The sequence below is a fragment of the Hibiscus syriacus genome, unplaced genomic scaffold (genome assembly GCF_006381635.1).
Source record: "Hibiscus syriacus cultivar Baekdansim isolate YM2019G1 unplaced genomic scaffold, ASM638163v2 tig00111088_pilon, whole genome shotgun sequence".
NCBI classification, from domain to species: domain Eukaryota; kingdom Viridiplantae; phylum Streptophyta; class Magnoliopsida; order Malvales; family Malvaceae; genus Hibiscus; species Hibiscus syriacus.
Genome location: NW_024062978.1, coordinates 1 through 112,353, shown reverse-complemented (window position 1 = coordinate 112,353; position 112,353 = coordinate 1). Strand labels below are relative to the sequence as shown.

The following is a 112,353-nucleotide window of genomic DNA, read 5'->3' as shown; positions in this document are numbered from 1 at the left end:
TCTGGAGTCCAATATCCTTCGCTGTGAAGTTGAAATTGGCACCGAAATTGAGAAGTTGTTTGTTGACAACCAGCGGTCCCTTCGTCGTGAAGTTGAACATGCGTTGTCTGGAGTCCAATATCCTTCGCTGTGAAGTTGAAATTGGCTCTGAAATTAGGAAATGTTTATTGACAACCAGCGGTCCCTTCGTCGTGAAGTTGAACTTGCGTTGTCTGGAGTCCAATATCCTTCGTTGTGAGGTTGAAATTGGCTCTGAAATTGAGAAGTTGTTTGTTGACAACCAGTGGTCCCTTCGTCGTGAAGTTGAACTTGCGTTGTCTGGAGTCCAATATCCCTCGTTGTGAAGCAGAAATTGGCTCTGAAATTGAGAAATGTTCGTTGACAACCAGCGGTCCCTTCGTCGTGAAGTTGAACTTGCGTTGTCTGGAGTCCAATATCCTTCGTTGTGAAGTTGAAATTGGCTCTGAAATTGAGAAATGTTTGTTGACAACCAGCGGTCCCTTCGTCGTGAAGTTGAACTTACGTTGTCTGGAGTCCAATATCCTTCGTTGTGAAGTTGAAATTGGCTCTGGGTAAAACCTGCAAAGATATGCATATATGTGATGTTATGGATGTCATGCTCTTAGGTATGCCTAAAATGCATATGCAACATATGTTATTCTGAGCTCTGGAGAGTAATCTCGATCTCCGGTGGCCTGTCGTTGTTGACTCTTGAGCTTGAAGTTCCGATCTCTGATCTTAAATTCTTCAAATGTTTGATGATTTTTTTTTTTGAAGATGCCCCTCAGGCATGTGCATGAGCCTTGATCGGCTTCTGAGTACCTGTACTTTTCAATGAATCTTTGTACAACAATATGTGATTATCTTTCATAAAAATAAATAAACCATTAAGTTTAAATCTAATTCAAGATGCTCAAAAGGTATTGGAGGGAAGATGGTCTTTATTCATAAGGGAGGAGAAGAACAAATAATACATGGCAAACATTCTAGAAAACGAATACACAATGATGTGTAAATGAATGTCTTAGATCTCGATAACGTGGGCACTTCTGAGTTGAAAAGCCGTTTGGTGACTTTGAGTGCAGCCTTTGCCAAAGGATCTTTGAAAATGCGACAACGTTTGGGAGGGTGCAACATTTCTCCGATTTGTTGGGTTCGTAGAAGATTCATGTGCCGGGATGTTTCCACCGTTGATATCCAAATTGCCCTTTCCGGGTTTTCAACTTGGACCCATCCTTAGTTACAAGATGCCCTTTGCGGGTTTTCATCTTGAACCCACCTTATTTTCTCTTCTTTTTTCCTCTTTTTTCCTTTTTTTCAATTTAGGGTGCCCTTTCGGGTTTTCACCCCAAACGTTCTTTTTTTTTTTTTTTTCAACTTAGGACGCCCTCTCGGGTTTTCATCCTAAGCGAAGTATTTCTTGACTGCGTCCGAGTTAATGGGATGTGGCAGCTCAGGTCCGTCCATTTCAGCCAGGATAAGGGCTCCTCCGGAGAAAGCCTTCTTTACGACATAAGGTCCTTCCCAATTTGGCGTCCATTTTCCTCGGAAATCTTTCTGGACTGGCCAAATTCTTTTTAACACTAGATCCCCTTCACGGAATATTCTCGGGCGCACCTTTTTGTCATGTGCTCGGATCATTCGTTTCTGATAGATTTGACCATGATGAATGGCTTTCAGTCTTTTTTCATCTATCATATTAAGCTGATCATATCTGGATTGTGCCCACTCTGCATCATCCAGTTTGACTTCTGACAAGACCCTGAGAGACGGAATCTCGACTTCAATGGGTAGCACTGCTTCCATTCCATAGGCTAGTGAAAATGGAGTTGCCCCAGTCGAAGTTCGTACCGAGGTTCGATAAGCGAACAAAGCAAAAGGCAACTTCTCATGCCAGTCTTTGTAAGTTTCAGTTGTTTTCTCCACTATCTTCTTAATATTTTTGTTTGCTGCTTCTACTGCTCCGTTCATCTTTGGTCTGTAAGCAGTGGAATTGTGATGTTTTATGTTGAACTGTTCGCAAGCCGCACTCATCATCTTGTTGTTCAAGTTTGTTGCGTTATCGGTGATAATCCTTTCAGGTAGACCATACCGACATATAATTTCTTTCTTCAGAAACTTGCAAATAGTGGATTGAGTGACGCTGGCGTATGACGCAGCCTCTACCCATTTCGTGAAATAATCAATTGCTACAAGGATGAAACGGTGACCATTCGAAGCCTTCGGATGGATTTGCCCGATAATGTCCATGCCCCACACAGAAAAAGGCCATGGTGACGTCATTACATGAAGTGGATGGGGTGGAACATTTATCTTGTCTCCATAAATCTGACATTTACGACATCTCCTAGCATAGTTGATGCAATCACTTTCCAACGTGGACCAAAAATATCCGCATCTCATTATTTGTCTTGACATCATATGCCCATTTGCATGTGCTCCACAAACCCCATCATGTACTTCTTCCACTATCATTTTTGCCTCTTCAGCATCGACGCACCTTAACAGAACTTGGTTATGGCTTTTCTTGTATAAAACCTCTCTGTCAAGGACATATCCAGCTGCCAACCTTCTAAGGGTTCTCTTCTCGATTTCAGTGGTATTTTCTGGATAACTCCGATGCTTGATATATTGCAGAATGTCGTAGTACCAAGGCTTAGTGTCTTTCACTTCTTCAATTTGGTAACAATGAGCTGGGTACTCATACGACTGCATGTTAATTGGCATCATTTCAGACTCCCCACCAGCCTTGAATGTGGCTGCCAAGGTAGCTAAAGCGTCAGCCATTTGATTTTCTTCTCTAGGCACGTAGTGGAAAGTGACTTCGTTGAACTCTTCGAGCAGATCCAACACGAGTTTTCGGTACTCTAATAGCTTTATATCCTTGGTTTCCCACTCTCCTCGGAGCTGATAGATTACTAAGGCTGAGTCTCCATACACTCGCAAAGTCCTTATATTTTGCCCCAGTGCAGCTCGAATTCCCAAGACACAGGCTTCATATTCTGCCATGTTATTGGTACAATCAAAGTTCAGTCTGCTGGTAAATGGGTAGTGACTCCCTTCTGGGGAGACTAGAATTGCCCCGATGCCATGTCCTAGTGCATTTGATGCCCCATCGAAGTGCATTCTCCAGGAACCGTCCGTTGAAATGCTTGCTTCCTCTAAAGATATGGCCATTAAGCCTTCGTCCGGGAAATCAAAGTCCAGCGGCTCATAGCTCTCATCAGTTCTGCTTGCCAAAAAATCGGATATGGCGCTGCCTTTTACCGCTTTTTGGCTCACGTATTCGATGTCAAATTCAGACAAAAGCATCTGCCATCGAGCTAACCTTCCGGATAGAGCAGGTATACCCATCATGTATTTTAGTGGGTCTAACTTGGAAATCAGCCAAGTGGTGTGATACAATATGTATTGTCGAAGTCTTTTTGTAGCCCATACCAGGGCACAACAAACCTTCTCAATAGGAGGATATCGGACCTCGCAATCGGTGAACTTCTTACTTAAGTAGTAGATGGCTCTTTCCTTCTTCCCAGACTCATCGTGTTGACCCAGAACACACCCCATGGAGTTCTCGAATATGGAGAGATACAAAAACAGAGGTTTTCCTGGGATAGGGGACATCAGGACAGGAGTGTGAGACAAGTACTCTTTTACCTTCTCAAATGCAATCTGACAATTTTTATCCCATGCTCCAAGGCTATTTTTCCGGAGGAGACGAAAGATGGGGTCACATTTGTCGGTTAACTGAGAGATGAACCGAGCTATGTAGTTTAGTCTGCCCAGAAAACCTCGGACTTCTTTTTGGGTTCGTGGTGGAGGTAGATTCTGGATAGCCTTAACCTTATCAGGATCGACCTGTATGCCTCTCCTGCTGACTATAAAGCCTAGTAGTTTTCCAGATGTTACCCCGAAGGTACACTTGCTAGGGTTTAGTCTCAGTTGGAACTTTCTCAATCTCTGGAAGAGCTTCCTCAGATTCTTGACATGTTCACTCTCGGTCTGTGCCTTGACAATCATGTCGTCGACATAAACCTCGATTTCTTTGTGCATCATGTCATGGAACAGGGTCACCATAGCTCTCTGATATGTTGCCCCAGCATTCTTTAATCCGAAAGGCATCACTTTGTAACAGAAAGTTCCCCACATTGTGACGAAAGTGGTCTTTTCCATGTCTTCGGGATGCATCTTGATCTGATTGTACCCCGAAAATCCATCCATGAATGAAAAGTAGGCGTTCCCGGCCGTGTTGTCCACCAGAGTGTCTATGTGTGGCAGAGGAAAGTTGTCCTTGGGACTGGCCTTATTAAGGTCCCGGTAATCGACACACATGCGTACTTTCCCGTCCTTCTTCGGCACAGGCACTATGTTGGCCACCCACTCAGGGTATTTGGCCACTTGGAGAAAACCGGCGTCAAATTGCTTCTTGACTTCTTCCTTGATCTTAAGGAGCATTTCTGGTCGCATTCTTCTCAGTTTTTGCTGCACAGGTTTGAATTCTGGTTTGATTGGCAGTTTGTGAACTACCATATCTGTGTCTAGTCCCGGCATGTCTTGATACGACCAAGCAAACACATCTTCGTACTCCTGAAGTAAGGCTATCAGGTTTTTTCTTGCTTCAGTCGAAAGAGTTGTGCCGATTTTAACCTCCTTTCGATCTTCCTCAGTGCCCAAATTTAAGATTTCGATCGCCTCCTCATGTGGCAGTATTTGCTTTTCTTCTTTTTCTATCATTCTCAACAATTCAGTAGGCAAGTTGTACTCTTCTTCATTATCGCATTCTTCAAATTCCCCAAGACAAATGGTTGATTCAAAATCCACCTCCGGATCAGGGTCATTAGTACCCACATTATCGTTATCTGGGAACCTGAAAGGAGGAAGATGTGTATGTGTGAGAGGATAATATCCCACACGGAATGGTCAAGAACTAACTTTGAGAGTAACTGGAAATGAAGTACTGGAATGAAGGAGATAGATAATGAATAAAAGAAAACTTTGTTTGCCATGGAAAAGAAAAATGCATCTTTTATTAAATTTAAACAAAATATTTATTCACCCTTACAAAAGATCACCTATTGCCCCGGGTATAGGCAAATAGGGATAGTTCGAATATTACTCTGAAAGATTCTTGTAAACCACATGTAGTTCTTCCACCGACCAACTGCTAGGCACGAACCCATGTGGCAGAAGGCATATCCCGGATCTATCTCCGTTGTCAACATCTTCTGTGGTCACGGCATTAACGTTCAGATCTTCCAGAGCCGTTTCTAACTCGGATGTGGTGGTCTCAAACACATAACCACCTGACTTGAATGTTCTGAAAAGCGGCGGGAATGTCATGGGCTTCCTTTGAAATTCGTTCCAGTCAATCTGGCCAATCTTCTCTCCCGGTTCTTCTGGATCTCCTTTCTCTTTTCATGATAACTGGGCTGAAAACCGAGCCCAAATTGGTCTAATTTTGAGATAGGAATAACAGGATTGATCATCCCTTGCAAATATTTCCCAAAACCTCTCCCGGTTCTGGCACCTCGGCCTAGGGTTTGCTTTATCTCCATCATTGTGCATTTGGAGAGTCGAGGTCTTGGGATTCTCTTTCCTTCTGCCACAAATGTGGCATTCACAAACTCCAAAGAGCGGAACGAACATTCTACCACTTCCTCGTCTACTTCGATGTATGGAGCCTCCGTGGTCACGCTTGCCACGATATCTTCCTCAGCGTTGATGATTACTAAGGCCCCGTCAATGACAAATTTAACTTTCTGGTGCAACGTGGAGGGTACTGCACCTGCTTGATGAATCCACGGCCTTCCCAAAAGACAACTATAGGACGGCATGATATCCATCACAAGGAACTCAACATCATAGGTGGCTGGTCCGATGGTCAATGGTACCTCAATCTTTCCGATTACCTCTCTTTTGGTCCCATCAAATGCTCGGACCACATTCTGACAAGCTCTCATATGAGAGGTATCTATTGGTAGCCTCTTCAATGTAATCGAAGGCATCACGTTCAGGGCTGAACCGTTGTCAATTAAGACACTTGGTAAAGCGTGCCCCTTACAGTAGGTAGTAATGTGTAACGCCTTCGTTCGGCCTCTTCCTCCTGATGGAATCTCATCATCTGAAAACGAGATGAGATTATCAGCTTGAATATTGTTCACCAGTCGATCCATCTTGCTGACTGGTATGTCTTGTGGCACGAACGTTTGATTAAGGACATTCAACAACGCTTCTCGGTGTGCTTCCGAGCTTAAAAATAGTGCTAGCATTGAAGTACGTGTAGGTAAGTTGTGGAGCTGTTCTACAATGTTGTACTCACTGTGCTTCAAGATCTTGAGGAACTCTTTAGCTTCTTCCTCCTTTATAGGTTCATTGACGACTAGCACATCTTCTTTGAATGGCTCCAGTGGTCTTTGCCCCACTTTACTATTACCTCCTCCAGAAGTGCTCACCTGACACTCGTACTTCCATGGCACTTGCCAATTGTCCTTATATTGAAAAGGCCGCGGTGCGGAGATTACCACCTTGGCTGGTGTTGTCACTGTCATGCTTGCCTTAGGGGTAATTATCAAAGGACTACCCCTACCAAATTTTCTATCTGATGATTCTCCGGTGGCACAAACATCTGCTTCCCAAGAATCTTGAATTTCTTCGTAAAATTCCAACTCCTTTCGATCCATCATGAGTTGGACTAACAATCTGAACTCTGGGCAATCTTGCACTTTATGCCCTTCTTTGTTGTGGTAACAACAATGGTTACCATCTTCATTTTCTATCGTATCTGAATATGGTGCAAGAAATCCTGCCTTTACCATTTGGCTCCATACCCAAGCCAAAGGAGATTTAATTTCTGAAACCCTTGATTTAATTCTCCTTCCCCCTTCAGTAGTAATGGCATTAATTCCTGTCTCCTGATGATTGGGCAAGGGATTCTGGGCGACATTTGGTGCTCCGGAGTTGAAAGTGATCCAATTCTTGTTTCTCATCCGTTGCACAAGTCTCTTGAATGCGAGACAACTTTCAATTGAATGCCCCTGCACACCGCCATGATATTCGCAGTGAGCGCTCTCGTCATACCATTTCGGGTAAGGGGGATTTATTGGATTCATAGGATAAGGCGACACTGCATGAGTGTCGAAGAGCTGTTGGTATAATTCTTTATACGTCATGGGAATGGGGTCAAACTGCTCCCTTTCCCTTTCTCTTCTCGGTTCTCTCTGGTTCTGTCTAGAAGTACCGGATGGTACAGCTGCTGTGGAATTTGAGCTTGAGATCGTAACCCCCTTGTTGACGTTGTAGGTGTTCACATTGTTGATCTCTCGCTCCTTGTTTTTCGTGGGAGGCTTTTTACTGGAGTCTCCTCCCTCAATCTTTCCTTGTTTAATGGCCAACTCGATCATTTCGCCGGCCATGACTAAATCTGAAAAACTCCCCGACGTGATTGCTACCAAATGCCCGAAGTAAGGTGCCCTCAGGGTCTGTACAAACAGCTTTCTAGTTTCCTTTTCATCCAAAGGTGGATGAACTTGCACAGATAAATCCCTCCATCTCTGTGCGTATTGTCGGAAACTCTCATTGTGTTTCTTCTCCAGGCTTTGTAACATGACCCGGTCTGGTCTCATATCGTTGATATGCTTATACTGCTCCAGGAAAGACTTGGCTAAGTCTTTCCACGTCTTGATATGAGTTCGGCTAAGCTGGTTGTACCACCGAATAGCTGAACCGGACAGGCTCTCCTGAAAACAATGGATCAGGAGTTGATCATTCCCTCCATATCCTGTCATCTTTCGACAGAACATAGTGATATGGGCTGAAGGGCAGCTGTTCCCGTCGAACTTCTCAAACTCAGGAATTTTAAACTTTGGTGGAAGCACCAAGTCTGGAACTAGGCTTAGCTCCATTGCGTCCACTCCATAATAATCATGGTCTCCCTGGACCATCTTTATTTGATCTTCTAATATTTTTATCTTTTCTTCCATCTTTTTGGCTTTATCTTCCTCGTCAAAGTCTGGGACCTTATAATCATCCGGATGATCATCAGGGATGATTGTAGAAGTTTGTATCTTCACAGCAGGTGCAACTTTCGCTTTGGTAGCGAATGAGTCCCCAGGTAGTGCGGCTTTTCCTTTAGTAGCAGATGCGTCCCCGGGTAATATTCCGGGTGAGATAACCACTTGCGGGGTTGGTGGTATGGCCACTCCCTCGGAAGAAATGCCCCCTGATGCACTAGCTTGCTGTAAACCCGACAACTTGGCCACGATTTGGTCGACCAAGGACTCTTGATTTTTCTTGATGGACTCAAGAGTACTTTCACTGTTCTGAGCCATCTTATCTTCTAGTTCCTTTTGAAGTCTTGCCATGTGCTCTTCGATCTTCTCCATTCTGGCTTCCATTTGTCTCTTTTTTGTTCGAGTATTGTGCGGGTGATGTGTATCTGATGCTTGTGGTGGTAAGCTCGGTGTCTGAGACATGTTCTGTTAGTTAATACGAATGTAAAAACATGGAAAATATAAAATAAACAAACATGAAATATAAAATGCAAGAAATGCAATGTATGATGTATGCAATTGGAGGCATTGATCCAGAAAAGTGTTCATTATTATAAATAATCCTTATTCAGACAAAAATGTTTTATCTTTTTAGAGACATAAAAACAGATTAAAGGTACATTTGGACTAAATCCTCTAGACCCCGAACTGCTTCCAGTAGGTTGACAAGTCTTCTGCCTTCATCTATCACTGGTTGAATGCCTTGTCGAACCACACCAGCTTCCCTTGCTAGGCCGTGAAGATGACGGGCTGCTTTTTGCACTTGATCTAGGAAATCTCGTATGGTTGCGTCTCTAGCCCTCACCCTTCGTTGTGCTTGTTCCCAACGGAAACGCCATTGTAATCCTCCGTCGAAGGGCACCATCTGAAGCTCGTTTGCTTGCCTGTTGAACCCATCTACAATAGCTTCTAACTCAGCTATCGTCTTGCCATCTTTCTCATGCTGTTTCTCTAAGTCAGCTACCCGAACTCTCAAGCGTTGGTTCTGGTATTGACTATCTGCCAAGCGTCTTTGGGCAGTCTTTGTTTGTTCTTTCCAAGCTCTCTCATCAGGCCCCTCGAACTTCCTTTTCAGGCTATGAGCTTCATCTTTCCAGTATTCAGAGGTTACCTTCAACTTGGAGTTATCCTTGACCTTATCTTGATACCCCTTTCTCAAGTCTTCGAGCTCAAAACAGACTCTTTTTTGTTCTTTTTCCAATTTTTCTGCCCGATCTTTCTGAGAGTCAGCATCAAGCTTCCACTGATAACGTTCAGCTTCAAGTTCCTTTATCCTTTGCTTCAGCTCATTATTCACTGCTTCAAACTCGGTCTTGGCTATCTCGAGTTCAGAAGGGACATGCCTGAGATGTTCTTCCATGGTCCGGGTGTCATCACAGTCTGGCACAGGGATGTTGTCATTCTTTCTTAATCTTCGCCATTCCACATAATCCGGAGTGAGCATGCTTCTGGCAGCTACAACATCCATCCGGAATACTTTCCTCCACGAATCGGCTGCTTCTTTGATCATCTTTTTATAGCTGTCGCCGTGATACTCAAACTCTGACCTAGCCAACTCGCATGTTGCTGGGACAAACTGACGCGCTCCATATTGTCTAAGTGCTAATAGCGGAGCATACCCGACTGCTCCCCAAAGTCCAAGTAAGGTCACAGTGTCAGAGTCACCACATCGGAAAAGAACGTCACTGAGAAATAGCCAGGGGGCTCTCCAGACAATATCCCGGTCCTGAAGATACGTAAAGACCTTCATCCATTTTTCTTTCGAAGCGCCTTCATGCCATTTCAAGGTGATGAATTCACCTAGAGGTGAATAGGTGGTGCTGAAACGGCGGTAGGCAACCCCGTTAGTCTTCTAGAAGTGGCTGTGAATCCAGACCTGAAGAAGTTGAACACACCCGGAAAATCTTCCTCCGCCAGTTCTTCGGCAATGATTGAGAGATCGAAAGGTCTCAGCCAAGATGGCTGGTGCTGGATTGACTCTTCTCGAGAGTTGTTCGAATAGCTCCACTACGGTGGCATCGATGTATCCTAAGGTCTTTGGAAATAAAATTAGACCATACAGACCTAATGCAAACAGGTCTATTGTCTTCCACTCATCGGGATGGTGCTTCATTAGTTGTTTGATATGAAGCCAAGCGATTCCTTCTCCACTACCCTTACATCGAGCTCGGTCAGTTACCCATTTTTCATCAACTCCGGCAACCTTAGCTAGTGTATTTTTGAAAGGTTGACTTTTAATGTGCTTAAGGTAGGCCCGCTCGAGTTTGATGTTTTCACAATGCAGCAGTGTAGTGTACTCTTCTATGGTGGGCACCATGTCTTCCCGGTTAAAGGTGAAGCAACTGTATCCCGGGTTCCAGAATTGAACCAAGGCTCTAATTAAGGGCTCATCAATCTTAACATGAAGCAAAAGTGCAACATCACCGTACCGTTGGCTGAACTTCTGTTTCACCTCATTCTTCCAACTGTCCCAGATATCCCGGAGCTCTTGTACGTCATTTTGCTTTAGGCTGATCGAGGCGTAGCTAACCAGCTCTGACACATAGCTGTCTTGAAGACTGTCTCCCTTTTCCTTCTGAGTCTTCTCGGACCATAGTCGTACCTCAGGGTTTTTAATCTCTTGTATTACAACACCTTTATCCATTAATTCAGATTATTTTGTGCGTAATGAACGTCTTTTTAGGGATCAATGGCCTCTTGTTATGATGCAAATGCTAAAAACAAACACAAAGGCAAATGGTTAGTAAAATAAAAATAATGAAAATAAATAAAAATAACAAGAAATAAATGGCAATAAAAACATAAGAAAAAAACAAATGATTAGGAAACAATTGTCCTAGGTTTTGGAATGTGGTTTTGGGGTAGGCTCTATTTCTTCGAAGTCTCCTGGTTTAGGTTCTAAAAACGGTACCCGAGTTCTCCTTGCTGGTGCCCCCTTGGGCTTACCAGACCCTTAGTCCTAAACCCATCACAGGCTTGTGTGGACTAAGTTAAACTCGAGGGGACACATTCCCTTATGTCTATGCGGAGAATAAATTCACACGAAGACATAAGGTATATGAATCCCGAAGGCTACTCGCTAGGCATATGCGGTGAATAAATTCACACGAATGCGTCGCTTTCACCCCCACTTAAAGGGTTTGGAGCTCGGGTATAGAGCCTTTGGATGAAAAAGTTTGGAAAACTGAAATCATTAGAAAACGGTCAGTCCAACTATTTACTCAAAAAAATATAACCAAAAGTAAGTAATAAGGATCGAAATGTTACCTTAAAGTTCAAACTTACCCTTTTCATTAAAAAGACAACTGGAAATTACCTTAGCCTGACCCACTTACCTGTGTCCCTAGCGGAGTCGCCAAGCTGTCGGAACTGTCTTTCGGTTGGGCCCCGGAATTGGGCTTCGACTTGAAAAATGGATTGGAGTCGCCACCGATTATTTATTTAAAAATAAATAGGTTAATCGGATACCTTACATCTTACCTGATCTGCGTCTTACCAAAGATATGTCGGATTCGGGAGTCGGTTACAGCTAAGGAAGGATTAGCACCCTTAAACTGCCCTTTCGGTACTATGTAATTTCCAGTTGTCTTTAATTAAGAAAGTTGTAGATTTAAATTAAAATGTAAAATGATGATCCAAATTACTTACCTTAGATTGCTTAAATTGTACCCTTAAAAGATCGAGACATATATTAGATAAGGAATGCAAATAAAACACCTAAGGTAAAATGGAAAACAAATAAGATGAGGAAAATATAGAATATAAAAATGATGGTAATAATAATAAAGATATATACAATAAAAGTAAATAAAAAGATATATATAATAGTAATAAATAAAATAAAAAAACTAAAAAAACTAAAATAGATAAAATAGATAAATAACTATAATCAAATATGTACAAATAAAAATAAAAAGGAATAAATAAATAAATAAAACATAATAAAGGTGAAATAAAATAACATACAAATGTAAAATGATAAGAATTAAATAAAATGTCCACATGTATATAAAGAATGTAAAATAATAGCGTATAAGGTAAAATTAATAAAAACATATAATAATATTAATTCCATATATATAATAAGTAAATATGAGAGGGAGAAAAAATCTATATAATAGTAATAGAAAAACTAAATAATGAAGATAAATATAATAAAAAAAATAAAGAAATAATAAGATAAAATACCAAATGTATACACACATATATATACATATATATTTAATATAACATATAAGTATAATAATAATATACTAATAATACGTATATACGAATGTAAAAAACTAATAATAATATAAAATATATATATAAACATTATAATGTAATATAAAAAGATAATAGATAAATAAAATTAAAATCCAGAAAAAGGGTCAAATTGAAAGAACTATAAGCTAGGGGGTCAAAATTCAAAGCAATATTAAGGGTTAATTTCAATTTGGGGGTGAAATAACTCTTCAAAGGATACGAGGGACCAAAAGGGTAGTTTACCCTAATTTAGACAGGAACACGCGGACGTTTTAGGTATAAAACTCAAAATTTTCTTTTTATTACTTATTTCTCTCTTCTCCAAGCCGAGGGATACCCCCCCCTTCTCTTTTCTCTGCCTTGTTCTTCAGCAATGAAGAACACAGGCGACCTTTTCCAGAAGCCGACCGTTGGCCTCCTCGCGCCGCCTCGCCGCCGCCGTTGAACGGCGACGGCCGCCGTTCATCGGCGGCAAAACCCGTTTTTTTTTTTGTTTTCCAAAGCTTTTTAAATCTAGTTTCAGAAAAACGAAATATTTTTTATAAAAAACGAGCCTCGGGGGCTAGATCTACAAAAGAAGATCCCGACCAAGCCCCTCCGTTCATCGGCTAAAAACGCTTTCTTTTGTTTTTGTACAAATCATAGAGGAATACTAACATGCAAAGGCGAAAAAAACCAACAAAAAAAAAGGTAAGAAAAATGCTACCTTTATTTCTTTCTGAACTGGTTACAAAATAAAACTTCGAATCTGTTATATCTCCCCTGATCTCTCGTAGTATATTGTGTGTATTTATGTGGTAATCTCTGGTCTCCTCCCTCTTTTACAAATGGATTACATGTCTTATTTATAGCCTAGAATCTAAGTGTTTGACCCCTATTAGAACTCTTACTCTAATGTTTGTTGGCTTGTTATCTTCATGAAATCCTTGCGCCGGAGGAATCGGAGTTGTGGAGGACGTGAGACGGGTGGCCGTGAAACTCGGAAAGGGAGGCGAGGGATCTTGTGGCACAGAACAGAACACTGCCAGGGTTAGGGTTCCTCACGGCTGTTGAACTGGGCTTGGTTCCTTTGTTGGGTTGCATGTTCAGGCCCGTAAAAAAAATGAAATTAATAATATTAACATTATAAGGACGCAAATCATGTGTTTACAGGATCAAAATATAAGAAAATAGAAAATGAGGGTTGTGAAAAAAATTTGAATAGCAATCCTTATACTTTTATTTTCTTACATTTTATTTCTAATTACGTATAATCAACCGACGATTTTGTTTATTGTTACAACATTTCCCTTATTTTACAGATATTTTTTAACATTATTATTTCAATAATTTAACCTTAAAAAATTTAGCCTAGAAAGGAATAAAAAGCAAAACAATTCCCTCGAGATATGTTTGACGTTCGAGGGTGGCTTGACCACCGATTCATTATTTTTGTCATCTGTTAAAAAAATCTGAATGTATATTATTATTTTTAGATATTTAATTTTTTATAAAATTATATCAAATTAAAATTTTTATTTTATTTTTATCAACAATTAATTATAAAAGAATTTACAATGTAACTGATTAATATAAGATTAAAAAAATTATAATTAATTGTAATAAAAACAATTATAGATATATAACTCTTTAAGATAAATTGAGTAATATTCTATTAAAATAAAAATATTACATTCTTCATAATACATAAATATTACGTTTTATAATATTTTAAATTAAAATTCATTATAAATTAACCTTAAATTTTCTTGACATAGCGGAAGTATAGTTAATTTTCGGATAAAATATATAAATGGTCACTCAACTATAATATTTATTTTTTAGTCCCCCAATTAATAAAAGTTATAAAATGATCCTCTAACTATAAAACATTATTTTGTTGAGTCCGTCGATAATTGAAAGTTACAGAACGGTCACACCTAATATTTATTAAATTTTAAATTCATCATTTTCTGTTAAAAATTGACTGCAACCTAAGTTGGATTTTAATATGATGTTAGATTTATGATAGCCGTTTGAGATTCTGATATCATATTTTATCAGATCTCACACAACAAATTAATATCCAACTCATTTTATCGTTTATTTTTTTGGCAAAAAATAATGAATTTTGGAACATATTGAATCGGTGAGCATTTTATAAATTTTAATAGTCGGGGATTAAAAAGAATCCTATAATTAAAGAATTATTTTATAACTTTTGATAGTATGGAGACTCAACAGCACAATACCATATAATTAAGGTACTATTTGTGCACTCTATCCATAATTTTAACATTCAATGAATTTAGACTAAGAACTGTTCGATAATGAGAAATTAAAATAAATTTTCATAGGTTTTTGTCGCATCAGGAACCAATTTGTATGGAAGAATAGAAAGCGGAACCAACTTGACTTTCCAATTTATTTAATTTTAAAGAAATAGCCGCCAGACCGGGAAATGTTGATAATCTCCTTTGCCGGCTGAAGATATTATAAAGACTTAATTATCCTTTCTAGTAGTAACTAAATAAAAATATAACAACAATTTAAGTATAGTTAGACAATTAAAATTCAATGCTTCATCAGATTAATATCGAAAATATTTATTTTAAGTAGCGAAATTAATATTTTTAATAAAAAATAATATTTTAAATAACATTATATCATAATTTTTTAAAAAAATATTAATATTTTAAATAATATTTTTTCTTAATCTTATATTAAGTTGCATAATAACTACCCTATCTTTGCAGTCAATTATTACTTTTAGGTGGGGAAGAATTATGTGCATCTCTATAAATTCATTGTACCTGACGCCATTAGCAGCATCCCATCAATTCTCCCTCATCTTTGTCTTCCCACAAACTTGAAAAAAGAGCTGCGATTTTCGTTTCCTATTGCAAAATTTTGAAATAATGGCCAGGAATCTGATGCGTGCCGCTCAGTACAGTAAATATGGCGGAGGAGTCGCCGATTTGAAGGTAATCTACTTGCTTCTTTTTATTTTGTTTTATTTTTGTACAGTTGCTAGTGTTTTTTCAATCGCTCAATTTCACCGCCATCGGTGTTGTTCTTCTCATACTCGCCTTCGAGACTCTGGACTGGATCTATCCACTCAAGCATCGTGAATGTTTTTATATCAATTTACTTCTTTTTATAGAAAAATCCATGATTTCTTTAGGATTTTGATTGCATGTAAATACTAAGTTCGTTTTCTTTTAATTTTGAGTCAAAACTCATCAGTAACATGGATAAATTCATAGGGTATTGGTCAAGGCATCGCGTCTTTTTGATCAATTCCTTTGAATTTGTTTCCTTGTTCTTGCAGCCGTTTCAAACTTGACGGCTTCATTTTTCAAACTTTTACTTTTCTTCCATCCGATAAATTTGCGTGCATTTGCAGCATTTTCCTTCTTTGGTAAGACTTGGAAAACATGGATAACCACTGTGAATTTGATGCCCGTTGCAGGTTGTTGAAGTGCCTGTTCCCACCCCAGGAAAAGACGAAGTTTTGATCAAAGTAGAGGCAGCTAGTATTAACCCCATCGACTGGAGATTACAGAGTGGATATGCGCGGCCATTTTTACCTCGCAAATTCCCCCACGTTCCTGGTACTTATACTTTGCTCTTGGGCTTTGGCATTGCTTTTTGTTTTCATTGTTCGAATATTTGCTTAAGAGCCATTTGTTGGAGCAGGTATCGATGCTGCTGGAGAAATCGTGCAGGTTGGATCAGAGGTCAAGAGTTTCAAAGCTGGGGATAAAGTTGTCACCGCACTTGGTGTAAGTCTTCGTTCTAGTTTTTAAATTGTTTTTCCATGAAAATAGGCACCTTCCGTAATATTAAAGGAATGCATTTTGCAAAATGACAGAACGGAGGTGCACTAGCTGAATACGCTGTGGCTAAGGAGGTTTCCACAGCTTCAAGGCCTCCAGAGGTATCTGCTGCTGAAGCTGCAGCTTTGCCGATCGCTGGCCTCGCAGCTCACCAGTCACTCACCCAAAATGCAGGGCTCAAACTCGACGGAACCGACCCGAAAATAAATCTCCTGGTTACCGCTGCTTCAGGTGGTGTAGGTACATATGTAGTCCAATTAGCAAAGCTTGCAAATGCACACGTGACCGCCACCTGCGGGGCTCGTAACATGGGTTTAATCAAGAGTCTGGGAGCCGATGAGGTTATCGACTACAAGACCCCCGATGGGAAAGTAGCAAAGAGCCCTTCCGGTCTCAAATACGACACGGTCATCCACTGTACGACCAGCACTCCTTGGTCTACCTTCCAGGCTAGCTTGACTCCCAATGCGAAAGTAGTGGACACCACTCCTGGTTTGGGTATCATGATGAGTATTGCTCTGAAAAAGCTCACTTTCTCGAAGCAGCAGATCTCAACCGTGTTTACCGCACCTAAGAAAGAGAACCTCGAGTTCCTTGTCAAGTTGGTGAAAGAAGGGAAGCTTAAGCCAGTCATCGATTCCAAGTATCCTCTGAGTAACGTTGGAGAGGCTTGGGCCAAGAGCATGGATGGTCATGCCACTGGCAAGATTATTGTTGAGCCCTAATTTTATGAAGAATACTTGATACGTACACTAGTTTTATACTCTTTACGAGTCATTTGTATAATTAAAAGTACTCCAGTATTTGGAACCATACAAATGTTGGTCCGTGAGTTTTATTATTTTAATCTTCCTCGTTTTTTGCTGGTAATTTAAATAATTTGTGTGAGATCTGTGCACCGTGTTCTGTTATGAAATTAATAAATATTCAAAGCTTTTCAAGATGATGATTGCAAAGGACTTCTCATGAACTCTCCTTGCAAAGTTTGTATTTTATTTAACATAAATGCATCTTTCTATTTAAAACACTTTCACATAAATCATGAATTTATAAGCATTAGATCACCTGAACATTAAAAGCAGAAAAGGATAGAACAAAAAAGTTAAAATCAAGAGTAATTATTCTCCAAGTTGTATAATTATGGTGTTTAAATTTCTGCAACATTGGGGTCTATAAGGAAGAATCGTATGCAAAGAAAAGTACCGATGGAACCATAAATTCTAAATATGGTGCCATAAATGGAACTCCTGCCTTCAATAATAAAACTGGATTTGGAACATAACCAGGCCCCAAGCTGAAATTTTCTTTGCAATCCATGGAGTATACAGTATAAAAATATAAAATTTTACCATTTTCAATCACTGCTGCATACTGGTATGGTAAAACATGAACTGAGGGTCTGAAAAAGAATAGCTATGATATTTGAGAACCGTCTGGAATTCTCAGTAAAAGCATCGCCCTAGCAGCCGGATCGGTTGCAAATTGGCCTAGCACGGCAATCGTAGCCGTGTTACTTCCAAATTTCTCGATTCCTCTAGATATCATACAGGTGTGGTTAGCCTCCACAACTACCATGACATCCCCACCTAAGATAGATGAAACCGTTTCGGCTATTTGCCTCGTAAGTCTTTCCTGCACTTCCCGTAAAAATGTACTATCGACTGTAAAAGCGACTTTCCGATGTGATTAAATCCTTTAGGGCAGAAGTATCCAATATGGACTACACCATAAAAGGGAAGTAGATGGTGTTCACACTGTGACCAGAATGACAGGTTCAACTCTGAATGCATATGTTTGTTGTTGCGCGAGCCGACTTCCCCATTAGGTTTAAGGAGATCGGTTATGCCGCAAGCGAAGCCATTCAGCTTCATCTCCAACTTCGTATCCTGAAAGTTCACCAACCACCTCACAAAATGGCCAGGAGTTTCCACAAGCTCTTTCCTTGATGGATCTTCACCCAAAGATCTGAGTATTGATGCTACTGCAGCAACCATTTCAGGGTTGTCTGCTTCAAGCTCGGTCGGAATTTTAGCCATGGGTGAAGAATGTGAAGGACACCAATTTTGTTTTGCAGAGTCTTTGGTGAGAATTTTCTCCGCAGTTACACCTCTGAACTTCAGAAGACCAAGAAAATCAACCCAAGCATCGGTATTTTCATTTCCGAAAATCCCAGATCCCGAAGACACAAGCACTTTTACCCATCCTTGATGCTTCGAGTCCAGAAAGACTGACTCGACATTAGGGAAATGAAAATGCAAATACTCAAGTATCACAGCAACCCCTGCTGGCTTGATTCCATGGTGCAAAGCCGAACATATTTCATCGGCTAAACGCTGCGGGTCTTGCAGTCGTTTTGCAAACACATCGGCTACCCTCGAGAGTTTGCTTAGGCCAACAACCCGCTGGCCCGATGGCACATAACCTACATGACACTTGAGCTGAAACGGAAGCAAGCATGACTCACAATACGAGAATAGATCGAGATCTCGAACGATCACAATCCCGCCTAGTCCTCCAGCATGACCAACTCCATCATGTAAACCCGCTTCAGGGAATAAAGCTCCCTCGACAACATCTTTCACTTTCTGCTTGTAACCTGAAGAAGAAAATGGAAAGATCGAAACTCGGCACAAAACATGAGATTACGAGAACATGTACACGAGCAAACACAACCTTATTTTGAACATTAAAAAGCTTTGTACAAACAACAAACCAATCTTGGTCTGGTATTACTCTATCGAACCTAAAACATAATCAACAAAGCTTATTGATTGCAAAATATTTCGAGTAAAGATTCAAGTAATAAACAACCTTCTTGAATCATGTCTAAAATCTAAAACTAAGTAAAAAAAACGCAGATCTCGTTAAATTACTGGGAATGAATGAATAAATGAAAAGGCACCTCTTGTTCCTTGACGAAGTGCCTTGGCAACACGAAGGGGAGTTTTAACAATACCCTTTCTGTTGACATCCTCACCCAAACCCTGCAATAGAACTTTGACAGCATCTTCGATAGCTATGGTTTCAGGCTCTTCCTCAAAACCCACCTTCATTCCATTCTCAATCTCAACGCATAAATGGTCCTCATCCAAAGAGCCCATTGACAAAAAATAACAAACAACCAACCTCGATGCCAAAGCAAAGAAGAGATAAAATCCCAAACCCAGAAATCAAACAGATATTACGAATGTTAATTCAAAACCCATATTTCGAACAGAAACCTGTTAAATACAAGTCTCCCGGACGCAGAAGAAAGACGGGAAAATATAAGCTTTGGGAAATAGATGCGGGTAGAGGAGGAGGAGGAGGAGAAGGGGCGGATCCAATGGAATAGGATTGATATGTAGGGTTGCCGTTGATCTTTGAAATGTGTGGATAAAAACCAAAAATATTACGGGAGGGAGAGAAATTTTGAAGTAAAAAACATATTTAAATCAGACCAAAAGCAATTAGCAACCGGAGGTTTTGTCATCCGTAAGAGCCATTTGCGTTGGGGGAAAATGACGGCGGCGGCTCAATGAATAAGGGGCTATTTGATTCGGGGAATATGAGATTCTTATACGAATAGAATTCACATTCTCATATTTGGTAAGTCGAGAATCTCATTTTCGGTAATGTTTTGTTACCAATAGAAGATTTTTGACGGTATATTACCGAAAATGTCATTATCTTCATTTCCTTAGGTATTGTTTGATTAAAGGCGTTTTAGACTAAAATTTCTATATTTTTTTTTTCAAAAATATCATTTTCTGTCAAATAATAAAAATTCTATGAAGATTAAATTATAAATTTATCCTTAAATTATTTTAGATTTACAAAAAAATCTATAATTAAAATTTTATATAAAATTCAGGAGTTAAAATAAAATTTTACCCTTTCATTCAACTTTTTTATATTTTTAATTTTGTAAAAAAAATTAAATATTTTTTATTAATTTAAATTTTTTTAAATAAAATATATAAATATTTTTTTAACTTATTAAAAAACAAATATATAATAAGGATAATTTGGTAAAATATACATTCCAATAATCTTTTATTCCTTTAACTAAACACGGTAATCTTACATTCCTGCTAAACCAACTAAACACAAAATACAATATTTCCAGTAATCCTATTCCCTAGTAATCTTATATTCTCACTGATAATTTAACCAAATGCACCCTTAAATAAAGGAAAAGCGAAAGAGAAGTTTTGGTTGCCACTGTGGAGCACATTGAAATTTATTATTATGTGCTATCCACGTATTTTTTTTAGGATATCTGGTAAATATAGTGAAAAATAAATATTGAAAATATGAGGGGTGTCAATATAAAAATTAAACATTTAACAAATCGAAGATATATATTTCTGAATTTTCAACATTGAAGATATTTAAATAGGAAGTTGTCAGTTTGAGTGTATTGTTCAAGTATCTATAGTTTTATTTATTTACAAATTGTTTTATTTATTTTTAAAATAATCTAAAATAATATCTTTACTTGTTTTATTTTAAATCAAAAAGAATTAAATTATGGGTAAAGTGTACAAATGGTCCCTTAACTATAAGATATTATTTTATTAAGTCATTCGACTATTAAAAGTTACAAAATAATCATTCGACTATTCATTATGTTCCAAACTCGTCATTTTTCGATAAAAAAAATTGACGGTATTCTGAGTTGAACGTTAACATACTAACTGTGATATGATAAAATATGATCCCAATATCTCAAACAATTATCATATCTCAGTCATCGAGTTAATGTCCAGCTTATACAATTGTCAAATTTTTAACGGAAATGATGAGTTTGAAAGTTGGAACATAATGAATAGTCGAGTGATTATTTTATAAATTTTAATAGTTGATGGACTTAATAAAGTAATATTCTATAGTCGGGGGACCATTTTAAGTTTTACCCTTAAATTATTTCATTTATTTCTAAAAAATTAATTTACTTATCATCGAGTTTAATAGATATGATTAATGGTTCTTCTTTACCAGATCCAAACTTCAATATAATTGCGCTGCTTTTTATAAAGAAAATGGGTATGAGAAAGTTCGGGGAACGATCACTTGGTGCGTCTTAATATATTGTTAAAAAATACGTTATTGGTTTTGTTATTATTTAAATAATAAAATAAGTAAAAAATTACTATTATTAAAGCGTTATCGATTTTATTATTAGTGGATATTTTACTGAGTTTCTTAATAAAATCGGTAAAACATTACCGGTTTTATTATTTTTTTATCGATTTTGTTATTGTTAACCATTTTATCAAAAATATTAAAAAAAATATTAATTTTTAGATAGAAATAATAATATTTAAAATAATTTTTTACTCATTTTATTATTTAAATAATAACAAAATTTATATCTTATTTTTTAACTGTATATTATGGACCACACCGTATAAATTCCCGAAAGTTCGACATGGGATCTATGTCTCACCAAACCTGGAAAACAGAGCCTTCAAAGGATATGTCAGGTGAATGATTAATAAATGTTGATTAACTTTAGATTCAAACCCTAATCAAATGCTTAAGAGTTGCCTTCTTTCAACGGTGACGTAAGGTCAAACGCCAGCATTGCAAGACCCTGCTTAGTGGTTGCCTTCGTACTTTTCCTCAATTTCTTATGGCTTAATTATAAAATGGGTGTCCAAACTATACCGTTTTTATAATTTGGTGTCTAAATTATTTTTTGAATCATCCAGGTGCCTAACGTTAACACTATAGGTGCTCGGATCATAATGCCGTTCAAAATTTATTAATAGACATGTGTCATACTCTGATAATTGTTAACAAAATACTATATTTATTTTAAAAACGTTATTTTTTCTAGAATTTCAAAAAGCCTTAGATCCATAAAATCCTCAAATCCCCAACCCTAATTCCTTCTCCCTTTCCAACCACTGACACTGACATTGTCCTTGCAATCTCCGTATTTGGATGGTGCGTCCTTAATGTGATTCGCGATGATTGTCGTTTCGTCGCGTTCAAAGATTAGCGTCGGGGTAGCTTTTGTCGTAAATTTAGGAGTATTTGACTGTTGTTATGGTGGTTGTTCGTCGAGTAACTGATCTTTGGTGGACGGGCTGTCAAGTGGAAGTTCAATCGGTGACAAACGGTGATGGGTATGGGTATAAGGACTAGGTTTAGGGTTTTTAAAGTTTGGAGGAGGTTTTTAAGATTTTTAAAAATTTTGGACTTTTAAAAAAATATATTTTCGGTGGCATGTGAACCGACAAAAAAACCCTATCTCATTGGGCTTGTTGTCTGCTAGTTCCTGCCTGCAAATCACGTGCACCACTTCACCAACTGTTGTGGGTTGGTAACGAATTGACAACACCCCGATTATAATATATGGGGCAAGAATAAAATAGTGTAAAGCTATTTGATTTTAAATAAACTTAAGTTCATTAGAAAAATATAAATGGATGATTATACTTAAAATTAAAAAGTTTTATATATTAGATCTTACTGTTCTTTCTATATATATTAGAGGTGGGTATATGGGTTAAAGCCCGCAGGCTACCCGTTTAACTCGTGGCCCATACGGGGTTTAGACATCAAAAACTGCAGCTCATTTAAATTACGGACTTTTTAGTCTGGACCGTTAAACCCGTGGGTTTAATGGGTATAACAGCGGGTAGCCCGCAATAGCCCGCTTAATTTAAAATTTATAAAATTTAGAGAAAATAAACTTAAAGAATTTTATAGAAAAAGAAAATAAATTACCTATAAATATGATGTTATTTATAACCATTGTAGTTCTTAAATTTATTAGGGCCTTTATCATAATTCTACCGTTGCTTGATATTTTTTTTTTCATTTACAATGTATCAAATTATTATTCATTTTAAAAAATAAAAGTTAAAAGATTTATATAGTATTTTAGTCTTATAAAATTTACATCATTGTCACTTTGGCATTTAAAGCTTTTTTTATTTAATTTTGACCTTTATTTTTTTCATGAAGTATGTTATCTATTTCGTTTTTTAATTATAAAAAGTCACGCGATATTCTAATAATATATCACATGACACGTAATATTTGGATTAAAAATAAGAAAGAAAAATAAAAGAAAATATTGAAAACATACTTTTCAACTTTTAAAGGCTTTTACAAAAGGAAAATTGTTAGATTTGTATAATGTTTAACTTTGTTGAATTTTTATGTTTGAATTTCTGTTTGCAGACACTTCTGTGTCTTCATATTATAGTCTTGAGTAATCGTGTTTTATAAAAGTATAATGTGGTTATTGTTTTATTTGTTTTTCAATTTGGTGATATAAGTGAATATTGTTTTTTTAATTTTGAGTTTAAGTAATTATATCGTTATATATATATTAATGATTAAAAGATTAAAAAAATATTATTTTATAATTATTTCCGGCTATTTAAAATGGAATTTAAATATTATTTATTATTTTAACAGTGTCACCTTCCTTTTCAAGTTACTAGATCATTTTTAAAGGTGTAGCAAGTTAGAATATTATTTTTATTGCATTTAAAGCATTTAAAATTATTTTTATTTACGGGTTAAACGGGCTTACTCGCGGGCCTTAAAATTCAAAACCGTTTATGAATGCGGGCTTTTTAAACCGCTCCGTTTAAGTCCGCACCGTCAAAACATGCGGACTAAACGGGCGGATAGCCCGTATACCCACCTCTAATATATATAATATATATTGCCAGTTGATTAATATAAAAAAGACAGACCTGTTATGTAGATATTTTTAATCCAAATTTTGTCGATATTTTTAAAAACATTTTATAGTTTTATTATAAAAATTCATTTAGTCTTTTCAGTTTATCAATATTTTATTATTTTAATTAAGATAAATTTTATCTAAATTTAGTTTAAACTAAAATCATTAAATAGTTTCAATAGTAAAAAAAAGTACGTTATAAGTAAATTTACAATTATTTTATAGGATGACACACGTATGTTAACAATATAAAATTTTTGAATGAAGTAGACATAAATATAATTTCAGAGTCGACTTTACTAATAAAATAGATAACTAATCGAAAAAATTGGATTATAAGGTGAACACGTGCCCATCTTAAGATATATGTGAATTCACCACTAATTTTTACGGTTATAGGTTTTGGGTTCGAATAATTACTTCAATATGTGTGCATCGTTAATAAGTTAGAAGGCTTTATAAGTATATGTTATCTTATAATTATTTAAAATTAATAAAAAATTGATTTAAATTTTAAATTTTAAATTTAAATATTCAGTTTAGTCCATAAGTACAAACATTAAAAAGGATAAAATTTTAAATGAGTTTAGGTTTGGATTTTAAAGGATAAAAATGACTGTACCAAATCATTGGGCAGATGCATCAAGTCTCCTACGTTTAAGTGGATAAAAGACTATTGTACCAAATTGTAGGGGCAGATGCCTTAAGCCTATTAAGGATTAAACGTATATTCATTATTAAATAAAATTTTAGAGTTATTTTTTAATTTTTAGATCCTTTAGTGTCACATCAGCAGGAAAATGCTCCAATTTCGTTATTTGGTTAATCTTCATATCATGAAAAAGGAAATCCACGTCAAATGCCATTAATGCCACATAATTCACCCTGGCCTCCTGCATGCGCTATTCGTGTCTTCACCAAAAGCGACTTTTCCTTTGTCTCTTTCTCACAGTGTCCAATCTGCCATTTCCACAACTCTCCAAAACGCCACCTTTTTTACTCTCAAAACTATCCATCTTCTCTTCTCTGAATCTCTGCGTAAAGAAAAGGGTGGAAATGGGGAGTAAAAAAGATTCAAAATCGGCGATGAAAGAGGTGTTCGAATATTGGATATGGAAGCAACCAATGTTGCTGAAGGTCTTCCTTGCAGTAATGGCGTTGGTGTTATCTTTCACCGCAATGAAGCTCATACTGAAAGACAACAATCACTTCTTTATTGCCTCCGAGCTCACCCACGCCACTGGGATTGTTGCTTTGATTTACAAGCTTACTACCAAGAGGACATGTTCTGGTACATATATATATATATATATATATATATATATTCAATGATTATAGCATTGTTTATTATCATGCTGATTATCAATAAACGAAGACTCTGTGTTTTCTTCTTAAGGCCTTTCGTTGAAGTCTCAAGAACTCACGGCGATGTTTTTAGCAGTAAGAGTAGTGTGCAGCTTCATGCTGGAAGGTGACATCCATACACTGCTGGATTTAGCCACCTTCGTTTTCACTGCATGGCTTATATTCATGATTCGGTCCAACCTCAAGTCTACCTACATCAAGGACCTTGATAATTTTCCCCTCTACAGTATGGTAATCGCAAAATTATTACAAGACAAAACACATTTCATTGTGTTTCTTTAACACATACTTTACGATGTTATATATACGTAAATGTAATTCACAGGTGGTGCCCTGTGCCATACTTGCTGTGCTAATCCACCCACGCGGTTCTGATATGTACATCAGTCGTCTTCTTTGGGCCTTTTGTGTTTATTTGGAAGCTGTTTCAGTTACGCCACAGCTTCGCATGATGCAGAATGCAAAGGTTTCATATATAAATATATATATGCCTACACACGTGTATAAATAAGAAACCAGAGATGTTGGTTTCATGATAGTTTATTCAATATTACAGATGATCGAACCGGTTACGGCCCATTATGTGTTTGCACTTGGTGTTGCCAGGTTCCTCTCCTGCGCTAATTGGATTATCCAGGTTAATTTTTTGACTCTCTGCACAATCTGTTAATAATCATGACTAACGCATTAATGTTAACCGTTGCTATATATATGGTATACGTAAGGTCTATGAGACAGGAGGGACTTATCTGTTCTTGGTCGGGTATGGTTACTTGTGGTTCCCCATGGCCATCCTCGCAGAAATTGTCCAAACATTCATCTTGGTTGACTTTTGTTACTATTATATCAAGAGGTCTGCCATTTTTCCCTATCTCTCTAAACCCTAAGCCATGATTTCTTTCTATTTCTAGATATATTTAATACACCGTCGCTAGATGGAAATATCAATACCAATATAAGTATAAATAGATCTTCATATTGTTTATTTTTTTTGGGCAGCTTTATGCAGGGCCAACTAATAATCAGGATGCCAGTTTAGAAAATTTGAAATTAATGTTAGGCAATGTAATGGACAAACAAATGACTTAAGTTCATCTGTTTTGAAGCTTAATTCAAACAGCCATGATGTACTTATGTAGTTCAAGTTTTCTGGTATTTCTTGCAAGTGATATGGATTGTCCATATCAGTCGGATTATTGTTTATTCTGGCAGAATAATTGAATGTTTGAACAGAACGGTCGAGATTCGCGGGGACAAGGAGATCTCGCACCACGTATCTGTATACTGGAACAAGTGTTCAGAAAGTGCCTACGCTATCATAGCTGTTTCTGACTCATCACCAGCTCTTCATGCATATATGCCACGCGTCATTCCCCTACTCCTAATTTCTTTTCTTAGCGATTTGCACCAATTTTAAAGGAAAAGGAAAATCACAAATAAGTTTTTTTTTTTTTGAAAGAGATGTATTTTGTATAAATAAGGACCAAAGTACACCACCCAAAGAACCTCATTAAAAAATCTCCCTAGCCTTTTTAGAGGAAAATGAGTGTGCCATAGGGTGGTAATTACAGTCGAATAGAACTTTCAATTGCAGCAATCAAACAAATACCCCAACCTGATAATCAAAATAAAATCTGGTCAAGCTAACGAGATACAACTTAATATACAAATCCCTTAACAAAGCCTACACTAACTAGCATAAGACTACAACGAAGTATGAAACCGGCTGCAATTAACTCCAATGAAAACCAGCATAACAACACCATATATAAGCAGTATAACAAACACAGGTAAAACCAACACTGTCATCAGCTAAAAAGAAAGGAACCTGGACAACGAACAAAATCTTGTACGCATGGAAATTTCACTGGCCACAAGAAGTGCATCCACATTCCTATTTGCAACAGAACTGAATAGAAGATCTGATCTACTCAGAATAATTTGCCCTCGAACCTAGATTTATTTCTACCAAGCCATAAGTTCCAAATCAACAAAAAATCCGATTTGCCATAACAACAGATTTTTCCTTCTAACATTATGAGAAAACCAGATTATAATTAGCTCATTAACATTTCTAGGAAACACAATATCGACTTCCCATACCTTGCACCATCGTTGCCATACATGCCACGAGACATCACAATGAATCAACAAATGACTTTGATCTTCTATACAACAATTACAAAAAATGCAAAGCTGGTTATCGTTGCAATCAATACCTCGCTTAACCAATTCAGAAATTACTAGCAGTCTTTGATGCATGGCTTTCCACACAAAAGCAGAAATTTTTAATGGAATTTACTTACACCAGACCGGATTCCAACTCGGATCTGCCACTTTCCCAACTGAATCCAATCTAGAACAATAATCCTTCGAATTATACTTTCATCAGACGAGCTTGACCACTTTAATTTGTCTGATTCTGAACTAGACCCGACAGCTCTTTCCAATACTGACAAGAACTCACTCCAAACATCCAATTCCCAAACAAATAATTCTCTTCTGAGTTGAATATTCCACTCCCATACATTGCCAATCCAACGCCTAAACTCTGTAATACTATCAGATTTTTTTACCGCTACCCCAAATATTATTGGAAATGAATCTTTTAAAGAACGAACATCAGTCTAATGATCTGACCAGAATTCAACTATGGACCCATTACCCATAACACATCTTACCTCCGATACAAATCCATTGTCATACAGAACAGCCGGGTTAATGATGTCACGCCACACCCAAGAAGAATTTCGCTTATTGACAGCTCTAGGCAAAAGCAGTTGTGGGCCATAATTATACCTCTCCATTATAATCTTTTTCCACAAACATTCATTATCCTCATAAAAACGTCAAATCCATTTATTCAGTAACGCACTAATTTTAGTATTGACGTCGAAAATGTTCAAACCCCATGAGATTTTGGACCACAGACGTTAGTCCACTTTATCCAATGAATCCCTCTAATAGACTTAATATTCCACAAAAATCTCGCTGTAAGCGAATTAATCAACTCAGCTATCCATTTCGGGATAGAAAATATGAACATGAAATAAACTGGCAGATTCACCAATGCAACTTTAATCAGTGTAATTTTTTAATATTAAAATTTAGTGGAAGGTTCATAAAAAATGTCGATTTCAACAAACATCTTCACGTAACCTCTTAGGTTGCAGATTTGTACTTTAATTTAAAAATATTTTAATTAAATTATTATTATATTATCGTTAATTGAAATATTAAATGTAAATTCAGACTTGAATATAACTGTTAAAAATATTTAATAACAAAATTTGGGTTTTTTATTTCTTTTGATTAATCTAAGATAAATATAAGGTAATATATATTATTTATTTTTAATAATATATGTTTAAACATACCCTACGTGAGCTGAAATTAAAGTCCCGAGCTAGATTGATGAAGGATCTGATTAATGTTATGTTAATTTTTTAAAGATTTAATTAGAATGATTAGAGATTTGGCTACCAAAATAAAGATTATGCTATAGTTTGAGAACTTATTTGGAATTAAACCAAAAACATACTAGTAAAATCAAATTGCTGAAACGTGTCATAATGAGATGGATGGACACCAAATGGGCAGATATCCGAGTAGGGTGAGTGTTCGATCAGATTGAATCGAGTAAAGTCAAAATTTTTTAAATTATTCGAGTTATATTTTATTATTTGATTTAGATTTAAAAAAAATTCGATTCAAATTTATGAAATTGAAATGTGAACTCAATTCGAATCAAAATAAATCAAAAAAATTAATTTTTCAAATCAAATTTTAGTCACCCTATATCCGAGGGCAGAGAACTTCCAATCCCGCCACATCTGTCCGAAAACACTCTTACGTGTCAACACCAGTCCTTCATCCCCTTCTCCCATCACGCCACGTGGCCTTCCCTCTGCCCTTTTATCTCCCATGAAAATCTAAATTCAAGCAAAGAAGCCATATAAAAGCAAATATCGGTACAAAGAGAGTACAATCTTCATTGTGTTTTTAATATATTTCGATTCTTCATTTGTAGCATGAGGTTTTAGCAAGAATCGTTGGTTTTGTTTTCGGAGCAATTTGAAAATGGAAAAAAAACTGTGGGATAATGGGAGGATGAAATTGAGCTAGACCTGGGATTATCCATCGGAGGAAGCTTTGGAAAAGCCGAGAAACTAAAGCTCATAAAAAACGAACCAAAACCCAGCAATAACTCCGTCGCAGATCTCGGAGAAAGCGTTGTTTTTGATCCCCAAACGAAACGTGAGGTTCAAGCTTTGAGGCGACAAGAAGCGAGGAAGAAGAGAGAACACAAGCAGCAAAAGAGAGGGATATGTCACCGGAGCAGAGTATCAAAGCAAAGACAACGGCGCCGGTGCAATGGAAGAAAGGGAATGCAATTGAAGAGTTTTCTGGTAACGTAAATCGTAATTCGAGCGGCAAGCTGAATAACCCGTTGGTATGTCCGGTAATCCCGGTGCGGGTCCCGGGCCCGTATTTGCAGATCCAGTTCGGGCCGCTCGCCAATGGGTTTGCGTATTCTTGCGTAAATGCTGTGCCTTGTTGGGGCGATGTAACTGGGAATGAGAAGGGCGTTGTGCAGCCGCTGGCGGTGGCTGTGAATGGCGGGTTTCCGTCGTTTCAGACGGCTTGGGAATCGGGTCAGAATGGTGTAAATGGATATTATTCAGAACAGAATATTAGCAGATATGAAAGGAAGAAGAAAACAGGCTCAAACGGGTCTACAATGTGTATTTCTTCTGCGGGTTCGGATCTTCAAAGCTATTCTAATCAAGGTACGTCCTTTACCATTTTTTAATGCAAATATTATGTTATTATTTATGTTTTAAAAATCAAAAGGGCTATTCAAAACGTTAGATGAAATCATGTGATGATTATCAATCCTCTCCATTTGTTCTTATATTTCATTTCCCATTCATTTTCAGGTGGTTGCAGCAGTGAAACCGGAACCCCCACGCCACAATGAATTGTTCAGCGGCGAGCAATCCAAAGAGCCAATCTGAACAAAGTGCTACTTCTCACCAAATGGACTCCGTCCAAAGCATCGAGAAAACACCATCATTGAATGCCACAGTGTGCACTCCATCGAATCCGAAGAAATAACCCAAACCCCAAACCGAGTCTAATGTTAACAGCAAACCTGTTTCGACAAACGAAACTGCAACAACCACCACTTTCTCAAAAGATACCAAGGGGAAGCCTCCTAAGTCCTAGGCCTCCACTGCCCACTAACGACCACCACGTCCTTTCCCTTCGGAACATGCCCTGCGTCTCGACGACGGGCAATGGCCCCAATGGTAAAACCATCAATGGTTTTCTATACAGATATACCAATTCTGAAGTCTGCATCATCTGTGTCTGCCATGGGACTACATTCACCCCGGCCGAGTTCGTGCAGCACGCTGGTGGTACCGATGTTTCTCATCCTCTCAGACACATCACTATGGTTCCCGCCGCCTTTTAGTGAAAGACAACAAATATATAGCCATATGCCTGATTGTTTTGCCTGTTTTCTAGACCATGTTTGCCCCTCTAACAGCATTAATTCGACAAGAAGATTTTAGGTCATTTTCTTCGTGTGTTGTTTTCTTTTAGTTTGTGCAGCTTCCTTCATGCCAAACTTGTCTCGTTTTCCAGTGCTATTGATGCACTTTTCAGATTAGCGTAATGGAATTCTATTGGTTAATTCTGCTTTGTACCAGCACGTTGATGAGCAGATAGTGACAACAAAACATCGATTCAAACAAAGAGTAGAATAGTGGGCAATAAAGAGAGGGGGGGGGGGGAAATCAAACTTGTTTGCAACGCATTGTGTCGGTACTTGACTCGGTGTTTCTTAAACCCAATAAGGACCACAATAGGCCAATACTTCGGTAAAATTAGGCCTCATACATCTTTTATGTAATGCTATATGCTAAATAACTTATTAAAATTAGGCCTCATACATCATTTTAAAATTTTAATTAATAATAAATTGTCGAAGTTTTTAAAAATAACTAATATTCAAAAAAGTTATAATAGTGATAACGAAGTTAAAATCATATATAATTATGTTAGAATGATCTTGTAAAATAAACAAAAACAAGAGATTTACATGATTCTAATTAAATTAAAATATTTAATGAAAATATAATAATTAAAATTTAATGAAAAATGTCTAACATAATAACTCGAAATTAAATTTGATATCGAGTAAATAAATTGTCCACAATCATGAATCAAATAATTTCAATTAACAATAATTTGTAAAGTGATTAATTTATACAAATCATAAATCAATCATTAACAAAATAAAATAGAGGATATAGGAATATTTAGAAAAATGAAGATAAAGAAAATCTCATAAATCATAGTGTTAAAAAGTCTGACCAAATAAAAGAGATTATTTATATATATATATATGCGCGCGCGCATAAAAGAATATTTGTTATAGCGATTTATTTGTTATAATTATTTTTATTTTTGTATCTATTATATCGACTACAATTATTTGTTATTACACCTATAGTTGTAAATATAATCAGAATATCTTATAACTATGACCGGATTTTATCATTACAAATAAACATCGAAGATAGATAAAAACGTAATATATAGATTTTTTTATTAATTTAAAATAAATATAAAATAACATTTATATAAAAAAATATTTATTAAATATTAATCATACCTTATAATTATAAAACATCAAAGAATAATAATAATAATAATAATTTATTTATCAGTTTTAGTTTGTGACATATAAATTAAAATTGTTTGTTATTGTTCGGGGTATAAATACTTGCAGCGGTATTTCCTTTTGCTGGCGCCTCTTCAAGTCCACAAAAACCCTAGAAACCGCCAAACTTTCTCAACAAAGGGAGGTGAGAGAAAGAGCAACCAACGCAAAAGAAGAAGAGATCAAGAAAAGTACTCTATCCACTCTCACCTCTATTCTCCTTGCGATCTGAATCTAAAAGCTCTGGTAAGTAACCTCATTATCAACTAATTCTATACTTGAATTTCATTTATTTCTTCATTTTGGAATATGCTTTTTTCCTGGATGGCTCTATTTTGTATTCATATCAATTACTAGTGCTCGATCTTTAGATTTAAGAGATGCTTTACTGGAAAACTAAAATTTTGAAATCTAACCGCAACATTTGTGTTCAATTGTTCAATCCACTAGGATTTCGCTGAATAATTTTCTCGGAAGTTCTTTTATGATACATTTTGTAGTTCAAAACACTTTGTTCGTTCGTTCGGTAGTTATGTTAGATGGTTTTGTGGTTCCCCAAGGGGGAATCTGTTTTTCTTTTTCTTGGCTTGCTACTTAAAATTGTGGTTAGAGTTTTGAGTACTGGTTTCAGTTTGCCTTTGTTGATTTGCAGGTTAGAACAATTAGTCAATGGAATCTACACAGCAAGTCCCTGCCGGAATTACAGCTCCTGCTCCCGATGTTGTATGTTTTCCATTTGTATTTGGATGTTTTAATAATGCACTCAAAGTTAAGTTTCGATCTCTATTTTTGGTGATTTCAGGTTGGGAATGCATTTGTCCATCAATACTACCTTATCTTACATCAATCTCCTGAACTGGTTCACCGATTTTACCATGATAGTAGTAAACTTGGTCGACCTGAAGAAAATGGCATCATGAGTATCACGACGACTATGCAAGTGAGGTTTCTTTATCTATATTTTTCATTCATCTGTCTTGAGTTGAACTTTCAAATTAAGGATATGGTTCATTATCTTTTAGTTTTGTTTGCTTCTTTGTTTTCATGCTGTCGTGCAAGGCTACATTTTGAAACCACGTTTTCTGCTCATTTGAAAGCTATTTCTTTATAAGCTTGGATTGATGTAATTGATTTGTGGTGCTTCATTTGTGGACCAGGCCATCAACGAGAAAATACTAGCACTTGAGTATGGAGAATTCAAAGCAGAGATAACAAGTGTGGATGCTCAGGACTCTCACAGTGGAGGAGTACTTGTTCTTGTAACTGGGTATTTAACTTTAAAGGACAAAGTGGGACGAAAATTCACTCAAACTTTCTTTTTGGCTCCTCAAGACAAGGGCTATTTTGTTTTAAATGATATGTTTAGATACGTTGATGATGGCATACAAGAAAGTGGGAGCCAAGATATAGTTAATAATATTGAAACCTCTCTTGCTCCTGAGCAAGGTAATTGGAAACCCATAATGCCATCTGAAACACAGAATTATAGTGATTTCCTCCTATTGATGTAAATGGTTGTCTGCAGATTCTTCACCTGCTTTGGAGAATCAAATTGAGCAAATGGAACCATTTCCAGAAGAAGCTAATGGGCAAGTGTGCAATCCTTCTGAGGATGGTGCTGGTTCTAATGAAGAAGAGGGAGCACCAGTGGTCGAGGTTGTTGATGAGGTTCTTGATGATTCACAGATGGTTGCTGATTCCAATTCCAAAATCAAGGAAGTGCCAAAGAAATCATATGCATCTATTGTATGTATTGAGTAGCATTCTGCTGCATTTTGAAACTTGAGTTGGTATTGGTTTTGGATATATAATTTATGTTTTAAGCTAATAGTTTTAGCTTCATCTATTATTGCTCTAGCTGAAGGTTATGAAGGAGAATGCAATCCCTGTATCAATCCCTACGCATTCCCCTGTGAAGTCTTCAGCAAAATCTCATCAGCAACCGAGATCTGCTGCACCACCATCTGCTCCTGCAACAGCATCCGATTCGCAAGTTTCCAGCAACAATGTTGTAGAAAATGGGAATAATCAAGATGTGGAAGGTATACACTTTTTTTTCATGCCTGCACAATTTTCAACTAGTTAGCATGCAATTTATTTCTTATATGCTTTATTATATTTTTTATTTCTTTATGTGTCTACGTTCCTGTGAATCATCTACTCAAATATATTCTTTTAACCATGCACAGCTGAAGGTCCCTCTATCTACATCAAAGGTTTACCTTTGAATGCTACACCTAACATGCTGGAGAATGAATTTAAAAAGTTTGGGCCTATTAAGAGTGGTGGTATTCAAGTTCGAAGCCAGAAGGTAAATGTTAGCACATTTTCAACTGATAGATTGTGACTGTATATTCAACTAATGTATTCTCTATATTTCCCTACAGGGTTTCTGTTTTGGTTTCGTGGAATTTGAAATGGCAAGTTCTGTGCAAAGTGCGATAGAGGTATTTATCATTTTTCTATGCTGATCTTTTCATTATTTTCATCATAATGCATTTTACCTAGAGATCTATTGGCACTGGGTTGCAATAAGGTCTGCAATTCTTAACTTGCCTTTGCCCAGGCAGACAATAAAGGTTTTGCTTCAGCTTATGGCTAGATTTCTAATTTAATCTCTCAAAAATCAATTGAATAAAGTTATGAATGTGCCTAGATTTTAAGTGAACCTTCTGTTATTTTGTTGGAAATGCTGTTTTCTTTTAGGAGTTAATAGAAATGAGGAAAATGTGTTGGGTCTATAATGTCTATAGATGAATATGATGTGGACTCTAGTTGTGTAGTGCAAGGGTGACCATGCCTTCATATCATATGTATAACACTAGAAGCTTGGATGTGGATAACCTCAGATAAGTTAAAGAAACATAAAGATTTGGTAGTGGAACTCGCTTGTAGAGACCAGATAAGGAATCCTAAAGCTTATTGGTTTCCTCTGGTTTGGTGGTAAAAAAGCAATACATGTATTTTAGCATCTCTCAAGTTGTAAGATTTAAAATAAATTTCATTTATTATTAAAAATAATTTAAAGAATGACAAAAGGTTCATGGAACATTGGTGATACCAATGTTGATCATGGTGCTAAGAGCTTCATATTGCCCGAGGCACAAAGCGCGAAAAAGTACCTGCCTAAGTAAAATGAGGCGTGTGCAGACATACTCATATAATCTATATTAAAAATTAGAGTATATTTAAGTAATAAATATATAAATATCATGTTTAGTAACCTCTTTAAATTTGCCCCACCTGAGTGTAGATGAAGTGCTAAATTTAATTTTGCTGTGCCTATGTGTACCCAAGGGCTCGCCTTGACAACCTTGGGTCCTTGGGTGATACCTGTAGAGTTTAGCCTAAATTATTCTTTGCTGTCAATATGGAGTTGCATTTCAAACATTAGACTCTCACTCTTGCATTAAAAAAACATAATTTTTTGTGGTTGAGTTTGATCATTCTTTTTCTTTAAATCCTGATTATCCTGTTGATGGTTTCAAGTTTAACTAAATCCCTGATTTTACTTTTGATATTCTTCTCCAATTGCAAAGTGAGGGGGTTTATCAAAGGGAGTGGTTTATTGTTACTTTTTTCTTATTTGTTTTTTTGGTGCAATACATTTACGTATTTTTCTTCGAACATCTTTCAGGCTTCTCCTATTAATATTGGTGGGCGTAAAGCAGTCGTTGAAGAAAAACGATCTACTTCTCGAGGTAAGTTTTATTTTTAACTAAGGTCTATACTAAAGTGGTCTGCATGATTCAGTGAAAATGACTGGAGTAGTAGGTTTGTAACATGGTAAACCATTTCATGATTATTAGAGTAATTAGAATTGAGATCTGATAATGTAGATTCTTAGGTTAATGTTGAGACACTGTTTCTATCACACAACTTATGAAATATGCTGTTATTGGCATGAGACCGATGTGTCCTTGTTCGGATGAAAAATGGTAGAGACAAAATTTTGCAACATGGACTTCAAAACTTGTGTAGACATTTTTGCATCTTGCAATATGATTGTTTTTCATATGCAGGTAACAGAGGTCGGTCTTCATCTGTATCTGGGGTTGGATACAGAAATGAGGGAGCAAGAGGTCGCGGAAACTACAGTGGTGGAAGGGGCTATGGCCGGGGCGAGTTTGGTAACAGGAGCAATAATCGAGGAGGGTATTTCAACCGGGGAGGTGATGGATATCAAAGTGGTGAGCACGTGGGAAATAGTAATGGTGGCCGTGTGAGTCGCTCTGGTGGGCTAGCCAAGAATGTAGCACCGACTGTATCTGCCCCTGCTTGAAGAAATTAATTTAGGAGTTGTCCTCAGAATGGCAAAAGATTTTAACTTTGAATTTACAGTGTAGTTAGCAGAAAGAACTCGATTTGCATTGCGATGAGATTTGTCAATGAGGGGTTATAACAGTGAAGGGTTTTGGGCTGTGGTGCAGATTAAATTCTTGTTAACTGAGTTACTTTTATTGTTCAGGCTTTTCGGGGCACATTTTCCTTTGTTGCCTTGTGGACAAGATGCATCTGCAACAAAATTTTGTTGATGGAATTTCATTTAACACCTCATCTTAGACTCTTAGTCGTCCTTATTATTTATGGGAAAATTGTGTAATGTAATTAGTTCTCTTTGTTCTAATGCCCGCGGGCAACAGGGTTCATCTAGTATTCGCCGGTTTTACTTTACAATCGACCAGTCATTCGATCGTAGCGTCTGCATTAAACCAGTGCCTGGTACCACACAGGGCCCCATCATCTCTCAACTTTTTTGGCAACCAGCCAGGAAAAGTCAAATCCATCTAGCGGCTGGGCTACGTGTCGTTCCGCACAGTTAAACAAACAAAACGACATGTGTGAACGGAGTTGCACGTGTTTCGTACGGTAGAGTTGTTGAATAATCTAATTGGTGGATCGAACTTTTGACTTAGAGGTTGTTTGTTTATTTCAGAATGATTAAACGTTGAATGATTCAGAGGCTCTGAATGTGACATGCTGTTTGATAACTGGCTCTGAATGATTTAGAATGTACTTCTGTACTGAATCATTCAGCATTGTTTTGCTGAATCAGTCAGTACTGAATCATTCAGATGTGCGAAATAAATATAAGAGACAAACAAACAGTCCCTTAGGTTTTATTTCCTCCTCTTTTAATAAAAAATATTTGCCACGTTTAATTCTATTTATAGTAATAGCTTCCCTATTTTTCGTTATTGATTTGTTAATTATCAGATTTTATTTTTCATGAATTTTAATTAAATAAGATTTTTTTAATAAGAATTACATTCTGTTTTGTGACAAAGTCGTTAACTTTTCTGGGAGTAAGTGTAAATTATATTTTAAAGGGTTAAAATATAATTTTATTGTTATTTTTAAAAAAATAAGTTCCATTTGATCTTCATCAATTAATCTTCAATAGGAGGGCTCCAAAAATAACAATTTATCATAAGCTTTAATTGGTTATCCTAAGGAGTAAATTAATCCAACTTTTAAATTCCTCGAACTTGAAAGAGATTAATAACAAAGCATTGGAAATTCAACGAAAGTTTTATTTTTGTTATGTTACATTACAAAGTTGGCATCTAAAAATAGATTTTTATTATTAAAAATCTATATTATTGACGTCAAATGACATTAATAAAATTAAAATATTTTTAAAATTTTATGTTTCATATGATCAAGTCTATAGTAACTTTTGATTGGACCACATATTTTCTCAACAAAAAATATCTTTTAAAATAATGAGTAAAACAAAATGATAATATATGAATTAACTGGAAATATTGTATAAAGAACAAAGTGGAAATTTATATATAATACAAAGGTAGTGTTATATTAAATAGTTTTTCTTTAAAACTATTTTATCCTGAAATTAATATAGAAAACCTTTGAAAATTATAAATAACATTATAATTATAAGTGCAAATAGCATACATCTAAATAATTATTCAGAAAACATAATAAGATTAATAAAGAATTCTTATAATATGTAAATATATAGCATGTACAAATCCAGATAATAAAGAGGGGTAAATGTTTATAGGGTTGAGGTTGGCGGGACATTACCCAGAGCAGTAGCTATGCTTATTTGCCATTGGGCATTGGCAGGCCACCCCACCTATCAGCTCATCGTCGGTGTCCTTCGCTCATCACCGACCCTATTTAATTATTCCTCTCTATTCCACTACTACCCTTTTTCCAGTTTCCCCTTCCCCTTTCACTTTGCGTTGCCTAATGTAAGCCCGAACGTGATGATAGAGTTTGAAAATAACTTAAAATTTAAAAAGTTTAAAAATTAAAATTTTCAAAAATTTTAAAAGATTCAATTTTTTCCCGAAACAATTGAGTTATAGTTAAAAAATTTAAAATTTTAATGAGAATTTTTTAAAATTACAAGAGAGATTTAATTAATAACATTCAAAATATTTAAAGTTTAATTTAAAATTCTAAAAATTTTGTTGGAGTCAAATTATTTTTATAAAAAAATTAAAGGTCTAAATTATCAATTTTTTTTTAATTTTTGGGAGGTCATGGTCCCATATGTCCTTATTGTGTTCCGCCCCTGCATACCTTTCCTCTTTAACCCGCCACGTTGGTCACCTTGCGTTCTAGATTAGTGCCATGTCAAATTCATACTTTTTTTAATTAGTTTTTGGTTGCCCTCATGATTATAGGGTTTAGACTTCTAATCCGGATCGATCTACGTCGCACAATCTAATTTTAGTAGGTGAGAATTCTAATGAAAATTTTTTGCATACGGATTCAAACTTATGACCTACTTAAACGATATTAAACTGCTGATCACTTGAATCAATTCTGTTGATAAATCTAGACTTGTTTTAGTGACTACTCGTGGGTGTACTCAATTACCTTTGCTTAATGGTATTTCTATGCTTAACATATAATTATGTAGAGAGTTAGATTCATAAATATTTTTGAAAATAAGTATATACATATATTAATAATATCCGTTTCGTATAAAGTACAAACAAAATTTTAAGGAAAAATAATAATAAGAGCAAGGTAAGCACAAGAGACCTAAGAGAGATGGTATTTAGAAAAAAGGAGAGGGGTAAATCGGGAATCATAAGTTACACAAAACACAAGCATACGTTCCCCTTTCTCCAAGTTCTCTCATTCATATTAATTCAACATTCTCTCTCTTTTTGCACAAAGACTTGGCCTTTGGCTTGGCTGTAGGTTTTGTTTGATTTTTTTCTTTTTGCCCCCTACACCGTTAGCAACTTCACGACCCGTTGATAAAATTGGGTTTTCACTAAAAAAGTAAAAAACCTCGGGGGGAAAATTTAACATAAAAACAAACAAGAAAGGTGGTAGATGCATGCGCCACCACCACAATACCAACTTCTTAAATTCACTCTTTCTCTACATCTTTCACAATCTTCCTTCATTCTTTTGTACAGAACAAACAATCATCAGATTTCTTTTGCCAGATTTTGGTTTTAATCCTTAAAAATAAACTTTTTTTTGTCTCCTCGGTTTATACGCTGCTTCAACCACCACCTTTGTTTTTCCCTATCTCAGGTACCAAACAATTGATGAAAACAATGACTTTTCTTTCGTTTTATTTTGTTTGCTTATCTTCTTCTCTGTAATGGGTTGCTTTTGTTTTTCCTGGTCATGGAGTCATGACCGGTTTTTCGCTTTGATTGGCTTGAAGAAGACTTTGGCTCTGTGGTTTTCTTTTTCTCCTTGTTTTTTTGTGTGTTTTGGGGGTTGGGTTTTTTTGTTCTCTTGTGTTTTTTACTGCCTTCGCTTCCATGAAAGGTGGTAGGTTGGTGGGGTTGACTTGTTTTCCAGGGGGAGATAATTGGGATTTTCATTAGCCAGACTTATTGGACAGCTTTGTTAGCTTCGCATGATGGGAGTTTTGGTTTTACTTTATGCAAATTATGATGAATTTATCTTCCTTTTTTTTAATGAAAACGAAAACTATGGTTAAGCTTCGTGTCATCTTGCCCCCTTATCCGGAGCCTGTTTAACTTTTAGAAGAGTATACCATTTCAATAGGGGTTGAGGGTTGACTGAAAACGTTTCATGGGATTTGCGTTGGTTTGTTTCATATTATTATTTTCTCTAATTTCATTTATGAATGATTTATGTTTTACCAGCATCAAGTCTACTGTTTTCCAATCCGTGCATGGGCTTTAGATTTAACCCCTTTGCTTCTTTATGTAGCATTATTGAAATCGAAATCAATCGTACGTGTTATGAGAAAATAGTTGGTTTTCAGCCTACCAAATAGAAGTATGTATGGTTGATATTAGTATTTGATAACAAGAAAATTGATCAACATCTGCGAGTTTTCACCCGGCAACTCCATTTTTTCCTTGAATTTCTTGTTTAAATTGCTTAGGAGCATCATCAAGTTACTTGCATTGACCCATAGTCTTGATGGCCTTCTCTGTATCTCTTGTCCTTTTTCTCATTTTGCTTTATATCTAAGTAGAATAGGTGATATCTTAGTTCCCGTTTACTATCTTATGAAGCTATTTCCTATATCAGCCCTCTGATTTAACTTGCCATCCTGGTTATTTTCTAATATGTTCTTTGCTGTTCATCATTTTCTAAATTGTTTAATCCACTTATAAATCTCCCATCTTTGGTAGCCTTAGGGGCGTGGGCATACAGAATGATGCGAAGGACTACCTATTTAGCCATTGTTCACTGATTAAAAGGTTGCCAACATGGTGAGCTTACGCAGACGCAGACTCCTGGGACTCTGCTCTGGTAAACTGTAGTTCAAATGTACCTTATCTTGCACATAATTAATTACTCCTATCGATATCGATGAGTAGGAACATTTTCTATATGTGTTATATGAAGTGTGTCCTTCAATTGTTTGCCTCCGTATTGAGTAAACTATGATAGAGTGTAATCAAGTTCTAAGTTATGATTGAATAGTGTCATTCACGAAATTCGATGACCGTTTGTAGGGAAGAGTTTCTTTTTGACTCCACTTCCTAGATTTTTTGATAATGGAAATGCCCCTGAAAGTTCAAGCCAGAATGCAAAATCAGTTAGTTTGCATCCCATGCCCTCTGATTCCATGAACAACATGCACAGGGTAAGATTGCATTAATAATCAATTGACCAGGTGTAGTATTAAATGATTTCACTGTTAATTCGCTTCTTGGTTGTGGCGGTATCAGTTGTTTGTATTACTATTTCTTTTTCCATTGTGTATGAACAGGCAGCTTGCTGATATTCTTTTTACCTTTTTTCTCATGGGCTAGAGATGCTTGCCTAAATCACGCCTCTTTACTTTATGTTAAGATTACTATAGTCTTTAGTTTTTTTTATCAGTATCCAACATTTTCAGTGACCGACATGCATAGAATATATCATTGTGGATCTTAAATCATAATGCATTTCCCCCATCTCTTAAACACCTGCTAATCTTAATTTGGTCTTGCAATTTATCTTTTCTACAATTATATATTCTTCTGGCTTGTTTTCCATGATAAAATAATTATAGGAGCAAGTCATTTCATCAATCTTTATCCAAAATAAGATAAAAAAAAAACAAAAAACATTTGTCTTTGTGGATTTTAGGAAGGCTTGGTAATTTTACCTTCATTGTTTGTTTTGCTATCTGTATCTGCATTGTAGGACTAGGCGATCACAATTGCATCTTTTTATGAGACTGGTCAATATTCATGGTTGGTTTATTAGTTATTGTTAAATGAACATCCAAGCCATTTTTTTTTGGCATGTGTGGTTAGTGAGCTAAAAGGTGGTGGATCTATGAGAAAACGTAGGTGTATGCGCTGCTTTTTTTTTTGCCTCCTCTAACCGAGCTGTTTGGGATCATTGAATAGAAAGAATTATTTCTTCAGTCATAATTGATAGAAAATATGCAATTGGTAATGATAGTATCTTTTCTTGTGTTTTCAACTTGACCATGTATGTGATCCTAAGGGTTCCTTTGCTAGTACCGAGAAATGAAAAGGATATGGTAAATTAACGAATTGTGGATGCTTGGTCAATCCATTGAATCATGGAGCACCCTTATTAGAAAAACCTTGTTTACTAGGTGATGGTTCCCTTTTGAGATTGAATTATAGGATAAATAGTCAGTTGTCAATTACAAATGATATTTAACAACTGTTTGCATTACAGAATCTGTTTTACTGTTTGTGGAAACCCTTTGATGTTTTGGATTTCTAATCAATATTTTTTTGCTTTTATTAGTTTATTTAATTGGCATGCATGCAAACAGCGGTTCATAATGAATATATTAAGTGGTTCTGATTCGGATTCTCAAGTTCATGATAGATAAATACGAAGTGGCATGCAATGTTTAATTCTGGCCTTTACTTTAGAATTAAGCTTAAATGTAACTATTTAGGCTCTCTCAGAAAAGCCTCGCTAAGGTTAGCTGTGGATCACCAAACATTTCTGGTTCTGGTTCATCGAAAGAGCATCATAATCAACCTTTTCCAGGTTTGTATCTTTGGAAACACATACTCCACATGTTTGTTAATATTGTCAAAATTGAAAAGTTTACTTGTCTATGGCTTCTTGTTGGTTTGTATCTTCTTGTTGGCTTCTTGCTGCTTCTGATAAATAACAAGTTTGACGTAAATAGAGAAGCAGTTTCAGGAGGAGTCAGTGTTTTAACTTTTACCCCTTTTTTGTTAGAATAAAGATGAACGTATATATTTTGGAGCTGAGTCAATGCCGCGCTGCTTCCTTATTAAACATGTAGTTAATCATTAGTGCCAATGTCTGATGCTATGAGCCGATTTATTTTTTTACATTTTGACGGATGCCTTTATACAATGTATAATCTGTAGAGCAACCAATCAAACGAAGGAAGCGACACAGAAGGAAGCATGTGTCAAACCAAGAACCTTGCTTAATGAGGGGCGTATACTTCAAAAATATGAAATGGCAGGCCGCAATAAAAGTTGACAAGAAACAGATTCACTTAGGCACTGTTGGTTCACAAGAAGAAGCTGCACGCTTATATGACAGGTATTAAGTTAGCTTTTATCTTGCTTGTAATGATTGCTTCTACAACTTCTACAGAAACTCTAATCAGTATCACTATACGTTTTGCAAAAAATTTTCAGTAGTCTAGTTTGACGTAAATGCAAAAACCTTTAACCTTTATATATTAGTCTATGAACATGCTGTATTCATTTATTTTCATGCTTAACTTGACACGAGGAAAAATTGTTCTTCATGGTTATTAACGAATTTCATTGAAAGTGTTCATGCATATTGATGATAAATATGATGAAGTGCTGCTCATATGCAAATTCCAATAGAATATTGGAATGGCATGTATGAAAAAGCGGTGAAGGTATATGCTATTAGCTTCTCTATATGAAGGATTCTTTAAGAGCTAAGCTTTTATTGCATTTTTGTTTCCGTATTGTTTACCTTCTAAAATTTGAACTGGCTTTGTTTTTGTCATCGACTATAAGTAAACAATGTTGGCCTGTGTCATTTCATGATGTGCTAAGATGTGGTCTTAGCATTGGTTTTTCGGTAATATAACTGTCCTACTGCATGTTATGTTGATAGATAGATATTTTTATATGTAGAGCCGCTTTCATGTGCGGAAGGGAGCCTAACTTTGAGCTTTCGGAAGAGGAAAAACAGGAGCTTCGGAAATTCAAGTGGGAAGAGTTTTTGGCATATACTCGCCATTCAATTACCAATAAAAGTAAAAACCTATTGTGTATTGATGATTATCTATCCTTGTTATCTCAGCTGTTGTTTGTAACAAACATTCAATGGGTTTATTTTGAATGATGATTACAGAGTACAAGCGAAAGGCTCAGAGTCGGACCACAGAAATGCTCTGAAACTACAATAGAGGACGGTCGGTGACCGGGAACAGCAAACCAGGAGTCAATAGCTTCTCAGCTTCAAAAGAGTGGAGCTGAATAATCTGGGTCTATTGATTACACTCTAGTTGCAGAGTGTCCATTTTTGGGTGTATAAAAGTCCCCCTATTTGGGCAACATCCCAGTGATAAATCTACATTTATCATCATAGTGTTTAAATCCCAAATAAGTACTAATTATTGGTTGCATCATCAGCCTGAACCATTGTTATTATACTGATGAAAGGCATGCGAAAAATAATTGCTGGAAAAATAACTTCTATTTCAGAAGAAGAATTATTCCTTTGCGTAGGTGGCCCTGTGTATCTTAACCATAGTCGAATATAAGTATTGCACGAGTACAAGTACTTCTCGACAGAGTAGATTCGACCAAATCTTCCTTCAGTTATTTTCATCAATTCTGCATAAGCATCAGCAAAGGCTAAATAACAGACAGCAGCAACATAGTTTAAATTCAAACAGTAATATATAAGACAACATTGTGTTACACATGATATCACCTGTAATTCTTATTTTACAGTCTTAAAGCCCTTCAACGATCAAACAATCAAAAAAGCAAAACAAAAAGGGAACATTCTTTACTTTCTGCTGACTGCTGTATTTGCTAATATTTATCTTGAGCATGTCTAGCTCTTTGTTACTGATGATATTGTGATGTTTCCACCAACTTGAGCATCTGCTGTTTCTGCATGACTTTCATGCAGAAGGCGTGGTTTTTTTCTAGGTTTCTCCATCGAATCGGATGGTTCCATCACACCTAAACACGGCCAGCTGAATGCTTCATTTTCAACAAAAATTGAATTCAAGAACTCATCTTCCATGTTGGTGATATATTGATCTTGAATCCAATTAGAGTCATTAGTTGCCTCTGGTTCTTTGAATAACTCATCAAACGATAATCCATTATAGTATGATAAGTCCTGAAAACATATACAAAAACAGCTCACTCTTTGTATCTTTATCATCGTCTGCATAATCAAATGACTAATAAAAACAGATATTTACCATCGGAGTTAAATTGTTATCGGCAAGAGGCAGCTCAAAGCTTGAAGGCACTTCGAATAGTTCAGATGCACTTCTTTCCATGGTGATGATTTCATCATCACCATCAATAAGAACTGAATTGCAGGACTTATCATCCTTTTCAAGGGTGTTATACAATTTTTGAACACCATTATTGTCTTCAGGTCCATTGCATTCCTTTAACCTCTCTTTAAGGTGTAAAGTTTCCTAAGCCAGAGAAATGAGCATTCTTTTTAGATAGTCAATCATCTAAGATAAACAAATATGAAACTTAGCATTGTGCATCTTACTTTTGGAATCACATCCTCAGCAACAGGATTTACCAAACTAGATAAGTCAGAGATTGCATCCTCTGTAACCATATTATGTCGATTGCTTCTTTCTCCAGCACAGCTATCAACACTACCGGATCTATCACGAACACCATAGCCTTCATTGTGCTGACCTGGTTGACCAGCATCGGTGCTCAGAACATCAACCCTTTTCTTCAGTTTGCAAAGGTTGAAAGTTTTCTGTAACACATCAAAGCAAATAAATGAAATATCAAACACCCTAAAGCTAAATGCAAAATATTTGCAGCAGTGAAGCTTATGAATAAATTTCACTCAATTAAACCACGACTTACATGATCAGTGTCAATGGAATTAGGGTCAGCCTTGAGTTCATACTCATGCATAACCCAACAAGTCTTGATTTTGTTTCCATCGTTACACTGACCTTTATAGTAAACCAATGTCTTCTTGGTACCAATCAACTCCCCTGTTTTGGGGTCTATAACTTTACGAGCATTGCCCGTAGGTTTCCAATAACCGCGACGGGCTGTCCGGTTAATTCGTTTACTATTACGGTACTTATATTTTGGTGAGTATATAAAATACCATAATCGGTCCCCAGCCTGCAACTTCGAACTCTCTGAAAAAAACAAGCACATACTCATATTTCACCAAATTGGGTATATGAAAAAAGTCGCAACATGATGAACAAAGGTTTAGTTTTTTTTTTTTGGGCATGATCCATTTGGACTAAACTAGAGTTCATAAAAAGTATATTTCTCCTTAGATAGTACCAATGCCCAGATTTCAGCAGCTAAGAAAGAAACTGTTACAGTAAATATGTGTGATATATATATATATATATATAAACATATATATAATTTACCAGCTAGTTGCCAAGGTTCCCACTGGCAGATATCGGGGACTTCATCAATAATTTGGACTAGAGAATCACGGTCGGAGGTTTTGATCTGCAGAAACTCGATGAGTTCTTCATCAGTTGGGTGGAATCTGAAACCCTTAACTATGTTCATCTTATCTAATGAGATTTGCTAAAAGGAAAGCAGTAATAAAAGGCTGAAGAAGATGAAATGAAAAAAAGAGCGCATAGGGAAGTTAGTGCCAAATGTTGACCTCATATACACATACACTCTCTCCTTGCTCGCTAAGTTGTAGTACAAATATTCCAAGTGGATCCCGCTAAACGTGTCAATCTTTTATTGATGACAGTATAATTACCAATAGTCTTCATCTTAATTCCTACTTCCAGGGCAAGTTTGTGGGACGAGTAAAACACGATAAATTTAATGATAAAATTTATAACAATTGAAAATTCAGTGACCAAAACAATGATTTGAATATAGTTCAGTGATCTCTTTTGTACTTCACCGTTAATAATATTAGTCTTGCCAGTGATTATGATACTCTTTCCTGGAAGGAAAGTTTCATTGCCATCATAAAATGTGCAGTGAATTCATCCAAAGAAAGGCTAAATAATAAATGCAAATTGATGCCAAATTGCCAAAACATCTTAAATGCATACAACCCAGTACAGAGCTCAAAGTGAGTGAATCTAAAATGAGATAAAGAGAGAAGAACATTAGTATCATCATATACTACACTCCGCAAATTCCGACTTCGCAAACATGTCATGTAAGATGACCATGTAAGGGAACGCTGTTTGGCGGTTTGTGTTACCGTTGCTCTACGAAAGTAAAGATACAAGAGAGACGAACTCCTGCGTTACCCGACCCTTGGATCTTGTGTTGATGACAAAGTGTTCAGGATATTTTCTCAACAACATAAGCAGACCATACCATGGTTTCCCCTTGGATTCAGGACCAGGCCAGGCCTCGGATGTAAGATATCTTCGAACTCGGCTATGATGCCAGACATTACTAAACTGCTCAACCAACTGTAACAAGAAAGGCAAAGTAAGCAATCTTGAAAAATATAAAGGCCCAAAAATACCAACTCTTTAGCAAATATTAGCCAATGGACCACGTTCTCTAAAGGTCCATTCAACTTTCGGGACATCCAATGCAAATACATCAAGGAGATCATACAAACTCTAAATCATTGAATTTATAGCCACTTTAAGCAAAGGGAAGTTAAGAGAGTAAATAATTTGAGCAATTTAAAATCAATAAATCATGACAGAATAAATCTTGTTTCCCCCTCTAAATTGCAGAGGCAAAAGGAAACGCACATGAGAAGAAAAATAAGTAGCACTATTAGTGGTGATTGTTGCCATTATCATTTCATCACAAAAGCCGTCTTCCTTTTTCTATACACGATGAGTATAGATTGTATTGATGGCCTCTTCATAAACATTACATCAATCATGCAGGAAATGGCCTAACTTTTAAGTGCACTCCTACGCTGAAATTTCAGAGCAAAAAATAGAAGAAAGCCATTTCCATGCCAAAATCTTTAAAGCACAGTAAGGGGACAATCAAAAGAAAAACACAAGGACTACAGTCAACTAGATAGGAGTGTCATCACCAAAAAGCAATAAAAAGTAAAAAGATGAAGGGCCGAAAGAAATGGGATTAAAGTAAGATTTAAATCACCCAAAGCTCAAACCTAACCTCAGTGTGGAGTTTCTCCATGGCCATCCATTCCCCAGGACCACAAAGATCCGAAAGCACAGTAGCTACAGAAGAAACCACATCCTTTTCTTCCAACTGCATAAGTTGTTGATTATCTGATTCACGGTCAACTCTTGATCTTCCCTCCCCCTTCTTCTCTGCAGGAACTGCAGATATTATCATGCCAATGAAAATGGTATTTATTATCCAAAGGAGGAACCTTTAGTTCCGAAGTTCAGGTAAAATATAGAGAGTAAATATTGACGAACTGAATGAGAACAGCATAAATAAATGAAAGCTCATGTACAAGGATGAAAAGCTGATCGTGGGTCAGAGTATATGACCAAAAAGAAAGAGAAAGGGCATCGGAAAACAATAGAACTGGTTGATGAAACCTTATAAATAATTTTTGGTGCGATAAAAGTCAAAAACAACTTTTGAAATGAAAGAGACAGCAATGCATAGCTGATTTATCACGACTCATATACCTAAAATCTCAGAGACTACATGGTAACCGAAAAACATACTTTGGCAGCTAAAATCTTGCTTATTTTCAGGTTGAGAGGCAGGATGTCTTAATAATATGGTTCCTTTTCAAAGATATAATCTGATTGACACCAATAATAAGCTAAATAACAAATAGTAAAGTCAGATTAAAAGAAACAACAGCCAATAATGGTATGAGAAAGGCTAATGAGTAGTGAGCATGCGAGTGGCAACAAAACATAGCATGCGAGTGGCAACAAAACATAACAAGAAGTGCCAGAAAATCAAATTCTATGACTGGCCAATTACGGCAATTTGTAACACCTATAGAATATTAAACCAGTGTCAATCATTCTGCTCTCTTCTATGGAGGCACTGTTACTAGTATCATTAAAAGCTTGAAGACGACTACATTTGATGTTCTGCATACTATGCAATTCCTAAGGGTATCTTTACTGACGACCAAAGAAATAAAGATAACTCAAAGCCAGGACAACCCAATGAACTAGTGTGGTTCTCCAAAACCAGATCAGGATTCACTATTCAGAAGGTTCTGCAGGTAAGCACTGCTGATAATTTAAGGAATAATGCAATGGGATGCTCATAGGAAAAAATAATGTCATAGATTAAACCAGCATATCAACAAAAATGAAGCTTAGAAACAAAAAGTAATTAACAATGCCAGTTTCTGATGGCCAGCAAAACCAAGAAGAATAACATTGGAAATTATGAACCAAGGAGCTAAATAGTTAAGGCAAGTAATAGCAGAACTCTATGTCAGAACATAAGTACCCTAAAACAAGAAGCAAATCTGGTTCTGTATCATCAATAACTAAATATTCAAAAAACAATGGCTGAAGAATGGCAAGTTTTCTTCCTAGAGCTTCACAATGACAACTACCAGGAAATAATGAAAGACAAAATGTGATCAAGCAATCGCATAAATGATAAATTTTAAGGGAAAAACCAATAGTAAATTGTACTAACCTAATACTCCGGCCAACCCCACCTTCCCTCCGGATCCGGCCTCCGTCCTACTATACCAATCCTCCCTCCTAACCTTCTTCCCACCACTCCCAACATCTTCTTCCTCCCCGTAATCCTCTTCATAATACTCTCTTCCTCTGCCCTTCTTTGCTCCCGCCACGGACCCCACCGTCCTTCCCATTTCCGCACCGCCATGATGACCATAAAGCGGCACACCTCCAGCTGCTGGCCCTGCACCCGCCGTCTGGTAAATCGAAACATGGTGCCTAGGAGCAAGGGCTCCGCCGAGAATACTCCTCACGGGGAGAAGAAAGTAAAACTGTTTGTCCCCGATTTGGAGGAGGTCTTGTGAATCGAGCTTGACGGGAGGGTTACCAGGAAGGTGGAGGACACCTTCGACGAGGCAGCCGTTTTTGCCGAGAACTTCAAGCGCGAAACGGCGTCGGGTGAAGTCGTAAAAGATGCGGGCGTGGTGGCGGGAAATGTTCATACCACCTCCGAGGCTCGCTAAGTCGACGTCGACGGTGGATTTCTTGGAGTTACGGCCGAGCTTTATGGAGTAGGTTTGCATGTAGTATTCGAAGTCTTCCCCTTGTAGCTTGGCGAATCCCGCCTCCACGTCGCTCCCACCCGTCGTCCCCATCGTTCGATTGCGGATTCTATTGAATTATTGATCGGCCGAATGGCTTGCTCCAATAATGAGATGGGTATCGGAGTTTGCAGGAAGGTTTGCCCGCTCCGGTTCCAGTCTACCTTCAAAGATTTACCAGATTTCATAATTAACCATCGTGTTTTTTCAATAATTCGGAGTTGACCATTGTGGGGTTAAAGAAAAAGCCCAACTTTTGCTTCTTTAAACTAAAGCCCAAAGCCTAAAATATCCAACTTTGGTGTCTTTCTCTTTGGAAAAAGCCCAGTTCTGTTTTCTTTATCAAAATCAAATTGGAGCCCAAATAACCCAAGTTTCCTGTTCGAAACCAGTTGAAAATACCTCTGTCTTGCTTTCCTGTTCGATTTTCTTCTCTCCGGCTGCCGATCCAATTGACTCTTCCCCTCTCTCGTCAAAGGTATGCTCTTTAATTACTGGATTTATTCGTTACTCCATCTGATTGTTTAATTGCTTGAGGAAACACCAATCGTAAATTGAAACTTCCAAATGAACTTTTTAACGAGAAATTTTCCATAGGCTTTGGGTTCCTTTGTTGCAGAAAGCAAAATCGGACTTTGAAAAAAAATTAAAAAAATATTTTTTTGATTAGCTATCGCATGGCAGTTTATGCAGTTTTGATCTGTTTGGATTGTTTTTCCTTTTCTTGTGTGCGTTTATTTTTCTTCATTTAAATTGGTTTTAGGTGTTTAGCTTAGTAATGCAGATTTGAGAAATGACTGATCCCTTTACGTGAGTTCATCAGCTGATGCTGGGGACGTTTTGAGCTAGGGCTTTGAGTTTCTTCATCATGGAATAATTACTAAATATCATTTCTGCTCCATCTCTTAAACTGGATATGAAATATGGGTTTGCTAATGAGTGCCCTTCAGGAGGTCTTTAAAGTTAGTTAATATACCATTGTATTGAATGTAGTGGTCGATAACTTGTCATTTCCAATGCATTGGAGGAAGATAATACTATTTGTAGCATGTTCATTGTTGTTTCTGTTTATCTGCAGAACTCCTTTCTTGGTGATGTTTACTTCATTTTGCAGTCCAGCGTCTCGTTGCTTATGCATTTCGTTTTTTTCAGCTGCATGGTTTTTCTTCATCTGTTTAAAGGTTTAAGTGGTTCGAAATAAAAATCAGGACTCCTGAGCTAGTTTTCATTGCCAATCCAATGAAGCATGTTCTAAAGCTTCTCTCTCTGCTGGTGGTCATCTCCGCCCTTTGGATCGGCCTCTTACAGGCATCTATAATACCACAAAGCCACACTTGGTTGGTGAGTTTCTTTCTTTTCTTTGGTGTTCTGTTATTTATGTCCACTTATTCTAATGCATTCACTTAATTTTTCCAGCTTCCCATCTATGTTATTGTGTCACTCGGATGCTATGGTTTATTCATGGTCGGAGTTGGTCTAATGCGGTTCCCTACTTGCCCTCAAGAAGCATCGCTGCTGCAGCAGGTATTTTGCTTCTCTGTCTCATTTTATTCGCGTACATCCTTCCCTTTCTGTGTCCTCTCCTTTTGTTTTCCCAGTATGTTCTTAAGCAGTATGATAACATCTACTGTTGTTGAGACATAAATTTTCCTCCTCATACTATGTGGTATGTTCTAGGACATCGCCGAAGGCAAGGGTTTCCTGAAGCAGAAAGGGGTTGATGTTGGTTCCAACTGATAGTTTTTCCGATAACATCTCTTCTTTGACTCAAGTGAGAACAAATTGCTGCAAGCTTTACCGATGGACCTCTGTTTTGGACCAGAGAGAAAAGGTACAAATTGGGAACTAACTACAAAGTTTGCATTACTTCCGTAGAAGAATTATATTGCCTGTGTCTAACATTGAGGAGTATATTTGGTAAAAGAAATGAGTTACCATTTTTTGAGTAATTTTTAGCTATACTTGTTGAGTACTTTTCCCATCAATAGAACACATCGAAATCTGAACAAAGCGTCATTGTTCATCATATTTTGATTTGGTTGACATCTATTTGATATGATCCACTCTAGTTAAATATTATTCTGATGTTTAACACATTGGAAAGGGGTAAAGAGATAGCCAAGCAATCGGTCTCATATGTTGCTCCGATTATTCTTTTTGAAATACCCATATCCGACACTTCTGTTTCTTTTTCTTTTTTTGAAAGACGAGTCGTCGTATTCATCGGTGTCAAAATACATTCCGGTTCATCAAAAACAAACCAAAAAGGATTGGTCCTCGAAGAGGCCCAATGAGCGAGTTCATGTGTAATCCGGTTTGTCCCTCTATTCGCATAATGAACTTTGATGAGAGTCGCTTGTGCCTCGTTGAGCATCAATCCAATCACTGAAATATCTTCTTACGGATTTATCAAGCGGCTAACTATGGTTATAGCACCACCCTCGATAATCACTCGATTCCATCTATTCTTGTTCACCATTCGTAATCCTTCCAGAATGGCACTTCTGTTTAAAAACATGGGTAATGACCTCGAAAGATCTTCTAATATATATATATATATATATATATATATATATATAACCATATATATACTCATGAATCCGACTCTTATGAGGCTGAGTAGTATAGTACTTTGATGGTATGGTTTTCCTTCGTAAATTTTCTAACTTCTATGGTAAAAAAAATGAGTCATTTCCTCACCCATCACGAGTGGAAAATTTGTCGCTTTGAAGTTTCCGTACCATTTGAGAAAGGGCAATTGCATATTTTAATAATTTTAGTGATTATTTATAAAAGCTCAATAAAATCAATATTTTTTATAATATTTCGATTTATTTCATAATTTTGAAAAAAAATGAAATTAAAATAATTATTTAAATGGGTTTTAATATATTTTACCTTTGTGAAAACGGCATTGCCATTAGTCGTATCTTGGAATTGAAGAGCCAACACGGATGTCAGTTTTTAAGATTTTTATGGCCAATTTGCATGTTACTTGCCATTGTATTGGTCGAATTCTCATATTTTATTAATGCATGAATTTATAAAGTGGATATTCGACGTCTTTGTTCTTTGATACTGAAATTCTATAAACCCTAACATTTTCGCATGCAATTATTACGCATCACATGTTTTGTTCCTCTGACAGCTTATTCATGGTGTCTGGTAATGAAATTAAATTTTAAAAAGAAATGGAAAATAGATCCCTTTCGCTCTACATGTTCCTTCATGTGCTTAATAAAGAATTTTCCCTTTTCAGACAACCACTAATCATAGTTGCCACTTTCACTTGGATAATTTATGTACCTTTCATATTTTATTATAAAGTAAATTTCATATTTAATATTTAAACTATCAACTTTAGTCCGTTTTAGTATTTAAATTTCAGTTTTTTACAAATCATACCTTAAGTTTAAATTTTGGTTTATTTTAGTATCATGTTCAAAATTTAACGTTAAGTTTTTTAAAAAATTAAAAGTTTAGGTATTAAAACGGATAAAAAATGGCAGTTTAAGTACTAGACGTGTTAAGTTTTTCAACGAATGATACTAAAATGAAACAAAAACTAAACGTTAAGTATGATTTTAAAAAAATTAAAAGCCTAGATACTAAAATGAACCAAAACTGATAGTTTATGAACTAAATGTGTAGTTTACCCTTTATTATACCCTAGTTAAAGTAAGTAATCACGAATTATATGTTTATCCGGTTGTAATTAAAGATAAATAATATAAATATTGGTATGCCACTTTAAAATTTAAATTATTTTATATAATTTAGATCTATAAAACGTTATTAAATTTCTTGGGATGTTTCAATTCAGCGAAAACACGGTTTAAAGATTAGCAAGCAAATGTCAATTTCCTTACCCAAAGTATAAAAAAACACACAAGGCAGTACTAAAAAGAATTGTCTGAAAAAGACTGAATGGTCCCCTATGGAGCAGCTATTAATTGCACTAGACATCTTAAATTATGACATCATTTTAAATCAACTTTTAAATTTTTAATATTTTTAATATATTTTATTTCATTCATATACTATTATTAGTACATGTCAATCACATTCTTTCATTAATAAAACTCTTAAAATTTATTCAATGTCACGTAAATACTTATACATAATATACAATAATATAAGATAACCCAATTAGGTCTTTTCACTTATTTTTTTCCGTTGTTTGACATTTTACAGTGTTTGATGCAATAATTTATAGGTATATATGTGATGATCTATGATACTAACTTGATAGTCTATTTATTATGTGATACTGTAGAGCGTCACATCAATATCGTAATAATTAAATAACGAAAATATTAGTCAAAGAATCACATTAAAAAATAATAAGAGTATTACATTAAATTTTTTAAAATATAGAACTTTTTATTTATTTTTAATTTGTTTTAAATATTGTTCCTTTTTTAAGTCCAAGAGTTAGAAAACACCCCTCCAAATCTTATTTTCCTTTACTCGTTTCACGACCATCTCGTCTCCTCCTTCATTTCGTCGGGCTCTATTTCTTCCCACTCTCCATTGTTTTTATCAGCGAAGCATACTTTCAAACGCTTTACATTCCCATTACTTTTCTAGTCTGATACCTTCAGTGGTTCAATGTCACTCTCTCCAGATCCAGCCCTTTGAAAAAAAGAAATGAAAAACCCATTTCGCTATACTCGTTGAAGCATTGAAAATCCAAAAGGAAAAAATAAAGACATGGGTGCTTTAAGAGAGTCATGGTGTTTCTGTAAAGGAGTTAGCAAGTCAGAAAGAATGAAGGGCACCATTTTCTCAAGTAAATCTCCGGCAATGGCCAGAATCACCGGCGCCTCCGGTGATGGAGTCTCAGTTACCGGATTCCTCATCCACCGGAATCTTCTCTTAACTACTCACGTTAACCTCCCTTCTGCAGCTGCTGCCGAGAGCTCCGAGATCCGGCTCCAAAACGGTGTTGCTGCCACTCTCGTTCCTCACAGGTAATTCTCCTCTCTCTTTTTTCCCGGTTTGTAATAGGAAAAATGAGGGATTTTGATTTCATTCCATACTATCATGAAAATTCCATTGAATTATGATTAGTTGAGTAAAGGAACGTGGGTCCAAGATTGATAGTTGGATAATTGTTTTTCATACTTTGTAGAATTCTCAGCTTTGAGATTTGATTGAGGTGATTAGTTTGGCCTCACCTTTTCTGCTTAGATATCAGTACATGGCAGAACTTTTAGCTGTAAAGTTTACATTATTAAAAGAATATTCTTTATTGATCTTTGTTATAATTTAAACTTGTTTTTTCTTCCTTTTTTTGTTGAGATTTCACCGTCATGAATTTACTATGAACGCCTACATAACTACAATGTGTACCTCATTTTTCACCTAGAAGTTAAATTACTTTAAATCTTCAAAGGTTCATACTTCATACTTAGTATTTCACCTTAACTCGAGTATCATCTTTCTTCAAAAACAGGATTATATACAAGATAAAACTTTGCCTGTATAGCATGAGAGGGGTTTAATTTGATTTTCGTTGTTAAGTTAGTTTAACACAAGGGCACTTATCAATTACATAAGTGCAGCAAAGGAAAATGCACCAATCGTTGATCATACGGGTTTGAATTTGTAGCAAACCAGCAGGCAGCAGCATTATTAGGCGCTGCTCCCAACTGAATCATTAATCTTTACTCTTCTCCTTTCCCAGATGTGTCGCACATGACATAACAATATCCTTTGATTTGTTCACAAATATGTTGGATGTGTAAAAATGTATTTCGCTAACTAATATGTATTACTAATATTCAGTGATGACATTTTTTTTCAACAGTAGAAATAGAAATGTATTTATACGGTCGTCTGTGCTTCTTGATTCTTCAGTAATATACTGTTCATTAGCATTTTCGTTGTCTTTGTACATCGGTGATATTCATAATTTATCAATCACAGCTAAAGAAAATTGAAGTTTAATGTGATAAATTGGATTTCTTGTAGATAGTTACCTTGTTGAGTTTTTTGAGTTTTGACCCTTTTGTTAGGATTGAAGTGGTAAGTCCTCTTTCTACCTCTCAATCTAACCATTGATGCAACTCTGACATTGTAATATTTTCTTTGCATATGCTGTTCTTGCCTCTCAACCCCTTGTCCCTTTATTGAAGGCAAGTTCTTACCTTTGGAAGTAAAAAAGTAGAGGTGGATATAGGTGGAAAAATAGTCTGATCCCTGCTGTTTAATTGACTTGCTCTAGCCAGTTGATGTTGTTCTGGTTGATCTCTGGGTTGGCCCATTTTTGTGGTTTAATAGCTTCATGATTGATTTCCTCCTGTGATTTACTGGTGTAATAGCCAGTTGATGTTGTTCTTTGTAAATCTTTTTTTACCAACACCCAAATTTTAGTTCATGGTCATCATTCTGATTGCAGGTTTTTCATTACCAGCTCCGTTTTAGATCTAACAATAGTGGGTTTAGATGCACTGGATGGAGAATCAAATACCCAGGGGCACCAGCCTCATTATTTGAAGACGTGTTCTAAACCATGTTTATATCTAGGAAGTGCTGTTTACCTCCTAGGTTACACCGAGAAACAAGAAGCAACATTAGGTGAGGGAAAGGTGGTGATTGCCACAGACAACCTCATAAAACTGTCAACCGATGGAATTATATGGAACCCTGGCTCGGCCGGATTTGATTCACATGGGAACCTTGCATTTATGGTCTGTGATCCTATGAAGCTAGCTACCTCTCCTAATACCAAGTCGTCCATGACTTCTTCCTCATCCTCGTCATCATGTAAGAAAGATACTCCTATGCAATTCGGTATTCCTATTCCCATCATTTGTGACTGGTTAAACCAGCACTGGGAAGGTAGTCTTGATGAAGTTAACAAACCCAAGCTACCGATTATTAGGTTAATGTCTTCAGGCCAGAAGAGTGAGCATTCTTCTGCATCCTTTACAATGCGCCAGGTTTTTAAATCAACTGGAGATGATAGTGACATAACTCCATCTTCATCAAATATAATCACGAAAGTTAAGGATCAACCAGGACCAAGCAGTTCGGCTGTGGTGAACACTATTGAAGAAGAGACGTGTTCTGATCCAAATGCTCAGCATATACAAGGAATCCCAACACCTGAAATATATGAATCGCCAAAGTTGACTGCTGTCCCTCTCAGGAAGAAAGAAACCAGCCAAATCCAGCTTTTGGATATAAATTTTCCTCCCAGGATTGTGAAATCTGCTGTAGTTCTGCAGACTGACAAACAAGAGCTTCCGGATACAGGTGAGAATGCTTTGAAGGAGCTTCCTCCAGAAAGCCCATTGAGAGAAGAAGAGCAAATCGAGAACAGACTACATGCAAATCCCAGAGAGGATGCCGATGTTGGCACGATGGCATCCGTAAACGGGGCCCAGAGCGAGGTCCAGTCTAGTTCATCTCCAGTTGAACGTCCAGGGATGTATAATGGGTACAGCAGTGAAGGGGAGACCATGTACTCCGCCGAGACTGCCGAGAGTCGAAACTACACAAGTCCAAGAGAAGGGAAGTTTCAGCAAGTGGGAAAGAGCCAGAGTTGTGTGGGTTACACAAGATGGGGAGTCGTTCAAAGAAACCCAGCAGCTCGCAGGGCATTTCTGGAGAAGCAGAGGAGCTTTATACATGGAAAGAAGACTTACTCACAAGGGGCAACTTCTCAAAGAAGTAACGACTACTACAGCCCTACGGTTTCTTCAATCATGAAGAACAACTCAGAGCAGCCACCAGTCAAACAACGCCAAAGCATCGGTCATTCATCCCCGAGATGGCTGTTTTAATGGTACCAAAATGATGCCAAAAAGCCAACAACAAATATATATGCGAAAATGTATTTCATTATTTGCATTTAGTGCAAACTAATTTGTTGTGACACTGTGTAAACTGAATCAATATGAAAAAGAAAAAGATTCAGCCACCATACCTGGTTGTAGTTCTTATCATTGATCCAAGCAGCGACAATGGTAATACGATTGCATTTTCAGGCACAATTTTCTACTAAGTAGCTTTGACAGCGTCTTTTTATGCATGGTCCATGGATGAAGGCTGCATTATCACAGCAGTCATTGCCTCGTAAATCAATGAGAACTGGAATGGGTTATGCTGTTACAGGTTTCATTGAATAGGCCCATTAAGAGTGTCAATTAGGGGGATTGATATCCAGTTTAGTGAATTTGCCCTAAATAAATGGATGTTCACATTACCCTTATATCCATCTCTCCAAAACTGCCCTGCTGCTGCAACTTAAAAAAGCTCATCTCATGTTAGAGTAAAATTTACTAAATGTTACACCTCTACCCAGAAGGCTCGATCGAGCAAGATTGGGTCCTTCGTAAATCAAGACATAATAACAACTTACCAGTCGACTATAACCATTTTGAACCACAAACTGTATTAGTTATCATGCAAGTTAAGGAGAGGCATTGGTTACTTATGGTTCAAGGTAACTTTTCATACTTTTGCAAAGATTTTCAAAATTCAAATGTTGGTAGCGATACCTAGGATTGGTATCCTCACTAGACATGCTACTGAGTTGGGAAATTTCAAAGATTTTAAGTCATGCTATCAATACCCAAAATAAAGGTATCGGTTAGTATCAATATCAACCATTTGAGTATCAATATTGTATGAAGATTCGGGTTTACGGGAATTTCAAAATAAACTGCTCCGATAATTACCAAAAAGATTATCCGCTCAAACAGAGTTTAAAGCTACATGTCAAATGTTCCAATATTCAGAGAAGGAATTGCTTAACCAGTGCCTACAGGCATTAGTTAAGGCTTATTTAATTATTAACCCTGGTCTTTTTCTTCCTTTTTCGGCCAAAAGGCACTAGTTAACATTTCCCTTCAAAAATCTGTTCCATTGACATGCCAACTCCGTTCAAGGACAGTCTGAATTATCCCTGAAATAAAACAACAATCATCATCAGAACATAATTTAAAATAACAGATAATAACAATCCCAAAGCTGCTGCCATATATGAAAAGACTACGGGAGATCATCAAGCTCTGGTACGGTGGTACCACTACAGTGAATAAAATGCTCTAGATAATGCCCCCGTTTATGAAAATACAGGGTTGAATCCCAAGCACAGGAGAAAGAATATATGCATGTCTTTGACAAATGGAGTATTCTTTGTACAAACATGATTGATAATTCACTTTACGAACCTATGATTTTATTATCTTTCCACTAATGGAAATTTAACCTTAAAATAAAGATATAGAATAGTAAGCTTACATTACTAGTTGGGCATACAGCTCATCTTTAACTGGATGATGGAAGGAAGACCCTAATTAGTTCCTTCATGGTGACCTTTTTCCTGCAAGTTGGGCATCTTCCCTGCACAGCTAATGCAGCTTTAATGCATGCCTTGCAGAATATGTGCCCACACCTTGTCGACATCTCCTCAGTAAATGAATTCATGCAAATTGGACAACTGAAAGATGGTTCCCTTGGCGGTGGTTGCAGCTTTACAATTTCCTTGACCTGCCAATAGAAAAGTTAACGATACTTAAAAACATTCATAAATTCAATCAAATGCACCAGTCAATAGAACACATGGATGGACAAAAATAACAAGAGATGTCCAATCACAATGTCTTAATCTGATGACCAGCCATAGTCGTACATTCTTTCCTCGAAAATATTAAATTACATCTTTTGAATAATGAACTGATGCAAGAGATCTTACAATAGACTGTGGTGTGCTTTCCAAATTAATGTAATGATCACAATTGATAACTGTTTGGCTTGGAAGAAATCTTCTACGTTTGTTCCGATAATTAGTAGTTGACCAAGCCAGCTGCCCTGTAAGGAGAGAGATGTGAGATACATCAACTTCAGACAAAGAGTAATCTAGGGTTCGAAAGATAAATGAATGAAACAAAGAACCATCATTCTCTAAACTGGTTGACCTGGGCAATCTCATTAGTAACATAAAGATTGGACTTCACCAGAGTGTTGCCAAGCAATAGCTCTATCTTTGTTGAGGTCATATATTTCTTCTATTCTAGCACTTGAGCCATTGGCAAATAATAAACCCCACTTCAAAAGTCGCAAACCAAGAATAAGGGCAAACAGCTATCTGCCAAAACTAGAAATTTGTGTATATACTACTATATCCCCTCGATAAACTAGTACAGACTATAGAGAAATCAAATACATTAGTACATTACATGACTTTACTGCTCATTGGTCACTAATTCTTAATAAAAATCATCCTTTCCAAAGTATCTACAGTTTATTTCAATTTTTAGTGCAATTCACAAAAAAACATAATTTCAATCCATCAGCTTCTTATAATCACTTCAAGGCAGATTATGTCACCTAGATTTTCACTTTGATTACATTGTGTTGGTTAACTGGAGTGTGATTATTCTGTTTCGAGTTTTCCCCCCTTTTAGAAATTCATCTGCAGAAAAGACATACAGGTTCCTTCCCTAATCTTGTTAATCATTTGATATTTATGAAACAAGAAAAAATGAACTGATGATTGAATAATAAAAAGCACCTGAACAATGAAATTAACAAGGAATATTTTGACCTCATGTAGATAAATAGAATGAATTTACAAGGTGGAATGGTGCATCAAAACAAGCTTTTGTCATAACATCGTTCTACTGCAACATGATGGAAATATTGTAAAACGTCCTTCCCACATAAATTAAACTACCTGAATCCACATCAACAACAGTCCTTCTGCTGCTCCTCAAATTATTTTTAGCCTGACATAAAATCCCAAGACAATTAGTAACACCCATGATTGAAATGAATCCATAAAAAACATATTTCACATACAGTTAAAGGGAAGAAAAAAATTATTGAACAAGAGAAGCAAACCTCTGCAAATGCTGTAGCAGAAGATTCAATGACATCATCTTCAATAGCTTCAACATCAATGGCATCAGGTGGTACAGGTTCTATGGGATGGCTGGTTTCTTCCTCGAGGTGGGGCTGTTGTGAAGTACCACCCTGTTCTCTAATATCACAGGGTGGAGAATTTAGATCCAGCACCATCTTCCTTCGACGATACCCTCTGAGAGGAGTGCCTCCCGTTTCAATAGTGTTCATGTCAATTTATAATTTTATATGCACTTCCTAAATACCACAGCCTGAATAAAACCTAGAAGGCAGCTAAAAAAAACAACTTTCTCATATTAGTTCACCATATATATAATATCAAGCTTTCACTAAACACAAATCAGTTCAATATGGTTAGTAACACCTCCAAGGTGAATGAGAGATATTTAAGCATATATATAATTCACAAAGTTTGCTACCCAAAAACGAGTTGAAACTATTGATTTCATCTTTCCAGTTGGATTTTATTTATTAAAAAAGAAATTATGAAAACCTAAAGGATAATGATCAAGCACTTGACACGAAATCATTATTTTAGAAAGGGAATAAATTTAATCAAAATTCAAACTCGAACTACAGGCCCAAAAGAAAAGCTATTAAGTATAATAAACTAATAATCGAATAAAAATTTAAAATTTAAGAAAATTTATCGAACAGGCCATTGTATCCTTTAAAAAAATTCCCGAAACCGAAGGAATATGAATCAACAGTAAAACCGATCCATGAATGAAAGCGAATTGAAATAAGAAAACAAATTGATAAGAGAATTAAAGAGAGTTGGGAGATCAAAATCTTGCCTTGGAATCCTGGGCTAAATCCAATAGCCTTCAAAATTTTCCAGACAAAACAGAAAATCGAAGAAAACAAGCGAAGCCCAGAAACCTACCGAAAGACTTCCCTGTTAAGGGTTTTTAACAAAGTAAATTTGAGAGTGACCGCAACGCACAAATAGTGGTGTCATGCGGTTTGAGTTATATCATGTTTGAACTTAAATTATTGGGTAAATTCAATGTATTGTCACAAAACTGTAGGAATGGTTTCATTTTGATCACCAAATTAAAACAATTATCAATCATATTATTTAACTATTTAAAGAGTATTATCCTAACGCAAATCAAGCGAACTCGGTAGTTAAAGAATTGTTATTATCCCTTAAAGTTTTAAGTATTATAATTGCAAGGGTGATGTTTATTGATAAAAATACCAACATGATAATGAAAAAATTTATATACGCAAGACTAAAATTAATTTTATTATAAATTTTACAAAATATCAGATGTAATATATGTTACTTACACATGAAAATTCAAGATTTATATAAAACAAATATAATGTCACTATAACTTTAATTTTGAATATGATATTAATGCATGATAAATGTAATAATTTAAATTTAAAAAAATTACTTTAGATTTCACAAAAAACTATATGAATTTTATAATACTTTGAGAAGAAATTAACAAGAAAGTAAGAACCAAAAAGAAATCATCCAGATTAACAAGGTGGCAGTAAACATGGACATTGAGCTTGATGCTGTTAAAAATTGCAGAATTTCTTGCATGTTTAAGTTTGTCGTGAGCATACTTAGTAGATATACTCATAATCCAAGTGATGAATATTGGGTTGCTCTTCGACGCTTACTCAGGTATCTTAAGGGTATGATGTATTGGAAACTTGAGTTTGTTTGCTATTCTGCGATTTTAGAAGGATATTGTGACGTCAACTGGGTTTCTAACAATGATGAAGTAAGCTCTACGAATGAGTATGTATTTACTTTAGGTGGAGTAGCGATCTCGTGGAAGTCTGCGAAGCAAACCTATATTGCTCGTTCCACTATGGAGTCAGAGTTTATAGCTCTTGACTTAGTTGGGCAAGAAGCAGAGTGGCGAAAATTTATTAGATGAAACTCTGTTGTGGGGAAGATCGACTCCTCCAGTCTCCTTCTTGTGTGATTCACAAGATGCGATATATGTGGCCAAGAACCAAGCTTACAATGGTAAGAATAAACATATTTGCATAAGACATGAATCTGTTAGACACTTAATAAGGAATGAAGTACTATCTTTAGAGTATGTGAAGTCGGAAAGGAACATAACAGATCTGCTTACCAAAGGGTTAATCAGGAAACTGGTCCTAGATTCGTCAAGGGGGATGGGTTTAAAATCCATTGGTTGAGGAATTCGTGATGGATATCCATCTTAGTTATCTAAGTTTGATGTGGTCAAACGAAACCATAGAAAGACTCACAGTGTACATTTTTACATACCTATCCCTATAACAAACAATGTACATGCACAAGATGAGTTTGATTGCTTTTAATAAATTAATAGCCCAAGCTCTGGGTAGTCTTAGTGAGAAAGACTTGTTGAATTTCCAAACCTGGCTGGATATCCATTCTTAATAAGTTCATAACTCAGAGTTGAGTGTGTAGTCCTAATTGAGAAGGACAAGATGAACTTACCGCTAGAAAAGTTGAGTTTTATATATAAAAAAACTCTTAATGAATTCAAATCCAAGAGTTTGGATGATCCTACTGAGAATGACATATTGAATTCACCGATTAATGAGGTTGAATATTTATTCTTAATGAGGTTGAATATTTATTTTTAATGATTTCTTATTCAGAGTATGAGTGGTTTATTTATAATGAACTTGAAGAAAATCACCATAACCTTTGAGAGGTTGAGTTCCTGTAAAAGGTTCTTAACTATTTCATAGCCCGATTTTAGGGTGGTTTATGTTGAGATAAATCTGATGAAATAAGCTACGTAAGTGAGAAGGATTAGCCACCTTCTATGAAAAACGTTGGGTCATCTTTCTAATACACTTACTAGAATCATGAGGTAAGATGGCCAAATATACACTTGTGTACATATATCTTGCACATCGAGGACTTCGGTGGATAAAGGGTTAGTTGTGTGTTATGAATTTACCCTTATCTTATAAAGTTCAAGACTAGTTTCACTTCTCTAAGAGAAGAATTGCTCATCATCACTATGTACTAGTTCAAGATATGTTCATTAGTGCTTAAGCAACTAATTCCGCTATTGCTCTTCTGAGAAGATTATTTTTTGAGTTTAAGAAAAATTATTTCGCATTAGTGGGGGGAATATTGGTAATGCGTAAAACATTATCCCACATTGAGTGGGAAATACTACTGGGCTTGGGTATTTATAATGTCCATTCTTCCTTCCTTTGTTGAATGATAAAGAACAAGGGAAAATCTCACGTGATGTCGTCATCGTCATTGTCGTCCGTCCGTGGACGTGGTCGAGGCTCGTGGCAATACGGGTCTTCGACACGTCCTCGTGGATTCTATCTTTTTGGAGAAAATTCTTATTTTATTGAGCATAAAAAAAGATCGTTAAAGAATTTTATGATATTTGTAGGCTGCAAAGTGTCCTGGTTCGATTTAAATTTCAGAGGGTAACAACTGATTAATTAGTTATTAATTTGATTTCTGAAAATTTATAATCTGAATTGTTAGTTTCTGAAATTATGTCTAGGAAATATTTCAACTCTGTTCAAAGTGTTTATTGTGCCAGTTACAGAGTAATTACAAGAGTTGCAAAGTGTAATTACATGAGTTATAAACGGCTGGAAATTAAAGGACGAATCTAAACTGCTTTAAGGCCAGATTCATTCGTTTATAACAACAGTTTCAAACAATTTAAATTCAGAAATTAATCAGATTTATATCTGATTTTGTTGTGGGAGATTTTACCCTTGAACTAAACTTATAATTAGAGAGGCTTTCTGAGCTTCTCAACTTTCACAAATCCTCTCGATCTAAAGCATTCCAAACTTCTTTTCTATGTTGCTATCAGAAGAGCAGTACCACCGATAGTGATTTTCACTGCGACACAGTTTCAATTGTTCATTTGTTAATTATATTTTATTTGCCCTGTCATAGTTAATAGTCTCGTTTTGCAGTATTCATTTCCAACAGATCCATTTAAACTTGTGTGCAATGAGCCTTTTGGTGTCTTACCTATAAAGAGTCATAATATTCCTTCATTATTTTCTCACATAGGTAACCCCACTTTGGAATATACAGTCTCCCTCTTTAGATGTGAATTAGGTCATCCCCGAGTAAAAATTACAAGTCTTCCTTTACTTGATTAGCTCCTTTGGACTGTTGCTTTTCTCATGCCTTTCTTGATCCTCTCCAAGATAGGAAAGTTTAGTTGTGTAAGATTAATGAATTCAACCTTACGATTTAATGCATTTGTCACAAAGTTTTGGCTTAAGGATATTTTTTTCTTGTCTGGTTTGGACTTCACCTTGAAGTCATTCAATTAAAAAAAGAGAAAATAACCTCAGTGACCAAAAATCTCAGATAATATATGATTTTGACTAACTATTTTTGGATTTGCGAAAATGACCAACAAAATCGCAATGCGATCTCTAATTCGCATTGCGATCTCCACTATCGCAAATTCGCGTTGCATTTCGTGTTGCGATAGTTGAAAATCGCGTTGCGATTTTTCATTTCGCGTTGCGATAGTCTACAGTTGTCGTTGCGATTTTCCAAATTCGTTGTGATAGTTTAAAAAAAAATTTGTTTCTTAATAATTTTCTCTAAAAAGATAGTATCCGTGCGGACGTGTCGAAGACACGTATTACCACGACCACGACCACGACCACGAGACGGACGGCGGCGGCGGCGCGCGAGAGTTCCCCTTGTTCTCTATCACTCAACAAGAAAGTGGGAAAGCCAAGCCTTAAATACCATTCCCAATAGTGTTTCCAATACTATGTGGGATTTGAGCATTACCAACACTTGTTCCCAATACTATGGGGATCGAGCCTTAAATAGTGATATTATTTTTGAATGTTTTGCTTAAAATTGCAATAATCACGATTGATTGTAGATTGACTTTTAATTATGACATATTTAATCGTATAATACTAATGCAATTGGTTGTTGATTCAGTTTTTTTAAGGTGCATGATTGTTAATTGTTTCCTGAATAATCACATTGTATTAGAAACAAATGTTGGTAATGCTCAATCCCACATAGTATTGGAAACACTATTGAGAATGGTATTTAAGGCTTGGCTTTCCCACTTCCTTGTTGAGTGATAGAGAACAAGGGGGACTCTCGCGCACCGCCGCCGCCGTCCGTCTCGTCTCGTCTCAGGTCGTGGTCGTGGTCGTGGTCACGTGTGGTCGTGGTAATACGTGTATTAGACACGTCCGCGCGAATACTATTTTTTTAGAGAAAATTCTTAAGAAACAAAATCTTTTTTTTTAACTATCACAACGAATTTTCGCAACGAATTTGGAAAATCGCAACGACAACTGTAGACTATCGCAACGCGAAGTGGAAAACCGCAACGCGAAGTGGAAAATCGCAACGCGATTTTCAACTATCGCAACGCGAAATGCAACGCGAATTTGCGATAGTGGAGATCGCAATGCGAATTAGAGATCGCATTGCGATTTGTTGGTCATTTTCGCAAATCCAAAAAAAATTGGTCAAAATCATACATTATCTAGGATTTTTGGTCACTGAGGTTATTTTCTCTTAAAAAAATCTTGTCATCTTGCTTGCCTCGAAAACCCATTACCGACCAGAAGACCTGGATGAGCAAAGCTTTGGAGGAATCAAAGAGGGAGTTTGAAAACAATAATTACGTCCTTAATCTCCTAAAACCTTAAATTTCAATACCCAGATATCTAAATTTTTAAATTTCAAGACCTGAATCTAAATTTTAATCAAATCTATCTTTTCAAGTTTCATCGACGTTGCATGTCGTCATGTGACCTGTCACATCTATATTATTCTCCCCCTTTAATTTATACCATGACCATTACTAATTGAACTTTATTTTGCCTTCACTTAGGAAATATCATAACATTCACTAAGATACGATTAGAGATTTAGAAATTTTAGGGATTAGGACAATGACGAGTGGGCCACAATGGGTGGACGGTCGTTTAGTGACGACAGCGGCAATGATGATTTATAGTAATAAGGGTTTAGAATTAAATTTTTTAGGGGCTTGAATTTTTTTTAAATAGAGAAATTTGATGTTTTTTAAATAAATTTTTAAATAATTTTTGGTTTAAATTATAACCACGATATGTGTCACTTGATGATTTTTTTAACAGTAGTGACGAATATAACTCTTAAAATGATAAGGAAAAAATGTTCAATATCGATCTTAACCAAAAGACTAAGAATCTAAAATGAATAAAAAATAATTTAAACACTATTTTTTTTGTTAAATGATTAAAATTAAATTAATTTTTAACAATAAATATCTACTAAGGACAACACAGAAGATGAGAGTGGAAGTACAAAATATTATCGAATTTAAAGATTTTGGGACTAATACCAGAATGTCTTATTCACAGAAGAATCTAACTGCCTATCGACAACGACATCTTCGATCCAGTTACAAACTAAATCTTCTATTGACTCTTAAAAAAAATAGAACAGGTAAGTTATGTAATCCAAAACCTTTAAGTGACCCAGATCAAAATGAATTACTATTAACTTGGAGGTAATATATATAAATTTTAATATTTTAAAGGGTAAACTATATCAATTACCACCATTGATCTTTTAATTTTGTCAATCAGACCAACTAATTATTTAATTGTTGTTAATTAAGCCACTGATCGTTAACGGTTGACGGAAATGTTGACATATCAGTTAAAAGAATTGGCATAATTGTACATTTAGTCCTTAATATTTATATGTTCTCTCAATTTGGTACTAATTTAAATTTAATTTAATAAATTAATCATTCAATCAGGATCTGACATGTATCAGCATAGATCATGACATGTGTCGTTAGTGGCACGTGACAATACATGATTGGATGATGTATTTTTTTATTAATTTTAATCTATTTAGTTAAATAATTTTTTATCCAATCAAGAGGTGACACTAATGACGCGTGTCATAATCATGCACTCACACATGTTAGATCTTGATTGAATGGTTAATTTATTAAATTAAATTTAAATTAGGACCAAATTGGGAGAATGTACAAGAATTAAGGACTAGATATATAATTATGCTAATTCTTTTAACTGTCATGTCAGCATTTCCATTAACTGTTAGTAGCTTAATTGACAACAATTAATTTATTAGGTGGTTTTATTGATAAAATTGAAAGATTGATGGCAAAAGTAAAAGGACTAAATAGTTAGGTGGTTAATGGTATAGTTTACCCCCATTTTAAAACACAAAATCAATAGATTAGTAAAATACAACGTAATGAACCCATTAAAAGGTAACTGAAGTGAATATCGTTAAACGGTCAACTCCACTGTTTCAATTTTAAAACTTTTTAGGACCCCTACTGTTCCTTACGCCGCCATTGTGCTATCTATAAAAGACTACACAAGCGCAAGTTTAGCTTTAATGCTTTATTCTCAAGTTTAGTTTCAAACCTTTCAATGGAGTATAAAGTTGTATCTCATCAATCTCTCCCTCTGCAATTCACACCGCACCACCGTCAAATACCTCCGGCTTCCATCCGCATTGTCTTAACCATTAACGTCGGCTACATCACCGCCGCCGCCGCCCACCCTTTCTTCTCGCAACGAACCCTCTGTTTCCGTTTGAACCTTCTGCAAAGCCCCCGCCACCTTAATGAGGTTCTTGCTCCGAAGCTTGCAGAACTCGGAGTGGACACTTCCTCCGCTGATTATGAAGGTGTCCTTCAAGATATTATCCAATGTGGGCTTGTAACTGTGCGTGGAATGTTGGACGTGGGATATTACTGCCAGCCCTGCAATTACAATCCGATATGCTTGTGGCAATGGAACCCACGACCGACCAGGAGACATTGATGACCAGAGCTTTGGCGGAATCGAGAATGGAATTCGAAAACAGTACCTATGGGATGGTAGGAGCGACAGAGTCGTCTGTTAAAATGATGGTGAAAAGGGTCAAAGTAGAAGATGGGGAGAAAGGAGATTGCATGGTTTGCTTAGAGGAACTCAGAGTTGGATTTGAAGCATTCCAGATGCCATGTTCTCATCTCTTTCATGGCGGTTGCATCGAAAGATGGTTGAAGCAGAGCCATTATTGCCCTATTTGTCGGTTTGAGATGCCCACCAATTAGATGGGTTCTGTTTTGTTCATTTGTTTCTTGTAAAACTCGTACTTGTTTGTAAGTTGGTTTCATTATTTTACCCAGAAAAAGGTTGTAATATGATTAGACAGAAGATATTCATTGAATCATTGCCGGTTACGTTAAAGATGAAACTTAAAACCCAAGAAAAAAATATTAAACTATCCGTTGATGAGATTTTTTTTAATTAATTTGGGACAAATACAAAAAGTATATGTGTAAATATAACTCTCAACCATTAACATTAAAGCTTAACATTATTGACATTCGAATCCGAAATTTTAAAGAATAACAACATAATTTACCGATCATAAACTTGTATGAATTAATGATTATAATATATTATCCGGTTAAATGTATAGATTTGAGTAAAGTTTCAGTGGATTTAGTGAATAATTCACTTGACTTAAAAATATCATATTGTTTGTCCTTCTGTTTCACTTGACATATTCGAAGCAGTTTGAGATGCCCACCAATCAGATGGATTACAATTCTTTGTGTTTCTGTTTTGTTGATTTGTTTCTTGTAGAACTCGTGCTTGTTTATAAGTTGGTTTCGTTATTTTACCGAGAAAAAGGGTAGTAATATGATTGAATAGAAAGTTGAAGATGAAACTTAAATCCCAAGAAAGAAATATTAAAATATCTCTGATCATGAACTGGAATTTTATTTATGAATAATTTCAAACAAGCTAAAAATTTGCATAAAAGTAAAGGAAAAATGTTTCCAATTTAACAAAGCTAAGTTAGAATTGCCCTAACGTTGAAAGCTTTACATCAAAGCTTCTCAGTTAGTTTGACCATGAAGGAATTAACAACGCCTGTATCCAGCACAATCCATGAAGACTCGAACAGTTCGTGGAAGAATTCAGCTCCAGTTTCCTCGGCTGCATTCCTGAATGCAAGGCCGAACGCATTCCCTTTAAGTGCTCCGAGACGAGGCTTCCCACAGACCCCAACAATCAACACCTTGGATGGCTCTTGCAATATGCAGGCACAAAGCAAAGGTTTCAGCTTTGCTCCCTTCTCCTTCAAGGCATCCATTAGGAAGTAACAGAACTTAGTCAGAGCCTGGGGGTGACCCAACAGCTTTGTGTCTACTGAATCTTCGAGCTTCACCCACCTAAACTTTCTCCCACTCCTGATGCACCCACTCTTTGTTATGAAGCACTCCCTTGCCTAAGAATAGCTCTTTGTATCTTGATTGCTTGTTGCATTCCAGATTTCAGCTTATCAAGATTACTTGGGGACAGTGCATCATATGCCATCCCAAACTGCTTCGAAGCACACATGCCATCCGACTGCATGAATGATTCAAGCATCGCAGTAACCCCATATACCATATCTGCTGCTGAAACCCTTGAAGTATAACCATGTAAACGCAAGAAACTTTTGTAGTAGAAATCATCAAGTCCGTATTCAGGCAAAATTTGTTCAAATTGATCTTTCATCTTCTGTTTTACTTCATGATTCATGTACTGGAACTTCTGCTGGCAATCTACAAGTGCAAATCCCATCCTTGCAAGAAGAAGCTTAAGCTTCTTCATACCATTATCACTCCAGGTCTTCAACTTAGGGGCAATGTATGAGGAGCACAGCATTGAATCAAATAAATTCCACTCTCTTAGCAACATAAGCTTTGGCTCATCTTCATAGGCAATTCTTGAGGAATCAGGTGCTCGAACCTTGGTACCATCTTTAAGAGTTACCGAAGTAACAGCATCGAGATTCCCTAAACTGTTAATATGCTGCTGAAGCTCCATAACCCCAGCTTCATACCTCTCATCAGTTAGTCTCTCGTGAACAAACTGATCGGTAAGTGAAACACAAGCCAGCCAAAGCAACTCATTCGTGTTTTTCCTCAAAGAATGTGACAAATCATACATCAAACACCCTGATGGCTTGCCATGGAAAGTTCCCATCCGATAATAATCCCTTTTCAGTTTCTTAAAACGCCGTGACGCTGGTTCTTCACCTTCTAAAGATGATCTTCTTCTTTTCCTAGAACCATCCCTGACTCTCCCTTCCTCCTCTTCCTCCTCATCTTCATCCTCGCTTTTGCTATCTTCATCTTCTTCACTATCCAACTCTGAATTATGCAAAGAATAGCTAGCATTTGCCAACTCCTTAACCTCAAAATCATAGGCCAGATCAGCCAACCGTTCATCGTCATTAGTATAAAGAACAACCACCTGATCATTCTGGTCACTCAAGTTATGCAAATGAATCGGCCTATGACTATCTATGACAAAAACTCTAGCAGCTGACCCTAGCTTAAGATCCTCTTGGAGGTCACGGTGGCACCCCCAGTTTATCAAAAGCATGGTAACGGGTTCATCGGAGGAAGAACTCAATTCAGATGCAGCATATTCTCGGATTTCTTGAAAAGAAGACACCGGATAACACGAGTACCGGACTGAATCAGATTCAAGAATATGGAAAATGATTTTGAGAGCACATAGAGAGTCGACATCGGAGGTGGACGGGAATATAAGTAAAGGCGAGAGAGAAGAAGCCCTAGCTGACTCCCTAAGCCTCGTGTAAAATGACTCCACTCTTTCTTCCCTCACCATTTTCTTCTGTTCTCCTCGATACGACGCTCAAATGTGATGGAAAATTGGAAACTTTTCTCTGGAAAGTATAAAAAAATCTCTCACTTTTCTTCACGCTATTTCACTAGATTGCATCCTAAGAAGAACCTCGTACTCTGATTCCATTCATATCAAGCCTAATTGAGCATAAAAAAATTCATAAAATCGGAGCAATCCTAAACAAACAATAAATAAAAACCAGATCATACATGGGCGATATAATAAAATACAGAAGAACAGCGTTGACTTGAAAGAGAACTGAAAGTAAATACAGTTTCAAGTACCTGAGATTGAAGAAGGAAAAAGGAAGTGAAATTTTCTCAGCGCCTTTGTTTGCTTATTTTGAAATCCAGATCTGAGAGCAAAATAAAAGACGGGGAGCGCTGTCTTTGTTTAGCTGTGAGTGATTTTCATTTTTTTTATTTTATTTTTTGAATTTTAGGGGCTTTTCACTGAAATTTCGAATTGTTTTGACCGACCGCGAAGTTTTGGCGCTCTTTGAGTTTCACCGACGCCGACGGATTTACTTCTTTAAAATAGATCAACGGTCAAGGTTAAATCGCCTTTTGGCGTGGGGATGAAATTAAAAAGGGTTATTTTTATTAATTGTCCCAAATTTATTGTACGAATTTTGAATTGGGCATAAACTTCATCGTTAAATCAATCAAGTTCTTCTACTAGTTTAATTGTTAATTTAAGGCTGATGCCACTTCGGTCATATTAGAGGTGTAACATATTTAAAATATGAAGATTAAATTGTAAATTAGTATAAATTTGTTATAATGATAATTTGGATCTTATCATATGTGTTTAAAATATAAAAATGTAAGTAGGAATTATTTATTTTTAATACGTCAAATTTAAAGTATATGCCGATTGTGCTTTAAAATATTATTCATAATTTAGTGATTAAGTGAATATTTTGAATTAATTAATACTTAAGATAGATTTAATTTTTTTATCACAAGTGAACTTCCTTGATTTTTAACTATTTATTTAATAAAAAAAATGACTCTAGTGACACGATAGAAAAAATAGCAGTTTGAATTGTTCAAAAGAGCCATTAAGACCGATGCATGAATGAAGTAAAAATATAAAATGAAACCGATGCATGATTTTAATGTGACAAATAATACATTTGGTAACACATATGGTTCTGAAAATTGGAATGTCTGAAAATAATTAAAAGATTCTAACGCTATTGACGGCTCAAACACCTAAACTGTTAACGTTTGTAACGTTAAATACCCGGATAAACTAAAGAAAATATAGGCACTTATTTTACATTAAACCATTCTCTTTTAACTTAAAATATTGTCTTTTTGCATGTTCCTTTTTTGCCTAAAAAGCAAGCCCATTAGCAGACCACACACCACTAATCCCAAGCTTAGTCCCTTAATTTCCAAAGATAAATCCCCACTTCACTGAAATGGGGGGGGTTTTCGAGTTTTAGTTTAGAAACTAAAAAACCAGCTACCATAACCAAAGATTCCGCTAGTTTCTTACTGAATTTCCCATTTCCCCCCTTTTATCTGATGAAATATCGATAACCATTGTGTCAAAATCAAGTCTTTTAGGATGATTCAGCTATTGTTCTTTGTTCTTTTTGCTGAAGGAGCAATGGCGTTCCTTCTATTGGTAAAGATTGGGCCTTTAAGAGAGCTCGTCATAAAGAGCTTAGATCAATTAAAGACGGGGAAAGGTCCTGCTACTGTGAAAACGATTGCAGGTACAATGTTTGTGATTCTTTTGTCGAGTCTCATGAGCATTGTCAAGATCCAGAACAAGGGTGCGAAGCTTGGAACCATGTCACCTATGGATCAGGTTCTATGGAGAACCCACTTGCTTGAAGCTTCACTCATTGGTATGATTCTGCTCTTTTTTATGCCTCATTTGGTTTATGCATTCTCTGTTAGTAACTTAGAATCTTTTGCTCGACTGTTAAATTATTGCCTTTGTTTTAAGCCTCCTACAAAGTACAATGTTGTTTGGTGACTCTGGTTTTAAGGTAGATGTTGAAACTATGAGAGAAAACTTTGCAGCCGTTAATAGGTCGTCGAATAGTTCGTCTTTCAGCATTGGGAAATTACATACATTATGTATCAGAGAAAGCAACGGTAATATATTAACATATCATGAAATCTGGTGCATAAGCTATACAGTCTTATTGCCTGTTTACCTATATCGAGTTGTTAAGTCGATTTCTGCCTAAGGACATTAGGAGAGCTTTAATATTTTAATGAGATTCTTTTGTTGTCAATGGGTCTTAAGGGAGAGCAATAATATTCGTTCTAGTTATTAATACATCATCACTTGGTGTTCGAGCAGTAATATATGTAGCCTTTTGAAACTTGCGATCGAAGATGGCCTATTTGTTTGATAAATCATTAGAGCATTTTGGTAAGTTAAACCGAGTTTGTATTCAATAGGTGGAGATCTGGATTTGAAACCCAAGACCTTTTGGAGGTTAGTTGTGGCTAGATTCAGGGTCAGGCCATTGCCTTGGCTTCCTTCACTCTTATACTCTCTCTTGTTCTTGCAAGTGTTTGGTTATTTTAGTCTTACGGGGTTAGTTCTTGTCTTTGTCGTGCCTATGAACTTACATATCCATGAACAATTACGGCGTACGTTTCCTATATTTATGCCAACGGTTCACTTCATGACTCCATACCAAGTATCTCTCTATGGACTTTTGAACAGTTAACTGTTGTCTAGATTTTATTGAGGTATCAGCTCGATTGGGTGATAATTGCTGGCTTTCCAGTGGAAAAATAGAGTAATCAAAACTCTGCAATTATGGACTTAACACTGTTATCAATTGCTGCATGCTAACACAATATATATAACCTAGCATTGCTACATTTTCGTTTTATCTTTGCGTAGCATGTAGGATTAGAAGCAGTTGGATCGAATAAGTGTATGCATGTAACATAGCTGACTTGAGTATTCTCACTACGAACTTTACCCGTTTCTTGCAACTAGTATGCTCTCATGTCATAAGCCTTTCTTAAAAGAATTGTTAATTCCGGATTAACCAAGCAAAGGTTATACTTAAAATGGATGCCAAATAAAAGTTTAGGTTGTCTTGTAATAGAAACCTTGCTTGAAATTAAACAGTATGAACTGCGGTTCTAAGCGTTTGCTGATCTAAACTGAATAAGCTATGCCTGTAATATTGAGTGAAATGATTTTTCTTTTCTTACCCGTTTATTTAGTGGTATTGGTGCATAATTGTGACTTTATGAACTTGATTTTGTAGGTTTTACTCTGTTTCTCGGCTTCATGATTGATCGTATGCACCATTATATTACAAAACTTGTCTGGTTGAGGAGTAGGGTGGGATCGTCAAAAGAGGAAGTCGAGCGTCTCGAGAAAGAAAGATCACAGCTTAAAGATAAGGAGAACAAAACCTCCAAGGAGATAAAGCTACTGAAAGAAGAAATTTCTACCCTATCAGATAACTTGAAGAAGCTGAGATCAGAATCTGAAGAGAAAGACAAGAAGATCGAAACTGCTGAAGCACACATTGATTCTCTCCAAAAACAATCTGCGGATTTGCTACTCGAGTATGATCGTTTATTAGAAGATAACCAAAACCTTCAGAATCATGCTTCAGGATACAAAGAGCTGAGGAAATTTTGAAGGGTTCAGAGAAAGAAAAAAAATCCGTGTTTAGTGTACTGATTGGTGTTACTTAAGGAGACTTAAAGGATCTGTGCAGTGGGGGAAAGTAGGCCTCTGCATTGATGAAACTTTTCTAACTCTTGAAATGTTAATTCTTGACATAACTAATTTTAGCTTTATTAAGAACAATTTATTTGAATATTAAAAAGCTAATTAAGAAGCAATCATCAGTAAGATCGTACTGAACACCAAGCAAAAATAAAAATAAATAAATTATTTACTCTTTTTTTTTTCACATCCAGAGGCATTTTGGTTCCCTGATTTCTTCTGCAGTGCCCGTATGATCCTTCACATTGGTGCAGTTTTCTGCCCCAATTTCCCCCTCATCAACCCTGCTATTACCGACGAATTAACTTTGCTCAGTTAAAATGTTACAATAAACTCAGTGCTAAAGATAGGACAGGCTATGCTTCCTGTTAAAGGTATAAAGGAGGGGACAGAAAGGAGTACTAACATGTGTACTTCATCTGTATGGAAGAAGAAGAGCATAATCTACAAGAGGCTGGATTTCTTTGCCGCATTGTCGAAGACAGTTTTGACAGTTTGGAGAGGAGAACCTGCATTATAGTTACTGCAATTATCATCGATCTACAATCCTTGCAAGGAAAGAAACTTGGTTCAAACGGTCATTATCCAGCAGTGAGGATCCGTAAACCTGAGTTTTAGAGGCCGAAAGCAACAGGAAGCCATTCAATTGACCATGAAACTCATCTCACGGTCCAATTTATCCAACGCAGATGCTATAGCTTCATATTCATGGTGGCTTTATCTCCCATAACGAAAGCATGGAGCTTCCCATTCACATCCAGGACACTGTATCCAGGTCCTTTCTTCTTTCCCGAGTTCTTCATGAGTTTCCTTACAGCACCTACTTCATCCCGCATGTTTCCCTTGGCAAAGAAGTTTGAGACCAATGCATGGATTCCCAAGTCATCTGGATTTAACTCGAGCACCTTTTTTGCTGCCACCTCCCCTTTGTACAAGTTCCCATGATTGCAGCAGCCAGACAATAGAGCAACCCAAACAGTTGCCCCCGGTTCATGGTTCATAGTCTCAATTAGCCTATAAGCTTCCTCTACTTGTCCTGCACGAGTTAAAAGATCAACCATACAAGCATAATGCTTCTCAGTTGGATATTATATTCAATAGTCATCATATTGAACCAGTAATGACCTTCGTTCACCAGTCCCGAGTGGCTGAGAGCCAAGATAAGTGCAGCAAAGTTTTATCATCAGGTTTTAAGCTCATGTTTGTCATCTGATGGAAGAGTGATATAGCTTCTTTCCATGCCCATGCACCCCATAGCTGGCAATTATTGCATTACAAGAGATTATATCTCTAGAAACTATCCAGTCAAAGACTGCACGGGCATAAGAAAGTGATCCACATTTCGCATACATGTCAATCATTGCAGTGCTGGAAACTGTTCCAAATCGAGCCTTCTAGTGATACATCCGTGTATTGGTTTACCCAGTTTAACAACCCACACTGTGAACTTGCCATAAGAGCACCTACAACGGACACCAATTCTGGCTTAAATCCACAGGCACAGCCCTGCATCTCTCCCAACAACTTTAGTGCATTTCTAGCAATGCCATTCTGAGCAAAGCCAGAAATCAATGCCCCCCAAGAAAAATCGTTCTTAATCAGCATCTTCTCAAGACGCGCAAAGCATATTCCAAATATCCATTCTTCGCATACATATCCAGAATGCTAGTCTGAACCACGACATCCATGGAGAGACATTTCCTAATCATATATCCATGAATCGCAAGTCCCAACTTTGAGTCCCCAAGATTTACAGATGCCCGAATCAACCCCAACATCACAACCCCATCTCCTTCCATACCATCCATTTGCATTTTTCTATAAATCAATCGCTTCACATGTCCGCCCACTCTGCACAAACCCTGTTCCCATAGTAGTCCAACAGATAAGATCCCTTCTTGGCATCTTGTTAAAACCACCTTCGCGTCATCCTTTCACCACACTTAACACACAAATTCAAAACAGAAGACGCTACAAAGACATCATTCTGATATCCAAAATCAACCGCTTTGCGCCAAATCTCCTCCCCCATTTTCAAGTCGATCAAGTTAACACAGGCCTTAATAGCAATGGTAAAAGTGGAGCTGTCAGGCCTAGTGCCTTCTGCCATCATCTGATGATAGAAACCCAGAACTTCTTTTGTAAGTTTTTTTACCAGAATAGGCAATGATCATCGCATTCCACGAATCTACGCCTCTATTAAACAATTTATCGAACACTTTACCAGCTGATGAGATATCGCCAACTCGCGCATAAGATGCTATAAAATAGCAAACGGAGTTTTTATAGATGTAAAAGCCGGTTAGAATCATGAAAGCGTGAATTTTAGCTATTGATTTTTGGTTTTTGCAGGCTAATAGGAGAGGTTTAAGATGGCTTTCGCCATGTAAGAGCTTGCATTTCTTTGGAATTTAAGTTATAGACGTTGCATAAACTGAGGAAGGGAAAGAAAATAGGAGTGAATCGGATGGATAATGAAGAGAAAAATAGAGACACCGGAATCGCCGTCTGTGGGAATCGAACCCACGACCACATGGTTAAAAACCATGCGCTCTACCGGCTGAGCTAAGACGGCTTACGATTTGATCGTCCATTTTAAATTTATATATTCATAAAATATAACATGATCAATCCCGAAGATGTCGCAACATTAAGTTTAGTAATTTCAAGTGCAGCAGCAGCTTCTCCAGCAATGGCAGAAATCTCAGAAGCTCACTACTCCGATTCCTCGAAATTACAAGACAATGATAGTGAAGCACGAAACCGACCCGAATCTGAACCGGACTTCGACCCAAAATTAATGCGTAAAACCAAACCCGGATTGAAGCGCCTCTTTCTTACCTTCTCCTTCCTCCTTTGTCCGCCTCCATATCTCTGACACAGCTCTAATTCTAAAGTTACCCTTTTTTTTCTTAATAAAAAATCAATTCTTCTTTCTTCTGTATTGAATTTGCAGGTTTCCCATTCTTATGGAAGTCCGTCGAAATCTACCGTTCTCCTCTTCTGTTTAGCGAAATCGACTCGGTCTCGACTCAGCTACGATCCGATAATTTATCTTGCCGCTCCATTTCCACGCCCTCTCGTTGGATTTGATTACGATCCCGATAGCGTCCGTCGGCCAATGCTATCCGAAATTGCCAAATTGACATCTCAAAACCCTAAATGCTCCAACAACTATACTCTCTCTGTCACCGTGGATTTAGGCTCACGTTGCCTCCGCAGCCCAACATCGTCCCCACATTCGAGTTCTTACCGGTACTGATCAAGCACAGCCACTGATTTTGTTCAGAACGATGATGTGGCTGTCGATAAGAGGTTGGCGTCAGTTTATGGCGGGGAAACTAAGGGGTACAGTGTGGTGGTGGTGAAGGGTGGAAAGAAGAAGGGCATCTCAATCTCAACCAGCAAGTCCTAAAATTTCCTGATTGGAAACCGGGATCCGGAGTGAATTTACGAGGGGATAGGAATTAGGGGTCCTTGCCAAGGAGTGAGAGAGCTGTTGTGGGGAAGCATAGACACGTGTGGATGGTAGTTGGAGATGGCAGCGAGGTGGAGGTTGCAGCCTTGAAGGTTGCGGAGCTGTTGGTGAAGGTGTTTATTGATGGAGGAAGAGAGGAAGGGTCGATTTAGAAGGAGTTTATGCCCGTAGGAGCCGATGGGAAGATAGTTCTTTCCTTCAATTTGCTCAATGCTGACCCACGTGATTGGATTTATGATTGGTATGAAGCATTTTGATGTGAACTTTTGCTCATCGTAAGTTTGATTTATTTTAAACACGTCTGTTGATTTTGTTTCTATTATGTTTGTTTATGTTCAACATCTTTAGTTAAAGAACCGTTTGATAGAATTATTCTAAACCAAACTTGTTTTAGTTTGAATGTTATAGTGCTGCTGCTTTTTGCTCATCTGATATTTCCTTTTACTGTTCTGCAGGGATTTTGAGAAGATAGATGATACCTTGTTGGCCCCTATGATTGAGGCTTTGGGGCGTGGCAAACATCAGTGTAGAGAGTCAGGGCAAGGGTCATCTTCCTTCTTAATTTCATTCGTATCTTGTATTCCGGATTTCTTCTGATGGTGGTTTCATTGGTCTCATATGTAGGTTTTGTACCATACACCAAAGGCCTCATTCTCTTATTGGAGTCAAAAGTTGGAGAACTATGTCTTTAGCACCAAAGATCTTCCCTTCTTTGTATGCATCTTTTAAGTTCTTTCTTCTTCTGTTTCTGTATATTATCGATAAAAGAATGCTGCACTGTATGTTTATGCAATTATTGCTTTTTGGCCACAGGAAATCTTAGATATTGCAAGTAACTAAAGTTCTCATGATTTTAACAGGTAAATTCTAATGAATGGCACCTGGATACTTCAATTGCAGCTGGTGGGCGATCAAAGATATTGCAATTTGCAGTGTATATTCTTTTTCTCAATTCTTCTTTTATTTCCTAACTGTAGCGGTTGCATGTATTGAATTGTAAGGGACTAAGGGTGTTGTCAATGTATTTTTGGTTTGATGTCCATTTTGGGAGAAAATGTTGATTCAGGAGTGTCAGCCAGCTTTGATATGCCTTTTCTAATAACCTCTTTTGTTCGTTCTCATATTTGTGATTTGCTTGCATGTCTGTTTCATTTTCTCAAACTGTTCATTTTCCTCTTTGTCGCCAGATATGTACCATCTGCAAAAGAATTCCCTCTTCTTCTCCAGCTGCCAAATGGAGAGATTTCTAAGACAAATGGCTTTATATCTCCAGTTAGTTATCAAGGCTTTGTTACATTCTTTCCTTTCACTGCTAATTATTCTGGGGGACTGCATTACCTTATTACTTCTCATTTTAGATGTAGGGAGGTTTTATTGTTTGGAATCCCCAAGGCTGTTTAAAGGATTCAGAGTTCGAGCCCAGTGTCAAGAACATAATTCCAATACAGGTTAGACGATGGACCATGGAAAAGAAGTGTGTAATTGAATGAGTAGAAGCACACGTTATTTTATTGCAGGTGGCTTAAGTTTAGTTTTCTCTACTTTGATGCATTAACATTCTTAAACAGGATCTTGAGAGCATGTTTGAAGTATTCATTGGACAGTTCCGGTAACTTTTTGGTTTCAAATCTGTCAATGTTTATGCTGGTGCATCAGGCGATTGGGATCTTCTGTCTAGTGAAAGAGGTTTTACCGAGTGGTAAATATAAAATCCTATGCAACTAACAAGCTATGCCTAGTGTTTGTAGTTCCAAACAAATAACGGATTAGACCAAACTGAACTCAATTTTGTAGTGGTTTGATCGACATGCTTGTTCTTTGTGGTTGCTTAGGCCTTAAATTCCATCCAATATTTCTTAAAAGAATAAACATAGTCTTATCTAACTTGATCAGTTGTTCATTGTATGTTTGAGTTTTTCTTACTTTCAGTTCTTGTCCAGGGAATTGGACATCTTGTCATGGCAGCAAATATGTTTTAATCTTCATTCATGTGCTACGACACTTGGATCTTTTTCAAGATTGGTATGTGTTCGTAGGTATTAGAAAAGAATTATCTGATTCCATAAGACTTTTTGCTACTGATGACGAATTTTAATGCAGGTTCAATCACTGCCAAGGATGATTAACATGGATGAGATCGGAAAACAGGTAAGATACTAAGTTTGTTTATCAGAGTAGTTGTATTTGTAACTCCGAAAATAACAATCAAACTATTTATGGCGGTGTCTTTGACTAGGTAAAGTTTTCTCTTGAGGCAGCAAAGCTGCCATTAAGTAATGCTTCTAGTGGAGCGTATGAATATACAGCTGGTATTTTCCTAAACTTACCTGCAGATTGTGTCTTAATTATCTGCTGTCCATATCTCTTATCGGTTAGGCTATCTAACAAACGGTTTATGCCTTTTTGATCAGCCTCCTCTGGTAAGTAAGGTCTCTGGCAGAGGATGCCTTTTCCAACCCATCGATTGTCTATTAGCTACTATTCCTTCGAGCACTGCTTTGCTGTCTACTCGGTTAGTTAAATGAAACTTTCATGCCTCTCTTGATAATAATTGTAAGGAAATTGATATTTTCTTACAAAACCATGTCTTTCTTCACTATTGGCTATTGCAGCCCTTCTTTTTACCGGTTTCGATGCACGTTATGCTTGCAGCTCTGAGAGAATTGAGAAGATATAAGCAAGAAAAGGCAAAGTACCTAGCTTGGAAGGCTATAGAAAACGCAGCATCTTAAGTATTTACCCTGGATGGAAGACTGACATCAAGCAATTGCATCTACAGCAATAGGGAAGATACTATAAGGCATGGGAGACATTCAAGCAACAATACAAGATATGAAAACAATTTTTGAAACACTCTATGCAGGCTTATCTGTAGAAAATTTAATTAAATCTGTTGAATTTGAGAGTATTTTCATGTGTCCAAGTTTTAGAGATATGCTGATTACTGTTTCCTGAAAGCTTCCAGAAATATAAATCAAGACAATGCAGCACATAAGTTAGTTCAAAGTTTATAATCACTAATGGGCTAAAACTGAACATGAAATACCAATAAGAATCGCTACATATGCAGAGGTTCTTATACGCCGAAATACAGCCTTGCAATCTTCTAGGATTGGCAATTAACGCATCTTCCAATTCAACAAGCAACAACCACTCATTGCTAGATCTCCAAATATCAGCTTCTTCTTTCTTGGGCCCTAGAGGTACAAACATAAAGATTACTGAGACAAATTGTAGGAAAGAGAAAAACAAGTCAAATACAGTGATGACAGAATGCTTTCAATACATGCATATTACACAAAAAAGACAGAATGATAAAGTGAAGGGTTGATGGGCGAAGGAAGTTCTTTAAAGACATTATATAATACTAAAGATGGAATTAAAGTGATATACAAGAATTTTCTACAACTCCCTTCGGAACCAATTATCGGTACATTAAAAAATATCAATTTCTTTTCAAGAGGCCAGCATTAACTTGCATCTAACTGTTAATTACAATAATACCTCCAAATGGTCATATGCATAGAAGAAAAGCAAGGAAGATGAAGGGGGTTTTCTAGGTCATGTAAAAAGAGAGAACATTTGGAGCAGCTCAAATTTAAGAAATTGGACAAAAATGATTTAAAGTTACCATTGGTATGCCTAAAGCTTTTAGATCCTCATCAGTCATGTGCACAAGTGCAGTCATATCAACCTGTAGAAAAATGTTAACAACAGATGCAGAAATTTGTTTAATTTAATACAATGATGTAAAGAAAAGGGGATGGTAAACTACATACTTCCTCAGCTTGAAAACTTATTGCATTTTTCAAGACCCAAAGACTGGAGGAAGCCCTCCACTGAAGCATCAGCCTGCATAAGAAACCACAAGACTTGGATACAAAAAAAATATATATAACTACACAATAATGCATATTGTCCAGCCTCATCATAACTTAAAAACATGGAGGAATGCCTCTTATGTCAGAAACAACAAAATAGAAATATGTAAATGCAAACATGGAGACATTTAACATTCCATTTAAGAAAAAACCGGAAAGCCTTTAATTGACCTTTTTATTTTCATCTTTCACACAATCCCCGACTTGGCAAATACACCTTAAAGCTTCATAAGAAATAACCTGGTTTGTTGTCCCACTAATTAGACTTGGGAGCTACCAACCAATGTAAACCATTGTGCATTCCAAGCCAATGTAAACAAGACCTGGCGAGATGCATGCCCTCATGTGGCAAGTCCTCTCTGTTCGATTCCTCATGCATTGAAATCAAGTCCACGGGATATGCATACCATTAGATTGCAAGTTCTTGAACCCCTTACCCACCCCCCACATACATACACCTCTGTAAGATATAACAGTAAAAACAGAGCTCTAGCGTATCATGCTTGTCCAATAAACATAAAATACTACAAAACATATGGGAATGTGCTAATAAGAAAAAACTGCAGAAGCTAAATACATTTTTCTTAGCCTTCTTTCTTGCTGTAGTATTTGGAGCCCTTTTGGGCTCTGGTTCAGGAGTTTCAACTGCTACACTTTTCCTGGCTTGTTGGGCAACTTTTACTTTTTGTGCAGGAGGATCAGCATTCGTTGGTCGAGTGTTCATTGTTCCAGATAATTTTTCACGAAGATTACGTACGCCTGAGAGAGCCCCCCTTCCAGTTTGAGACACATTTTGGAGACTTTTCCTTTGCAGCTTCAAACGAAGATCTCGAGCATCGACTTCACGATCTTCACAAGCCATTAACACACAGTCAAAACCAAATAGAGATGATTTAGTTGCATCCAACTATAGCAACAATATTTTAGTTTCATGTGGTTTTGTCAGAAGGATAAATAATATGATATTTTTTAAGTCAAGTGAAATATTCACTTAATCCATTAAAACTTTACTCAAATCGATACGTTTAATCGAATAATATATTATAATTATTACTTAAATATCTTATATTCATATAAGTGTACGATCAGTACATTATATTTTTTTATTCAGTGAGATTTCGAATTTAAGTATTAAAAATATTAGAGATAAATGTTTAACATCAATAATTGAGAGTTATTTTTAAATAAATATTATTTGTATTTGCTCGAATTTAATAAAAAAATATTATCATCGATAGATATTTAAATATTTTTTTTCTTGGATCGTAAGTTTCATCTTAAACGTCACCGGCAATGATTCAATGAATGTCTTACTGTCTAATCATATTACTAACTTTTTCCTGGGTAAAATAATGAACAACTTACGAGCAAGTACGAGTTTTACAGATGAACAAAACAGAAACACGGAGAATTGTAACCCATCTAATTGGTGGGCATCTCAAACCGACAAATAGGGCAGTAATGACTCTGCTTCAACCATCTTTCGATGCAGCCGCCATGAAAGAGATGAGAACATGGCATCCGGGATGCTTCGAAACCAAATCTGAGTTCCTCTAAGCAAACCATGCAATCTCCTCCCTCTCCATCTTCTACTTTGACCTTTTTTACCATCTTTTTAACAGATGACTCCGACGCTCCTACCATCCCATAGTTACTGTTTTCGAATTCCATCCTCGATTCCGCCAAAGCTCTGGTCATCAAGGTCTCCTGGTCGGTCATGGGTTCCATTGCCACAAGCATATCGGAATGTAATTGCAAGGCTTGGCAGTAATATCCCTGGTCCAACATTCCACGCACTGTTAGAAGCCCGCATTGGATAATATCTTGGAGGACACCGTCGTACTCAGCGGAGGAAGTGTCGACCCTGAGCTCTGCGAGCTCCGGAGCAAGAACCTGATTAAGGCGGCGGGGGCTTTGCAGAAGGTTCAGACGGAAACAGAGGGTTCGTTGCGAGAAGAAAGGGTCGGCGGAGGCGGCGGAGATGTAGCTGACGCTAACGGTTAAGACAATGTAGATGGAAGACGGAGGTAGTTGACGGTGGTGGGGTGTGAATTGCAGAGGGTGAGATTGATGCGTTACGACCTTATACTCCATTGAAACGTTTGAAACTAAACTTGAGAATGAAGCATGAAAGCTAAACTCCGCGCTCGTGTAGTCTTTTATAGATTGCACAATGGCGGCGTAAAGAACAGAAGGGGGTTCGAAAAACGTTTTGAATTTGAAATAGTGGACTTGCCCGTTTAATGAATTTTACTTCAGTTTTACCTTTTACACGACTCCTTTAATCACATCGTATTTTACTGACGCTATTGTTTTTGTGTTTTAAAATAGGGTAAAACATATAAATGGTCACTGAACTTTTCAGATGCTTACATTTAAGTCCCTCAGCTTTTAAAACTTGCCATACAATCACCAAACATTTAGTTCGTTTGTAATATGGTCCCCGACGGAAAGGCCGTTCCACTGCCGTTAGGGTAAATTATATAAATGGTCACTGAACTTTTCAGGCATTTGCATTTAGGTCCCCCAACTTTTAAAATTTGCAACACAGTCATCAATTACATTATAAACCCCAAAGTCCAAAATACTTTAATTACATTCTAAACCTCAAATTCCAAAATACTTCAATTACATACCCAACCCCAAATTCATAATACATTATCAAAATCTATCATAACAAACTGAACTTGAAGCAGCGACCCTAAATCCTCAAAACATAACCGTTTCGGGAAAAAAATTAACCAAATATAAGTGAATAATAAGTGATTATGTTGGGTTTAGGGTTATGTTCGACCTAAATACTCATTTCATTTTATAAAATAGTTGACTCAAAATTTTTTCGATTTGAGTTTATAAAATTCAAATCAAGTTGAATTGAATTGAATTTTCGAGTTTATTTTTTAATTATAAATATTTATCATATTATAATATTATTTGATTCTAATTAAGTTCAGTTTATAAAATAGTTTACTCGAAATTTTTTCGATTTGAGTTTATAAAATTTAAATCAAGTCGAATTGAATTGAATATTCGAGTTTAAATTTAATTATAAATATTTATAATACTATAATATTATTTGGTTCTAATTTAAATAGTTTTTAACCATATACAATACATATATTTCTTCATATTTTTCCATATGTGATATACATATATCATATAGAGTCAAGGGACTTGACTCAAACTTAAAAATTAATCCATTAATTACTCAAAATTTTGAGATATTCGAGTTGTCTTTTACAACTCGATTTTAACTTGAAATTTTTTTAAGTTGAGTTTATGAAATTACAACTCAAAGTCATTTTGTTATCAATTTTTTTGAATCAATTCAAGTCGAAAATAATTTTTTCGAATTGAATTGAGTATTGTTCACTTATAATTGGTTAAATCTAACTTTTAAATCCTAAACCCAACATAATCACTTATTGTTATAGACCCAAAATGAACTAAATGTTGTTGAATGTGTTGGGTTAATTGGTGGAGAAATTTAGCATTTAGGGTTATGTTTTGAGGGTTTAGGGTTGCTACTTCAAGTTTAGTTTGTTATGACATATTTTGAGAATGGATTATGAATTTGGGGTTGGGCATGTAATTGAAGTATTTTGAAATTTGAGGTTTAAAATGTAATTTAAGTATTTTGGAATTTAGGGTTTAGAATGTAATTAATGTTTGTGTTACAAGTTTTAAAAGTTGGAGGACCTAAATGCAAGCACCTGAAAAGTTCACTAACCATTTATATAATTACCCTAATGGTAGTGAAACAGTCGTTACGCCAGGGACCATATTATAAACAAACTAAATGTTTAGTGATTGTATTGTAAGTTTTAAAAGTTAGGGGACCTAAATATAAATATCTGAAAAGTTCAGTGACTATTTATATATTTTACCCTTTAAAATATTATAATAAATAATAATTCATTTTATGTGGCTCACTTAAAGCTTTTAGATTGCATAACTTGCATGCTCTCTTCTTTAGAGTCATCAGAAGATTTAGTTTGTACCTCGACAGTTCTATTGTATGGTAATTTTAATATACGATTAAGGAAAAGTTTTATCGAAAATATTATATATTTTTAATATTTCTAGTAAAATGTTATGTAAAATATTATTTTTTACCGAAAATGTTATTTTCGCTAACTAATTTTTGGTATAATCTAATATTAACATTTCTAATAGAAAAAATAATATTTTAGGTAATACTTTACCAGAAATGTTAAATATTTTAGGTAGTGCCTAATAATAATATTTTCGGTAGAAAAAATAATATTTTAAGTAGCACTTTACCAGAAATATTAAAAATAATAATGTTTCCAATAACACTTTTCCTTAACAGTATATTAAGTCTAACATATCTCATGTTCCCTCTGTACCTGGTACTAATCCCAATATCCTTAATATGGTATCTTGTACTTCTCCTCTAACATTTTTTTATTGTTCTTAGTCTATATTTATTGTTCAAAACTAATTTAATTTTAATCACTTAACTAAAAAAATAAGTGTTTAAATTATTTTAGATTTATTTTAGATTCTTAAAGTCTTTTGATTAAGATAGATATTTACATTTTTCATTATAATTTTAAGAGTTAGATTTGTCACGACCGTTAAAAAATTTATCAACCTCTCAAAATGTGACACATACCATGATTATAAGTTTTAAAAAAATATTATTTAAAAATACTAAAATCTTATTTAAAAACCTCAAATTTCTCTAATTTCCTTTTAAAAATCTCAAACCCCTAAAAACTTTAATTCTAAGCCCTTATTTATGTTAATGGTCATTCCAACCATCATCACTAAACAGTCGTCTATATGTCGTCATCGTCCTAATATTAAAATTCTTAAATCTCTAATATATCTTAACAAACATTGTGATATTTTTTAAGTGGTGGTAAAGCAAGGTTCAACTAAGAATGATCATGGCATGAATTAAAGGGGAGAATAATATAGGTGTGGCGGGCTACGTGATGACATACGACATCGGTGAAACTTGAAAAAGATAAATTTAATTAAAATTTAGAGATTAGAGTCTTGAAATTTAAGAATTTAGAGATTTGAGTATGAAATTTAAGATTTTAGGAGATTAATGCCATAATTATTATTTTCAAACCCCCCTCCTTGATTCCGCCAAAGCTTTGGTCATCAAGGTCTCTTAGTGGGTCATCAAGGTCTCCTTGCAACACACTTATGAACGAAGTGTTTTAATTTTTTTGGACTGCTTTGTTATAATGTACTTTGAAGGAGCACGTAGATCACTTAAGTTAAATTTTCCAAGTGTTAAAAGAAAATAAGTTTTATGTGAAAAAGGAAAAGTGCCCTTTGCACGACAAAAAGGTAGCATTCAAAGGGCACATTGTAGGCCAATGAAAATTGCATATGAACTATCTAATTTATCCTACAAATCTTATTTGATGCACAGCATTCTAATCTTTATTCAACTGTGGACACCCTCCAAGCGTTCACATTCAACTAATTGTCAGTGTGTACGTGATATATTCACTACAACTCTAATCTTGGTTCACCTTTTCAAGAAGACCGAAGTAGGGATTTGTCATTGCAGAATTTAACAAAGAACCGGCATGGTTAAGGAGCCGTATATCAACTTTATCACGTGGAAAAACCAAGAACTTGTTCCCTTCACTTTTCTCGAATCCGCAAAGCTCGAGAAACTCGATCCCTCCTCTCAAGCTCCCAACCCTTTCCTGAATCGAAGTAAAGCTTGTCGTCACGAAATAGATAAGAAAAGCATGGACATGGTCTCGATATGGTTCGATTGGATTAAGGCATGTTACCTGGAACTTTGGGTTACCAAGTCGTATCTTCCTGAACTTTTCCTCATCGGGACTTTTTGCGACATTTCTGACATAAATCAACAGGGTTTGGATTGCCCTTTTAACTCTGTCATTTTCATCCTGGACTCAAAATAAGCAGCGGATCATGTTGCTTAAAGTAACATGCACTAGATCCAGTACATGAAAGGGAAATGCACTTTAAGCCTGAAAATTTGGTGTCTCTGGTTCATGGAGTTACATTTCAATGCACATGGTTACTCATGGAGCAAATTACAACACATATGATCTAGGCAGTCTATTCTTTCGTTCGATTAGGCTACGATTAAGAAACTGGTTACCTTGTGAGCTAGCTTCAGAGATCTTAGGCACTCTCTCAAACGGTCATCCTTTTTAACAGACTTAACAGGCAAGTAATTCTGCAATTTTTAACAGGATCAAGCTCAATATGATTTCTTAGTCTTCCTTGTGTTTAGAGATACCATTTGAAAGATATATAAACCTTTTCTTCTTCTCGTGCAATAGGTCGAGTTGGTTTCGCAGCTCGGTTTTCAAGTGGCAATCCGAGTGCTCGCTTTCGTTCTAACTGTGAAGTTACAAGAATTGTTTCAACCACAATCAGTTTCAATAGCATAATGACACTCAAATAACATACACAAACAACATAGTAAGAACTGGAACAGACCTTATCCGCTTCTAATTTCTTAAGCACTTTCTCCCTTTCCCTTTTCTCTCCATCCTTCTCGACTTTTCGCAAGGCCATAAGTCTGATAAATTGTACATCCGGAAGTTAACAGCTAATTGTGTCATTGCTCTAAGAAAGTAGAGGTGTCATAAGGAGTATATATACAAACCGTTGTCGTTCATTTTCCTCGGCAATCCTCTTTGCTTCTTGTAGTGCTTTGCCTGCTCGAATCCTTTCCTGCACAAAGTGTCTCAGATACCAAGATGCAAGCAATGGCAAAACCAACAAAATGAAGGATTTCACGATACCTTCTCCCTTTCTCTCTCGAGTTTTTTTTCTTCTTCCCGATTCTTTATCCGAACTCGATCCCCAAGAGTGAGCAGCTTAATGAGCATGTAAAGGAACAGATTGGAAAAAAAAGGTAGCATGAGTTTTAACAAAGGTTAAATGCTTTCAGCACAAAGGGATTGCTGCGCGGAAGGCAAACCCTAGTTCTTGTTCTTTGATTTTTATTGCTTCTGTGATATCATCGGGCTGAGGGGACTCAATATCCATGTTTATTGCCACCTGTGACAGGAGAAACAAAACCTTGTGACAAAGCATACAAAACCAACATCTCACCATTTTCAAGCCATTCCGAGCAAAATATATCAACAATACATGGACCTAAAGTTTCATCCTTCATTAGGCCTATATCAGGGGGCGGATCCGAAGGGGCTGGCACAGCCTTAGCCGGTTGGCCGCCATGACCATGAAGAAAACTCTATCAAGTAAGGGAAAGGCCATACCAGGGGCATCTGGTCAATGTCTGGATCATCCTCGTGATCAATGAGCCAATTCACAGCATCCTCAATAGTAGTATCATATAAAAACATACAAAAATGTCCAAAATATCCCTCAGAAGAAGAATAAACCATACAGAGTCAAAAGCTAACCTGAATAATGAAGTCCCCGAACTGCTTTGGCTCGTGGGAATCCCAATGATTCAAGTTCACCAAGCAACTTCAAGTTCAACGAAAGGGAGTCAGATTAACAAAGACATATGGAAGAATGAAGAAGAAGAAGAAGAATAGCCATGAATCAAAGACACGTACCTTGTTGGGGCTGCATGTAAGACATGGTTAAAGAAGGCTAAGGCTAGGATTGTGATTCTTGGAAAATGAACAGAAATGGAGTTTAACTGATTTTAAATGGATTCTTGAATCATAAACCGTTGAAATACATATTCCAAGCATTAGAAAACGAGGGTAACTTGGGGTAATCTGCATAATTTCTTTTTGGTTCTTGCTTTTTCGATTGGCAACATTTTGATTCCCTTGCTATACTTGTCGGGGCGACATTGATATAGCTCACACGCAAAGAACTTTGCACCACGCATAACCGCCTTTCTTCCTTCAGTTTTAGCCAGCGTACGGTTTCTCGATCTTACTATAAACATAATTATTTATATCATGTCACGGACATAACCTCTCAGTTCGGTTGTCACGCCGCAACACTTAAATGTGATCTTTTTCCGGACGAATTAGACTTTTCATCAGTGATCTATACTTCAAATTAATCTGTTATAAAATGATAAATTCAACCAATCATACTTTGACCAGAGTCATTTCGTTTCATTAACCAGTGGCATAACAACCTGTTCAAATAAACGAATCATATATTAATTTACAAGTCACAAGATGATCCCAAAACATAAGTACTCTTGCAAGAAATATCTTACGAGGCATAATGAATGCTAGAATACACTGTCACTCCTCAATCAAGAGTGCGATACGAAACCATTTGATTTCAAACCATCCCATAGTATTTATCACAGAGATACATTAAACCTTCCTCTCACCCTAAGCTAACCCTAAACTAGCATGTGGAGTTATTACGATGTAAGATACATTTATCTCAGAGACTCATGTGAAATTTAGGTGTGTGGGCATTAAGATTAAGTGAATGATAGAATGTCTCTCTACGACAAAATTCCTGAAGACATTTTGAGGCTAAAGGATATCAAGTGGTTTCAATGGTAAAAGAAAATGTATTTTTTTCTAGATGATTCAAAGAGTTACATTTGCAGTGTGTATGTACATTATCGATATATTAAAAAAATTCTGAACGGATAGTACCTTGTAATTATCTTAGATTAACTAACTTTGTTAAAACTTAAATATGATTATTTTAAATAATTACAAACACATTGATATAAGAAAACTAATCTAAAAATCTTTTTTTTACAATGACAACTGAATTTCATTAATAAAAGAAGGAATCAAAATTACAATGCATTAAAATATAGAGAGAACTTTGGAGGCAATAATCACCAAAATACTCATACGAAAATAAAATATTAAACCTAAAGATACGAAGAAAAAAAATATATTCCACTAATAATATGACCAACATCAAAACTCAATAACCGTCATAAAAACAGGAGCGCTGAACGAACCAAATAATCTGGCAGGTTGATTCGCTACACAATTCTGATTACATCGGCAAACAACCTTTTACCAAAAGAGGGGATCTGACTCAACGTAACCACCGACAAACCAATCAGAAAATAAATGTCATGATAGTTTTTGTGTGAAAACCAAAACGACTACAAATGTATGCGAAAAACGAACCAATGACTATAAGGATCGTGCCACAAAAACAAAGAAAATGTATGTCACAAGAGTAGAGAAAAAAAACGTATCAAAAGGACAAAGATTCTTATTTAAAATTAAAAAGACTAAAGAAAAAAAGAAAAGAAAATATATAAAAACAAGAGAATTAATAATCACCTGCGGTGGCAACCAACATCGAGATTGGTGTCGTTTCTCGTTAAACAAAAATAACAAAAAAAGTAAAAGACGACACAAAAATATCGAAATAAATGAGAAACTGTTAACTAATCTAAAAATCTACAATAAATTTAAAAGAGTAAAATAACTAAATATAGTCTAATTTGATAAATATGAAGAAAACTTATCATTTCAAGAACTATTATTCAATTTGGCCGAAATCGATACACTCTTCTCCCCCTAGTTGGAATCATCCCAAACCTAAAATCAAAACATGAAGCATTATATCCTTCTAAAATAATTCTCTCTCGTACATTTAAAAGTTAAATATAGCATGAGTTTATAAAGAAAATAATGTTGTTCTTCAAGCATAAATTTTTTCTCTACAGGGATTCTGTCTTAAATAAATTTAGTTATTAATTAATTTTCTACATTTAACAATATCAAATTACTAAAAAAATAACATTAATTTTTCTCAACAATGATCAAACATGACATGAATTATTAAATGAGAAAATAACCTCAGTGACAAAAAATGCCTTATAATATACGAATTTAACCAACTTTTTTTTGATTTACCAAAATGATCAACTAAATCGCAATGCGGATAATTCGCAACGCGATTTCCGGTATCACAAATCAGTTTCCAGATTCGCAACGCGAACATCGACTATCGCAATGCGATTTTTCAAATTCGTTGCGATAGTCCAAATTCGTTGCAATAATTATGACATATTTATTCGACACGTCCGCGCGAATACTATCTTTTTAGCGAAAATTCTTAAGAAACAAATGCAATACCATCAGTCGTTGCGATTTTGGACTATCACAACAAACGAATTTGGAAAATCGCAATGAGATAGTCGAAGTTCGCGTTGCGAATCTGGAAACTGATTTGCGATACCGGAGATCGCGTTACGAATTATCGATCGCATTGCGATTTAGTTTGTCATTTTGACAAATCCAAAAAAAATAATTAAAATCATATATTTTAAGGCATTTTTGATCGCTGGGATTATTTTCTCTTATTAAATTTCATCCGGCCGAATAAATAAATTTATTAATATGAAGGCAAAATCAAGGGGCCCATTTTCTTTTAGCCCATTATCAAATTCACTCTTCCCAACTCAAAAAACACGACCAACGACCCCACATCTTCTATTTTCTACTTAATATCTTTGTAAAAGCCCACCACCACGCGCGCCTCGTTCAATTCTTCTAATCCAAAGCAGGTATTTCACACTTTACCCGAAACTGTTCTTTCTGCCTATCTCGATCGTTGACTCACGCACGCCATAAACAGTCGCGTGATCAGTCTCCCGGGAAAAAAAACCCTAAAAACAGGCAAAAATAAAGTAAGAAATCTTAGCATAATTAATGACATATTAACAAAATTTAACCTCTCATAAGAGTCTTCTCTGTTTTGCTTAATAGTAATAACGTGAAACCAAAAAAAGGTTTAAAATATATAACGTTATATTTTGTTTCGACCATAGATATTAGAGCGCATATCTCAAGTAAAAGCCAAAGTGGGAAGTAGCAGTGAGTGCTGCTTCCACTGCTTTACATGATACAAGTAAAATATTGGGGTGTGTGTGTGTGTATATATATATATATTAATATTTTACATCTGTATTTGCGTGTGAGTGATTTGCTTCGCTTCGATATATAGTGAAAAAAAGGAAGAAAGAAGAATTGTCGATCTGTGTAACGGCTACTTTGAGCGTGTTGTTGAAGAAGTGAATACTTGAGATTAAGGGTAAAAAAGGGTGTGATTTGATTCAGTTTTTGAAGGGAAGCAGAAGAAAATGGATTGCAACTACGATCGGTAAAGTTCTTTTTTTCTCATTGATGTCATTTGGTTTTAAAATGCATAATATTGTTTCTGGGTTTTTCTTGTTCTTTTTTGTTTTTATAATTTTATGGCAATTTATTTGCCTTTTTTGGGATGAATGCTTTTTTTCTGTAATGGGTTCTTGTTTGATTTTTAATTTGAAGTTTTTTTTCTGTAATGGGTTTTTCTTGTTCTTTCCTGTAATGGGATGAATGCTGCAATTGGTATTTATTGGATTTGTATGTTGTACTGTAACTAAAATGCTACTAAATTGAAAGAGTGAAGGTGTGGGCTCTTACTGAAATGGTGGGTCACTGTGTCTTTTTATTTGTTCTTTTGCTTTTTGATTAGCTTAAACATCAATGCTGAGAAACATATGGATTATGATCCCTTTTCCTTTCTTGTTAGATCTAAATTGTACATGTGTCCTTTTTGTTACTATACATGTAAAATTTGTTTGGGTCATAAATAATTATTGGATCCAATGCTTCAATTTTGCTTTTTTCCCTTTCTTTTTGTTTTTTTCCTTCTGAGTTGGAAATTTTTACTGTTTGATGTTTATCTCGATAATTTCCTGAACTCAGAGAAACCCCATTTAAGATTTTACTTAATGCTTGTAAAATGTAGCATGGATTCCACTTTGGTAAAGCATTGGATGATTCATTGTGAAGTCTGCACTGGCTCTTAGCTTCGGCTTGATTGTTTTACTAATTTTTCTGTATGGTTTGATCAGTGACAGGGAGCCTTGGAATTGGCATGACGAGAATTATGGTGTTCAAAAGAACAACGATCTTGGTAATTTACTACCTTAGAAATCTAGTTAATGTATTCAAAGTAGCGAAACGAGTAAAAAGATTCAAGGCAATGGATTATTGATGTCTGAATGATATCTGAGCAGGTGCTTCCCAAGGTGCATGGACTCAAGTGACCTTGAACGAGGAAGACCTTTCCTGCATGTTTGATGAAACAACCCCTGTTAAGGAATGTGGGGATCTGTCATACCGAATTACTCATAAAGGTAAGCCTTGTTACTTGATACTCTTTGTATATTTATTGTTATCGACTCATCGTAACACCTAATCTTCTATTTCCTCTAGAAGTAATCACTAATAAGATTGCGACTTTCAGACAATATGAGTAAGGAATCAGAGGATATTGGGGAGACTGCTTCTCAATTTAAAAGACGTAGAATGCTTCAGTTCGAAACTCATGCAGCAGATTCTTCCCTTGTGTGTGACGAGATGCCTTCTGCTTTCCTGAAATCAAGGGTGAGTGCTACTGTGCTAGATAACTCTTCTATTCCTGTGAACCTGAAAGAAGCATGCCATTTTCCAAAACTTTTATCTTTCAATTTTGTTTCTAATAGCTGACATAGATTGATGTACTAGATGTGAATCATGGTTCTAGAAACAAATTAGTTATCCTAGTTGATCCACATCGTTTTGTGCATCCATTTACTGGCTAGAGGTTGCAGATATTTTCAAATTTTTATTGTTTCTACAATTCACTAGTTATTTAAATCAAGTTCTTGACTTCTGCCTAGCCAGTTGGCCTTTTAGAAATATTCATGATAGATCTCAGTCTGCAGTGGCGGAGCCACGGCTTGTTCAGGGTGGGCATGTTCCCACCCTGAAATCCAAATTTTATTCGATTAGGTACTTATTTTACTAATAGTGCCCACCCTGAAATATGAGTTTTCTTCGATTAGTTACTTATTTTACGGATGATGCCTACCCTGAAATTTTATTTGTACCCGTCCCATTTAAAAATTTTATATTGTTAACATATGTCTGCCCACCTGGAAAATATTTATGGATTCGCCACTGTCTGTCTGGCTACTTTCTCAAGAGATGCAGTCACAATTTATGAATATTGGTTAAAATGTACCATGGTTATTACTATGTTTTGTTTCTTCTTTCCATTCTTAGGAAAGGGATGATTTCATTGAAGAGGTCTTACCCAATGCATCTGAGTGGGTTGCTGGATTTTCAGGTTTCTCATGCAAGCCCATATGATTAAATAAAAATCAACTTGATTGAAATGCATACTAGGGTTTTTAATCATAAGAAAATACTGCAGAAGATGCGTCAGCCTCTGGTTATGATGGCCTAGATCAGTCATGTGAAGGTTGGCTTGCTGAATATTTTAATGATGCAGATATGCTTCTGAGCTCTGATGATATGTATGATTCTATGGACTTTCAACGTTTTTGTTTGATCATGCTATGAGTGTGTTCTGATTGCTTTATGATATGAGATTCAGGAATCTTGCCGGTGCATCTGATGTTCAAGTTGATACATCAGGTTCGTTAGTCCTTCAGTTCTGAAGATGTTGTATACAGTGTGCTGTTGTATTCAATTTTTACCTTCGAATATATTTCACGGGTGATTGTTCCATCACTCTCTCTCGGTTTTACAATGAAACTCGACTCTCCATTCACAGGGTTCTGCCATGACCAATCTGACTCTGGAGCTGATGCTATTCGAAAGCAGGAAACTCGAACTATCGGAAATGTTGTTCTCAAAGGTAACCTATCTTGTCTACACTCTCGTTTAGTGCTATTGAATGTTGTTTTCCTTTTGATTGTCATGTCTCGGCACGTTCTATCTCCATTCTCCACCTATCCATTCCTGCCCTTTTTTTAAAGGGCAAGTATAAGCTTATATGAATTGTGAGTGTATCTATTTCCAATACCATGTCCTCTTTAAGCAGAACTCAGTGACCTACCTTCAATTTAAACGAATACTTTACCTCGAAGTTGGATTAACACCGTCAGATTTGATTCAGGCCGGAAATCTTTCATTCGGAGGCCCCCCAAGGTAGCATCAGCTGTTGCATACCCATTTGCTTTCATTAAACCCTGTGGTTTCCACGGAGATGTTACGTTGAAGGATATAAACCAGCGAATCCAAACTCCGCCACCAGCAAAACCAAACCAAAGCAATGAAGATCTTGCGGATGCTTTCCCTACTTCTGCATTTTCCGGGAAGCCTGTTGTTGGCAAAACTAAAATTCGCACCGAAGGTGGAAAAGGCAGCATCACAATTATGAGAACCAAAGGCTGAGTAGATAATTGTTATTATGAATTTTTTGGCCCCCTTCTTTCATAGCCCTTTCCTCTCCCTTTGTTAAGTCCTGGTTCCTGTATCATTCCAGGGTCCGACGAGTGTAAAGGAGGCCGATACTGCATTTTTTTTATCGTACTCCTGGAATTCATAGAACACATCAAAGTGTTTTATGTTTCCAAATAGTATTATGAAGATGTAGTATTTGTCTAGCATATGCTTTATTTTTTGAGGCTATAAATGACATGACGTTCGAGATCGACTTATTTTCTTTCGGTTTCGGAAAAGACTTGATCAATGCTTTCGCCAGTAGAATTTGTGTATTCATAGAGTATATCTAGATGTATTGTAGAAGCATAAGATATGTAAGGTTGCACTTCTCTCTCTCTCTCTCTCTCAAGTCCGATGACGACACTATTATATCGATGTATAAAATGGTCACTGGCGTCGAGTTTTATGTTGTCCCGCGTCTTTTGCTAATGCACGTCTGCTTAACTTTAGTTGGACTCAACGGAACATTACATTGCAGTTTTTTCTGATCGATCACTGACCGTCGTCCTCGGAACTTAACCCACCAACAGTGAAGAGCATTGTATTCTTCTTTCTATAGAGGGAGGGTTGTTCAGGCTTCAAGGTTGAGCCTGAAAGTAGGTACCAATCGGAGATTTGTTGACAATTCAAGCCTTTTGTCATTACACCAGTGACTTAATTGCTTGTATTATGATGTATATAGTTAACAGTTAACGCCCCAGTTTCTCAACCGTCGAGCAGTTGTGCCCCAAACAAGTTATTAATGTGGTCGCTAGCATTTAATATTTAAAATCTTAACCGGTTGACTATTATTTTTGTATTTTGATATACAAATCTCTTGTTATTCCAATGTCTTAAGTTCTCAAATCACTCTCTTATAATGTTTATGAGGAGTATTTGATTGAATTAAACAAAAAAAAAATATTTTTTTTGAATTTTATAATATTAGAAATAATGTTTAGCGAATGACAATACCGAGTAGTATATTTGTCGGTCTATGAACCGGCTCATTAAGTCTGGGTACCTGTATTTTCATGTCACGGTTACCTGGTTCATATATTTTTTATATTTTGTTAAATTATGCTTTTTTTAATAAAAAAAAATCACATAAGAAATAAATAAAAAATTTAAAAGTTCATAATAACAATCCACATACAAAATTAGTGATTTGAAGTTAGTTTAAATAATTATTTGGATATGTATTAAATTTTATTTTCAAAAGAACATTAAAAATATCAATATCGATCGTGATTTTTTTTCCATATCACATATTGACAAATTAATAAAAACTTGTTTGAAAATTTTAAAACTTAAAAGTACATAATACAAGTATAAGAAAATTTTAGTGATATAAATGTAATTTTAAGATAAAAAATATTAATGAACCTAAAATAAAAGTATAATTTAAACTAGGGGTGTGCAAAATTACCCGACCCGGTTGACCCGACCCGCCGACCCGAATCTAAAAAACCGGGTAATTCTTTAAAAAAAAAATTACCCGGCCGGGTCGGGCCCGGGTCACAAAATCTAGTTTTTCCGGGTACTCGGGTACCCGGTTAGTTTTTATTTTTTTTATTTTTTTTATATATAATTATATAAAATATAATGAATTATTTATATTATGGATTATTATATTTTGTATTTTGAACTTTTAAATTTTATGTTCGGATATTAGAGTATGTAATTCGAAGTTTCGAACATTTAAATTTGTGTATATATTTTTTTAAATTAATAATTTGAAAATAAAAAATTAAAAACCGGGTATCGGATAATGATTACCGAGTACCCGCAAAATCCGGGTACCCGATTACCGGGTACCCGTAACATCCGGGTCGGGACACGGGCCGAGAAATCATCGACCCGGAAGTTCCGGTTACCCGGAAATCGGATACCCGGATTTACACACCCCTAATTTAAACTATATATATGTTAAAACTATCGGGTTGGATCGGGTCAGGTACCTGATTATAAAACTTTTGACCAAAACCCGACCCAATAACCTGAAAAAATATTACGGGTTGGATAGGTCTTATTAGGTAATTCTTTTTAAAAAATTACTCGAATTTTTTAAGGTCGGATTTTGACGGATCGAATCAACCAATCAGATGAGGTGCAAGGGGTCACAGTGAGAAACAAATAAGATTTGTATTATAATCACTGTATTGTAACAATTGGGTAGGAAAAGACAGTAAGTTTTTTTCTCATTCAGAAACTACGAACTTGCTCTCTCTTTTCTTTTGTCTGAAAATTAAATAGTTTTTGGATTTTGTTGAGCACTGCTACTGTTGAAAGACTTGTAACATTCCAATCAGCAAAACAAACGACAACTCATGCTTTTTCGAACAGCTCCGAAGCTAAAGCCGGCGACAGGGGCTTTGCTTTTCGGCCGACCGATTCATCACTTGTCATTCAGCTCTAAACAAATATATATATATATATAAAGGCAAAAAGCATATGCCATCCTCGTATCATTTTTTTCTCTTAATATAGTTATTTAACTCATAAAATAAATTAAATATGATTATTTGACTAACGTTTTTTATCTTTAACTGTTAGGATTCTGACGTAGCAACTCAATGTGATGATGTGACGATCCACAGTGTTGATGTGGCAGATGACATGACAAATGGACTGTCACTTTAATACCGTAGATCGTCACGTCAGCACTGTGGATATCCATATCAACATCGTGAATCGTCACGTCAGTACCGTAACGGTCAACGATGAAAATGCTAGTTAAATGGTCAATTGGGTTTGTTTTTTGAGTTACAGGGTCATATTAAAAGAAAAAATAATGCAAGAGCCAAATTGATTCCCCCTCAAAAGTATAGGGACCTCTTATGTCATTTTACCTTAAAAAAAGGAAGGTCTACACTTTCACAACATACTGACAACAAAATTATACTTACCCCATCCCTATCCATTATTCCGCCGACGTGTAAACGACTCCACTATGTTTAAGGTTATTTAGCTACTTTCAATTTGAGATTATTTTGGGTCCTGCTCCAATTAAAGTATTAACTGCGTTTTCTTGTTCCGTCTACGTGCAACTCCCAAGCATGACCTATCGGGGGTTTTCTCTAAAGGCTTAACCTCAAGAGTTTAAGTCTAAAAGATGCGGATTAAGTAAATAAACTGCATATAATAATATAAAAAAAACTAATCCTTAACGGATCAAATTTTAAAATCAAAATACAAAGTTCCCGCTTTAAATTTTAAGAAACGAAAATAAAATGGGCAGCATTTAAATCCAAGGCAGGAGAATAAATGCAGTTCTAATTGCCTTTTCTTTGAGGTATAACGTTAGAGAATGGTCCTCTCTCGATGAAAGCCTGAATAGTTTGGGAGGTCTTATTTGTAGAAGATAAAGAATAGGGTATGCCAGATAGTTCGGTTAAGATTATTATGAAATTTGATGGGTTAGTTCATTGTGATATCAAGTGTGTAGAATTGTAATTATATCAAATATGTATAATATGACATGATATGGGGATAACAAAACATCAATCATGATATTGACAGAGAAAGTAACAAATGTTGTCAGCGGCAATAACAAGTGTTGGACAAAATCATCAAAAGCAACATCATCGGTTTACCATCCCAAAGATTTGTCCAAAAGCCCATACAATAATTGCAAAAGAAGAAGAAGAAAGATAAGAGATGAGATGATTTCAGGTTACTTGTATTTAAAAATAATAATGATAACTATTTTCTTTTTATTGTTTTTAAAAGATGTCAAGAATTTCCATGATTATGCCACTGCATGGCGGGCAGTCGCCTCGCTGAACCCAAAGCTCCCTCGAACAAACCCGACAAAACGTGTGGCCGCATGGAATAAACGCCGCACCTCTATGCCTGACCATGCACACGCAACACGTGTGCTGCATCCCTACGCTCGCTGCCACCGTTTCTTTCTCCTCGTTTTCTTCGTCGTCACCGGCGTTTACCGTCGTGTGTCTCGGTCCGATTAGATCTGTTTCTTGCAAAAACTCCATCAGTGACATCCTCACAGGGTCCTCCGCCGCTGATTCTCTCTCAGATAATGCCCTATCCAGTGCTAATACCGTTCCGAGTTGGCGCGTCTCGTTGCGCGCCATAGGAGAGTAGTCGTCTTCGCTGCTCCCGGCGCCGTTTCTCGCTGTAATTTCCGTCCTAAAGCTTCTCGACGGTGGAGCATTACTCCACAAGCCGACATCGTTCCGAACCGGTTGTTCCTGACCCGAATAACTTCGCGCGGCGCTTTGACCTCCGTTCACAACACGAGCCGGGTCAGCCGAGTGAGAACGAAAGGAACCGTGCCGCGAGAGCTGGGATCTGTTATTACCATCGACAATGACATCAGAAGCAGGGACATGGTCCGAGGAGGTCCAGACAGAGACCGGTCGCTTGAGCCGGAGCTTGTCCCGTAACGTTTTCCAACTCTTCTTTTCCCTGTTAGACTCATCGTCTCGTATAATCTCAAGAAGGGTACGGCTCTGTGCTGCCGGCGGTTGTTCAGGCCGATTAGAGATTCCCAAATGGTTTCGAGAGTTAAACCGGCCAGAGCATCCCTGCCGTTATCGACCGCCATCATCTGCTCAAACAGCGTCAGCTTCCTCCGGTTGCCACTTTGCATTGCATTAAAATTTCTAAGAAAGAACGAAGAAGAAAATCAGAGAGAGCTCAGTTGTTTATGATTAGTAATGCAAAAATAAAATTTGAAAAAGTGTACAAAAAATAGAAACAAATGGAGGATAGGATAGAAAGAGAAAGTTCTTAGAATTCTCGGAAACGAAAGAGAGGAAGAGAAAAATGCGTGAGTTTGTTTGGCTTAAAAGACTCGGATAAAATGCAAAAGGACATGTTCTATTGAGAGAATTGAGGAACTAGAAACTGTAATGAAAGGCGGAAACGATGATTAGAAACAGAGATTTAATAAATAAAACTAACCATTGAGATCCACGTGGTAGTTGGTTGGGTTATACAAGCACAAACAATCTTATTTTAACTTTATTGTTTACTTTATAAAAATACATAATAATTAGTAAAACACAGTAATTCAAATTCATACAACAACAACAACAACAACAAAATCCAATTCTCATATGTATGGAGTAAGGGGGAGGTAGGGTAGTAGGCTGCCCCCACGCCAGGTTGAGAATAGCTTCCGTGAAATACCTCCGGCAGTCAGAAAATTAAAATATAGATAAAATGCAATGCATGTATAAATAATTACATAAATACATAGCTAAACAATCTTCATATGCAGTCATTAATATCATATGTGCTTCTGTAATGGGGAGTAATCCCTGCAAAATAATCCCTGCGAAAGAGTCTCAGCATATAGACAGAAACCTAAGACCCGGCTAAATTAACAGAGGAAACATGATGAGAATGATACACATGAGACAACGATAGCAAGCCCAGTTCTAATCTTTCATAAATACCAATAACAGAAAAGTATAAAAAGTAAAAGTCAAGGAAATAACTACAAATGCATTTAAAAGATAAAGATGATACACCCTATAGATGTGACTCACACTACTCGACTACCCTAGTCTTAAGCCTCCATAATTTCCTATCATAGGTCATGTCTTCGGTAAGGCCTAAATCCCTCAAATCAGATCTCAAGCAGTCATCCCACTTCCGCCTTGGTCGTCCTTTCCTTCTGGCACCGTCGACTGTAATCGACTCTACCCTCCTGACCGCATCCGACGGTAGTCGCCTAAGGACGTGCCCAAACCACCGTAGTCTTCCCTCCCTCATTTTTTCGGAAACAGCCATCACCCCTAAGGACATCCTAATAGCAGAGTTTGTCGTCATATCCCACAGAGTCCTACCACATGTCCATCGAAGCATTCTCATTTCTGCGGCCTCTATCCTCCTTACGTGATCCTTCTTGGGTGCCCAACATTCTGATCCATACAACAGCGCTGGTCTTATTGCCATTCTATAAAATTTTCCCTTAAGTTTTAGAGGCACCTTCTGTCACACAAAACTCCAGTAGCAGCCCTCCACTTTAGCCATCCCGCCTTTATACGGTGTGTAACGTCATCATCTACACCCCCATCTTTATGCATCATGATTTCTACTACTAGCTGCCAAAATCTAAAACCTGCTTGTTCTTTATACCCTGCATTATTGTCCATTATTGCCTTTCATGTTTCAACGAATAAAAATAAGGTTTAATGTCTTCACTTGTATTTACTTTAATTTCAAATTTTATGAATTTCCCGTTATTCATACTGTAGACACTTCATTTCGCCCTGGCCCTTCTCTAAGCAACTTGCTGCCATCACTACCCCAGAGCGTTAATGCTTGTTTCCTACCAATCCTACAGACGCATGTGATATCTGATCTAAAGTATGATCAGATTGCAAATTGTTATTTTTTATGTAAAAGCTATGTAAGAAAATGGCTATAAATAGCCGATTGAAATGGAAGAAAAGGAAGGAGGAAGAATTGTAAAAGAGATTACTCTTGTTTTTTAGAAGGGGATTTTGAAAAAAAAAATGAAGAAAAACGCTCAGTGATAATAGACAGAAAATTTTCACAGGAATAAACGTTTTTTTCAGCAATAAAAAATACAGAGCAAAGAGGTATTCTAGTTTTCTTCGATTTATTTATTCAGTTCTCAGGTTACGATAAAGGAAAGAATTTAATTGGTATTGTTAGTTCTACGTTTTATGCTAATTCCATAGTAACTAAACATAATAATAACATAAGATAGAGGAAATACCTTTCTATCGTTGGGTGTTGATTTGTGGTTGAAGGACCACCGTGTGGGGTGGTCCGATGTTTGGTTCTCGGTGGAGGCGATGAAGGCTGTTCCGGCTTGTTGGTGAGTTGTTGTCGTGGGAGTAATAAGCGAAGGGAACCAGAGAAAAGGTATAAAATTTTAGGGTTCCATCGCGCAGAATGAAAATGAAAATTGAAAAAATGGGGGATTTTAGTTTTGGTTCATAGTGTTCTGGAATTTAACAAGGAAAAGTTTGATTTTATTTTAATTTTGGTAAAACCACACATTAACCCCTCCTTATTTCATAGCTTTTTGCGTTTTAGTAACTGATTTTAGTTTAATCTTATTTAGATCCTTTTTTTCATGTGTTACATTTAAGTTATTAGATTTATGATCAAATCACCTTAAGTCCCCCTAGTCTAGCCATGGTTTAGTATTATGATCATTATGTGCATTTGTTTTTATTTTGAACTTTACATTTTACTTAGTTTTAATTTAATCATTCAATTGCTATGTTTTTATTTGAATTTAGTTATTATTCTTTTACTTTCTGTTAATACTATTTTTATTCTTTAAATTTTTGTTTGTATTATTTTGGTACTTTAAATTTTTTTTTTATTTAATCCCTTAAATTTATGTTTTTCTCTTGCAGTTCATTTCTAGAATTAATTTGATCCATGAATTTTAATCCTTTCCAATTTATTTTTTTTTTTAAAATTCAAATTTTCTTTTATTTATTTTTTATTTAGATTTTAATACTAACTCTTTGTTTTTGTGTGTTTTATTTTTTAACTTTATTTATGATTTTTTTAGGATAATTTTAACCAATCAAAGGTAAGTAATTTGAATCGAATATCCAAATTGTAATTTAAATTTCAATTTTCGTAATTAAGACAACCGGTAAATTAAATGGTACCGAAAGGGCAGTTCAAGGGTGTTAATCCTTCCTTGACTGTAACCGACTCCCGAACCCGACATATTTCTGGTAAAACGCAGATAAAGTAAGATGGTATTCGATCAACCAATTTTTTATGAAAAATAAATGATCGGTGGCGACTCCAACATATTTTATTTCAAGTCGAAGCCGAATTCCGGGCCCAACCCGAAAGGCGGTCGAGACAGCTTGGCGACTCCGCTGGGGACAATAAGTGAGTCAGGCCATAATTAATTTTCGGTTGTCTTTTTATGCGAAAATGGTAAATTTAAATTTTAATTTATTTATTCGATTCCAATTATTTATCTTTGAATATTTTTCAAATAAATAGTTGTACTAACGTTTTTAATGTTTTCAGATTTTTCAAATTGTCATCTCATGCTCTATACCCGAGCTCCGAACCCTATTTAAGTGGGGGTGAAAGCGACGCCTTCGTGAGAATTTATTCTCCGTGCGGGCCTAGCAAGTAACCTTCGGGATTCATATACCTTATGTCTTCGTGTGAATTTATTCACCGTGCGGGCATAAGGGAATGTGTCCTCTCGAGTTTAACTTGGTCCATACAAACCTGTGATGGGTTTAGGACTAAGGGTCTGGTAAGCCCAAGGGGCACCAGCAGGAGAACTCGGGTACCATTTTAGAACTTAAACCGAGAGACCATGGAGAATTAGAGCCTACCCCGAAACCAAATTCCAAAACCTAGGATATTTTTTACCCTAACCATGTTTTTGTATTTTTTTTTTCTTTCGTTATTTTTTTTATTTGTTTATTTTTTTACTAACTTTTTTGCCTTTGTGTTTGTTTTCTAGCATTTGCATCATAACAAGAGGCTATTGATCCCTAAAAATAGTTTGTTACACACGAAATAATCTGAATTAATGGACAAAGGTGTTGTAATACAAGATTAAAAACGCCGAGGCACGACTATGGTCCGAGAAGACGCAGAAAGAGAAGGGAGATAGTCTTCAGAGTAACTATGTGTCAGAGCTGGTTAGCTACGCATCTGTCAGCCTGAAACAGAATAATGTCCAAGAGCTGCGGAACATTTGGGATAGTTGGAAGAATGACAGAAAGCAGAAGTTTAGCCAACGATATGGTGATATTGCCCTCTTACTACATGTCAAGACTGATGAGCCCTGCTCCGAGCATTGATTCAATTCTGGAACCCAGGATATAGTTGTTTCACCTTTAACCGGGAGGATATGGTGCCCACCATCGAAGAGTATACTACCCTACTGCACTGTGAAAGTATCAGACTAGAGAGGGTATATATCAAACACATCAAGAGTCAACCTTTCAAGAACGGACTGGCTAAGATTGCAGGGGTTGATGAAAAATGGGTAACTGATCGACTCCGACACAAAGGTAATGGGGAAGGAATCGAGTGGATCCACATAAAGCAACTAATGAAGAACCACCCTGATGAATGGAAGACTATAGACCTTTTTGCACTGGGTCTGTATGGTTTGATTATATTTCCAAAGATCCTTGGGTGCATTGACGCAACCGTTGTAGAACTATTTAAACAACTTCCAAGGCGAGTCAACCCAGCACCGACCATTTTGGCTGAGACCTTTCGGTCTCTTAATCATTGCAGAAGAATTGGTGGAGGAAGGTTCATTGGGTGTGTTCAGCTTCTTCAAGTTTGGATTCACAGCCATTTCTGGAAGACTAACGGGGTCGCCTACCGCCGATTTAGCACCACCTATTCACCTTTGGGAGAGTTCATCACTATAAAATGGCATGAAGGTGCTACCAAGGAAAAGTGGATGAAGGTATTCACTCATCTTCAGGACCGAGATATTACCTGGAGAGCCCCCTGGTTATTCCTCAGTGACATTCTTTACCGGTGTGGGGATTCTGATACTATGACCTTACTTGGACTTTGGGGCGCAGTTGGGTATGCTCCGTCGTTAGCACTTAGACAATATGGGGCACGTCAGTTCATCCCGGCCACATACGGATTATCTATATCAGAGTTTGTGTACCACGGTGATAACTATAAAAAGATGATCAAAGAAGTAGCTGACTCATGGAAAAAAATTGTTCCGAATGGATATTGTAGCTGCAAGAGACATGCTTACTCCGGATTATGTAGAATGGAGAAGATTGAGAAAAAATGACAACATCCCGGTGCCAGACTGTGAAGACACCCGGACCATGGAGGAACATCTCAGGTATGTCCCTTCCGAACTGGAGATAGCCAAGACCGAGTTTGAAGCTGTGAATAATGCTGAAGCAGAAGGTAAGGGAACTTGAAGTTGAACGATACCATGGAAGTTAGACGCCGATACTCAGAAAGATCGAGCAGACAAACTGGGGAAAGAACAGAAGAAAATCCATTTCGAGCTTGAAGACTTGAGAAGGGGTATCAAGATAAAGTCAAGGATAACTCCAATTTGAAAAGAACTTCTGAATACTGGAAAGATGAAGCTCATATCCTAAAAAGGAAGTTTGAGGGTATGATGAGCAGCTGAAGACTACTCAGAGGCGCTTAGCAGGTAGTCAACATCATAACCAATGCTTGAGAATCCAGGTGGCTGATCTGGAGAAACAACATGAGAAAGATGGCAAAACAATAGCTGAGTTAGAAGCCATTCTTGATGAACTCAAGAAGCAAGCAAGCGAACTTCAGATAGTGCCTTTCGACGGAGGTTTACAGTGGCGTTTCCGTTGGGAGCAAGCTCAGCAAAGGGTGAAGGCTAGAGACGTAGTCATCCGAGATTTCCTGGATCAAGTACAGAAGGCAGCCTGTCATCTACATGGCTTGGCAAGGGAAGCCGGAGTGGTTCGACAGAACATTCAACCAGTAACAGATGAAGGAAGAAGACTTGTCAATCTTTTAGAAGATGTTCGGGGTCTGGAGGATTTAGTCCGGATACCTTTGATTGTTTTTATGTCTCTTATAAGAAAAAACGCTTTTGTTTAAATAAGGATTATTTATAATAACACACTTTTCTGGATCAATGCCTCTAAATTGCATACATCATGCATTGCATACTGTGCATTTTATATTTCAGTTTATTTTTTATATTTTCCATGTTTTTACATTCGTATTAACTAACAGAACATGTCTCAGAAAGAACAAATACCAAGAGCTCAAGACACACATCATCCGCACAATACTCGAACAAAAAGAGACAGATGGAGGCCAGAATGGAAAACTCGAGGAGAACATGTCAAGATTGCAAAAGAACTGGAAGATAAGATGGCCCAGAACAATCAAAGTACCCTAGAATCCATCAAGAAAAACCAGGAGTCCTTGGTCGATCAAATCGTGGCCAAGTTATCAGGCTTACAGCAGGCCAGTGCGCCAAGGGCAGGTTCATTTGAGGGTTAACTATACCGCCAACCTCACAGGTGGTTATCTCACCCGAGTATTACCCGAGGACTCATCCGCTACTAAAGGGAAAGTTGCATTACCCGGTGACTCATCCTCTACCAAGGGAAAGCTGCATCTACTGTTAAGATACAAACTTTTGCAACTATCCCTGACAATCATCCGGATAATTACCATGTCCCGGATTTTGATGAGGAGGATAAAGCTAAAAGATGGAAGAGAAAATCAGGATGTTAGAAGACCAGATGAAAATGGTCAAAGGGGACCAGGACTATTATGGGTAGATGCAATGGAGTTGAGTCTAGTTCCAGATTTGGTACTTCCACCAAAATTCAAGGTCCCTGAGTTTGAGAAGTTTAATGGAACAACTGCCCCTCAGCACACATCACTATGTTCTGTCGGAAATGACAGGATATGTGGGAAATGACCAACTCCTGATCCATTGCTTCCAGGAGAGCCTGTCCGGTTCAGCTATCCGGTGGTACAACCAGCTCAACCGAACTCATATCAAGACATGGAAAGACTTAGCCAAGTCTTTCTTGGAGCAGTACAAGCATATCAACGATATGAGACCAGACCGGGTTATGCTCCAAAGCTTGGAGAAAAAGCATAACGAGAGTTTCCGACAATACGCACAACGTTGGAGGGATTTGGCTGTGCAAGTTCATCCATCCTTGGATGAAAAGGAAACTAGAAAGTTGTTTGTACAGACCCTGAAGGCACCTTACTTCGGGCACCTAGTGGCAATCATATCAGGAAGTTTCTCAGATCTAGTTATGGCCGGTGAAAATCGAATTAGCCATAAAACAAGGAAAAATTGGGAGGTGACTCCAGTAAGAAGTCTTCGTGAAGAACAAAGAACGAGAGATCATATATGTCAATACCTACAACCCAAACAAGGGTGTTACGATCTCAAGTTCAAATACCACTGCAGCTGTACCATCTGGTACTTCTAAACAGAACCAGAGAGAACCAAGAAAGGAAAGGGAAAGAGAGCAATTCGATCCCATTCCCATGACATCAAAGAGTTATAAACAGCTCTTTGATACTCACGTTGTGTCGCCTTATCCTATGGATCCAATAAGCCCCCTTACCCGAGATGGTTCGACGAGAATGTTAACTGCGAATATCATGGTGGTGTACAGGGGCATTCAATCGAAAATTGTCTCACATTCAAGAGGCTTGTACAACGAATGCGAAATAAGAATTGGATCACTTTCAACTCCGGAACACCAAACGTCGCCCAGAATCCCTTGCCAAATCATCAAGAGACTGGAATTAACGCAGTCACCATCGAGAAGGGCAAGAGAGTCAAATTGAGTGTTTCAGAAGTTAAAGCTCCTTTGGTTTGGGTATGGAGCCAAATGGTAAAAGCAGGGCTTCTTGCACTATCCAGATACAGCAGAATGAATACGGTAACCATTGTTGTTACCACAATGAAGAAGGGCATAAAGTGCAAGATTGCCCAGAGTTCAAGACATTAGTCCAACTCATGATGGACAGAAAAGAGCTGGAGTTTTACGAAGAAGTTCAGGATTCCCCGGAAGCAGACGTTGCGCTACCGGAGAATCATCAGAAAGAAGATTTGGTAGGGGAAGTCCATTGGTAATTACCCCTAAAGCAAAGACGACGACAACAACTCAAGCAAAGGTGGTGATCACAGCACCTCGGCCTTTCAGTACAAGGACAGTCGACAAGTGCCATGGAAGTACGAATGCCAGGTGAGTACTTCCAAAGAATGTGATAGCAAAGTGGGGCAGAGACCACTTGAGCCTTTCAAAGAAGATGTATTGGCTATCAATGAACCTATAAGGAGGAAGAAGTTAAAGAATTTCTTAAATTCTGAAACATAGCGAGTACAGTGTTGTAGAACGCTTCACAACTTGCCAACGCACTTCAATGTTGGCACTTTTGTTAAACTCAGAGGCACATCGGGAGGCACTGTTGAAAGTCCTAAATCAACGTTCGTGCCACAAAACATACCAGTCAGCAAGATGGATCGACTGGTGAACAATATTCAAGCTGATAATCTCATCTCATTTTCAGATGATGAGATTCCATCCGGAGGAAGAGGCCGAACAAAGGCATTACACATCACTACGTATTGCAAAGGGCATGCCCTACCAAGTGTATTGATCGATAAAGGATCAGCCCTAAATGTGATGCCTTTGATTACATTGAAGAGGCTGCCAATGGATACCTCTCATATGAGAGCCTGTCAGAACGTGGTCCGAGCATTTGATGGGACCAAAAGAGAGGTAATTGGCAAGATTGAGGTGCCGCTAAAACGATCGGACCGGCCACCTACAATGTTGAATTCTAGTGATGGATATATCTTCCTATAACTGTCTTTTGGGAAGGCCATGGATTCATCAAGCAGGTGCAGTACCACATCTGCATCAAAAAGTTAAGTTTGTTATCGACGGGCCTTAGTAATCATTAATGCTGAGGAAGATATCGTGGCAAGTGTGACAGGATGCCCCGTATATTGAAGTAAACGATGAAGGTGTAGAATGCTCATTTCGCTCCTTAGAATTCGTGAATGCCACATTCGTAGCAGAAGGAAAAATGATTCCTAAACCCCGACTATCCAAGTGCACCAAAATGGAGGTCAAGCAAACCTTGGGACGAGGCGCTAAGACTGGAAGAGGGTTTGGGAAGCATTTACAAGGAAAGATTAATCAGTCATTCTCTTATTTCAAAATTAGAGCAGTTTGGGCTTGGTTTCAGCCCAATTATCATGAAAAGAGGAAGGAAATCCAGAAGAAAGGGAAGAAGATTAGCCAGGTTGACTGGAAGCGAGTTTCAACGGGAACCAATGGTATTCCCCACCTCTGTATCACATTCAAGTCAGGTGGTTATATGTTTGAGACCACCTCATCCATTTAGAAGTGGCTTTGAAAGATTTGAATATCAATGTCGTGACTACAGAAGATGCGGACAACGCCAATAATCTGAAATCTACCCTCTGCCACCTGGGTTTGTGCTAGCACTGGTCGATTGGAAAACTACCTGTGGTTTACAAGAGTCTTTCAGAGTAATATTCGAACTACCCTATTTGCCTATACCGGGCAATAGGTTATCTTTTGTAAGGGTGAATAACATTGTTTTAAATTCAATAAAAGATGCGAATTTTCTTCATGTCAAACATTTTTCTTATTTCATTTCTTCTGAAACCATTTTTTCAATACTCCATTATATTCTCTTTCAAATTTAATTTTGATTGTTCGTGTGGGGGATATTTTTCCTCTCACATACATTTTCTTTCCTTCAGGTCCCCAGATAACGATAATGTAGGCACTGATGATCCTGATCCGGAGGTGGATTTTGAATCGGCCATTTGTCTTGGGGAATTCGATGAATGCGACAATGAGGAAAAGTGCAACTTACCTACCGAATTATTTGAGAATGGTAGAAAGAGAAGAGAACCAAATACTGCCACATGAGGAAAAGATCGAAATCTCAATCTGGGCACTGCGAGGATAGAAAGGAGGTTAAATCGGTACAATTCTTTCAGATGAAGCAAGACAAAACTTGATAGTCTTACTTCAAGAGTACAGAGATGTGTTCGCTTGGTCATATCAAGACTGCCGGGACTAGACACAGATATGGTAGTCCACAAACTGCCTATCAAACTAGGATGCAAACCCGTGCAGCAAAAGCTGGGAGAATGCGACCAGAAATGCTCCTTAAGATCAAGGAGAAGTCAGAAGCAATTTGATGCTGGTTTCCTCCAAGTGGCCAATATCCGAATGGGTGGCCAACATCGTGCCTGTGCCAAAGAAAGACGGGAAAGTACGCTGTGTGTCGATTACCGGGACCTTAACAAGGCAAGTCCCAAAGACAACTTCCCTCTGCCACACATTGACACATTGGTGGACAATACAGCCGGGACGCTTTTTTTCATTGGAGGATTCTCAGGATAATCAGATCAAGATGCATCTTGAGATATGGAGACCACATTCGTCACAATGTGGGGAACTTTCTGTTATAAGGTGATGCCCTTTGGATTGAAGAATGCTGGTGCAACATATCAGAGCTATGGTGACCCTGTTCCACGATATGATGCACAGAGAAATCGAGGTTTACGTCGATGACATGATTGTCAAGGCACAGACGAGAATGAACATGTCGAGAATTTAAGAAAAACTCTTCCAAGATTGAGGAAGTTCAGCTGCGACTGAACCCGAGCAAGTGTACCTTCGGGGTAACATCTGGGAAGTTGTTAGGATCGTAGTCAGCAGGAAAGGGATTGAGGTTGATCCTGATAAGTTAAGGTTATCCAAAATCTACCTCCACCACGAACACAGAAAGAGGTCCGAGGTTTTCTGGGCAGATTGAACTACATAGCACGGTTCATATCTCAGTTAACCGAAAAATGTGACCAATCTTCAGACTTCTTCGAAAAAAAAACCCGGAGCATGGGATGAAATTGCCAGATTGCATTTGAAAAAGTAAAGGAGTATTTATCTCACGCTCCAATCCTGATGTCCCCTATCCCAGGCAAACACATGTTCTTATATCTATCTGTATTCGAGAACTCAATGGGGTGTGTCCTGGGTCAACATGATGAGTCTGGAAAGAAGGAAAAAGCCATATATATTAAGCAAGAAGTTCACCGATTGCGAGGTCAGATATCCTCCTATCGAGAAGGTTTGCTGTGCTCTAGTCTGGGCTACAAAGAGACTCAGACAATACATGTGTATCACACTACATGGCTGATATCTAAGTTAGATCCTCTAAAATACATGATGGGTGTACCTGCTCTATCTGGAAGGTTAGCCCGATGGCAGATGCTATTGTCTGAATTTGATATCGAGTA

At 36.7% G+C, this 112,353-nt stretch overlaps 16 protein-coding genes, 1 non-coding gene and 6 pseudogenes across 20 annotated transcripts; 12 read left to right on the top strand and 11 right to left on the bottom strand.

The window, feature by feature from the left end:
• Positions 1–15,076: 15,076 nt before the first annotated feature.
• On the top strand, positions 15,077–16,993 carry LOC120152420 (chloroplast envelope quinone oxidoreductase homolog). The gene is made up of 4 exons (XM_039164641.1): positions 15,077–15,253; positions 15,742–15,883; positions 15,969–16,054; positions 16,144–16,993. Exons 1-4 carry the CDS (start codon positions 15,188–15,190, stop codon positions 16,831–16,833), a joined length of 984 nt encoding a protein of 327 aa, XP_039020572.1. The 5' UTR covers positions 15,077–15,187; the 3' UTR covers positions 16,834–16,993.
• Positions 16,994–17,343: 350 nt separating this feature from the next.
• On the bottom strand, positions 17,344–19,429 carry LOC120152223 (annotated as a pseudogene).
• Positions 19,430–24,857: 5,428 nt separating this feature from the next.
• Positions 24,858–26,279, top strand: LOC120152329 (ER lumen protein-retaining receptor erd-2.2-like). Its single transcript, XM_039164580.1, has 6 exons — positions 24,858–25,092; positions 25,198–25,397; positions 25,492–25,632; positions 25,723–25,803; positions 25,892–26,019; positions 26,166–26,279. Exons 1-6 carry the CDS (start codon positions 24,858–24,860, stop codon positions 26,203–26,205), a joined length of 825 nt encoding a protein of 274 aa, XP_039020511.1. The 3' UTR covers positions 26,206–26,279.
• Positions 26,280–28,743: 2,464 nt separating this feature from the next.
• LOC120152328 lies at positions 28,744–30,664 on the top strand (annotated as a pseudogene).
• Positions 30,665–31,975: 1,311 nt separating this feature from the next.
• LOC120152202 (nuclear transport factor 2-like) lies at positions 31,976–36,213 on the top strand. Its single transcript, XM_039164472.1, has 10 exons — positions 31,976–32,145; positions 32,552–32,622; positions 32,702–32,839; positions 33,057–33,345; positions 33,425–33,645; positions 33,758–33,941; positions 34,089–34,210; positions 34,287–34,346; positions 35,537–35,600; positions 35,922–36,213. Exons 2-10 carry the CDS (start codon positions 32,569–32,571, stop codon positions 36,179–36,181), a joined length of 1,392 nt encoding a protein of 463 aa, XP_039020403.1. The 5' UTR covers positions 31,976–32,145; positions 32,552–32,568; the 3' UTR covers positions 36,182–36,213.
• Positions 36,214–40,514: 4,301 nt separating this feature from the next.
• On the top strand, positions 40,515–43,933 carry LOC120152308 (annotated as a pseudogene).
• Positions 43,934–44,227: 294 nt separating this feature from the next.
• Positions 44,228–61,440, bottom strand: LOC120152306 (NAC domain-containing protein 83-like). 3 transcript variants are annotated; one of them, XM_039164560.1, is made up of 7 exons: positions 61,435–61,440; positions 51,247–51,250; positions 45,947–46,099; positions 45,414–45,700; positions 45,079–45,300; positions 44,771–44,995; positions 44,228–44,685 (listed from the first exon to the last, which is right to left on the bottom strand). In XM_039164560.1, the coding sequence occupies exons 3-7, from the start codon at positions 46,092–46,094 to the stop codon at positions 44,392–44,394; spliced, it is 1,176 nt and encodes a 391-aa protein (XP_039020491.1). In that variant the 5' UTR covers positions 46,095–46,099; positions 51,247–51,250; positions 61,435–61,440; the 3' UTR covers positions 44,228–44,391. The 3 variants fall into 3 exon arrangements, with proteins under 3 accessions (XP_039020491.1, XP_039020490.1, XP_039020492.1); XM_039164559.1 differs by lacking the exons at positions 51,247–51,250; positions 61,435–61,440 and having other exon boundaries at positions 44,229–44,685; positions 45,947–46,162; XM_039164561.1 differs by lacking the exons at positions 51,247–51,250; positions 61,435–61,440 and having other exon boundaries at positions 44,229–44,685; positions 45,112–45,300; positions 45,947–46,162.
• On the bottom strand, positions 46,534–49,918 carry LOC120152307 (FHA domain-containing protein FHA2-like). The gene is made up of 3 exons (XM_039164562.1): positions 49,125–49,918; positions 47,652–47,818; positions 46,534–46,975 (listed from the first exon to the last, which is right to left on the bottom strand). Exons 1-3 carry the CDS (start codon positions 49,765–49,767, stop codon positions 46,766–46,768), a joined length of 1,020 nt encoding a protein of 339 aa, XP_039020493.1. The 5' UTR covers positions 49,768–49,918; the 3' UTR covers positions 46,534–46,765.
• On the top strand, positions 50,068–51,656 carry LOC120152310 (dolichol-phosphate mannose synthase subunit 3-like). The gene is made up of 4 exons (XM_039164565.1): positions 50,068–50,191; positions 50,866–51,054; positions 51,130–51,237; positions 51,391–51,656. Exons 2-4 carry the CDS (start codon positions 50,953–50,955, stop codon positions 51,448–51,450), a joined length of 270 nt encoding a protein of 89 aa, XP_039020496.1. The 5' UTR covers positions 50,068–50,191; positions 50,866–50,952; the 3' UTR covers positions 51,451–51,656.
• Positions 54,207–57,524, top strand: LOC120152305. The gene is made up of 2 exons (XM_039164558.1): positions 54,207–54,686; positions 56,117–57,524. Exons 1-2 carry the CDS (start codon positions 54,427–54,429, stop codon positions 57,504–57,506), a joined length of 1,650 nt encoding a protein of 549 aa, XP_039020489.1. The 5' UTR covers positions 54,207–54,426; the 3' UTR covers positions 57,507–57,524.
• Positions 58,376–61,523, bottom strand: LOC120152309 (E3 ubiquitin-protein ligase RNF4-like). Of its 2 annotated transcripts, none has more exons than XM_039164563.1 (6): positions 61,389–61,523; positions 60,571–60,864; positions 60,404–60,455; positions 59,423–59,538; positions 58,969–59,217; positions 58,376–58,630 (listed from the first exon to the last, which is right to left on the bottom strand). In XM_039164563.1, exons 2-5 carry the CDS (start codon positions 60,799–60,801, stop codon positions 58,996–58,998), a joined length of 621 nt encoding a protein of 206 aa, XP_039020494.1. In that variant the 5' UTR covers positions 60,802–60,864; positions 61,389–61,523; the 3' UTR covers positions 58,376–58,630; positions 58,969–58,995. The 2 variants fall into 2 exon arrangements, with proteins under 2 accessions (XP_039020494.1, XP_039020495.1); XM_039164564.1 differs by having other exon boundaries at positions 60,571–60,853.
• A 582-nt stretch (positions 61,524–62,105) lies between these two features.
• LOC120152327 (secreted RxLR effector protein 161-like) lies at positions 62,106–62,495 on the top strand. The gene has a single exon (XM_039164579.1). It carries the CDS (start codon positions 62,106–62,108, stop codon positions 62,493–62,495), a length of 390 nt encoding a protein of 129 aa, XP_039020510.1.
• Positions 62,496–68,007: 5,512 nt separating this feature from the next.
• Positions 68,008–68,678, top strand: LOC120152326 (E3 ubiquitin-protein ligase SDIR1-like). Its single transcript, XM_039164578.1, has 2 exons — positions 68,008–68,266; positions 68,341–68,678. Exons 1-2 carry the CDS (start codon positions 68,008–68,010, stop codon positions 68,676–68,678), a joined length of 597 nt encoding a protein of 198 aa, XP_039020509.1.
• Positions 68,679–69,426: 748 nt separating this feature from the next.
• Positions 69,427–71,363, bottom strand: LOC120152252 (cell division control protein 45 homolog). The gene is given in 2 exon segments (XM_039164514.1): positions 69,427–69,852; positions 69,855–71,363. Coding segments are annotated over 2 exon segments (1,794 nt in total). The 5' UTR covers positions 71,260–71,363; the 3' UTR covers positions 69,427–69,463.
• Positions 71,364–72,692: 1,329 nt separating this feature from the next.
• On the top strand, positions 72,693–75,034 carry LOC120152214 (B-cell receptor-associated protein 31-like). Its single transcript, XM_039164483.1, has 2 exons — positions 72,693–73,141; positions 74,537–75,034. The coding sequence occupies exons 1-2, from the start codon at positions 72,856–72,858 to the stop codon at positions 74,917–74,919; spliced, it is 669 nt and encodes a 222-aa protein (XP_039020414.1). The 5' UTR covers positions 72,693–72,855; the 3' UTR covers positions 74,920–75,034.
• Positions 75,035–75,593: 559 nt separating this feature from the next.
• On the bottom strand, positions 75,594–77,544 carry LOC120152325 (annotated as a pseudogene).
• Positions 77,512–77,584, bottom strand: TRNAK-UUU. The gene has a single exon. It is a non-coding gene; the product is annotated as a tRNA-Lys (tRNA).
• A 117-nt stretch (positions 77,585–77,701) lies between these two features.
• Positions 77,702–81,398, top strand: LOC120152215 (annotated as a pseudogene).
• Positions 81,399–81,606: 208 nt separating this feature from the next.
• On the bottom strand, positions 81,607–83,308 carry LOC120152324 (annotated as a pseudogene).
• Positions 83,309–83,790: 482 nt separating this feature from the next.
• LOC120152323 (E3 ubiquitin-protein ligase RNF126-like) lies at positions 83,791–84,462 on the bottom strand. Its single transcript, XM_039164577.1, has one exon. The coding sequence runs from the start codon at positions 84,460–84,462 to the stop codon at positions 83,791–83,793; it is 672 nt and encodes a 223-aa protein (XP_039020508.1).
• Positions 84,463–87,790: 3,328 nt separating this feature from the next.
• LOC120152322 (UBX domain-containing protein 1-like) lies at positions 87,791–90,217 on the bottom strand. The gene is made up of 12 exons (XM_039164576.1): positions 90,165–90,217; positions 89,934–89,943; positions 89,774–89,841; positions 89,628–89,703; positions 89,332–89,406; positions 89,148–89,213; positions 89,009–89,076; positions 88,840–88,921; positions 88,657–88,740; positions 88,496–88,573; positions 88,158–88,277; positions 87,791–88,067 (listed from the first exon to the last, which is right to left on the bottom strand). Exons 1-12 carry the CDS (start codon positions 90,215–90,217, stop codon positions 87,873–87,875), a joined length of 975 nt encoding a protein of 324 aa, XP_039020507.1. The 3' UTR covers positions 87,791–87,872.
• Positions 90,218–93,202: 2,985 nt separating this feature from the next.
• LOC120152208 (protein XRI1-like) lies at positions 93,203–96,545 on the top strand. The gene is made up of 9 exons (XM_039164478.1): positions 93,203–93,438; positions 94,178–94,239; positions 94,343–94,462; positions 94,573–94,712; positions 95,373–95,436; positions 95,524–95,626; positions 95,707–95,747; positions 95,887–95,970; positions 96,232–96,545. The coding sequence occupies exons 1-9, from the start codon at positions 93,419–93,421 to the stop codon at positions 96,507–96,509; spliced, it is 912 nt and encodes a 303-aa protein (XP_039020409.1). The 5' UTR covers positions 93,203–93,418; the 3' UTR covers positions 96,510–96,545.
• A 3,719-nt stretch (positions 96,546–100,264) lies between these two features.
• On the bottom strand, positions 100,265–102,657 carry LOC120152321. Its single transcript, XM_039164575.1, has 2 exons — positions 102,634–102,657; positions 100,265–101,089 (listed from the first exon to the last, which is right to left on the bottom strand). Exons 1-2 carry the CDS (start codon positions 102,655–102,657, stop codon positions 100,265–100,267), a joined length of 849 nt encoding a protein of 282 aa, XP_039020506.1.
• Positions 102,658–112,353: the final 9,696 nt, after the last annotated feature.

Coding starts and splice junctions, on each gene's coding strand:
- LOC120152309 (XM_039164563.1), bottom strand. CDS start 60,801: ATGAACACTATTGAAACGGGAGGCACTCCTCTCAGAGGGTATCGTCGA. Junction 59,539..60,403: donor TGTTGTTGATGTGGATTCAG/GTAGTTTAATTT, acceptor CTCTCCTTACAG/GGCAGCTGGCTTGGTCAACT. Junction 59,218..59,422: donor AAAGCACACCACAGTCTATT/GTAAGATCTCTT, acceptor TTCTATTGGCAG/GTCAAGGAAATTGTAAAGCT.
- LOC120152327 (XM_039164579.1), top strand. CDS start 62,106: ATGGACATTGAGCTTGATGCTGTTAAAAATTGCAGAATTTCTTGCATG.
- LOC120152310 (XM_039164565.1), top strand. CDS start 50,953: ATGAAGCATGTTCTAAAGCTTCTCTCTCTGCTGGTGGTCATCTCCGCC. Junction 51,055..51,129: donor CACAAAGCCACACTTGGTTG/GTGAGTTTCTTT, acceptor TAATTTTTCCAG/CTTCCCATCTATGTTATTGT. Junction 51,238..51,390: donor AAGCATCGCTGCTGCAGCAG/GTATTTTGCTTC, acceptor GGTATGTTCTAG/GACATCGCCGAAGGCAAGGG.
- LOC120152214 (XM_039164483.1), top strand. CDS start 72,856: ATGATTCAGCTATTGTTCTTTGTTCTTTTTGCTGAAGGAGCAATGGCG. Junction 73,142..74,536: donor GCTTGAAGCTTCACTCATTG/GTATGATTCTGC, acceptor TTGATTTTGTAG/GTTTTACTCTGTTTCTCGGC.
- LOC120152307 (XM_039164562.1), bottom strand. CDS start 49,767: ATGGGGACGACGGGTGGGAGCGACGTGGAGGCGGGATTCGCCAAGCTA. Junction 47,819..49,124: donor GGGGTTGGCCGGAGTATTAG/GTTAGTACAATT, acceptor TAATATCTGCAG/TTCCTGCAGAGAAGAAGGGG. Junction 46,976..47,651: donor TGGAGAAACTCCACACTGAG/GTTAGGTTTGAG, acceptor TTCTTGTTACAG/TTGGTTGAGCAGTTTAGTAA.
- LOC120152329 (XM_039164580.1), top strand. CDS start 24,858: ATGGGGAGTAAAAAAGATTCAAAATCGGCGATGAAAGAGGTGTTCGAA. Junction 25,398..25,491: donor ATTTTCCCCTCTACAGTATG/GTAATCGCAAAA, acceptor TGTAATTCACAG/GTGGTGCCCTGTGCCATACT. Junction 25,804..25,891: donor GCGCTAATTGGATTATCCAG/GTTAATTTTTTG, acceptor GGTATACGTAAG/GTCTATGAGACAGGAGGGAC.
- LOC120152321 (XM_039164575.1), bottom strand. CDS start 102,657: ATGCAGGGTATAAAGAACAAGCAG. Junction 101,090..102,633: donor AGGGTATAAAGAACAAGCAG/GTTTTAGATTTT, acceptor CGATAACGGCAG/GGATGCTCTGGCCGGTTTAA.
- LOC120152305 (XM_039164558.1), top strand. CDS start 54,427: ATGGGTGCTTTAAGAGAGTCATGGTGTTTCTGTAAAGGAGTTAGCAAG. Junction 54,687..56,116: donor GCCACTCTCGTTCCTCACAG/GTAATTCTCCTC, acceptor TTCTGATTGCAG/GTTTTTCATTACCAGCTCCG.
- LOC120152306 (XM_039164560.1), bottom strand. CDS start 46,094: ATGAACATAGTTAAGGGTTTCAGATTCCACCCAACTGATGAAGAACTC. Junction 45,301..45,413: donor ATTCCATTGACACTGATCAT/GTAAGTCGTGGT, acceptor GATGTGTTACAG/AAAACTTTCAACCTTTGCAA. Junction 44,686..44,770: donor ATAACAATTTAACTCCGATG/GTAAATATCTGT, acceptor ATATGTTTTCAG/GACTTATCATACTATAATGG.
- LOC120152323 (XM_039164577.1), bottom strand. CDS start 84,462: ATGGAGTATAAGGTCGTAACGCATCAATCTCACCCTCTGCAATTCACA.
- LOC120152322 (XM_039164576.1), bottom strand. CDS start 90,217: ATGCGTGGTGCAAAGTTCTTTGCGTGTGAGCTATATCAATGTCGCCCC. Junction 89,704..89,773: donor CGGGGACTTCATTATTCAGG/TTAGCTTTTGAC, acceptor TATGTTTTTATA/TGATACTACTATTGAGGATG. Junction 89,214..89,331: donor TAAAAATCAAAGAACAAGAA/CTAGGGTTTGCC, acceptor AAGCTGCTCACT/CTTGGGGATCGAGTTCGGAT.
- LOC120152202 (XM_039164472.1), top strand. CDS start 32,569: ATGGAATCTACACAGCAAGTCCCTGCCGGAATTACAGCTCCTGCTCCC. Junction 33,646..33,757: donor AGAAATCATATGCATCTATT/GTATGTATTGAG, acceptor TTATTGCTCTAG/CTGAAGGTTATGAAGGAGAA. Junction 34,347..35,536: donor CTGTGCAAAGTGCGATAGAG/GTATTTATCATT, acceptor AACATCTTTCAG/GCTTCTCCTATTAATATTGG.
- LOC120152326 (XM_039164578.1), top strand. CDS start 68,008: ATGGAGTATAAAGTTGTATCTCATCAATCTCTCCCTCTGCAATTCACA. Junction 68,267..68,340: donor TTCCTCCGCTGATTATGAAG/GTGTCCTTCAAG, acceptor TATTACTGCCAG/CCCTGCAATTACAATCCGAT.
- LOC120152208 (XM_039164478.1), top strand. CDS start 93,419: ATGGATTGCAACTACGATCG. Junction 94,463..94,572: donor ATACCGAATTACTCATAAAG/GTAAGCCTTGTT, acceptor TGCGACTTTCAG/ACAATATGAGTAAGGAATCA. Junction 95,437..95,523: donor GTGGGTTGCTGGATTTTCAG/GTTTCTCATGCA, acceptor AAAATACTGCAG/AAGATGCGTCAGCCTCTGGT.
- LOC120152420 (XM_039164641.1), top strand. CDS start 15,188: ATGGCCAGGAATCTGATGCGTGCCGCTCAGTACAGTAAATATGGCGGA. Junction 15,254..15,741: donor GAGGAGTCGCCGATTTGAAG/GTAATCTACTTG, acceptor TGCCCGTTGCAG/GTTGTTGAAGTGCCTGTTCC. Junction 15,884..15,968: donor CAAATTCCCCCACGTTCCTG/GTACTTATACTT, acceptor TTGTTGGAGCAG/GTATCGATGCTGCTGGAGAA.